Source organism: Nannobrachium achirus (assembly GCF_963921795.1).
Source record: "Nannobrachium achirus genome assembly, chromosome: 24".
NCBI lineage: Eukaryota > Metazoa > Chordata > Actinopteri > Myctophiformes > Myctophidae > Nannobrachium > Nannobrachium achirus.
Genome location: NC_137831.1, coordinates 24,886,429 through 25,019,582, shown reverse-complemented (window position 1 = coordinate 25,019,582; position 133,154 = coordinate 24,886,429). Strand labels below are relative to the sequence as shown.

General features: G+C 42.3%; 4 protein-coding genes across 4 annotated transcripts; all 4 read left to right on the top strand.

The window, feature by feature from the left end:
- Window positions 1-48,389: 48,389 nt before the first annotated feature.
- Window positions 48,390-60,787, top strand: LOC308280168 (protein-L-isoaspartate O-methyltransferase domain-containing protein 2-like; the record flags this gene model as incomplete). Its single annotated transcript, XM_080720429.1, has 7 exons — window positions 48,390-48,693; window positions 49,461-49,560; window positions 49,870-50,041; window positions 50,853-50,976; window positions 53,877-54,115; window positions 60,104-60,166; window positions 60,734-60,787. The coding sequence occupies 7 exons, from the start codon at window positions 48,390-48,392 to the stop codon at window positions 60,785-60,787; spliced, it is 1,056 nt and encodes a 351-aa protein (XP_080576555.1).
- Window positions 60,788-61,048: 261 nt separating this feature from the next.
- On the top strand, window positions 61,049-72,508 carry LOC308280167 (protein-L-isoaspartate O-methyltransferase domain-containing protein 2-like; the record flags this gene model as incomplete). The annotated part of the gene is made up of 6 exons (XM_080720428.1): window positions 61,049-61,352; window positions 62,599-62,698; window positions 62,956-63,127; window positions 63,935-64,058; window positions 64,763-64,860; window positions 72,455-72,508. 6 exons carry the CDS (start codon window positions 61,049-61,051, stop codon window positions 72,506-72,508), a joined length of 852 nt encoding a protein of 283 aa, XP_080576554.1.
- Window positions 72,509-72,769: 261 nt separating this feature from the next.
- On the top strand, window positions 72,770-87,025 carry LOC308280166 (protein-L-isoaspartate O-methyltransferase domain-containing protein 2-like; the record flags this gene model as incomplete). The annotated part of the gene is made up of 7 exons (XM_080720427.1): window positions 72,770-73,073; window positions 73,710-73,827; window positions 74,080-74,251; window positions 75,054-75,177; window positions 79,585-79,706; window positions 86,152-86,214; window positions 86,972-87,025. The coding sequence occupies 7 exons, from the start codon at window positions 72,770-72,772 to the stop codon at window positions 87,023-87,025; spliced, it is 957 nt and encodes a 318-aa protein (XP_080576553.1).
- A 2,186-nt stretch (window positions 87,026-89,211) lies between these two features.
- On the top strand, window positions 89,212-97,015 carry LOC308280165 (uncharacterized protein; the record flags this gene model as incomplete). The annotated part of the gene is made up of 9 exons (XM_080720426.1): window positions 89,212-89,515; window positions 90,861-90,960; window positions 91,651-91,822; window positions 92,643-92,766; window positions 93,393-93,680; window positions 93,834-93,933; window positions 94,621-94,792; window positions 95,214-95,384; window positions 96,962-97,015. The coding sequence occupies 9 exons, from the start codon at window positions 89,212-89,214 to the stop codon at window positions 97,013-97,015; spliced, it is 1,485 nt and encodes a 494-aa protein (XP_080576552.1).
- Window positions 97,016-133,154: the final 36,139 nt, after the last annotated feature.

Below are 133,154 nucleotides of genomic sequence, written 5' to 3'. Positions count from 1 at the left end.
CCCCCCCCCCCCCCCAACTTCTTGCCTTTGGTTGTTGCTTCTGCACTCTGGAACAACACACACACACACACACACACACACACACACACACACACACACACACACACACACACACACAACACACACACACACACACACACACACACACACACACACACACACACACAGTGCTGGTGGTTGTGCTTGGAGGGGGTATGATTGATTTATCCACTGCCAAGCCCAGCTCCTTTCCTCTTCTCTGGACTCTACAGACCCTCACAACCACCTGGCCTGGAGGACAAGCACTCCTCCTCTACACGCACACACATGCACGCTCAGAACACAAGGGCCAGAAGCAACCGCCAGGTCACAAACAACAGAGCTTCCAAATACGGCGCACCCACCCACACACACAGAGAGAGAGAGAGAGATTGTCATGTGACTTAAGGGGAACACACACCGACTGTGGACGGCGTGCGGACATTTTTCAGCGCGCGGCAACGCCTGGAAAATAGTGGAAACAGTGGCGTATTGGAGCGGCGGGCGAGGCGCGGAGTCGCGCCTGCGCGCGTCTGACACCGCTGGTGAGGGTATGTTCATTGAAAAATAATGGGGGCGGCTGTTTTGACGCGTGCCGTCCGCAGCTGGTGTGAGTCCTCCATTAGGCCCCAAAAACGTCTGGAGTAATTTGGCTTAAGTCAGGTCAAAACATAAATTGGCCTCAGTCATTTAATCCTCTAATGTTACACAATGTACGGGCAGCGTTATTTGTATGTCAATAGTCATATATTGTTCCAAGCGTTTTGGGTGAAATTGTTGAGAATATATCATGTACCCTGTTTTGGTTCCGTTTGACATAGATAGGCCATTATTTAAAAAGGTGTACAACATGTTTCTCGTCGAGTCGTCTGTACGAACAACAGCCTCTCTGCCGCGTGAATTAATTCAGCAGCACTGCCCGTGTAGCGCGAAGGCACCGAAAATACATGAGATGCAGATAGTCATGAGGCACACATATGAACAAACAGCATCGAAAAGCATTAAGGAAGACACGAGAGAGTCCCCGTAAATGGAGAGAACTGGAGAAGAATTCTTGGTTGGAGACAGTTGGAGTTGGACATGAACGCACGCATGCATGCATGCACGCACACACACCACGCACGCAGGCAGGCTGCACAAGTACACGTATGCAAACACATGCTTAATGATGTGCCTAGCCTGTATGAGACACAATCCAAATTACATGCTGGACTACAAAGAGTTTGAAAGAGTTTGTCAGATAATTTCTCTCTCCTCTCTCTCTCTCTCTCTCTCTCTCTCTCTCTCTCTCTGTGACAGTCCTACGAAACAATAACTAGAATTCCGCAGCTGCAAATTGCACTAAAATTGTCCCAGTCTCTTTCTGTAAATTATTAATGAGAGTCAAAGCATAAAAAAAAGACAAGAAAGAAAGAAGGGGGAGAAAAAGGGCAGAACAGCCCAGGCGCTACAGAATGCAATAAAGATAGAATGATGCCGCTGGAATGAACTGTGAAAACAAAAGTTGAGTGAGCCAAGCAAGAAGACAGTGAAAAAAAGAATAATAATTCCAAACCAGGGAATGGAGGGAGACGAGACGAGACGAGAGGCCATGTTGGTTTGTGATGGATATTTCTTTAAAAAATCTATTTTTTGCCATGGACAAACGAAATAACCGGACCGTGATATTACCAGAAACACAGAAAGAGATAGCCCTGAATGACCATAACGGGTCTGTAACTCTTATGAGTGTACAAATGGAACCAAATGGACTCTACGGGTCCATTTGGTTCCATTTGAGTTATGGGGGCTTTATTTGAAATCCACCAATTAAATTAACTTACAAGGAAACAAATATAACAGGGTTAGACAGCTTCATGAACACCTAAGGGTACATAATAGCATCCTCTCCTCCACATGGACAAACTGCCTGTGACAGTTGAAACGGTGTTTAGCGAGTTTCATGGCTTTTGTCCTTTGTGATGCCAACAATGCCCAGAACATTCGTGGCATGTTTATACACATGGCCCAGGCTTCCAAATATCAGTATGCAGAGTCTACATCTGTGGCCAAAGTTCGTTTTAGTTTCAAGTTTAGTACTTTCGATGTTTATCTGGGAAAGGTTGGTGGAAGTATAGATCAAAAACATTAAAACCCAGGACCTCCTTGTGACTGGCATCAGCAAAAACAACAGGTATAGTGGGGTCATCATAAGTGTGATTACACCATTCCCTCACTTGATGGTAAAAACGTTTTGTGCAGCATCAGACACTGTCAACAATGTGGTCGTGGCGAGCAATGCACACGTTTTAATATGTGGTGCATATTAAAACGTGTGCATTGCTCGCCACAAATCTGTTTGCAATGGATTCTACGGCAGATGTTGCTCAGAATCGTGTTGGTTTAAAACAGTGGATTATGAAAGTTAGGATAAATTCAAATTCTGCCCGAACTCGACCCTACCCCACCCCAGCCACACAGATACAGTATGGCATTCCCATATGAAGTTAGATATGGGCTTAATATTGATGACATCAGGGATCTCCATGTATGGGCATAAAGGGGATTCTGTTAGAGTGGTTCCCATGACATCACAACATACAATTCCTTTCATGCCAATACATCCCTTTCTGAACCAGACACAAAGATATGGGCCATGTCTTGGGCATCTGGCCAGTGATGTATATCGATGACATGAGGGATCTTCATATATGGGCATAAAAGGGATTCTGGGGAATACCCATATATGGACTTTTACATAGGTCAGGGTTCCTGCACCATTTTAAAAGTAAAATTTAAGACTTTTTAAGGACCCGCGGGAACCCTGTAGGTGATGTCACCTGTGATATCACCTGTGATGTCACAGTGATGTGTCAAGGGAACCATAGTGTCAGGCGTGAACTCCAGAGATACACGGATACGTGGACAAGATGTGCCGGATGTGTCATCACAGTGACATCAGAGCCTGATGTCAGAGCAGCAAACCCATAGAGTCTAGACCGTAAAAATGTGCACAGACACGGAGACAGCTGTGACATTTCTCATGGTAAACTGCGACCTTAGATCGCAATAAACAATAGTTCTATCACAAAGAGGGTACACTCTCACACATGAAATTAGACTGATTCAATGGCTTCAGAGTACACTTTATTTAGGGTATTCTTTTCAAAAGGATAGACTTATCTAAACCATTGATAGTGTATTATGTAAACGTTGAAATTCATATCTGGGATACAGATGGTGAATATAACATTTAAAGCAATAGTAGACTGATGGTACATGTAAACATTGAAATCAATGTCTAAACAATGATAGTGACTGTAAACATATAAAGAAAGACTGAACAAAATGCTAAATGCTGTGTTTTGCAGTGCAGACGATGTGAGATCTAACACTAGTGTTTTATCCTTGGTATCTTTGTCTGCAAAAAAATGACACAACCTGACAACCATATAGGAAGTCAATTTCACACACAAGCACACATGCAGTTGCACACGCACACACACTAAAATAAGGTTTCACAATTACATATGCAATTCTTTGTTCTACCTCTGATCTGCAGTGCTAAGCTAATAGAGCCTGCCTTCTCGCTCAGCGGAGAAAATATAATTTTTACCAAAAATGTCAACCAGAAACGGGATCATGTCAAAGGTCATGTTCAGGGCCGGGTCATCAACATGTCCGTACAGTGATAAATGTGTCCATGGCAAGACTTGGTTTGGTCTGTGGCAAATTCTAGATGTTCTTTTTTACTCATTATAATTTTCTTATTTTCAACATAAGCCCAATTACTGAATGTCACTCTCCATGTTTTCTTGGACACAGGTTCTAATAACATGAATTAATCGCGTGATTGACCAGTCAGAATCAACATTCAACCAAGTTGTGTGATAAATCTTACAGATTAGAAGAAAAAAAGGTTTTATTCACACAACAAAGGTTACATAATACAGCTTTAACATTGCAGTTCTCAAATGGAGTGTTAGGCACTGCAGTGTGCCATTAGACAAGTCCATGTGTACCTTGGGATTTTGTGACAGCATATTATTGCGATATAGTATACTGTATAGAACTTTACAAAAGGTTAAACAATTTTATGTTTGAATTTACAGTACTATATCAGTACTTCAACTTGTTTAATAAGTTGTAAGAATTAGAATGTGAGTTGTAGAGATTATTTTGCGTGTGTAGTGCCAGGGATTCAAACCCGGGCCTCCCACGTGGAAAGCCAACATCTTAACCACTAGTATAAAGGGACAGACAGAGGCAGATGCTATCTGAGCCACTACTGCTACACACATAAATGAATACAGGTATGTATTGAGATTTTGACTTGCCCTTTGAAGCGACACAAAACAGTTTGTAGCCAATTGTCATTATTAAATATATTGTCATTAAACCAAGACAGCTATCAAGGTGAGAACTGTATTTTAATGAGATTCCAATAAAACATTTAAGACAGAAGGAGATTCTGTGGTGTGATGCAGAAATGAAATTGTCTTTCATTCATGGTGCTTGACTGCCATCTGCTGGCCATGTGATTGAATGCCACTCTGTGTTTCTGTGTGTGTGTGTGTGTGTGTGTGTGTGTGTGTGTGTGTGTGTGTGTGTGTGTGTGTGTGTGTGTGTGTGTGTGTGTGTGTGTGTGTGTGTCTGTGTGTGTGTGTGTGTGTGTGTGTGTGTGTGTGTGTGTGCGTGTGTGTGTGTGTGTGTGTGTGTGCGTGTGTGTGTGTGTGTGTGTAATCCTTCTACACCTGTCCCCTTATGATGTAACAAGTCCTGACCAACCTAACATGAGCCTGATATAATTAAAACATGCATGGTTGTGTAGTCCGTACACATACACAGTACACACACACACACACACACACACACACACACACACACACACACACACACACACACACACACACACACACACACACACACACACACACACACACACACACACACACGAATACAAACATATGGGAAAGAACAGAGGACATCAGGGATAGTGTTGAGAGAGAGTGTGTGTGTGTGTGTGTGTGTGTGTACGTACAGTACATTTGTGTGACAAATAAATGTACCATCCCGGTAATTAGCTCAGAAAGCAACATATGAAACATTAAACACGGCCCGGTGCCCGACGACCACAATCAAAACATTTCATTTGTTGTCAATTATTCATGGCTTTGAAGGTTCAGACGAGGTCGTTAATATGGAAATCAGCTCGCCACACTAACGAGGTTATAACGATCTGATCTGAAATCATCTGAAACACATGAAACATGTGTGAGAGAGAGCAGCCCTCTCTCTCTCTCTCTCTCTCTCTCTCTCTCTCTCTCTCTCTCTCTCTCTCTCTCTCTCTCTCTCTCTCTCTCTCTCTCTCTCTCTCTCTCCCTGTATACATATATATTTTGTCTCTGTCTGTCTGTCTCTCTCTCTCTGTCTCTGCCAGTCTGCCTCTCTCTCTCTCTCTCTCTCTCTCTCCCCCCACCTCTCTTTTTTTTAGCTTTTCCCCTCATTTGCCGTTTGTCTCATTGTGATTTATTTTATTCATGAAGTCCTTTCTCTTCAAACGAAACCATTTTTCTGACATCAGAGGAGGAAGAAAAAAACTTTAAAGTGTTTTTTTATCCGCTTCATAGAGAACAGTTTAGTTGATGTATTCTTTGATAGTTTCCATGTAATGTGAAGTTTGACCGAGAGGTGTCAAATGAAGTTAAGAGTGTCTTCCAAATAACTTTGAACCGTGGGTTATGAGTTGAGTCCAGTCTGTTGTCGTTCATCTCTAGCCAGGTCAGGCGACTCATGGCCTTGTCTTAGAGAGGTATCTGGTTTGTACTGGTTTGTATGAATTGGAGTTGGAGTGTGTTTGCGTGTCGACTGAAGGTCTATGGATGGTTGTGAAGCCAGAGTCCGGAAGAGGTTCTATTGTCCTGCACTGAGAAGAGTCCTGTTATATATTCCTGTTAGATATTCTCGAGTGCCTTGGTTGATTCTGTGCTACTAGGAGATGTGCAGTCTCTTTAGTTTATACCCTTCCTCTGAGCTAGTCCTGGTGATGTCAGAACGAGTCAGCTATCCACCTGTTTCCACAAGACTTATACTGTAGCATTATCTGCAGGACACTTCCGGTTAACAGCAGACATACAAGCTCACGTCGCGTCACAGATGCAATCGTTGTGAGCTTGTAGATCACACTCGGCTGCGGCGCCGGAAATGCCGCTCGCCTTCTGCGCAATGCACGATGGGATGTTGGAAAGTTGTGGATAACCATATTTGGAGACCTGGGTGATGTAGAGTTGATGATGTCAGCGATGGTCAGCGGCTCCATATATGGAGATCCAGGTTTGATGGTGACCTGTTGGATAAACTAAATAATGTGCAATCCTGTACAGTATATGAAATGAAGATCCTCTGGTCAGGTATAGGACCACTACTGGTTGACAAGTGGTATTGGATTGAGCTCAAAATGCAATATATCCTCTATCCAAAAAGGATCTCTTCATCATTAGCTCAGGAGTAGACCTTTCAGGCCCTCACGTGAGAGACACGTATATGTTCAAATCCTATTATGGACACTACAGGGCTTTAATCACTTTCAAACTGCCATCCCTATTTTGAACATGTAATTATAGAAATATAATATAAAATGTCAAAACAATTTATAAATAAAATAGCACCTCTACAAGCTCACAACGGGTCACATCGCCAAGCGCTTTGAGCTTGCAGACGTGCCATTTTCCGGACGTCTGCCAGTAAAGAAGACTAACAGAGAATCACCCTGCCCAGGGCCCTGTGGCGACTGGCGAACAGACAACATTTTCTGTTCAGTTGGAGCTGAAGGAAGATTAAAATGGGGACACAAGCACCTTGTCAGCTTGATAAAATTGACTGCAAGAAAATGACTGCCAACTGTATCAAATGAGAGTTGTTTTCTCTTTGTTGAAATGAGTTAAAAAGTTACTAGTGACTCCGTGGGTGACGACAGATTCACTAGTCTGCTTTCAAATCTCAGGCTGAATATGTCAAACTGAAACACCAATGTGTTACCCCTTGATGGGTTGATTGCCTGATTGGATTCATTTGCTTTGTGTTCATCTTCACATACGACAGTACATTGTATTGTATTATTTACATTTTATTGCTTTTATCATAATAGGGTATGTGACGTAAAATGCAGCAGCAAGCTCACTTTTAGACCTGTATCACTGCGTTATTATTATTATTATTATTATTTTAAGATTTGTTTTTGGGATCGGGAATCGAACCAGCAACGCCGCCAGGCATCCATGCCTATGTGGTAATGCCTAAGTGGTATGCGCCTGGACCAGTAGGCCAGCGGGCACCCCACTGTGTGTTATTTCTTGCAGGCTCTTGAGTTATTAGTAGGCTCTGATATCAACACTACCGTTTGGTTTATTAATCCTTTTGTGTTTGTTGCAATTTGGACATCAAATAGGGATCTTGTGGGGCATCGATAGCCTAATATATACCATATAGCATATTGTCACGGTCGGGCGGAAACCTTGTATCTCCAAGTTTCAAGTTTGTACGTTTTTTCACCAAGTAAAGCCCTGCTTCATCACACAAGGCCGTTGCACAAAAGTAGTGAAAACAGCCGATCTACAAGCACACAACGCCTTGCGTTTTTTAAATGATAATTACAAAACGAACGGTTTTGGACATACACCCGACAACGACGATATAGGCCTTAAAACAAGTTCCGGATTGCAGCTCTTTAGACACTTTATTTTGAAACAAACCTTTCTTCATATTATTAAGAGGATTGCTTCTCACTGTAGCACTGTGATATTACTGAAAGTCAAGACACATTAGCCTTCATCATTAATTCTCAGATCCCATACTGTACCAGTGTCACAAGCCGTGACGACCCCTACAGTAATCATTAAGACAGTCTCATCTGCATATTTCACCCGTCTAAAATACTACCACAGTGGGTTTACGCAGCCCAAGGAAAGACAATAGCCATCTATTCAATTATTTATCCTCGCGTCAACCCCCGTCCCCTTAAAAAAAAGCCAAAAAAAGATGAATAATGTTAATGTAGGTCCATCGTAAGCTCAGCTGGGCGTCCCTCCTGCTCATTAGTTTTAAAGGAAGGTTAATCCTTTTTAAGGTTGCTCTGCATATTGATATGATAATTATGTAGTGGAGGAGGCATCAGTCAAGGTAATAGAGCATAAACAGGGGGGGCATTAAGGGACCCCCGAGGGGTCCGTGCTGTAATACAGTAGGTGTTCATTGGAAAGGGGCAAGTGAGGTGTGGAGGAAGACGAGATGGATGCTTGTTCAGACATTACTGTAACCCTCCAAGTAAACAAATAAATACAATAAGCCAATATGAGGGAATGCCCATATGAGGACACATCGGCCACATACCACACTAACGGACTCCATATATGGCCAAGACAAATGGCCAAGACAGCCAATATCTGTGTGGCTGGTTCTGCAGACAGGGATCTCCATGTATGGCCATAAAAGGGCATGATGTCAGATGTCATAGACGTCATAGGACTTTCACATAACGAATAACTGAGTAAGCATGTTTGGGCTCTCACAGCATATCTCCATACAGTACATGGATTTCCATATATGGTTACCACGGGTCTCCATATGGGTAACTGGTCCGATATACATCACTAGCCAAGAATTGGCGCAACCTTGTCCTTTAGGGTGAGGCCGCATATGGCCCCAAGGCGTCTTACGAGTATAACTACTACAACAACAACTACGACTACTACTTCTACTGCTGCTGCTGCTACTACTACTAATACGGGTAATAATAATAATAACAGTGTCATTTGCAAAGCAGCCTAAGAAATTCACAATGTACATGGACATTTGTACATTTCTGTCAAAAGGATAAAAACACAAAAAGCCTGTCTCTGAAAGTAGCCAAATGTACGCTGAGCCTCTTCATCAGGCATATTGTGGAAAATGATGGAAAAAATGTGTCCAACCTGAGAAACATAATGTTGGCTCAAAATAAGATTAATTTTCTTCACATTTGAGACTTCTGTCTCCCTGTGTGAAGGACCTATAACGGCAGCAGTCACATTACTCATATTACAGTAATCTTATTCCCCTCGGGTGCTTGTCAAAGCAACCCCTCGCCAAGATAACGGTCACCAAAGTCACACTGGCTACAGGGATTTTTCCCTCCTTCACGGTTTACTTCACCTACAATTAATTAACTGTATGAAAAGTCCCAGACAGGGGCTCAGCGCTCACCAGGGCTGGACTGGGACATACTGTAAATTTGGCCGTGGCATCTTGGCCCAGGCTGGCTCACCACAACCAGCAAGAACCGAACATAGAAAACCTACAAGATCTACTTGTATCAGCTGTTATATGTTTGGGTGAGACTCCTGGGCCACAGTAGCCTGTGTTTGGGCAACTAGAGTAGGCCGATATGCTGATGATAGAAGCCAGTGGGCCAATCATGTGAAGTCTCTCTGCTCTGTGGGCCGGTGCTACTGAAGGATAGCAGTGGCCACCTAAACCTCTCTGAGACTGAACTACCACCTGCTGTTATAATTATTATTATCAGGATTACCAATTATTGATGGTTTGAAAATACGCATTAACGTGAATCCTACATACCTGATGGCAGACAATTGTACAAGTAGTCGGAAGATACACGCACATCCCAGTGACTGCGACGGGTGCTGGATCCAAAAAGTAGACTGGAGAAGAGGAGAAAGAATCCGCACACTGTCTCTCAGCTCCCAAAATTTTTATTAACACAGCGGGCAAAAAAAAATTTGGGAGCTGAGAGACAGTGTGCGGATTCTTTCTCCTCTTCTCCAGACAATTGTACAAGTCCCTCTGATCCGAGTCCAAATCGAGTAGCAAGTCATTTGGTCCAAATCTCAAGCAAGTCTAAATTTCTTTCTGTTGTGGGCAAGTCAAGTCGAGTCGAGTCACAAGGTTATGTTGAGTCGTGTCGAGTCACAAGGTTGTCAAGTCAAGTCGAGTCAAGTTACAAGGTTGTTGGTGCCCACTGATCAGAGTGTTTGGCTGCTTCCGTGCTTGTGCTCTCGCTTTAGTCGCTTACATGCCTGTCTCCAATCAATCAATCAATCAATCAATCAATCAATCAATCAATCAATCAAAGTCTAGAAAATCTTTTAAAAGCAATTTCATAACTGATTTGTCTTTCGTATCATAAGCACACTTGGCAAAGGTGACTGTTTGTTAATTAGAGGCCTCGTTTGTGAGAGTGTAGCCATGGCAACCTGGGGGGGGTCTTACAGTATCACCATATTTCGTAAGTTAATACCCAAGCCTACTTCATGATCACAAAAGTAGTGAAAATAGCAGATCTACAAGCTCACAACCCGTCACATATTGTGAGCTTGTGAGCATCACACACACATTGAGAGCTTGTAGATTGGCTATTTTCACGAATGTTAAACATAATGATAAAAAAAGGAACTTGTTTGGACATACAAGGTTTCCACCTGACAGCAGATATACTGTAAATACAATGAAAGTATATCCAAGTCACTCCACCAGGGGTCACCACCGTGCCAGCTTGTGATAGAGATTTTTGTCAAAATTACATTTTTGCCAGAGGCAGTGATGGAAGAGGTACTCAAATGTTTTACTTAAGTAAAAGTAGTTTCAAATAATTATAGTGGAGTAAAAGGGCAATATTTGGCTTTGAGGTGTATAGTGTAGAGGTGTAGTACAATCATTGGAAATTGGAGATACTCCAGTTAAGTACAGTATAGAAAATACCTCAAATATTTAGCCCACCTCAAATGAGTACAGCATTTTGAGTAAATGTAAATTTTACGATGTATGTTTGTGTGTGTAATATGTGTGTGTGTGCGCGCGTTCTCTCTCTTTATCATTTCACTTCATCTCAAAAGCTACACATACACACAACAACGTATGACGCGTTGATGACCACTGCACCCCTGCATGAGTCCCCCCCGTCCCGTCCCCCCGAATCCCCTCCTTATAAATGAGAGGGATTGTCTGGGCATGGGGACACATGTACATTTTAATATTTCATGAAGGCATCATGGCCGATGGTGGATGGCTGTCTGGCTGCCTGTCACTATGCTGTCACGTTACTGTCCCTCTTCTGATGTTAATTAGACGTGGCCCGACGCCATTTTAGACAAGGAGTTATCTGCCCTAATTAGACGCCACATACGTCACCAGGGACCCTGCAGACAATGGGAACCGACGACAGCTTTAATGTGATCATAAAATATCCATGATTCCCTTTAACCTGCTTCCCCCCCAACCCCCCAAAAATACCCTTTGACCTATTTGACATATTCTAAGGTTTGAACAGTCTCACTTAGCTTTTTTTCCCTTCTCCCCACCAGGTTGTGGTGTGAGTAGGCCTACACACATGTTGATTGATTGATTGATTGATTGATTGATTGATTGATTGATTTATTGACGTTTCGACTAACAAAGATACATTTACATGAAACGTACTATATTTGTACATATCAGTCAACAGGATAAAACACAAGAGAGTTTACAGTAGGCTATTTCCGCTTAGGTCCTTCGTTCAAATGTGTGTATAAAATGAGAACCACGTGTTGTAATGCAAATTACATCTCTAGTCCCTCCTTAACATTTTAGTCTAGTTTTTATTTGCTGTCGAAATTGTCTATATATTTAGTCATAGTCTTAGTCATCATAGCTTAGTTTTAGTCGACGAAATCAACAATGCGTTGCTGTGTGTGTGTGTGTGTGTGTGTGTGTGTGTGTGTGTGTGTGTGTGTGTGTGTGTGTGTGTGTGTGTGTGCGCGCGCGTGCACGCGTGCGTGATTTCTTAAAGGAATCATTCCCTTCTTTCCTTCACGGCCTTTCTCTAGCCTACAGGGATTAGGCCCTAATGACAGAAGTTAATTATATTAAGAGTAATTTTCAAAAAACAGTTCATGAACCGCAAAGTATACTTAAAATCACTCCTTAATGCTCTTAACTGTAATTAAATGGCCTAATATCTCATGGAAATGAACGTGGGGGGACAGGACTAATAGGTTAAGGTAGCCGTACTTGTGTTTTTAGGGAGGTAACCATAAAGGTTAATGATCCGTGAGAGAAATTATTGACAGTAATACTCTTGTTATTCTTATGAGATTTCAGAAAAAACGCTCCAGTGTTTCGCTTGGCTGACATTTTTCTGAGAATGACTGTAGGTGATTGTTCCATTATCAGCTACATTTCACAGTATTTACCCAAGAAGCAGGGCTGGAATTAACTAATTCACTATTCGCCTCTAGGAAATGACATGTAAGGTAACATTGCTAACTGCCACTGTCAGAAAGATGGAGTGGGCAACACTTTGCGAACACTTCTTAACAACTATTTTATTCCTTCTGTATAATTCACTCACTCACTCACTCACTCACTCACTCACTCACTCACTCACTCACTCACTCAACTGTACTATAGCATCCATACTAGTATAAGGGTGTGCCTGTGTGCGTGTGCGTGCGTGTGTGTGCGTGCGTGCGTGTGTGTGCGCGTGTGCATGTTTGAGTGGTGTGGCTTCTCATCTCACTTTCTCTCAAAAGCTACACATGCACACAAAATGTCGAATTTTGTATAACACACAGACATGCACATGCATACACACGCAGACGCACACACAGAACGTTCCATCTTCTTGGATCCAGGCCCCCCTCTGGTTTTCTCACTGGTAATCATGTCCAAATCTGCACAGGGAGGCAGGGGAGGGAGGGGCGTGTCAGTGTGTGTGGGTGTCCAGTTCTTTGCTTTTTGGTGTGTTTTTACTCTTCGTTACAAACCTGGCTTCTGATCAGCACACATCTTCCTGCCCGGTGCTCAAATCACCTTCCTGAGACTTTCAAAAACGCAGCGGAGTCTTTAAACCAAGTTGTTTGAAGGGAAAGGCCTAAAACGTCTTGCAAAGGGACTGTGAAAGACAGTCATTATAGTCTACGAATACACCTTAGGAGGTGATCGAGCTTTTGCAAGTCTTGCCCCTAGACTATGAAATGATCTCCCCTTCCACCTAACAGGAAGAAATTGACACAGTCATAAGTTATAGCAGGTTGCAAGCTAAACTAATCACAATAATCTCATTTGGGGGGGATTTTGCCATCTTCTAAAGTGAAGTCTGAAGTTCTGTGGTGTTATTGCGGCGGCAGCGGCGTCCAGTGTGTACTATTATTTATTTATGTATTGTTGTTGATGCATGGCAGCATGGATACGCTGTCTGCTCTGCTCTGCTCTGCTGTGTGGGATCACATCTCTGATGCTCTCTGAAGGCTGCAGTGAGCCTGCTGGGGATCTGAGGAGCGCTGTCATCACCTGTGTCATGTCAACACTGATTGGCTACGACACACACACATCCACACACAGGCACATATTTTAGTGAATGCATAATCCATAAGATTAAATGTTCAAATTCCGTACACATGGAGGCCAGTCTGGAGCTGTGTGACATTAGATTTACACTCCTGAGTGGCAGAGATATGGGTCAGGATGGCACAGACACTGTGACGGGGCATCTTAGGGGGATACCCAACTATCTGTGTATGATGTGACCTGTCACTTTACCGTAAAGATGCAGGCCGTGATTTATTTCTCCCCTAAAACATGATGATCAGATATGATTAAACTAGGAGGAAGATTCAAAAAAGAAAAAAGTTTACAGAAAGAGTTCAAATTGTGTTTTCATATGGCCACACCCACCCGTTCGTTAAGTATGCCTGGTTGTCTGGTGGGTGGTGACCCAGCTTAATTTAGCCACACCCACAGTGTTGGGTGTATGGTAAAAGGGGAGGGGATAAGTAATTTAATCTGTGTTTTTCGACTTGGCCTTTTGACTCAGAGGCTTTTGGCTTTCAGGAAGTAAATAGAGTAATGTTAACTTCATAGACACATACAAAACAGGAAAAGTACAAAACTATGGCTCCACCTCTTTAAAACTTCAGCTGGGTCACCACCCACCATGATAACCAAGCATGAACTGGTAGGTGTGGCCACATATAAACATAATTTTAACTCTTTCTGTACACTTTTTTGGGGAAAAAAATCTTCCTCCTAGTATAATCATAATACCTGATAATCATGTTTTAGGGGGGGAAAAATCATGGCACTTCATCTTTAAGGCCTCCTCTCCTCTCCTCTCCTCTCCTCTCCTCTCCTCTCATCTCCTCTCCTGTCATATTGAGGGAAATCCATGACCACAGGGCACACTAATGAGAGGTAGTCATTTTGACACAGACTGAGAAGTTGGCTAAGGTACACTGACTGCATGGCGACATACACACACACAGATGAATACACGCTCAGCTAACAGAACTCTAGTATGTGGTTTCTGTGGTGCCAGTGTCCATTAACATCTCAATTCAGTTGAATTAATTAATGAAACAGATTTTTTTTGTCAGAACTCAAATACCGGTAAGTGTGTTTTAGGATAAAGGCTGGCTCTGTCATTTCTATCGCCACAGTCAGGGCTCACATATCGTTGTCGTCGGGTGGAAACCTTGTATGTCCAAAACCGTTCATTTTGTATTTATCATTTAAAAAATGGTTTAAAATAGTTGTGTGCTTGTAGCTGTGCTATAGTTTAGTGATAGTGTGATGAAGCAGGGCTTTACTTTACAAAAAAACATACACATTTTTAACTTGGAGATACAAGGTTTCTGCCCGACAGTGACGATATCTGACCTAGTCACTGTGAAGTTTATTTCCATTTCTCTCTCTCTCTCTCACACACACACACACACACACACACACACACACACGCACACACACACACACACACACACACACACACACACACACACACACACACACACACACACACACACACACACGTTCTCCCTCTCACCCTTACTTGCTCCCTGGCTCAATTTCTCCTGTTCTCCTGTAAAAACCTGGAAAGGTTTTTACACTGGACAAACAGGATACATTATGAGCCAGGTATTTAACAAGGCTGACACTCTTATCCAGGACAATTTATTGTGCAACCAAATAATAAGCCTCGTTTTCCTGGATCACAAACATTAACAAGCTGCCACGCGGCTCAGAGCCACACACAGTGATCAGATAATATTCAGAGTGGCTGGACAATATTCCTGTCAAACTAGAATGCTTCTAATAGGCCTTAGGTAACCATTCTTATGCAAATATCCACTACACAAAAACTGTAGTGGCACAGGGTAGGGTGATCAGGACTCGAGCTATACCATCCATTCATTCATCCATCCATCCATCCATCCATCCATCCATCCATCAAATCAGTATACGGTCACAACCCACAGTCAAAGTTAGCGTACACATAGCACCTGGAGCAGGTGGAACGTCTCCTTGAGTCCATTCCTATGCATTAATCTTTCCAGACGTACTCATTCATACAATTTATAGTTATTATGAATATGAATAGTATAATGCAACAAGCAAACCATGTTGCCCGGGCCAGAATAGAACAAAGAAAAACAGTAGTCCAGAATTAGTCGTCCCCCCCCCCCTTAGTCGCCCCCCCCCCCCCCCCCCCCCCCCCCTCTCTCTCTCTCTCTCTCTCGTCCTTCTAGCTTTCACATTGGATAAACAGAAGTGATTACTAGTGAGCCATGCTCAACACTGATTAGTTTCTGTGTCACGGTTCATGTAGGTATACGGTATATTACTGTTGGTTCAGTTTCATGTAGGAATACAGTAAATTGCTGTTGTTCACAGTGAAATAGAACAAATACCAGCTCAGACCTCACGTCTTAGTTCACCCACTTTAACAAGCGAGCAATGCTGATAGAATGATTATATGGATAAGATAAGTGCATTCGCTATATTCAGCCCAAGGCCGTCAACTGAGAATTCTCTCTCTCTCTCTCTCTCTCTCTCTCTCTCCTCTCTCTAAACTAAAGTAATTACGTGCAGCACAGTACTCAGTAATGATGAGGCTCTCTGTCACAGTGATGAAGGTAATAGCATCCACTTCTCTGCCGGCAGCGATAACACAGGTGAGACCAATCGGGGCAGAGAACACATCTGATAGCTTTGTTTGAGTGGGGGGTGGGTGGTGAAGGGGATTGCTGGGATGCATGCTTATACATTCCTACATACAAGCAGCCACGGTGGCAGACTCCTCCTCCAGGAAGGTCGCCCTGAGGTGTCTAGGCGGCTCCACAGGGGGGCATTGGGGGGCAATGCCCACCCAGATTAGACTTTGTGCCCCCCCCCTCCCCCAGTCCAGATTGGCCAGTAGTACCCTACCCCACCATTATTTTAAGATGTTTTACAGGTGTTAATTATATAAGTAATAATATGTTCTTTTCATGTTTATTGTGATTATTATAAATATACATTTTCAAATTAATGAATAGTTTAATGAAAATGCAATAATAAAATGTAGTCTACGCTGGCTCTGCACCAAGTTGGTTTTTTCAATGAGAAAACTTGTAATAGATATTACTAGTTTGGCTCAAAACGCAGCAAAAATCGGCTTGCTATAGACAGTATAGGGGTGTGTTGAAATTGCAAGTGTGGTTGCCGTGACTATATTCTGTGGCAAGTTAACTATATGTGAAGCTCAACCAATAATCGAGCTAGCACCACTCCTCAAATGTTTGTCCTTCAATTTCCAATTGCATCTGGTTTCCATCATTTTCCGATGGCAGCGGAAAAGTTTATCTAGTGAAAAGAAAAGTTTATCTAGTGAAAAGAAAAGTTTATCTAGTGAAAAGAGGATTTCCTCAGAACTACAGTGTGTTGCCCTTCGGCATGCACACTAATAAAGTGCCCGCTTTGGAAAATTTAAGTCCCCCCTGCTGAGTAACCCCTGTATTCCCTGAAGCCGCCACTGGGCGTCTTACCAGTAGTAGTATATAGGGCTTAAATAGTTAAAACAACCATAACTGTGTTGACATGGTTGCTATGGAACTCCATAGCCACCTCCATATTTGGGCAAGACTCACACAGAACTCAGATTTAATCATCATGGCTGACATCATACTATCATCAGCTAGCTTAAGACTGGCTGTGCAGAGCACAAAACAGGACTCTGTAAAATTATTGTTTTACGCAGGGATTTGTGACATTTGTGTAAAAAGAAATGTATTGGACCACATCGAATCTGAAACAAGGACGTAGGACATTCCATCAGGCCCCTGTAGTAGTGGGAAACGAGGTGTACTTCTTTGGCGGGCTCTGTGGTGCCAACCCGGATCAGATTATTCTGCGTGTCTTCAACACAGTGTCTTTGCGCTGGGCGACTCCGGCCCTGGGGACTTACCGGAGACATGAAATAAAATATCCTCTTGAGATTCCCCCGAATCGCTGGCGCCACACAGCTGTGCTGATAGAAGATACCATTTACATCTGGGGGGACTGCCGTCCTGCGCCGTACTTTACACATTTGATGTTGACACCCACAGATGGTTTAAGCCGGAGATTTCTGGGACTATTCCAGAGGCGAGGTGGGACCACTCAGCATGTGTCTTGGGGAAACTCATGTATATCCATGGAGGTTACAAAAAGTTGGTGGAATACACCAACAACATTGTCATGTTGGACACAACAACAATGATCTGGTCCTCCATTAACACCAGAGGTGTTCCACCACCTGTTTCATCCAGGCACTCTGTCACCTTCATCGGGACAAAGATGTTTGTGCTTGGGGGAAATGCTGACTATAGGGACTACAGTGTGTTTGACACAGAGACCAACTGCTGGCTCAGCACGCCTTCTGCACAGCTTCTTCCAGCAGGCCATTCTGAGCCTGCCTACAATGGAGAGCTGTACATATATGAAAGTTCCAATTTGACATATGACATGTGGAAATTCAATTCAGAGACCTTCGCCTGGAGAAAGCTTAAGCCCAAGGGGGAAGGTCCGTGTTGGAAATATACCATGTGCTGTTGCATGGTGGGAGATCGTTTGATCTTCTTTGGAGGATGCCCATTCGATGAACAGTGCAGAGTGTTCATATTAGACTTAAACTGTAGTCTGAAGACGCTGTGCAAGAGAGCATTTATTCAGAACGGTCTGCATCCGTCGAAACTCAGTCGCCGTGACATCAAGTCTGAACTGGAAGCTATGTGAGCGGCATAAAAAACCTGCCTAAAACTATTTAAAAAAAACAACCAGCCCATCAAATCTTATGTCAATGTTTCTCAATATGTCCAAAGGACATGTTAAAGGTCTGTAACTCTGTACAAATGGAACCAAATGGACCTGTGAGGTTTCAATAAACAATGGGATATTTACAGTGTACATACAGATCCCAGAGATAAAAAGAAGAAAAATCACACCCAGTGTGAAGTGAGCGGTGTCGTTTATGAGTTCATTTCATTAAGCATCCATGATCACTAACACCTTGGAATCCCTGATCATAACCTCAAGTTGAAAGTAGCTGCACCAATTAATGCTGCTTAGAAATTTGCAAGAAATCTGACAGTTCCCTATCTGTTAGCTTTCTCTGTTGCTAAAAATAATGGTCAGGGCCTAGAGAATGAACGAGTTGGCATCTACTTGCCTCAACCTGTGTTCGCTCATGGTGTTGGAACAACAGAAGTTCAGGAGAGAGAGAAACACACCATGACTCCACCCCCTTCTCCACCTACCTGCTCTCACGCCACCTACCTGGCCTACCTGGCCCTTAGCTCTGCCCCCTAGTCAGCTACCTAGCTCTATTTATCCTCACCCTAACTTCCCAGAACCCCTCTTGCTTTTTTGTGTAAAAAAAGGGGTTCAGTCCACGTCGCCGCTGACGGTACAGACGACCATGCTATACGACCCCTACCCCAAACACTCCAGGGTCAGTGACCCTCCCCGGAACCTACACCCTCCCCAATCTTCCCTTTCCATTATTGCTTCATCATTGACTGATTCATTATTATCGATCGATTTCATTATTGTTCATTGATCCGTGTCTGCTCATCGATCATTGCTCCTTATTTATCTGCCTCTACTTCAATAAACCTTTAAACCTTCATGGTGTGTTTCTTGTTAGCTAGTGAAATGGCCAACTCTACACAACCTTCTCCAGGGGAAAGAGAGCCAGTTCTGTAAAAGTTTCCATTGTAGATAATAACAAGGGTATGACTGACAACATTGTTTATAGCGAAGAAAATCATTCAAAAAGCCCTTTTTACATAAACAATTTTACACTGCTGTTACTACTACTACTGCTACAGAGATACTTCACAGACATGATGTTCACACACTTTGCATTATCTCCTTCTATCTGGATACATACTGACACATGACCTTCATTCTACAACAGATCTTTGCCATTCCCCCTGAAACAACACACAAATGCTCCTAATTACTGCTTCACTGTTAATGTTCATACATACTGACATACTACATACAGTCATTTAGGATATTCATTCTTATCTGTATATATGTTGCAAAAAACACATTCATAGCATACTGTATATACGACATGACAATAATCTTTGCAGTAGAGATGTCCACACACACACACACACACACACACACACACACACACGAGCGCTAGCACCCCATGCTTGCACACAAATGCTCACGAAATACACACAAAATAGCTGTTGGCATTGTGAGCGCTGTGCTTGTATAGCTGCTATTTTCTATATTTGTGAAAGTCTGAGATTGTTATTGTTATTATTATATATTTTGCGAAAGGTTTTAATTTTGACCCTTTACGTTTTGGCTACCTTTGCCAAGTTCTTCTTGGCAGGTTTAACCTACCCTACTCCCATATGACCCTAATCAATCGTATCAAAAGAATATGATGGTATTGTTTAACCATAATCCTATTGTCCTCCCACTGTAACGTAAATGACTCACACATGTTTATTTCTGATTGGACAAGGCGACCGCGAGAAGGACCCAGAGAGAGAGAGAGAGAGAGAGAGAGAGAGAGAGAGAGAGAGAGAGAGCGCACTGCTACGTAATTAGCAGAAAAGTGTTCCTGATGCAGTCCATCCATGAGTAGTCGACCCTGTTTGTCTCTGCAGAGTAATTTCATTATGAACGCAGCTCCGTCGTCTCACCGGAGTTCAATGCCAGAGTTAGCACTAAACACTCACCAGAGATGAGGGTTTAAGGAGTTGGCAAGGCCCTCAACGTGCAGTGCACACACACACACACACACACACACACACACACACACACACACACACACACACACACACACACACACACACACACACACACACACACACACACACACACACACACACACACACACACACACACACACACAGAGAGAAAGAGAGGCAGATAAAGAGAGAATAACACAACCAGCCTTCTCTGCTGACTGCATGCCATCACTCCACTACGTCTCGGGCGTTTGCGTAGCGTTTTATTTATGATAATGCGCGCGGCCCTCGGGGGGGAGAGGCCAGCGGGAACATTCATCTGGCGCTCCACCTATGTGTCCCGACAGCGCAGGTGATTTGTACGCCGCGGCCCCACATCACTCCTCGCTCTGCGGGCCCCGTGGAGAGAACATCCCTGACAAGATATCTGACAAGACTCGCAAACACGCAGGTGCTCCACTTCCTATGCAAGATATGATGTGTTCCTTACTGCCGTCGCATGATGCTCTTTGTGCCGCCATCGATGACTCTACACTGGAGCCATTTATCTAGAGCAGTGGTTTTCAACCGGTGGTCCGGGGAGGGTTCTAGGTGGTACCCAGCTAAATGATGTAGAGTTGGAAAACCAAATGGACCCTTATATACCTTTAAGCTCGTTGCAAAATGATTCATTTTATGCTCTCAGGAGTTAAATTATTGTTAAACATCTTGCATGACTTAATTTACAAGAAGTCTACACAATTAGAGAATGCAGAAGCATTGTTGTTTTGATCAACATTTGCCTGTCTGCTCTCTCTATGGCACCACTTCAATACAGCATGGAATTGTGGACAAAATCTTGTCCAATGATAACAAAATATTCAAAGTGGTTGGGTCTAAGAGGCTAATCTCAACAAATGGTGGCCCTTGGCTCAAATGCAGAATAAACCACTGACCTAGGGAGACTCACACAGTAGACCTACACAGGACACAATAAGACATTAAGCACTTAAACACTATACACGGAACAAGCCACCTTAGTATTGGCACAGGGAAGGGGTGATCGCTGGCACACTGGCATGAGTGTGAGATAGAGGATTTTTGCTAAATATATTAATATAAAAACAAAAAGTTGCATCCTGCACATTCATCCTCTTGTTGGGGAGTCTAGTGATCATTACAATGTCCTGGTGTGAAAGGAAATATTTCCAAAGAAGAAAAAGTAAAGGTTATACTGTATGTATGGACAATCAAAATATTTCATATTGATGTGGTGTCATAATTAAACTCTATGTTAATTGATATGGCACACTATTAAGAAAGTACAAACATAGCACTTCATGTCAAAAAGGTTGCCGACCCCTGCCCTATATAGACTACGGTACTTGAAAGGCCAAGTTTGCGATTATTTCCCTCCACACAAAATCACTTCTCCAAAACAATAACATACTGTACTGTACACGCTCACAAGGTCAGCTCTGTTTGGATGACATGACTATAAAGACACTGTGTATCGGTTTGGGTGATGTTTGGACAAAATCAAGTAGGCAAAAAAATTGTTTTGCAAAGATCGATAGATGTGATAAATGTGTGGGCCACTGGTTCTGCTCTGGCCTCCAGTTTCATGCCGATTGGACTAACGGTGCGCCACGCGGCGCACACGCACACACACACACACACACACACACACACACACACACACATACACATACACACACACACACACACACACACACACACACACACACACACACACGCGCGCGGCAAGCCCGCACGCACGCATACACCGGGAGTAATCCCCCACTCGGGGGCCTGTATTCTAAACCGTTCTAACCATGTACCTTTGTGGACACTTAATTACAATTAAGTTTCAATCAGCAGTACCAATTAATATGCAAATATATGCAAATGTCGTAAGACAATCTGTGATTATGGTAAGTATACTTCTTTTCATGTCTTGATTACTGTGAGAAAACAAACCGTTTTTGTTGCGTCGAGAGAGAGAGACAAAGAGACAGACAAGACAGAGAGACAGACAAGACAGACAGAGAGAGAGAGAGAGAGAGAGAGAGAGAGAGAGAGAGAGAGAGAGAGGAGAGAGAGAGAGAGAGAGAGAGAGAGAGAGAGAGAGAGAGAGAGAGAGAGAGAGAGAGAGAGAGAGAGATTTATGGTCTTGTTATCTGCTGTAATCCTTATAATTCATTAGAGTTTGAATCTTGTTTGATGTGTTTTGTGACAGTGGTCGCTGTCCGTGGTGCTTAAGTATGGACAGGGTAGTCTAGAGCAGTGGTTCTCAACCTTTTCAGCCGTGACCCCCAAATAATCATATTTTAACTGGGGACTCCCCCACACTGATGAGCACTAAGAGTGGCATTACATTTTACAACACGGATCTATTGTGTAAATAGCAGATCTACATGCTCATAATGCATTGCGTTGCGAGGCGTTGTGAGCATGTCATCGGCTTATGTCATCGGCTGTTTTTCAAAATATCTGCCTTTAATATTTGAGATTATGGCCAATGTTTAATTTTTTTATTTTAGAGGTGTTTAAATGGACCTTAAAAGTCCTTAAATTGCCACTTTAGAAATGTACAGATACCCTCTATACACTTAAACTGTATGTTGGTTTGTTTACTGTTGAGTGAGAAAACAAATGTTTCACATTAAGCTAATCATCTGGGGACCCCCCAAAATAATGTGGGTACACTGCGATTGAAAGGCTGTGTTTGTTGTTTGTATCAAATAAGTTGCACCACTCCACCACCACATCACACCCGTGTCTATGTCCTTCCTTACCCTGTCCTGCAATTTTCTTCTATTTTAGACAACTAAAAGGGGGACAGAGCACCCACGCGTGTAGTAAGTAGCCATAGACTGGCTGATATATATCCATAACGTGTATTCCATACAGTATGCAGCCACAGAACACTTTATTGGAAGGATTCATATCTGCTGCATTCTACTCATGTCCACGGCGGGGAGCTATTGCTGAACACATGTAGGGGAAACACTGATGAGTCAGGGGTGAACTACAGTGAACTTCAAACAGAGTTTTTAGACCTCTATAGCCCAAGGGTTCCGAAACTCTTCAAGCCGTGACCCGCCCCCTAAATAATCATATTTGAACTGGGGACCCCTGCCACCCTGACATTGTAGGAGTTGTGTCATTGCATTTTCTTTGACTCGGTTCCACAGGTAAATATTGTGAAAATAGCTAATCTACAAGCTGCTAGGCATTGTGAACTTGTAGAAAGACTCCCATGATCGCTTCAGGATATGACATCAACCGGAAATCCATTTGTCCGCCCATCATAGCAGCAAATATCAGAAAAATGAAAATAACTCGGTTTCTTCTCCCAGATTGTGTTTGATCAAAACAAGCTTTTTCCAACAGACCATAAGTCCAATGGGTCAGGGTACTAAAGTATCGTTAGATTTTCAATAGGAATTCAATTTAAAAAAATCATTTTTCTCTCAATTTTCTAATTTTCTAGCTCCCCATAAAATCAAATATTGGTTCATTTTTCCAATTTCTAGCTTGCAAAAAAATCAATCAGGAAAATGCTTCAATTTTTTAAATGTGTGATTCATATTTGTCATTATTTGATTTGGAACCGACAAAGGAAAAACATCTTTAAAAAAGGTATTTTTCATTTTTTTACCACATTACGAATATCAAAAAATGGACCAATTTTTCAAATTTTCTAGCTTGCAAAAAAATCAGGAAATGCTTCAATTTTTTAATGTGTGATTCGTCTTTGTCATTATTTGATTTGGAACCGACAAAGGAAAAACATCTTTAAAAAGGTATTTCTTAATTTCTTACCCCATTACAACAATCAAAAAATGGGCCCATTTTTCCAATTTTCTAGCCCACAAAAAAATCAGGAAAATGCTTAAAATTTGCTCAATTTTTTGAATGTGTGATTCATATTTTGGCATTATTTGATTTGGAACCGACAAACAAAAAATAGGCCCATTATTCAATTTTCAAGTCCAGGAAAGAAATCGTCATCATGAATGTCACGTGACCACGTGTCAAGTCACATGGTACACAACTTCAAAATAAAAGCTGTAGGCTAGTCTAACATCCAAGTAATAGGATCAACATGCAGGCAGGCAGGGGGTCCATGAGGGGTTTACAAGGGGGTCCATGGCTGGTTCCCAAAGTGTGGTTTGGGGACCCCCAGGGTTTCTATGGCTGGTTCACAACAGCCTGGTACACGTACAGCCATGGCTGGTTCCCAAAGTGTGGTTCGGGGACCTCTGGAGGTCCATGACGGATTTCCAAGGGGGTCCATGGCTGGTTCTCAAAGTGTGGTTCGGGGACCTCTGGGGGTCCCTGAGGGGTTTCCAAGGGGGTCCATGGCTGGTTAGCAATAAGTGTGTTTAATTGCGACCGTAGTAGGTCGCAGTTACTTTTACACTCTCTACTATCCAAACCTCCACCAGCCGTCAGCCTGTCCTTCCCTCCGTCACGTCACTCGTCACACGTCACACTTTCCCCCTACTCATATCTCCGCCACCGTTGCCCCGATCCATGCCAAAATTTCCATACAAACTCCTTGCCTGCCAAACTACAACCTCGAAGGACCCCCGGAGCTCCAGGGACCCCCAGGTCCCTGGGGGACCCCCAGGTGTAAAAAATGACCAAATGTGCAAAAAAGACCACCCCAACGGGGCTGCTCACGGGGAATTCCCGGGGACCACCGACTCCTGGTGCTCCAGAACGGATGCAAAAGTGGTGGCGCCCCCAGTGGAGGACCCCCTCCACTGCAGCTCACATAAAATGCCTTAACTCGGGCTAGGAGCGACCGGGAGAGCCGGGGCCGGTACCTATTCGTCCGCCTCGGCGGCGCGGAGACCCCACCTCTCATTTCTCATATGGCCCTCTTCTAGCGCCACCATGAGGCCGAGGCAAAACACATTTTTGGACACTGCTCCTAAAATTTTTGCCCTAAAATCACACAAATCGGTACACAGTATGTCTACACTCATGTCATCAACTTGGATCTGTCCCATATAGCGCCACCTTCAGGCCGATTTTTTAAAACACATTTTTGGACACTGCTCCTACAATCTTTGCCCTAAAATCACGCAAATCGCTACACAGTATGTCTACACTCATCTCATCAACATGGATCTGTCCCATATAGCGCCACCTTCAGGCCGATTTTTTAAAACACATTTTTGGACACTGCTCCTACAGATTTTGCCCTAAAATCACGCAAATCGCTACACAGAGACACTGCTCCTACATATTTTGCCCTAAAATCACGCAAATCGGTACACAGTATGTCTACACTCATCTCATCAACATGGATCTGTCCCATTTAGCGCCACCTTCAGGCCGATTTTCTTAAACACATTTTTGGACACTGCTCCTACAGATTTTGCCCTAAAATCACACAAATCGCACAGTATCTCTACAGTCATGTAATCAAAACGCATCTGTCCCATCCAGCGCCACCATCAGGACGATTTTGGTAAAACAAACTTTTGGCCTTTTTGTGGAGATAAGCGACCAACGGTCGCTTATCTCCCGATTAGGGAGTCTTACTGGTAGTGTAATAGGTGAAATAGTGTAATAGTGCATTCTTATCAAAACCTCCACCAGCTGTCAGTCTGTCAGTCAGTCTGTCAGTCAGACTTTCAGTCACACTTTTGCCCTTCTCATAGTGGTTTTGGCTGCCAAACCACTACCCCATTTCTCCCTCTTCTAGCGCCACCATGAGTTCTTGCAAAACACATAATTTTTTGGACACTGCTCCTACAAATTCTGCCCTAAAATCACGTAAAGCGGTACACATTATGTCTACACTCATGTCATCAGCATGGATCTGTCCGAGATAGCGCCACCATCAGGGCATCCTAAAATCACGCTTTGCGTGATTTTACGGCAAAATCTGTAAAAGCAGAGTCCAAAAATGTGTTTGAAAAATCGCCCTGATGGTGGCGCTATCTTGGACAGTGTAGACATACTGTGTACCGCTTTGCGTGATTTTAGGGCAAAATTTGTAGGAGCAGTGTCCAAAAATGTGTTTTGCAAGAAGCGGTTGTGGTTTGGCAGGCAAGGAGTATGTGTGCAAAATTTGGCATGGATCTGGGCAACGGTTGCGGAGATATGAGCAGGGCAAAAGTGTGACGTGTGACAGACAGACAGACAGACAGACAGACTGACTGACGGACGGACGGACGGACGGACGGACTCACAGCTGGTCGAGGTTTTGATAGTAACTGCGAACGGTCGCAATAACATTTATGCTATTTCAATATTACAAGTAATGCACTATTACACTATTTCACCTATTACACTACCAGTAAGACTCCCTAATCGGGAGATAAGCGACCGTAGGTCACATGTATACACAAAGAGGGCTGTAACTGCCATTGGTTCCTAGTTGTGTGGGCAATGTGTAGACATACTGTGTACCGATGTGCGTGATTTTAGGGCAAAATCTGTAGGAGCAGTGTCCAAAAATGTGTTTTGCAAGAATCGGCCTCATGGTGGCGCTAGAAGAGGGCCATGTGAGAAATGAGGGGTGGGGTCTCCGCGTTGCCTTGGCGGACGAATAGGTACCGGCCCCGGCTCTCCCGGACGCTCCTAGCCCGAGTTACGGCATTTTATGTGAGCTGCAGTGGAGGGGGTCCTCCACTGGGGGCGCCACCACTTTGGCATCCGTTCTGGAGCAGCAGGAGTCGGTGGTCCCCGGGAATTCCCCGTGAGCAGCCCCGTTGGGGTGGTCATTTGGTCATTTTTGCATATTTGGTCATTTTTTACATCTGGGGGTCCCCCAGGGACCTGGGGGTCCCTGGAGGTCCGGGGGTCCTTGGAGGTTGTAGTTTGGCAGGCAAGGAGCGTGTGTGCAAAATTTGGCATGGATCGGGCCAACGGTTGCGGAGATATGAGCAGGGCAATAGTGTGACGTGTGAGGTGTGACAGACAGAGGGACAGACAGACAGACAGACGGACAGTTTGTGCAGGCTGTGATAGTAAGTAGCGACCTACGGTCGCAATTACACTTATTGCTAACCAGCCATGGACCCCTTTGGAAACCCCTCAGGGACCCCCAGAGGTCCCCGAACCACATTTATTGCTAACCAGCCATGGACCCCCTTGGAAATCCGTCATGGACCTCAAGAGGTCCCCGAACCACACTTTGGGAACCAGCCATGGCTGTACGTGTACCAGGCTGTTGTGAACCAGCCATAGAAACCCTGGGGGTCCGCAAACCACACTTTGGGAACCAGCCATTGACCCCCTTGTAAACCCCTCATGGACCCCCTGCCTGCCTGCATGTTGATCCTATTACTTGGATGTTAGACTAGCCTACAGCTTTTATTTTGAAGTTGTGTACCATGTGACTTGACACGTGGTCACGTGACATTCATGATGACGATTTCTTTCCTGGACTTGAAAATTGAATAATGGGCCTATTTTTTGTTTGTCGGTTCCAAATCAAATAATGCCAAAATATGAATCACACATTCAAAAAATTGAGCAAATTTTAAGCATTTTCCTGATTTTTTTGTGGGCTAGAAAATTGGAAAAATGGGCCCATTTTTTGATTGTTGTAATGGGGTAAGAAATTAAGAAATACCTTTTTCAAGATGTTTTTCCTTTGTCGGTTCCAAATCAAATAATGACAAAGACGAATCACACATTTAAAAAATTGAAGCATTTTCCTGATTTTTTTGCAAGCTAGAAAATTTGAAAAATTGGTCAATTTTTTGATATTCGTAATGTGGTAAAAAAATGAAAAATACCTTTTTTAAAGATGTTTTTCCTTTGTCGGTTCCAAATCAAATAATGACAAATATGAATCACACATTTAAAAAATTGAAGCATTTTCCTGATTTTTTTGCAAGCTAGAAAATTGGAAAAATGAACCAATATTTGATTTTATGGGGAGCTAGAAAATTAGAAAATTGAGAGAAAAATGATTTTTTAAAATTGAATTCCTATTGAAAATCTAACGATACTTTAGTACCCTGACCCCAATGAAAATGGAAGTAACAGTGAAAATTGTCTGCCGTAAAAATATAATAATTATAATTTGTCCCCCAAAATTATGTTTTTATTTCGAATATTTTTCAAAGCTCTGTGGACGTGTTATTTATGTATTAATTAATCTACAATAAGAAAATATTACTTTTAAACATTGTATATACGACTCACACTGTATATACGACTGCTGTAAACATTGGGTAAGCTAGTTCATTCTTCTGTGTGTGTGTGTGTGTGTGTGTGTGTGTGTGTGTGTGTGTGTGTGTGTGTGTGTGCGTGCGTGCGTGCGTGCGTGCGTGCGTGCGTGCGTGTGTGGCTGGTGTGAAGGCCTTGCTTGCTGTGTGACCTGTCCTCCTCTTTGCACGGTGACAGATTTTCTTACGTGCACATTCACCCTCAGGGTGCTTGAAGGCCTGCCAGTCTACATATGTACCTCTTCAACCTAACCTGTGAGAGGCTGCCAGAGCCAGCCAAGTCCTTGGTGCGTGCGTGCGTGCGTGCGTGCGTGCGTGCGTGCGTGCGGGTATCTGCTTGCTTGCTCCCTCACACGCTATGTGCATGCTGGCTTGCATGTGTTCTTTGCCGTCCTAACCTGTATGTGTGTGCGAGCAAGCCAAATCACTGAGCCAAGTCTGTTGCAATGAGCGCACAGGTTGTATGCCTATGTGTGTGTGTGTGTGTGTGTGTGTGTGTGTGTGTGTGTGTGTGTGTGTGTGTGTGTGTGTGTGTGTGTGTGTGTGTGTGTGCGTGTGCCTGTGGGCCACATTGCAGCTTACATGCTGTGGTGTGACCTAACCTGTGTCAGAGAGCGTATGCAGCAGAGAGTGAGCTAAATGGAGTGTTTACTGTGTGAGGTGTCGCAGTGAGTTAAGCCTCCAGCAGGTGGGCAGGTTGCAGGGAAACAGCTTGTGTCATCAAGTGTTAGTAAACTGTAATCCCATCTGAGCCGGAGGGGGGCATACGCACACACGCACGCACGCTAGCACGCACACACACATGTGCACACACACACGCACACAGATCCCAGGGGGCTAAAGGCTCTAACAGAGTCCAGGGTGAAGAGCTATTCACTTCACCGCGTTGTAGTTTCCTAGCTATCACCTAGGCTTTGTTATGTATTTTAGGTGATAGCTAGAAAACTTGATAGAGCCATCACAGTACAACCTGCATTCCTCCCCACTGAGACATACATTGCGAATGAGTGCACAGGGTGTACGGTATGCCTATGTGTGTGTGTGTGTGTGTATGTGTGTGTGTGTGTGTGTGGGTGCGTGCGTGCGTGCGTGCTCATGCGTGCGTGCGTGCGTGCGTGCGTGCGTGCGTGCGTGCGTGCGTGCGGGGGAGGGGGGTTCCAGGTGACTTACAGCACATCTGCTGCAGTGACAACACAGGTCCCTGAGCTGAGAGAGAGAGAGAGAGATAGAGAGAGAGAGAGAGAGGGGGAGAGAGGGATAGAGAGAGCTTGATTAGAAAGAGCTTGAAATGCCTAGGCTAAATCTGTGAAAAGGGTCATAATGTGAGGGCTTGGTTGAATCGGCAAATGCTAAACCTACTGTGTAGCGGGCAATGGGCATTGCAACCAGTGCCGTAACTACCCCCGCCAGGCCCCCCACGTGAGATATTCACCAAGGCCCCCCTCAACCACCCTCCCCGTCTTGAGCCTGTGTTCTGTCAGTAGCACTAAGGGGCCCTATAGAGCTTCCTGTCATACCGGTGGTCATGAGTCATGTTATTGGATATTTGTAATGTGAGCATTGAACACGTGTTTTATTTTGAAATCGTAGCAGTCTACTATTAGGCTACAGGAAATGGAAGCAGCAGCGACCGGACAGAACAGCGGCTCCGTCTGCATACATTATTATTTTATTTTACATTTACATTTACAGACAGCACGGGTTGGCCTGACTCGGCCACTGGGCCCCAAATGACTCTCGACCCCCACGCAATAGTGTTGTCTGCGTCCCGCTAGTTACGCCCCTGATTGCAATGTGAACCTGTTGCATTTCCTAAGAGAACCACAACAGTGGCGGTGACCCTAACCCTAAAACATTAATAACCCTATCTCCTAACCCTAGCGACACGCAAAGCCACATAGTCGGAGTAATGGGATGTCGTGGGATAGAGTATTGCATACATGTAGATCAATTCATATTATGCACTTTACAACAAATTTATTGTAAACTAAAAGACGTTAGGAGTACAACATTTTATGTCAGGTACCGGTAGATGAGGTGTCAATTCATGTAAACACAATTCATGTAAACACTGCTGTAGTACAGTAACATGCTGTAATTAGTGTAACACTGCAGCTGTAGAAAAACATGTGTATCCTGTGAAAGGAAGACCATCATATTGTTTTCATGGAGTTTATTGACAGATGCATAATTCATAAATAACAGTGAAGTTTTATGAAACAAAGTCTCTCACAAAGAGAACAGTGTTACTTGAGGACAGCAGAATACTTGTTAAACTAGTTTTATAGTTTTATGTTTGGCACGGTGGCTTCATTCTGTGGTTTCTTATGACGGATTAATGATGGTATGAACGACATTTAAAGAATTTGCAGTCACTGCCAGGACTCCTAACCTTTCAGAGGTGAACAAACTTTTAGTTTGGGGGTTGTTGTTGAGTTTCAATGGTGATTGTTGTTGAACAAATAGACTTACATACGTATAGGCTACTGACACACAAATGTAATGTTTTTATTTTTAGCGGATAGCATTAAGGCACCTTTAAAGTATCCTTTTATCTAACTTTTTAGATGTTATTATGTGACGATGTTTTTAATTTATATTACTTTTCACTAATGAACTGCTGCAAGTCTGAGGAGCACTGACACATAAATTGCACCCTTTTCTTACTGTGATTGTATTTTTAAGGTGTGACAATAAAGCATTTCTGATCTGATTCTGTTGTTGACCTCCAGACTTATTTCATGTAGAGTAACCCCAAAATTCCCAAAGTCCATTGAGTTCAATGGAGGAGTGGTGCCCTCCATTGAACTCCATTGAAACCATGTCCCTTTTCTGATTGGACAACAATCAAATATGGATTTGAGGATTGGTCAAGCTTCATGTGACATCACATATAGCCTATAAATTGGCAACCACACTTACAGTACAATTTGCCAGAATTGCACCTTTCTAGTTATGGATTGTATGGCGTGGATCGTTATTATTGTGGGCTCGCTGAAAGGTTCTCTCAAATCTTTATAGACCAAGTTTATTCTCCTCAAAAAACTGTCCGACAGTACAAAGGCAGGGCCTTTAACCAATGGGGGAGCAGCGAGCCCACACTGTTTCGTAGGAACAGTATTTCTAGTCTAGTCTACTTATAATTATTGTTTATACACTTTATTATGTTTCATTATTTTAACTAGAAGCTGGGCCGCCGAAACTCGGGAACAATGTAAATAGGGAATGAATGCCCCGCCCTTTAATGCAAACCCCATTATACCTGTTGTCATAGGACCCGTTTTGACCATCTGTTTGCCTGTGTCCATTTATGCCCATATATGGAGATATCTGTATCTGTCTGTCTGTCGGCGTCCATTTTATGTCCATATATGGAGATCACTGCAGATATAGTTCTGGGTCCATTTTATGCCCATATATGCCCATATATGGAGATATCTGTCTATTTGCGTCCATTTTATGCCCATATATGGAGATCTCTGTATCTGTCTGTCTGTGTCCCTCTATGCCCGTATATGGAGATCTTTGTGATTCTGTGTCCATTTTATGCCCATGGATATATGCCATATATGGAGATATCTGTTTATCTGCGTCCATTTTATGCCCATATATGAGATCTCTGTCGCTTTTTGTCTGCATCATTCAAGTCATTCTCCCAGTCCCACGGTTTGTTGCTTGTCTTATGTTTGTCTTTGTCTTTTTTATTTTATTTTTCTTTTTTGGAGCGGACCCCATGAATGCCCCCACCCTTTAATGCAAACAAATGCTGTTTGCCTTTGTCCCCTTATGCCCATATATGGAGATCTCTGCACACACATTACCGGACATCAGCTCCGCATACGGGCAGTACCGGTTGCGGAAAACTCTGATGTCAGACATCAGCTCTGCATACGGGCATTCATTTTATGCCCATATCTGGAGAACGCGCGTGCCGGTGGGAAGAACGGTTCATATCTGGAGAACGCGCGTGCCGGTGGGAAGAACGGTTCTCGAGATACGCGGATTACATACATACATACACATTCACAGAGATTTTTTGTTGACTCATGTGGCGTACGTGATGTCAGAGCCTTTTATGAAGTGATGTCACAATGAGTCAGCGCTTGCACCGATTTCCTCCGGAACAGCCTGATGTCAACAATCAGCCCGCATAAGGAGATTCCGAACGTTTCGCACCGCTTCGGTAAAACCGCGCGTCGGGTCGGGTCGAGGCCAGCACTGCACTCCGCGCCGCGGCGGGGAACGCGCGTGCCGAATCTGAAGCCGGTGGGACGAACGGTTCTCGAGATACGCGGATTACAGACAGACAGACAGACACGCAGACACACAGAGACTTCTCGCATTTATAGATAGATGATTATCATTATTATTATTGTCTGCATTTCTCTTTTTTTCTTTCTTTATTCCATTATCACCTCCATGGTGATGGGAGGTTAGACCGGGGTGACGTCAGATGGTTTCACAGTTGTATAAGTTGGAGGAAGTGAAACCAACATCCTCACTTGAACTCAGAGTCTGCACACAGTTCCCATCAGCAGCATCTTTTCTGTCAACGTCTCGTCTGCACTCAAAGGTAAAATGCCTCTAATTTGTCTCTGCCTCTGCCTCTGGGTGTGAATTCATTAGGATCTTAGCAGAAGATGATTTCTCCTCACAAGTCACACAAATGAAATATATGTAAAATTATTACAAATGTATGTGACCTTAGAAATACCTAAGACAATAGTTGTATTCTCACATAATCGTGGAAAAGTGTGGATGATGTGAGATGAACTATAACTACATCCAAGTCTAGTTTGAAATTTGAGGTTGAGATCTATGAATAATGTTAAAGATGAACGTATACTATACTTACTTAGGATTAGTGTCTTTATGTTGTCCTGTATGATGTGATCAGTGTGTTGTATTCTACATTGTGATGAGGTTTTATTGCATGATTTGATGAGTGTGTTATGAATGTTGTGTATTGATGACAATTGTATTGATGTTGGTTGAGTATCTGTGTTAGCCTTATAGATTAAGACACACATAGAGGTATTTCATCAATGCTGACAAAATTTCTGTAATGGTCCAACTGCGCAGCTGTAACAGTGATATACACGCCAAACCGCGCTGTTGCGCAGTTGCACCCACCCCTCAATCTGCTAAGCTATGGCCACCCTAAAGGACACTATGATTATAGTTCCAATATTTACTTTAAACTACAGGCATCTGTAACTGTAAAAGTTGTGGCAATATAAATTAATTGAATGCTGACGGGAAACAAACAAAAGCCAGTTTCATACTAAATGTGAGCTTCAAAGTCCAGTGGAACAGTTATTTAGAGGAAAAAAATATATAATAATTGAATAACTGAGCACTGTTTTGTTATACTGCCTCTAAAGAGTTAAAGGGGAACATACCGGCTGCGGAGCAGCTGCAGACATTTTTCACTGCACGGCAACTCGTGAAAATAGTTGGCATATCGGAGCTGCAGGCGAATCGTGAACGTGCGTCTGAAGCGGCCGGTGTGGGTATGTTAATTGAAAATAATGGGGGCGCCCGTTTTGATGTGCACCTTCCTCTGTTGTCCTCAGCCGGTGTGTGTCCCCCTTAAGCCCATCCACTTCATAACACCTTACATCCCTCCAACCAATAAGTTCAGATCAGTTTTTTAATAGCAATGATGCAACATTTCTATACAGTCCATACATCCAACGGTGGGCTTCTAGCCACAATATGAGAAATTACTATAGAAGAAATTCAGCATTAAAACACTATTATATTGTGTCCCGCTAGAGGGCTTGATTCATGGTCACATGAAGATCTTAACAATATATTATCTATTAGATAATCATTCATAGCGTAAGTTGTTTTGAATGTTTTAACAATCAATGATTTATACCAAGCATTGACAATTTATCACTCAGAAAAGGATTCATGTGGAAGTTCGTCTCATTACCAGTGTTTTTAAGCCTAGCATTTGAACTTTTGATGTGGTTTAAAAACATTTAAGACGTGTTTTATGAGTTATGTTGTCCTCATCCTTTAATATTAGTCTATATGTACAATAAGCATCAGCCAAAATGTCCGAATTATATCACCTTTTCGGGTGGGTCATTTCCGGTGGATCATTTCCTGTGGCCATTTAAAAAAATTTAAGGGGTCCAATTTGGTGCTTTTAACCACCGCGTAACAACCAGAAAGACTCCCTAAATCGGGAGATAAGCGACCGCCAGGTCGCATACACAAACTTTAGAAGGCAATGGCAGCCAATCAGGAGGGAATATGGGAAATGGGACAGATCCATGTTGATGACATGACTTTAGAGATACTGTGTACCGCTTTGCATGATTTTAGGGCAGAATCTGTTGGAGCAGTGTCCAAAAATGTGTTTTGCAAGAATCGGCCTCATGGTGAGAAATTGCCATCTAAGGAGTGTGTGCGCAAAGTTTGGCATTGATAGGGCCAACGGTGGCAGAGATATGACTTGGGCAAAAGTGTGTATTCTCACATAATTATGGAAAAGTGTGGATGATGTGATATGAACTATAACTACATCCAAGTCTAGTTTGAGATTTGAGGTTAAACAAATGAAACAAAGTCTCTTACAAAGAGAACGGTATAACTTGAGGACAGCAGATTACCTGTTAAACTAGTTTTAATGTATTTTGTTTGTCACGGTGGCTTCATTCTGTGGTTTCATTCTGGTGTCACGATTCATACAAAAGGTATTCTATGTTGATGAAAGTATTAACTTAAGCCATGCGTAGGTGTTGTATGTTGTATGTATGGTATGCCAGTAGAACAAGAAAAACAGATAATTATCAGATGACAGATACAGATTAATGATGGTATGAACGACATTTAAAGGAATTGCAGTCACTACCAGGACTCCTAACCATTTGCAATAGAGGTGAACAGACTTTTAGTTTGGAGTTGGTGGTGTTGGGTTTCAATGGTGATTGTTGATGTTGTTGACCCCAGACTTATTTCATGTAGAGTAACCGCAAAAGTCCATTTAATTGAATTCAATGGAGGAGTGTCCCTTTTCTGAGCGGCTGTGGACATTTTAGTTATTTATTAGTGCCCATTCTGCTACCAACATCTATGCATTCTATCACTCTTTTTGCATTTCATTGATGTCATTAAGATAATTCTGTTGTACACTTGTGTTCAATGACAAAATAAAATCATCCATCCATCCAACTACTTCTAACATAAATGTAAAAAAAAATGGAAATAAATAAATGTAGTATATAATGACAATAAGGAGGGTCTTTAACTATTCTTAACTGTTTTAATTAACGTTGTGTTTCCTCAGGTGACTTAGCTATGCATGCTGTACGTGAGGATCATTATCCACACCCCCCAATTAAAGGTAATGCTAAAGATAAGGTCATTTCAATCTTTTAATTGTGTTTAATTGCTTTTGATATGCCAGAGGTCCAGGATTTTTCTTATTATCATGGTCCACCTGGTATTCTTGCGAGGCCAGATCTAGGCATAGGGAGGAGGGGCAATGCCCCCCCTAAATGCCTTGTCTGCCCCACCAAACGTGAAGGCATGCAAAAATCTAAAATTTCAAATATATTCATGATTTGATTTCATCATCAAAAAAATAAAATCATCACTCTGCCTCCAGAGACCAGATTCATGTGTCACAATTAAAAATAATGCTCAGCCCGTTGGTGCGTATAGCGAGTCGCGTCGTGACCAGCAGACACTGAGCACAGACACACACCCCTTCTCTGTGCATGTTGTTGAAAAGAATAATACCATTCAACTTGGGCATGGACGGGTGGCCTGCTGTAGCTGCTGCTCATCCCTCTTACCTGTACATTTGCCTCTTGTTCCAAATAAATCCTTAAAGGACAACTCTGCCCTAAATAACATCTAGGCAATTTGTTCTACGTATTGATCCCAAATGACTGTCCATTGGGTCTATTAGGCAGAAATGCTCCTGTTGGCCAGTTTCCCAAGCAGAACCCAGCAGCCCTCCTAGCTTAGGGCAACCACACTAATTATAAGTATGTTTATAATGTATCATAGACATGGGATGCAAATTAATAAATAAAGGTGATAACTAAAAACTAACAATTAACAATAGTCCATTCATTTCAACCAATTTAAATGTAAACCCTATAGGCCTATATACTCAACACAGCCTTAGACTTCAAAGGAAGAAGGATATAATGGACACGTATCTTAAATTCACAACAAAGGAATTTTAGAACAAATATATAGATATCTCTAAATATCACAAATGAATGTCATCGCAGGGGAGGACAATGAAAAAATGATTGACAGCCTGAAGGTGACTGGTTGCATCCGCTCTGAGCTGGTGGAGCAGGCGTTCAGGGCCATCGACAGGGCTGACTACTGCATGGAGGAGTTCAGGGGCGACGCCTACAAGAAGGATAAGGCTTTGCGTCATGGTCACATCCACCTGTCAGCTCCCAACATCTACTGTGCGGTGATGGAGGCCTTGGACCTTCGTCCTGGACTCTCCTTCCTCAACCTGGGCAGCGGGACTGGCTACCTCAGCACCATGGTCGGCCTCATCCTGGGTGAGTGTTCCAGCCACGCAAAGCCAGGAGAGTCTAATCATTAGACTCTAATGTGAAGAATCCTCTAATACAGGGGTCTTCAACAGGGGGTCGGGGACCCTTAGGGGGTCCTCAGAGTTACTACAGGGGGTCCTCCAGATCTTGTGATAGAATCTTTTTTTCTCCTTTTCTATATTAACCACCCTAGCCTCCATATTCTGAGAACTTTAGCCAAAAATAGCAGATCTACAAGCTTGTGTGAGGCATTGTGAGCTTGTAGATCGGCTATTTTCGGCAAAGAGCTTTGATGTAGAGGGAAAAGGAGTAGACTAAGTACAGAGTGAAAGGTATTGACGGTTCAAGTTGTTAAATATCTGGAAACACAAATTTAGATGAATCCAAAATACACTGATGATTGTCCTGTCAAACGATGACTAAACTAAACTATATGGTATCTATGGGTTGTGGGGGGTCCCTGCTTCATCTCTCGCTCGACTAAGGGGTCCTTGGCCTGAAAACGTTGAAGACCCCTGAGTCTAATAGAATAGAATAGAATAGAATAGAATAGAATAGATATCCCCTTTTGGCTTAACTGTGGTGGACTAATAGTTTTGTTTTATTATTTTCCCTACAGGTAAATGTGGAATGAACCATGGGGTTGAGCTGCATGCTGACGTGGTTGAATATGCAAAAAAGAAACTGGACTTCATCAAGCGTAGCGAAAGCTTTGACAGGTATCAGATTATTTAAAATAAAATAAAAAGTAAACAATGAGAGTTACTGGTGTTGTGTTGTGTTTTTTTAGTTTTTGGTTTAGATTTGCTATGTTCAGAGTGCAACACCCGACCACAACCAAAAATCAAATACATTTTCATAGTTCTACTGGATTTCGTCCCTCCCTAACATTTTAGTCTAGTTTTGATTTGTTGTCAAAATTGTCAGTATATTTAGTCTTAGTTTTTGTCATCATAGCTTAGTTGGAGTGGTTGCCCTAACAGGGCTACTAGACTAATAGTACTTATAGAACTTTCTGTCTGTCTGTCTGTCTGTCTGTCTTTCTCTCTCTCCGGATGAAACTTTATTTTGCCACGCTACTACTCCCACAGTTTTGATGGCATGCACTTGGGCCATAATGTCTGCTTGCATTTTGCTAAGAAATACGTTATATATGTACATTTATATTAATTTATCCGTGAATACATTTTCTCCATTGACTTGATAGGGAAAACGCAAAAAAAAAAAAAATAACTTTTGAGATGACTGACATCATAGATGTCTGACATCATAGACCACATGAGACATGAGACATCAGGGATCTCCATATATGGGCGTCACGGCAACCACACAATTTATCAGAATTGCATCTTTCTAGTTTCATTACATTTATGTCTGTGAAAAACTGACATTATTCATCATAGATTTAGTCGACAATATTAACACTGGTTGTGCGTCCTTTCATAGGGATACGTTTTGCGAGCCTTGCTTTGAGGTGGGCAACTGTCTGGAGATTGTACAAGGGGGTGGTCAGTATGACAGGGTGTACGTTGGTGCCGGTGTGCAGCGAGAGCATCTGGACTTCATGAAGAACCTGCTTAAAGTGGGAGGAATCCTGGTTCTGCCACTGGAGACGGAGGTATTTACAGGGCGCGATTATGGTGTCCGTAGAAGATGCCTTGTTGGTCGCGGCTTGTGATTGGCTGAACTGGAGGTAGGAAGCGCTTCACTGTGTTCACTTGGTCCGTGCGGAGGTGCCAAAAGTCGGAGAGACGAAGATTTACGATTCTGTCCCTATCGGGACTTAACTCGGACGTAACTCGGACTTTGCAACACTCAACACGGTGACTCGCTCGCTTTAGCTCGCTTTAGCTCGCTTGGCGGTGTCTCACATGGCTCAAGTCCGCTTGAGAAGGCGCGCCTCCGTCGTCTCCAGCGAAAACAAGCGCTCCTTTACAAGGCATCTTCTACGGATCCCCCTCCCTTACCTTAGCCCCACCCCCTTGTTTCCCCTATCCTGTACATATAGTGTTTTTATAACTGCGATATTATTGAATGTTTTCTTTGCTTGCTACTTGTTATGTCCATTAATTGAATACCAAAAAAAAAAAGACCATAAAAGGACATACAGCATTTGGGATGTTCCTTTTAGGCAGGGTGTTAACTGTGCTTGTACTGTACTACATTTCTATTGTAATTACTTGTACTGTTCTCCATTTTTGTCTAATAAAATAATCAATCAATCAATAAATATAATAATAGCTTACAGGGCATACATCCTTGCAACTGTACGAGTTTAATAGGGCCCAACTGTATGCACAAAACGTAATCTCTATATTAAATCCCAATTATTTTTATGATGAATATCAAACAGCAATTGCCTTGCATGTTGTATAATAGACTAATATTTTGCACTTAATTTGGAAATTACAGTTGTCTTTTTTTTCTCTCTCTGTTCGCAGTTGTTAAAGATCACACGGACTGGTCCCAAAAGCTGGGATTCAGAGAAGATCACTGAAGTGTCCTTTACGCCCCTGGTGCTGCCTGAACATAGAGGGGAAAGCAAACCGGAAGCAGCACCACGACGTAAGCTAAAGCACTGTGTACCACTCTGCCCTAAGATGGGTCACTGGTGACAGCTATGGTACCCATCATTGTACAGTACACTTTATGGGAACGCATGCTTGCATGCTTGCACTTTATGGGAACGCATGCTTGCAATGGATTGTACAGTACACTTTATGGGAACGCAGGCTTATCCTCTCTTATCCCTCTATTTTTAAAGATATCTCAGAATGCTCGTCCCTTATATTTTTATGTTGGATCAGAAAGAATGTTTTAGTCTCTAAAGATGTGCATGTCATGCTCAGAAGTTGGTCGGTCCCATATATGCACATGACCATACTGTTAGTGCCTATTGAGATTGGCATATTTCACCCAGGTTTTTTCCTCTCACTCACGTCACCTTGACTTCACTCAGCAACGAAATAAACAGAAAATAAACAAAAATAAAAATAAAACAATTCACAGGAGGCAAGCAGTGATCACCCCATGATGTGCACTTTAATGTAGTTTCAAATGCATTACATTGCAGGCACTCTTTTGAGAGTGAAAAAATAAGAAGACACATGTGACATGTGTGATCTTGGCAGGTTGCCCCAGAAAATGTGCCGATCTCAACAGGCATTAACGGTTTATGTAGCACTCAGATCTGTGGCTCACTCTGGACAACCGGATCTCCATACAGTATATGCTTATAAGCATATTAGGTTTGTTTATGGTTATGTCATAGAGACATGCTTATATTGTACTGTAGGGGCATTTGACAGGGGAGTTTAACTCCATATGATGTGCATTTGACTGGCTTCCCTGGGGCAGAGGGCCACTGACCTACTGACTGACTGACCTACTCTCTAGGTGCAAGGTAGTTGCGGATAAATGACGATATGGAAGTCATTGGGGGACTCATTGGATCGTTAAAGGATCGTTAAAGTACGGGTATTTCACATTATAAGAGTGTCAAAAAACTTCCTTGGGCTAAAAACGGCCCCACAAAACGATGGTTTAGTGGGGGTCATTTTTAGCCCAAGGAATGTTATTCGAACAAAACAAATGCTTGCAATGGATTAAGAATCATGGCAAACCCCTAGTTAGACCCCTCACATTTTCTTCCTAGTAGTAGTGTAAAAAAGTAAAAAAGTAAAAGATATCCTAGGAATTTTGAATTTCAAACTTTGATGTGTTACTACACACCTTTACACACACATTGGTGAAGACATTTTTTGGTAAGGAATGTATTCCCAGATTTGACATTATTCTGTTAATATACTCTGACTACAAGTCTGCGGTCGAGCCAAATACATTATATACATTAAGATATTATTCTGTTCCCAAAAAAGACAAAGGGGAAACATATGGCAGAGGCAATTTATGTTTTCTTTTTTTTTCTTTTTTTATTTACAGGAAGACGCCTGGATGACAGAAGAATGGCAGAATGGCAGAACGAGAGACAGCTAGAAGAGAAAGAAAGGGAAGTAGAGAAGCTCACAGTTCACCTGAAGCAAACTGAAAAACTACTGAAGCAAAGAGATAGTGAAGTGCACACACTGCATACACTGACAGGGTTGCTGACAGAGAGAGACCAGAAACTAGGAGAGAAAGAAAAGGACCTGCAGGGCCTCAACAGTCAAGTAGGGAAGCTCACAGTTCAGCTGAATGAAAGAAAGAGTGCACTGAAGGAGATCAGCCAGAGACTGACAGAGAGAGACAATAAACTAGGAGAGAAAGACAAACTGCTGGCAGAGAGAGACGAGAAACTAGGAGAGAAAGACCAACTGCTGGCAGAGAGAGACGAGAAACTAGGAGAGAAAGACAAACTACTGACAGAGAGCGACAAGAAACTAGGAGAGAAAGACAAACTTTTGAAGGAAAGTAATACAAAAGTGAGAGAAAAAGACAGACAAGTGGAGCAGAAAGACGAAGAGCTGAGGAAGATGAAGGAGTTGGATGATGTCATCAGTGATAAAAGTAATGCGGAGGAAGAGAAGAACAAAGAGATGACAACAGTGAGAGAAGAGTTAGAGAAGAGTCGGAAACATTGTTCCGAGTTGGAGGAAGAAAATCAGAAAACGAGAGAAAACATTCCAGCAGTAAGTGTAGGACTGATGACATGTGAGGAAGGAAAGGGGATAATAAAGTCATGGTGGATGAGCTTTCCTATGCTGATAGCTGCAGCAATACTGGCCTATCTGGTATGGCCCCTCATAGAACCTGGTAAAAAGTGAAAAAGTTCCAGAAGGAAGTGTAGAATTGATGACATGTGAGGAAGGAGAAAGGAGAATCAGTCATGGTGGATGAGATGTTGTACTAAAATGTATTACTACTGTCTGTATGTAACACATGTTTTTTTACAGTTATGTTAATCAGCATCACATTACATACAGGGTACTATAAACAGAAAAGCTCAACTGATGTATATTTCTTTACTATATCTCCAGGAATCATGTCCATGTTTAGATTCAACAATATGTCATTACATTTTCTTTTGTAAAGAGCTTCTGGAGTTTTTTTGTTAATTAATCTGATGATGATGATGATGATGATTTATTTTATTAAAAATCTCAAATATTATAACTAAGACATTTTTGCCAGACCCATGAAATGGGTAGGCCTACATAAGCAAATGTCGGTCCGGGTTTTCTATATAAAGGGTATATATGATGATGACATGATGATGACATGCCTACAAAAGGCATGATGTCATAAATGATGATGACAGACAGGGGGTCTGGCACAACCAGGTTGACCTGGTCTTGTTTATATACAAATGGTAGGTTTTTTATGTTTTAGTTTTTCTCTGTGTGTAGTAGGGCGTTGATCTTTGTACCTGTTGGGAAGCCAGTGTATGTATATACAATATGTGTAGCCTATGCTGTTCCTTATATGAGTTGTTATGTTGTAAAAAAAAGTTAAATAAAAAAGTAAAAAAAAGGATTCATTAATTTCCTAAGAGAACCACAACAGTGGCGGAGACCCTAACCCTAAAACATTAATAACCCTATCCCTAACCCTATAACGACACGCAAAGCCACATAGTCGGAGCAATGGGATGTCGTGGGATAGAGTATTTCATACATGTACATCAATTCATATTATGCACTTTTCCAGAATTGATTGTAAACTAAAACTGTTTCAGACGTTTTATATCAGGAAGATTACGTGTCCATTCATATAAACACTGCAGTAGAACAGGGCTACAGTAATTAACATGTGTTAATTACTGTAAACACTGCAGCTGTAGAAGAATATGTATCCTGTGAAAGGAAGACCATCATATTGTTTTTGTGGAGTTTATTGACAGATTCATTATTCATAAATAACAGTGACGTTTTATGAAACAAAGTCTCTTACAAAGAGAACGGTGTTACTTGAGGACAGCAGATTACCTGTTAAACTAGTTTTATAGTTTTATGTTTGTCACGGTGGCTTCATTCTGTGGTTTCTGATGACAGATTAATGATGGTATGAACGACATTTAAAGAATTTGCAGTCACTGCCAGGACCCCTAACCTTTCAGAGGTGAACAAACTTTTAGTTTGGGGGTTGTTGTGGGGTTTCAATGGTGATTGTTGTTGTTGTTGTTGTTGATGATGACCCCCAGACTTATTTCATGTAGAGCAACCCCAAAATCCCCAAAGTCCTTTGGGTTCAATGGAGGAGTGGTGCCTTCCATGGAAACCATGTCCCTTTTCTGATTGGACAACATAATGGATTTGAGGATTAGTCAAGCTTCAGGTGACATCACGTATAGCCTATAAATTGGCAACCACACTTACAGTACAATTTCCCAGAATTGCACCTTTCTAGTTGGATTGTATAAGAGTGGCGTGGATCGCTATTATTGTGGGCTTGCGGAAAGGCGAGACCAGTATGTTCTCTCAAATCTTTATAGACAAAGTGTATTCTCCTCAAAAAACTGGCCGACAGTACAAAGGCAGGGCCTTTAACCAATGAGGGAGCAGCGAGCCCACACTGTTTCGTAGGAACAGTATTTCTAGTCTAGTCTAGTTATAATTATTGTTTATACACTTTATTATTTTTCATTATTTTAATGATTATCATTATTATTATTGTATGCATTTCTCATGTTTTTCTTTATTCCATTATCACCTCCAAGGTGATGGGAGGTTAGAGCGGGGTGACGTCAGATGGTTTCACAGTTGTATAAGTTGGAGGAAGTGAAACCAACATCCTCACTTGAACTCAGAGTCTGCACACAGTTCCCATCAGCAGCATCTTTTCTGTCAACGTCTCGTCTGCACTCAAAGGTAAAATGCCTCTACTTTGTCTCTGCCTCTGCCTCTGGGTGTGAATTCATTAGGATCTTAGCAGAAGATGATTTCTCCTCACATGTCCTAAGTCACACAAATGAAATATATGTAATATTATTACAAATGCATGTGATCTTAGAAATACCTAAGACAATAGTTGTATTCTCACATAATTGTGGAAAAGTGTGGATGATGTAATATGAACTACAACTACATCCAAGTCTAGTTTGAGATTTGAGGTTGAGATCTATGAATAATGTTAAAGATGAACTGATACTATACTTACTTAGGTTTAGTGTATTTATGTTGTACTGTATGATGTGATCAGTGTGTTGTATTGTACATTGGGATGAGGTTGTATTGCATGATTTGATGAGTGTGTTATGAATGTTGTGTATTTATGACAATTGTGTTGATGTTGGTTGAGTATCTGTGTTAACCTTAGATTAAGACACACGTAGAGGTATTTCATCAATGCTGACAAAATTGCTGTAATGGTCCAACTGCGCAGTACCTTGCTATACACGCCAAACCGGCGCTGTTGCGCAGTTGCACCCACCCCTCTATCTGCTAAGCTATGGCCGACCTAAATGACAATATGATTATACTTCCAACATGTAATTAAAACTGCAGGCATCTGCAACTGTAAAAGTTGTGGCAACACAAATTAATTTAATGCTGACGAGAAACAAACAAAAGCCAGTTGCATACTAAATGTAAGCTTCAAAGTCCAGTGGGACAGTTATTTAGTGGAAAAATATATACCTGTATATAATAATTGAATAACTGGGCACTGTTTTGACATACAGCCTCTATGAAAGAGTTAAAGTGGAACACACACCGTCTGCGGAGCAGCTGCAGACATTTTTCACTGCACGTCAACTCGTGAAAATACGTGATCGGAGCTGCAGGCGAAACGTGAACGTGTGTCTGAAGCGGCCGGTGTGGGTATGTTCATTGAAAATAATGGGGGCACCCGTTTTGATGTGCTCCTTCCTCAGCCGGTGTGTGTCCCCCTTAAGCCCTTCCACTTCATAACCCCTTACATCCCTCCAATAAGTTCAGATCAGTTTCTTAATAGCAATGATGCAACATTTCTATACAGTCCATGTAGTACTGTACATCCAACGGTGGGCTTCCAGCCACAATATGAGAAATTACTATAGAAGAAATTCAGCATTAAAACACTATTATATTGTGTCCCGCTAGAGGGCTTGATTTATGGTCACATGAAGATCTTAACAATATATTATCTATTAGATAATCATTCATAGCGTAAGGTGTTTTCAAAGTTTTAACAATCAATGATTTATACCAAGCATTGACAATGTATCACTCAGAGAAGGATTCATGTGGAAGTTTGTCTCATTCCCAGTGTTTTTAAGCCTAGCATTTGAACTTTTGATGTAGTTTAATAAAGCAATAAGCCACAAGAGGCGAGTGGTTACCGGGGGAGTATACACCGGCTGAGAGGCGTTGGGAAACACGAGGCGCAGCCGAGTGTTTCCGACCCTCTCAGCCGGTAACCACAAGCCTCGCGTGGCTTATTGCTTTTCTAAAACGGTCACAATAATTGCAACATGAAAATCATAGCATTGCATTATTTAAAGAAAAAAGTACACTTCTCCGCCACCAGGAAGAGACATTACCTTGCGTTTACCAGTCACATCAAGGAATGGAACTTACGGAAGGCAGTGTGTGTTTACAAAGTCACGTCATTCTTTTTGCCAAAAAAATAGGGAAACAACACTTGTGTTAGATCAGTCTCATGTTAAGAACCATATTCGATCCATACACATGTTTATTTTCATCCAGATTTAGCTGCTATGTGGGTGAACAAAACATCAAAAACGCTAGCATAGCAACCTAAGCTAAACAGCCGAGTGGTGCCTGGAGAATAGAGGGCGCTTGTTGCCTTTACAAGCCCCGCCCGGAGCCATTCAGTCACTGTCCTTCCTATGCATGTGGGCGGTGCTTAGAAGCACCCGCACGGCAGGATTTGAGAGGAAATCAAACGCTCGCTTCTCTAGTTCAGCCTCACGGCACAGTGGAAAGAAATAACGCACCTGGCTTTGATATAAACTGATTCAAGGTGTGGGTTACAGTCTCAGGTATACCATGGCAACCAGCCAATCAAAATAAAGGAATGGAACTAGCCGTTTTAGAAAAACATTTAAGACGTGTTTTATGAGTTATGTTGTCCTCATCCTTTAATATTATGTACAATATAGCATCGGCCAAAATGTCAGAATTATATCATCTTTTCGGGTGGGTCATTTCCGGTGGCTATTTAGAAATTTTTAAGGGGTCCAAATTTGGTGCTTTTATAAAACCACCGTGTAACAACCAGTAAGACTCCCTAAATCGGGAGATAAGCAACCGTCAGGTCGCACACACAAACTTTAGAAGGCAATGGCAGCCAATCAGGAGGGAATATGGGAAATGGGACAGATCCATGTTGATCACATGAGTCATGACTTTAGAGATACTGTGTACCGCTTTGCGTGATTGCCAGTAGAACAAGAAAAACAGATAATTATCTGATGACAGATTAATGATGGTATGAACGGCATTTAAAGGAACTGCAGTCACTACCAGGACTCCTACCTTTGCATTAGAGGTGAACAAACTTTTAGCTGGTTGTCGTTGTTAAGTTTCAATGGTGATTGTGACCCCCAGACTTATTTCATGTAGAGCAGGGTTCCCAAAATTAGTTTTCCCCAAGGGCCGAATTATGTCTAGGGTACCAAGCCGAGGGCCACAACATTGCAGGGGGCGACGGCGGCGTTCCCGCTTCTCCAGCGACTGCGACAGTTCAGATATCGTCGTTGTCGGGTGAAAATCTTGTATGTCCAAAACCATTCGTTTTGCATTTATCATTTTAAAAATTATTTGGTGCGAGGTGTTGTGTGCTCGTAGATCGGCTGTTTTCACTACTTTTGTGCAACAGCCTTTTATGATTTGCGAAAGAACGTACAAATTTGGAGATACGAGATTTCCACCCGACAACGACGATATACTAGTGTTGTTGCTGTTCTTATACCACCATTATTACTGGGGTTGGTGTGGGCCAGACAGTAACCCCCCGCGGGCCGCAAATGGCCCGCGGGCCGCCTATTGGGGAACCCTGATGTAGAGTAACCTCAAAATCCCAAAAGTCCATTTAATTGAATTCAATGGAGGAGTGCCCCTCCATTGAAACCATGTCCCTTTTCTGATTGGACAACATAATGGATTTGAGGATTGGTCAGTTTTCACGTGACATCACGTATAGTTCATTTACTGACGGGAAACAAACAAAAGCCAGTTGCATACTAAATGTGAAAGTCCAAAATTATAACTGAGCACTGTTTTGTTATATACAGCCTCTATGAAATAGTTAAACACACACCAGCTGCGGAGCGGCTGCGTTCATTTTAATTATTTATTAGTGCCCATGCTGCTACCAACATCTATGCATTCTATCACTCTTTTTGCATTGCATTGATGTCATTAAGATAATTCTGTTGTACACTTGTGTTCAATGACAAAATAAAATCATCCATTCAACTACTTCTAACTTAAATGTAAAAAATGAAAAATGGAAATAAATAAATCCCTCTTTTTATGTATTGAGCTCCTGCATTGTAACCGAGAATACAGGAGGTTCTTTAACTCTTCTTAACTGTTTTAATTAACTTTGTGTTTCCTCAGGTGACTTGGCTATGCGGCGGCATGCTGTACGTGAGGATCATTATCCACACCCCCCAATTAAAGGTAATGCTAAAGATAAGGTAATTTCAATCTTTTAATTGTGTTTAATTGCTTTTGATATGCCAGAGGTCCATAGGCTTTTTCTTATCATCATGGTCCACCTGGTATTCTTGTGAGGCCGGATCTAGGCATAGGAAGGAGGGGAAATGCCCCCCTAAATGCCTTGTCTGCCCCACCAAACATGAAAAATCTAAAATTTCATCATCAAAAAAATCAAATAATCACTCTGTCTCCAGAGACCAGATTCATGTGTCACAATTAAAAATAATGCTCAGCCCGTTGGTGTATATAGCGAGTCGCATCGAGACCAGCAGACACAGAGCACAGACACACACCCCTTCTCTGTGCATGTTGTTGAAAAGAATAATACCATTCAACTTGGGCATGGACGGGTGGTGTGTGTGCAAATAATTCTCCCATAGGCCTGCTGTAGCTGCTGCTCATCCCTCTTACCTGTACATTTGCCTCTTGTTCCAAATAAATCCTTAAAGGACAACTCTGCTCTAAATAACATCTAGGCATTTTTTTCCTACTTATATTGATCCCAAATGACTGTCCATTGGGTCTATAAGGCAGAAATGCTCCTGTTGGCCAGTTTCCCAAGCAGAACCCAGCAGCCCTCCTAGCTTAGGGCAACCACACTAATTATAAGTATGTTCATAATGCATCATAGACATGGGATGCAAATTAATAAATAAAGGTGATAACTAAAAACTAACAATTAACAATAGCCCATTAATTTTAACCAATTTAAATGTAAACCATATAAACCTATAGTGTGTGCCAGTGGCTACGTCATTGTAGTCCTTAGCGGCCATTTCTTGGGTCAAAACACAGGTGTTTCAATTGTTTGATTGCATAGAACTAATGCGATAGTCTAATCAGAACACCTGTGTAAGGCTGTGTTTACCCAAGAAATGGCCGCTCTTAGAACTACATTTGGCACACCCTATATACTCAACACAGCCTTAGACTTCAAAGGAAGAAGGATATAATGGACACGTATCTTAAATTCACAACAAAGGAATTTTAGAACAAATATATAGATATCTCTAAATATCACAAATGAATGTCATCGCAGGGGAGGACAATGACAAGATGATTGACAGCCTGAAGGAGACTGGCTGCATCCGCTCTGAGCTGGTGGAGCAGGCGTTCAGGGCCATCGACAGGGCTGACTACTGCATGGAGGAGTTCAGGGGCGACGCCTACAAGAAAGATAAGGCTTTGCGTCATGGTCACATCCACCTGTCAGCTCCCAACATCTACTGTGCGGTGATGGAGGCCTTGGACCTCCGTCCTGGACTCTCCTTCCTCAACCTGGGCAGCGGGACTGGCTACCTCAGCACCATGGTCGGCCTCATCCTGCGTGAGTGTTCCACCCACGCAAAGCCAGGAGAGTCTAATCATTAGAGTCTAATGTGAAGAATCCTCAATTTCAGGACCCCCGGACCTCCACGGACCCCCAGGGACCCCTTGCCACCGCCGCCAAATAGTGCAAAAATGACCAAATCAACACCCCAACTGGGCTACTCACAGGGAATTCCCAGGGACCACCGACTCCTGCTGCTCCAACAGGCCTTCACCTTAATTGGTTTAACTTTGCCCCACCCCCTCCCTTCATTGGCCAAAACTTTATTTGGCTTTACTCATCAACTGTTTGTCGTACAAACTTGTGGGTGGTGTCAATTGACTTGATTAAGAGTCCTTCACCTTAATTGGTTTAACTTAGCCCCGCCCCCTCCTCAGATTGGCCCAAACTTTATTTGGCTTTACTCATCAACCGTTTGTCGTACACACTTGTGGGTGGTGTCAATTAACTTCATTAAGAGTCCTTCACCTTAATTGGTTTAACTTTGCCCCGCCCCCTCCTCTGATTGGCCGAAACTTTATTTGGCTTTACTCATCAACTGTTTGTCGTACAAACTTGTGGGTGGAACCAATGCCACTTACAGGCCTCTTTGTGTATACTGTGACCTGACGGTTGCTTATCTCCCGATTAGGGAGTCTTACTGGTCATTAGACTCTAATGTGAAGAATCCTCTAATAGAATAGAATAGAATAGAATAGAATAGATATCCCCTTTTGGCTTAACTGTGGTGGATTAATAGTTTTGTTTTATAATTTTTCCTGCAGGTAAATATGGAGAGAACCATGGGGTTGAGCTGCATGCTGACGTGGTTGAATATGCAAAAAAGAAACTGGACTTCATCAAGCGTAGCGAAAGCTTTGACAGGTATCAGATTATTTAAAATAAAATAAAAAGTCTGTCTGTCTGTCTGTCTGTCTGTCTGTCTGTCTGTCTGTCTGTCTGTCTGTCTGTCTGTCTGTCTGTCTTTCTCTCTCTCCGGATGAAACTTTATTTTGGCATGCTACTACTCCCATAGTTTTGATGGCACGCACTTGGGCCATATGTTTGCTTGCATTTTGCTAAGAAATACGTTACATAGTTAAATTTATATTAATTTATCCGTGAATACATTTTCTCTGTTGACTTGATTGGGAAAATGCATGGTTATATACATGGTTGTGCGTCCTTTCATAGGTATAAGTTTTGCGAGCCTTGCTTTGAGGTGGGCAACTGTCTGGAGATTGTACCAGGGGGTCGTCAGTATGACAGGGTGTACGTTGGTGCCGGTGTGCAGCGAGAGTATCTGGACTTCATGAAGAACCTGCTTAAAGTGGGAGGAATCCTGGTTCTGCCACTGGAGACTGAGGTATTTACAGGGGCGCGATTATGGTGTCCGTAGAAGATGCCTTGTTGGTCGCGGCTTGTGATTGGCTGAACCGGAGGTAGGAAGCGCTCCGCTGTGTTCACTTGGACCGTGCGGAGGTGCGAAAAGTCGGAGAGACGAAGATTTACGATTCTGTCCCTATCGAGACTTAACTCGGACGTAACTCGGACTTTGCAATGCTCAAGTCCGCTTGAGAAGGCGCGCCTCCGCCGTCTCCAGCTAAAACAAGCGCTCCTTTACAAGGCATCTTCTACGGATCCCCCTCCCTTACCTTAGCCCCACCCCCTTGTTTCCCCTATCCTGTACATATAGTGTTTTTATAACCGATATTATTGAATGTTTTCTTTGCTTGCTATTTGTTATGTCCATAAATTGAATACCAAGGACTTCCAATGTACAAAAAAAGACCATAAAAGGACATACAGTATTTGGGATGTTCCTTTTAGGCAGGGTGTTTAACTGTGCTTGTACTGTACTACATTTCTATTGTATTTACTATACTTGTATACTGTTCTCCATTTTCAATCAATCAATTAATCAATACAATAATAGCTTACAGGGCATACATCCTTGCAACTGAGTGTACACGTTTAATAGGGCTCAACTCTATGCACAAAACGTAATCTCTATTTCTAACCCTAACCCGATAACGATTTATTTGTATTTTTATGATGAATATCAAACAGCAATTGCCTTGCATTTTGTATAATAGACTAAAATATTTGCACTTAATTTGGAAATTACAGTTTAGGCAATAATTGATTTTCTTTTTTTTTCTTAACTCTGTTCGCAGTTGTTAAAGATCACACAAACTGGTCTCAAAAAATGGGATTCAGAGAAGATCACTGGAGTGTCCTTTGCCCCCCTGGTGCTGCCTGAACATAGAGGGGAAAGCAAACCGGAAGCAGCACCACAACGTAAGCTAAAGTGCCTCGACACTGTGTACCACTCTGCCCAAAGATGGGTCACTGGTGACAGCTATGGTACCCATCACTGTACACTATATGGCAGGGATACTCAAACATCTGACAAGGGGGCCAGTTGATAAAATGACATTACTTGATAACTTTTTGCTTTATTTCCACATGACTCAAGACATGTGCAAAGTGCATTATTTTATGGCTTGGAATTCCATTTATATTATGTCAATGAATAATAATAATTCTGTATAATTAGCATATTCCACAAAAACACCAAAACAAACTAATGTATGTTTGTCTGCTATTTGCCTGCTATCGAGTGGGATAACATTAAAGATAGCTGAGCACAACTCTCTTTCAATTGCTTCACAATATTATTTATGACGTTGCCACATTCAACACAAATGGCTTTTTACAGAAAATAAACTTGTGAAAATTGATAGCTAAGGAAAATAAAATAAAATCAAACAATCTACTTAAAATAGATTACCCAGACTGTTTAGCTACCAAATGGCTAATGATGCAGTTGTTAAGTAGAGCTACAGTACGTCTCTTTATTTGCATTAGGCCTACAATAACATTTTGGGTATGCTAATTAGTCGGGCAGAGGCAGAGCCACTTGTTAAAAAAAGACAGAAAAAAACAGATTTGAGGACTTTGAGGACATTAAGCCGGTGGGCCAGTCAAAATTGTGCAGCGGGCTGGAAGTGGCCCGCGGGCCGGAGTTTGAGTATCACTGCTCTATGGGAATGCAGGCTTATCCTCTCTTTCTGAGAGGCGTGATGAGCGCTATTTAAAGACATCTCAGGAATGCTCCTCCCTTATATTTGTTCTATGTTGGATCAGAACCATAGTCCCTACAGACCCAGGTTATTATGATGATGATGAAGCTCTGAAATGAATGCTCAGTCTTACAGAAAGATACATGTTTTAGGCTCTAAAGATGTGCATGTCACGCTCAGAAGTTGGTCGGTCCCATACATGCACATGACCATATATGGGCACACAGTAGCGGTCGGATCTGTGGCTCAGTCTAGACAACCAGATCTCCATACAGTATATACTAATATGCTTATAAAAAATCACACTCGTGTGAACTGAGCGGTGGAGGCTGTGTGTGTGTGTGTGTGTGTGTGTGTGTGTGTGTGTGTGTGTGTGTGTGTGTGTGTGTGTGTGTGTGTGTGTGTGTGTGTGTGTGTGTGTGCGTGCGTGCGTGTGTGCGTGCGTATGTGTGAATGTGAGTCTGAACAACAGCGCCCCTCCCTTAACATGTGTGGTCAGAAAAGGTTACTGCAGGCTACAGACACGGACGCATACATACCCACACACACGGCCACGTATAGGAGCGCTGTGACCACCGCTCAAAAAGAGGAAAAATGTGCCACAGAGGCACAAAAATCCAGGTCCAGGCACTCAGGTGGATTTAACAATAAAAGGCCTTTATTAAATGGGCTAGAACATTATTAAAAAACACCAACGCGTTTCGGCAAACGCCTTCTTCAGGGTGTTACTGAACAAAGACAAGATGTAGGCCTAATTATAGGCCTACCAGGTGTGTCCACAGAGAGGACCTGCAGTCTGCAGCCTGCAGGCCCCCTGGTGGCATCCTACTCATGTTTTCTACATATGGATGAAAGCACAAAAACAGGGTAACCCTACAGTCTGTTAAGACACTTTACCATGGTTATAGATAGAGGATTAAATGGCAACATTAGGACCAGTGTACAATACAACAGTGCTTATGCTTATAAGCAAATTAGGTTTGTTTATGGTTATGTCATAGAGACATGCTTATATACTGTAGGGGCATTTGACAGGGGAATTTAACTCTATGATGTGCATTTGAGGGCCCCTGAACTACTGACTGACTGACCTACTTTCTGGGTGTGAGTATAGTTGAGGATAAAGTTATCTATAAAAGGCAGGTACACACTGTATGATATGGAAGTGGTCGGGGACTCATCGGATCATTAACTTCCTTCGTACAAAACAAATGCTTGCAATGGATTCAGAATCATGGCAAACCCCTAGTTAGACCCCTCACATGCTACTTAAAGAAGATTTTTTTCTGGGTATTTTCTTCCTGTAGTATAGTGTTTAGAAAGTCAATGGAAGACCATTTCAGCAGATGTAAAAAAATTATCCTAGGAATTTTGAATTTCAAATGTTGTTAGTTGTGTTACTAGACACCTTTAAACACACATTGGTGAAGAAAAGTCTTGGTAAGGAATTTATTCCCAGATTTGACATTATCCTGATAGTATTCTCTGACTACAAGTCTGCGGTCGAGCCAAATATCTAACCTGCCAGATATTCAGAAACGCTCGGGAAGCTGTCACAGGAAGCTGTCACAGAGTGACAGAATTGCGCAATGATCTTCTCACCAAGCTTTCACGAACAGCAAGCAAAACTAAGGCGAGTAAAGCCTGATCTTGCGTCAGATCAGTGGTTTGGATGGCGTCTGGTGAACTTGCTTTACTTGGCATATATTCAAAATAAGTCTAAAGTTTTAGCGTTACTGCGTTTTATTTGTTTCGTATTGTTTCGAATATGCTTCATGTGTTTTCGTTATGGCAGCCCATTCCACTCCCCCAAAACCTGACAAAAGTTACTATATCCTGCTATATATAGCATCAGTCCTACCTTGTATTTCCCTGTAGCTGTGGTGTATGCTGCATGTGATTTGTGACATGTGCTAATGGATGTTTGACCACACAAAATTAAGTTGGTGATTCCTCTAACCTAGGACATTATATTACATTAAATTATGATATTATTCTGTTCCCAAAAAGACAAAGGGGAAAAATATGGCAGAGGCAATTATTTATGTTTTTTTTTCTTTCTCTTTCTTTCTTTCTTTCTTTCTTTCTTTCTTTCTTTCTTTTTCTTTTTTTCAGGAAGACACCTGGATGACATGAAGCAGAAAGAGAGACAGCTAGAAGAGAAGGAAAGGAACCTGCAGGGCCTTTACAACCAAGTAGAGAAACTCACAGTTGACCTGAAGCAAACTAACAAACTACTGAAGCAAAGAGATAGTGAAGTGGAAAAGATCAGCCATACACTGTCAGGGTTGCTGACAGAGAGAGACCAGAAACTAGGAGAGAAAGAAAGGGACCTGCAGGGCCTTAACAGTCAAGTAAGGAAGCTCACAGTTCAGCTGAATGAAAGAGAGAGTGCAGTGAAGGAGATCAGCCAGAGACTGACAGAGAGAGACAAGAAACTAGGAGAGAAAGACACACTACTGACAGAGAGAGACAAGAAACTAGGAGAGAAAGACAAACTACTAGCAGAGAGAGACAAGAAACTAGGAGAGAAAGACAAACTACTGACAGAGAGAGACAAGAAACTAGAAGAGAAAGACAAACTCCTGACAGAGAGAGACAAGAAACTAGGAGAGAAAGACAAACTTCTGAAGGAAAGTGATACAATAGTGAGAGAAAAAGACACACAAGTGGAGCAGAAAGACAAACTTCTGAAGGAATACAATACAATAGTGAGAGAAAAAGACAGACAAGTTGAGCAGAAAGACGAAAAGCTGAGGAAGATGAAGAAGGAGTTGGATGATGTCATCAGTGATAAAAGTCATGCGGAGGAAGAGAAGAACAAAGAGATGACAACAGTGAGAGAAGAGTCAGAGAAACTGCTGAAGCAAAGAGATAGTGAAGTGGAGAAGATCAGTCATACACTGACAGGGTTGCTGACAGAGAGAGACCAGAAACTAGGAGAGAAAGACAAATTACTGTCAGAGAGAGACATTAAACTAGGAGAGAAAGACAAACTACTGACAGAGAGCGACAAGAAACTAGGAGAGAAAGACAAACTTTTGAAGGAAAGTAATACGAAAGTGAGAGAAAAAGACAGACAAGTGGAGCAGAAAGACGAAGAGCTGAGGAAGATGAGGAAGGAGTTGGATGATGTCATCAGTGATAAAAGTAATGCGGAGGAAGAGAAGAACAAAGAGATGACAACAGTGAGAGAAGAGTTAGAGAAGAGTCGGAAACATTGTTCCGAGTTGGAGGAAGAAAATCAGAAAACGAGAGAAAACATTCCAGCAGTAAGTGTAGGACTGATGACATGTGAGGAAGGAAAGGGGATAATAGAGTCATGGTGGATGAGCTTTCCTATGCTGATAGCTGCAGCAATACTGGCCTATCTGGTATGGCCCCTCATAGAACTTGATTGATTAATTGATTGAAGACTTTATTAGAAGTTTGCATAGGAAAAGGTACAGTTTCATGACGGTACAGTTCACTGGTACAAGGTCTACTAAAAGGAGATCCATGAAAAGACTAAGCTTATTTCCACTGGAAACCATTGAAGTATCTCATATAACATTGAATGACAGACAAATAGAACACAGTACTATGCAGTAGATATGTAAAGAAAAAGAAAAAAGAAAACAGTAAGTCTAAACAAACAGTATATACAAAGAAGGGGCAGGGGAGGGTAGGGTTGGGCTAGGTTAGTTTTTTACCAGTTGCGAACGGCTGCTGCCTGTAAGTGATTTTTCAGGGCAATTTTAAAGGATGCTAGTGATCCACACTCCTTTATGACCTTCGGTAAGGCTTTCCACATTTTGGTGGTATAGCAGAAAAAAAGAGTTTGACCCTTTGTTGGTTTTGACTCTGGGTTGAAAGTGATCTGTGGCGCTGCCTCTGGTGTTGTAATTATGGACATCCTTAATGTTTATAAAGTATTTTGACAGGTACTTGGGTATCATAGTGGTGTAGTGTATCTTGTACACCAGGCCCATTGCAAGTTGCTGTACTCTGTCATCTACTCTGAGCCATCCCACTCTTAACTGGTGAGTAGCGGTGAGGTGAGTCTGATAGGGAAGGTGAAGTAGGACCCTAATTAGTTTATTTTGGGCTGTTTGGAGTTTAGTTTTCAGGGCTTGTGGGGCGTCACGATACCATACGTGGACTCCGTAGTCAAAGAGGGGCTGGATTATTGCACCAGCTATGGTCTTCAGTGTGTTGAAATTGACCATTGGGGCGATCCTCTGTAGGAAACGAGTTTGTTGGTTGATTTTATTTATTACTTTAGAAGTCATCTTTTCACTGGAAAGATTAGCTTCAAGGATACATCCTAAGTAAGAGATTTCGTTTTTTCGTGTTATGACCTTGTCACCCACTTTGAGTGTGAAGTTATCGACTTTTTTGAGGTTATGATATGATCCAAAGAGGATGGACTCAGTTTTTCCCAGGTGAATTGATAATTTGTTGTCATTAAGCCATGTGCAGATCTTACTTAGTTCAGAGTTAAGTGTCTTTTCAACCTGCAAGTGGTCCTTGCCCGAGACTAGGAGAGCCGAGTCATCCGCGAACAGGAACAGGTTGCAGTCACAAGCAGATGCCATGTCGTTCACGTATATTAGGAACAACAGAGGTCCCAGTATGCTACCTTGAGGAACACCACAGCTTACTGGGAGGGGGGGGGGGGGGGGGGGGGGGACACGGTACCGTTAATCTCCACCACCTGTTCCCTCCCCACCAGGTAAGATTGCATCCAACTCACTGCTGCATTGTCAAGACCGATGGCTTTTAGTTTCTCAATCAGAATAGAATGATTTACGGTGTCAAATGCCTTCTGGAGGTCCATCATGACCATGCCGCTATATTTGCCGTCATCCGCTTCGCGTTTGATTTGGTCAGTCAAATAGAGAAGGTATGTGTCAGTGGAATGAGATTTTCTGAATCCAGATTGGAACTCGTAAATCAGATTATTCTCATCGAGATATCTTGCTATCTGTTCGTAGACTATTTTCTCCATGACTTTGGATATGGAGCTAAGAATGGAAACGGGACGGTAGTTTCCAGGGTCTAGTTTGCTACCTTTTTTATGCAGGGGGGTTACTTTTGCTAGTTTGAAGTCCTGTGGGACATGACCCTGTTCGATGGAAAGGTTAATTATGTGGGTAATGATCGGTGCAATGGTGGCGGCTTAATCTCTGAGAAATCTAGCTGGAATTTTATCAAGGCCAGTGGCCTTGTGTTGAGGTAGGGCGCTCAGTTTTTTAAACACTTCATCAGTTGTCACTGTGGCAAGTTTAAAGCTGTCTTTTCTGACCTGGTAAAAAGTGAAAAAGTTCCAGAAGGAAGTGTAGAACTGATGACATGTGAGGAAGGAGAAAGGAGAATCAGTCATGGTGGATGAGATGTTGTACTAAAATGTATTACTACTGTATGTAACACATGGTTTTTTTACAGTTATGTTAATCAGCATCACATTACATACAGGGTACTATAAACAGAAAAGCTCAACTGATGTATATTTCTTTACTATATCTCCAGGAATCATGTACATATGTTTAGAATCAACAATATTTCATTACATTTTCTTTTGTAAAGAGCTTCTGGAGTTTTTTGTTAATTAATCTGATGATGATGATGATGATGATGATGATGATGATGATTTATTTTATTAAAAATCTCAAATATTATAACTAAGAAATTTTTTATATATACAGTACAAATGGTAGTTTTTTTATGTTTTAGTTTTTCTCTATGTGTGTAGTAGGGCGTTGATCTTTGTACATGTTGGGAAGCCAGTGTATGTATATACAATATGTGTATGCTGTTCCTTATATGAGTTGTTATAAAAAAAAAGTTAAATAAAAAAGTAAAAAAAAAAGGATTCATTAATTTCCTAAGAGAACCACAACAGTGGCGGAGACCCTAACCCTAAAACATTAATAACCCTATCCCTAACCCTATAACGACACGCAAAGCCACATAGTCGGAGCAATGGGATGTCGTGGGATAGAGTATTTCATACATGTACATCAATTCATATTATGCACTTTTGCAGAATTGATTGTAAACTAAAACTGTTTCAGACGTTTTATATCAGGAAGATTACGTGTCCATTCATATAAACACTGCAGTAGAACAGGGCTACAGTAATTAACATGTGTTAATTACTGTAAACACCTCAGCTGTAGAAAAATATGTATCCTGTGAAAGGAAGACCATCATATTGTTTTTGTGGAGTTTATTGACAGATTCATAATTCATAAATAACAGTGACGTTTTATGAAACAAAGTCTCTTACAAAGAGAACGGTGTTACTTGAGGACAGCAGATTACCTGTTAAACTAGTTTTATAGTTTTATGTTTGTCACGGTGGCTTCATTCTGTGGTTTCTTATGACGGATTAATGATGGTATGAACGACATTTAAAGAATTTGCAGTCACTGCCAGGACTCCTAACCTTTCAGAGGTGAACAAACTTTTAGTTTGGGGGTTGTTGTGGGGTTTCTATGGTGATTGTTGTTGTTGTTGTTGTTGATGATGACCCCCAGACTTATTTCATGTAGAGTAACCCCAAAATCCCCCAAATCCTTTGGGTTCAATGGAGGAGTGGTGCCTTCCATGGAAACCATGTCCCTTTTCTGATTGGACAACATAATGGATTTGAGGATTGGTCAAGCTTCAGGTGACATCACGTATAGCCTATAAATTGGCAACCACACTTACAGTACAATTTCCCAGAATTGCACCTTTCTAGTTGGATTGTATAAGAGTGGCGTGGATCGCTATTGTTGTGGGCTTGCTGAAAGTCGAGACCGTATGTTCTCTCAAATCTTTATAGACCAAGTTTATTCTCCTCAAAATACTGTCCGACGGTACAAAGGCGGGGCCTTTAACCAATGAGGGAGCAGCTAGCCCACACTGTTTCGTAGGAACAGTATTTCTAGTCTAGTCTAGTTATAATTATTGTTTATACACTTTATTATTTTTCATTATTTTAATGATTATCATTATTATTATTGTATGCATTTCTCAACATTTTCTTTATTCCATTATCACCTCCATGGTGATGGGAGGTTAGACCAGGGTGACGTCAGATGGTTTCACAGTTGTATAAGTTGGAGAAGTGAAACCAACATCCTCACTTGAACTCAGAGTCTGCACACAGTTCCCATCAGCAGCATCTTTTCTGTCAACGTCTGCACTCAAAGGTAAAATGCCTCTACTTTGTCTCTGCCACTGGGTGTGAATTCATTAGGATCTTAGCAGAAGATGATTTCTCCTCACATGTCCTAAGTCACACAAATGAAATACATGTAAAATTATTACAAATGTATGTGACCTTAGAAATACCTAAGACAATAGTTGTATTCTCACATAATCGTGGAAAAGTGTGGATGATGTGAGATGAACTATAACTACATCCAAGTCTAGTTTGAAATTTGAGGTTGAGATCTATAAATAATGTTAAAGATGAACGTATACTATACTTACTTAGGATTAGTGTCTTTATGTTGTCCTGTATGATGTGATCAGTGTGTTGTATTCTACATTGTGATGAGGTTTTATTGCATGATTTGATGAGTGTGTTATGAATGTTGTGTATCGATGACAATTGTATTGATGTTGGTTGAGTAAATGAAACAAAGTGTCTTACAAAGAGAACGGTATAACTTGAGGACAGCAGATTACCTGTTAAACTAGTTTTAATTAGTTTAATGTATTTTGTTTGTCACGGTGGCTTCATTCTGTGGTTTCATTCTGGTGTCACGCTTCATACAAAAGGTATTCTATGTTGATGAAAGTATTAACTTAAGCCATGCATAGGTGTTGTATGTTGTATGTATGGTATGCCAGTAGAACAAGAAAAACAGATAATTATCAGATGACAGATTAATGATGGTATGAACGACATTTAAAGGAATTGCAGTCACTACCAGGACTCCTAACCATTTGCAATAGAGGTGAACAGACTTTTAGTTTGGAGCTGGTGGTGTTGGGTTTCAATGGTGATTGTTGATGTTGTTGACCCCAGACTTATTTCATGTAGAGTAACCCCAAAAGTCCATTTAATTGAATTCGATGGAGGAGTGTCCCTTTTCTGAGCGGCTGTGGACATTTTAGTTATTTATTAGTGCCCATGCTGCTACCAACATCTATGCATTCTATCACTCTTTTTGCATTTCATTGATGTCATTAAGATAATTCTGTTGTACACTTGTGTTCAATGACAAAATAAAATCATCCATCCATCCAACTACTTCTAACCTAAATGTAAAACAAAATGGAAATAAATAAATGTAGTATGTAATGACAACAAGGAGGTTCTTTAACTATTCTTAACTGTTTTAATTAACGTTGTGTTTCCTCAGGTGACTTGGCTATGCGGCGGCATGCTGTACGTGAGGATCATTATCCACACCCTCCAATTAAAGGTAATGCTAAAGATAAGGTCATTTCAATCTTTTAATTGTGTTTAATTGCTTTTGATATGCCAGAGGTCCAGGATTTTTCTTATTATCATGGTCCACCTGATATTCTTGCGAGGCCAGATCTAGGCATAGGGAGGAGGGGCAATGCCCCCCCTAAATGCCTTGTCTGCCCCACCAAACGTGATGGCATGCAAAAATCTAAAATTTCAAATATATTCATGATTTGATTTCATCATCAAAAAAATAAAATAATCACTCTGCCTCCAGAGACACACAATTAAACACACAATTAAAAATAATGCTCAGCCCGTTGGTGCGTATAGCGAGTCGTGTCGTGACCAGCAGACACAGAGCACAGACACACACACCCCTTCTCTGTGCATGTTGTTGAAAAGAATAATACCATTCAACTTGGGCATGGACGGGTGGCCTGCTGTAGCTGCTGCTCATCCCTCTTACCTGTACATTTGCCTCTTGTTCCAAATAAATCCTTAAAGGACAACTCCGCCCTAAATAACATCTAGGCAATTTGTTCTACTTATATTGATCCCAAATGATTGGGTCTATTAGGCAGAAATGCTCCTGTTGGCCAGTTTCCCAAGCAGAACCCAGCAGCCCTCCTAGCTTAGGGCAACCACACTAATTATAAGTATGTTTATAATGTATCATAGACATGGGATGCAAATTAATAAATAAAGGTGATAACTAAAAACTAACAATTAACAATAGTCCATTCATTTCAACCAATTTAAATGTAAACCCTATAGGCCTATATACTCAACACAGCCTTAGACTTCAAAGGAAGAAGGATATAATGGACACGTATCTTAAATTCACAACAAAGGAATTTTAGAACAAATATATAGATATCTCTAAATATCACAAATGAATGTCATTGCAGGGGAGGACAATGACAAAATGATTGACATCCTGAAGGAGACTGGCTGCATCCGCTCTGAGCTGGTGGAGCAGGCGTTCAGGGCCATCGACAGGGCTGACTACTGCATGGAGGAGTTCAGGGGCGACGCCTACAAGAAGGATAAGGCTTTGCGTCATGGTCACATCCACCTGTCAGCTCCCAACATCTACTGTGCGGTGATGGAGGCCTTGAACCTCCGTCCTGGACTCTCCTTCCTCAACCTGGGCAGCGGGACTGGCTACCTCAGCACCATGGTCGGCCTCATCCTGTGTGAGTGTTCCAGCCACGCAAAGCCAGGAGAGTCTAATCATTAGACTCTAATGTGAAGAATCCTCAACTTCAGGGCCCCCGGACCTCCACGGACCCCCAGGGACCCCTTGCCACCGCCGCCAAATAGTGCAAAAATGACCAAATCAACACCCCAACTTAAGAGTCCTTCACCTTAATTGGTTTAACTTAGTTCCGCCCCCTCCTCTGATTGGCCCAAACTTTATTTGGCTTTACTCATCAACCGTTTGTCGTACATACTTGTGGGTGGTGTCAATTAACTTCAATAAGAGTCCTTCACCTTAACAATGTTGCTGCCATTTTAAACATAGCTGTAGTAAGCAGCTGCCAAATTGTCCTTACCTTTTAACGTGGGCACGTGCACGCATAGTGCATGATCTGTGCGCGACTCATGTAGTAGACCGGTAGACAAGATGACAGCTTTCGAATAAAAAAAAGCCATTGGAATAGACAAATCCATTGCCAGGCTGTTACCCCTGCTGTAGCCGCCGGTGTTACATAAGAAAACATTGGAAACGGCCAGTTGTGCGCTATGGTAACACGTGGACACGTTCGCGCACATAGCAGACGATATGTGCGCGGATCATATGCCAGGCGGCACAAGAATCGAAAAGCTATCAAATTTTAAAAAAGGACGATGAAAGACAATGAAATGAACGTGCTGCTCCTTCCTCTGTTTACAATGTAAACAGATGGGACGGAAGCTACGATTGGGCCTTGGACAGGATACAGAAACCTAGATCCGGTCAGAACCGGAAATACGGCAGGATACAGTTAGGGGGCGCGCCTAATACTCCGAAACGGCCATATACAGCGATCATACTTTTAATTGTTTCATAATGATTAAAGCTAATTAAATTTCCGGGAACGACGGGCATCGCAGCGTGGTACAGCGGGAAATCAACGGTTTCGACGGGGATCGCAGAGTATGAGTTAATTGGTTTAACTTTGCCCCGCCCCCTCCTCTGATTGGCCGAAACTTTATTTGGCTTTACTTTGTCGTACAAACTTGTGGGTGGAACCAATGCCACTTACAGGCCTCTTTGTGTATACTGTGACCTGACGGTTGCTTATCTCCCGATTAGGGAGTCTTACTGGTCATTAGAGTCTAATGTGAAGAATCCTCTAATAGAATAGAATAGAATAGAATAGAATAGAATAGAATAGATATCCCCTTTTGGCTTAACTGTGGTGGATTAATAGTTTTGTTTTATAATTTTTCCTACAGGTAAATATGGAGAGAACCATGGGGTTGAGCTGCATGCTGACGTGGTTGAATATGCAAAAAAGAAACTGGACTTCATCAAGCGTAGCGAAAGCTTTGACAGGTATCAGATTATTTAAAATAAAATAAAAAGTCTGTTTGTCTGTCTGTCTTTCTCTCTCTCCGGATGAAACTTTATTTTGGCATGCTACTACTCCCATAGTTTTGATGGCACGCACTTGGGCCATATGTCTGCTTGCATTTTGCTAAGAAATACGTTACATAGTTAAATTTATATTAATTTATCCGTGAATACATTTTCTCTGTTGACTTGATTGGGAAAATGCATGGTTACATACATGGTTGTGCGTCCTTTCATAGGTATAAGTTTTGCGAGCCTTGCTTTGAGGTGGGCAACTGTCTGGAGATTGTACCAGGGGGTCGTCAGTATGACAGGGTGTACGTTGGTGCCGGTGTGCAGCGAGAGTATCTGGACTTCATGAAGTACCTGCTTAAAGTGGGAGGAATCCTGGTTCTGCCACTGGAGACGGAGGTATTTACAGGGCGCGATTATGGTGTCCATAGAAGATGCCTTGTTGGTCGCGGCTTGTGAATGGCTGAACCGGAGGTAGGAAGCGCTCCGCTGTGTTCACTTGGACCGTGCGGAGGTGCCAAAAGTCGGAGAGACGAAGATTTATGATTCTGTCCCTATCGGGACTTAACTCGGACGTAACTCTGACTTTGCAACGCTCAAGTCCGCTTGAGAAGGCGCGCCTCCGTCGTCTCCAGCAAAAACAAGCGCTCCTTTACAAGGCATCTTCTACGGATCCCCCTCCCTTACCTTAGCCCCAACCCCTTGTTTCCCCTATCCTGTACATATAGTGTTTTTATAACCGATATTATTGAATGTTTTCTTTGCTTGCTATTTGTTATGTCCATAAATTGAATACCAAGGACTTCCAATGTACAAAAAAAGACCATAAAAGGACATACAGTATTTGGGATGTTCCTTTTAGGCAGGGTGTTTAACTGTGCTTGTACTGTACTACATTTCTATTGTATTTACTATACTTGTATACTGTTCTCCATTTTCAATCTATCAATCAATCAATACAATAATAGCTTACAGGGCATACATCCTTGCAACTGAGTGTACACGTTTAATAGGGCTCAACTCTATGCACAAAACGTAATCTCTATTTTTATTAAATCCCGATAACGATTTATTTGTATTTTTATGATGAATATCAAACAGCAATTGCCTTGCATTTTGTATAATAGACTAAAATATTTGCACTTAATTTGGAAATTACAGTTTAGGCAATAACTGATTTTCTTTTTTTCTTTTCTCTGTTCGCAGTTGTTAAAGATCACGCGAACTGGTCTCAAAAAATGGGATTCAGAGAAGATCACTGAAGTGTCCTTTGCCCCCCTGGTGCTGCCTGAACGTAGAGGGGAAAGCAAACTGGAAGCAGCACCACGACGTAAGCTAAAGTGCCTCGACACTGTGTACCACTCTGCCCTAAGATGGGTCACTGGTGACAGCTATGGTACCCATCACTGTACACTCTATGGCAGGGATACTCAAACATCTGAACCGGTGGGCCACATTACAAAAATGACAAGGGGGCCAGTTGATAAAATGACATTACTTGATAACGTTTTGCTTTATTTCCACGTAACTCAAGACATGTGCAATGTGCATTATTTTATGGCTTGGAATTCCATTTATATTCTGTCAATGAATAATAATAATTCTGTGTAATTAGTATATTCCACAAAAACACCAAAACAAACTAATGTACGTCTAAAGTTTTAGCGTTACTGCGTTTTATTTCTTTTGTATTGTTTCGAATATGCTTCATGTGTTTTCGTTATGGCAGCCCATTCCACTCCCCCAAAACCTGTTACTATATCCTGCTATATATAGCATCATCAGTCCTACCTTGTGTTTCCCTGTAGCTGTGGTGTATGCTGCATGTGATTTGTGACATGTGCTAATGGATGTTTGACAACACAAAATTAAAAGTTGGTGATTCCTCTAACCTAGGACATTATATTACATTACATTAGGATATTATTCTGTTCCCAAAAAGGGGAAAAATATGGCAGAGGCAATTATTTATGTTTTTTTCTTTCTCTTTCTTTCTTTCTTTCTTTCTTTCTTTCTTTCTTTCTCTTTTTTCAGGAAGACACCTGGATGACATGAAGCAGAAAGGGTTGCTGACAGAGAGAGACCAGAAACTAGGAGAGAAAGAAAGGGACCTGCAGGGCCTTAACAGTCAAGTAAGGAAGCTCACAGTTCAGCTGAATGAAAGAGAGAGTGCACTGAAGGAGATCAGCCAGAGACTGACAGAGAGAGACGAGAAACTAGGAGAGAAAGACACACTACTGACAGAGAGAGACAAGAAACTAGGAGAGAAAGACAAACTACTAGCAGAGAGAGACAAGAAACTAGGAGAGAAAGACAAACTACTGACAGAGAGAGATAAGAAACTAGGAGAGAAAGACAAACTTCTGAAGGAAAGTGATACAATAGTGAGAGAAAAAGACACACAAGTGGAGCAGAAAGACAACGAGCTGAGGAAGATGAAGAAGGAGTTGGATGATGCCATCAGTGATAAAAGTCATGCGGAGGAAAAGAAGAACAAAGAGATGACAACAGTGAGAGAAGAGTCAGAGAAACTACTGAAGCAAAGAGATAGTGAAGTGGAGAAGATCAGCCATACACTGACAGGGTTGCTGACAGAGAGAGACCAGAAACTAGGAGAGAAAGACAAATTACTGTCAGAGAGAGACATTAAACTAGGAGAGAAAGACAAACTACTGACAGAGAGAGACAAGAAACTAGGAGAGAAAGACAAACTACTAGCAGAGAGAGACAAGAAACTAGGAGAGAAAGACAAACTACTGACAGAGAGAGATAAGAAACTAGGAGAGAAAGACAAACTTCTGAAGGAAAGTGATACAATAGTGAGAGAAAAAGACACACAAGTGGAGCAGAAAGACAACGAGCTGAGGAAGATGAAGAAGGAGTTGGATGATGCCATCAGTGATAAAAGTCATGCGGAGGAAAAGAAGAACAAAGAGATGACAACAGTGAGAGAAGAGTTAGAGAAGAGTCGGAAACATTGTTCCGAGTTGGAGGAAGAAAATCTGAAAACGATAGAAAACATTCCAGCAGTAAGTGTAGGACTGATGACATGTGAGGAAGGAAAGGGGATAATAGAGTCATGGTGGATGAGCTTTCCTATGCTGATAGCTGCAGCAATACTGGCCTATCTGGTATGGCCCCTCATAGAACCCGGTAAAAAGTGAAAAAGTTCCAGAAGGGAGTGTAGAACTGATGACATGTGAGGAAGGAGGAAGGAGAATCAGTCATGGTGGATGAGATGTTGTACTAAAATGTATTACTACTGTCTGTATGTAACACATGGTGTTTTTTTTTTACAGTTATGTTAATCAGCATCACATTACATACAGGGTACTATAAACAGAAAAGCTCAACTGATGTATATTTCTTTACTATATCTCCAGGAATCATGTACATATGTTTAGATTCAATATATTTCAATTCAATATATATTTCATTACATTTTCTTTTGTAAAGAGCTTCTGGAGTTTTTTGTTAATTAATCTGATGATGATGGTGATGATGATGATGATGATGATGATGATGATGATGATGATGATGATTTATTTTATTAAAAATATCAAATATTATAACTAAGACATTTTTTATATATACAGTACAAATGTTAGGTTTTTTATGTTTTAGTTTTTCTCTATTTGTGTAGTAGGGCGTTGATCTTTGTACATGTTGGGAAGCCAGTGTATGTATATGTTACAGTATGTTCAAGAAACCAGTAAAAGTTGTCAAGGAGCACTCGTTTTGACGTTCACCACACACTAATCACCACCAGATGGCGACGTCAGCCACTGGATAAGAGAGTTACGTCACGCTTTGAACTCGCCGCAGACCGGAAGTGTTTACTCTTTATTTACTAGCCTAGCCTAGCCTAGCCTAGCCTAGCCTAGCCTAGCCATTAGCTCCATTGTAGTCACTTGGACAGGGCGTTTAACGTGCGCTTGCCCAGGCCTTACGGCCTGGGCATAAATATAACGATTGCATTCACCACGGCTTCGTAACTCGCGCGGCGCTCCGCCGGCCGCGCGGCCCTGGCCCGCTCTTCGCGGCCACTCGCGCCTGCGGCGCTCGAGGGCGAAGAGCAGGACCAAGGTCCGCTGGCCTTCGCGCCGCTTGGGGCTTCGTGGACCCAGGGGGGCCTCGTAACTCGTTTGGGCTTCGTGGATACAGGGGGGCTTCGGTAGCCGCTCGCAGTGTCGTGGACAATAGAGCGGCGCACCGCCTGGAGTACGTTGTTATGGCGACCGCTTGCTCCGCCCCGTGCCGCACCACGAGTGCTCCGCGTCTCGAATGTGCTGTTTCTCTAATATACTATGACATATACAATATGTGTATGCTGTTCCTTATATGAGTTATGTTATAAAAAAATCACACCCGTGTGAAGTGGAGCTGTGTGTGTGTGTGTGTGTGTGTGTGTGTGTGTGTGTGTGTGTGTGTGTGTGTGTGTGTGTGTGTGTGTGTGTGTGTGTGTGGATCATGTGTACCGATTTTTGTGACATTTGAAGAAAATATGTAGGAAAAGGAGCAAAAAGTGTGTTTTGGAGAAAATTCAAGATGGCGGAAAATCTATCACGGCTTAAATGGGCGTGGCCTATATGGGGAGATGCGTCATGACCCAAGGAATCCAGGGAAAAAATATTTTTAATTTTCCGACCTACGGTTCAAGAGTTACAGGCCAAAACGTTAAGTGGGGTGTTATGGCGCCACCATGCGGCCAAATGACACAATTATTTTTTATTTAATCCTTGAAATCATTATGAACCTCCTCTCCAAGTCTTGAAACTCTAGCCCCTATGGTTTGCGAGAGACAAATAATTGAATGTGAGTTTTTGCGATTCCCATTATAAGTCAATGGGGAAAATTAATTCACTAATAAATTAATATCAATTAAACTATTGAACCTTTCTCTTAGCAAGTTACTAGCCCACGATTCCCGAGTAAGCCGGTCGATTTGACATATGGCGCGAGTGTGTGGTGGCAAAACTGTGGGACTAGTAGCGTGCCGAAGTTTAGGAAGTTCAGGCTACATACAGACACACACACAGACAGACAGACAGACCCACACGGCCACGTATAGGGAGCCTGTGCTTCACACAGCTCCAAAAAAAGTTAAAAAAAAAAGTAAAAAAAAAAAAGGATTCATTCATTTCCTAAGAGAACCACAACAGTGGCGGAGACCCTAACCCTAAAACATTAATAACCCTATCCCTAACCCTATAACGACACGCAAAGCCACATAGTCGGAGTAATGGGATGTCATGGGATAGAGTATTGAATACATGTACATCAATTCATATTATGCACTTTTGCAGAATTGATTGTAAACTAAAACTGTTTCAGACGTTTTATATCAGGAATTTACGTGTCCATTCATATAAACACTGCAGTAGAACAGGGCTACTGTAATTAACATATTAATTACTGTAAACACTGCAGCTGTAGAAAAATATGTATCCTGTGAAAGGAAGACCATCATATTGTTTTTGTGGAGTTTATTGACAGATTCATAATTCATAAATAACAGTGACGTTTTATGAAACAAAGTCTCTCACAAAGAGAACGGTGTTACTTGAGGACAGCAGATTACCTGTTAAACTAGTTTTATAGTTTTATGTTTGTCACGGTGGCTTCATTCTGTGGTTTCTGATGACAGATTAATGATGGTATGAACGACATTTAAAGAATTTGCAGTCACTGCCAGGACTCCTAACCTTTCAGAGGTGAACAAACTTTTAGTTTGGGGGTTGTTGTGGGGTTTCAATGGTGATTGTTGTTGTTGTTGTTGTTGTTGTTGATGATGACCCCCAGACTTATTTCATGTAGAGTAACCCCAAAATCCCCAAAGTCCTTTGGGTTCAATGGAGGAGTGGTGCCTTCCATGGAAACCATGTCCCTTTTCTGATTGGACAACATAATGGATTTGAGGATTGGTCAAGCTTCAGGTGACATCACGTATAGCCTATAAATTGGCAACCACACTTACAGTACAATTTCCCAGAATTGCACCTTTCTAGTTGGATTGTATAAGAGTGGCGTGGATCGCTATTATTGTGGGCTTGCGGAAAGGCGAGACCAGTATGTTCTCTCAAATCTTTATGGACCAAGTGCATTCTCCTCAAAAAACTGTCCGACAGTACAAAGGCAGGGCCTTTAGCCAATGAGGGAGCAGTGAGCCCATGTTTCGTAGGAACAGTATTTCTAGTTTAGTCTAGTTATAATTATTGTTTATTTCTCTTTTTTTTTTCTTTATTCCATTATCACCTCCATGGTGATGGGAGGTTAGACCAGGGTGACGTCAGATGGTTTCACAGTTGTATAAGTTGGAGGAAGTGAAACCAACATCCTCACTTGAACTCAGAGTCTGCATACAGTTCGTATCAGCAGCATCTTTTCTGTCAACGTCTCGTCTGCACACAAAGGTAAAATGCCTCTACTTTGTCTCTGCCTCTGCCACTGGGTGTGAATTCATTAGGATCTTAGCAGAAGATGATTTCTCCTCACATGTCACACAAATGAAATATATGTAATATTATTACAAATGTGTGTGACCTTAGAAATACCTAAGACAATAGTCGCATTCTCACATAATTGTGGAAAGTGTGGATGATGTGATATGAACTATAACTACATCCAAGTCTAGTTTGAGATTTGAGCTTGAGATCTATGAATAATGTTAAAGATGAACGTATACTATACTTACTTAGGTTTAGTGTCTTTATGTTGTACTGTATGATGTGTTCAGTGTGTTGTATTGTACATTGTGATGAGGTTGTGATGAGTGTGATGAGTGTGTTGTGTATTGATGACAATTGTGTTGATGTTGGTTGAGTATCTGTGTTAGCCTTAGATTAAGACACACGTAGAGGTATTTCATCAATGCTGACACAATTGCTGTAATGGTCCAACTGCGCAGTACCTTGCTAAACACGCCAAACCGGCACTGTTCATCCTGGTGTCATGCTTCATACAAAAGGTATTCTCTATATTGAGGAAAGTATTAGCTTAAGCCATGCGTAGGTGTGATGTATGGTATGCCAGTAGAACAAGAAAAGCGGATAATTATCTGATGACATATTAATGATGGTATGAACGACATTTAAAGGAACTGCAGTCACTACCAGGACTCCTAACCATTTGCAATAGAGGTGAACAGACTTTTAGTTAGATATCGTCAAATTATTTATTTATTTCTATACTAAGCAGTGCAAGTATCCCAAAAACTTCGGTTTCCTATAACTCCTACATACGTAGTGAGAAAATGAAAATAAAAACATCAATGTGTTCAGTTTACAGTGGTGAAGTGTGCTATTACTTTTTACAGCAATCGGCCAAATGGTGGCGCTGTAGGAAGCCTTCGAAAGTGCGATCTTTGAACAGGTATAGCTCATGCTGTGTTTGAGGTACAGGCATGAAACCTGTATACACGTATGCGTCTCCTCATGCCGAACAACTTTTACCCTCTAACTTTTGACCTCTGACCTTTAGGTCTCCCACAATTCGGAATAATATGAAAAACAGTAAAAATCTATCTCCTCCTGGGTTTTTTTTGTTACGCGCACGAAACTTTTTTCACATGAACTTTGGACCAATACGGTGAGATTGATCAACCAGATTTTTTTTAAAGTGAAATATAATTTTTTAATAATTCAATCAATATTGCGGTTTTATGCAAATTATTCTTCGGTCTCTAAATCATACATGCAAAGTTACACGTTCATGGCATTTGGCAAAGATGTAGAGGGTTAGTCAAAGTATCACTGAAACCAATTTTATTCCAATCGGCCAAAGGGGGGCGCTATACGAAGCGTTTGAAAATTCAAACTTCAAACGGGCATAAGTCATGACTCGTTTCATTTGAAGACATGCAACTTGTTACACGCGTGCTTTGACTCGAGCGGAAGACATCTGTGTCGTTGTTAAGTAAGCTCCGCCCTTCGATTTTCCGCCACTTTGAGCAGTTTGTAAAACGCGTAAACCCGCTTTTATTCTGGAATTTTCGCGTCACGTGCACAAAACTTTTTTTACGTGAACTTTGGACCGATATCTAAAGATCTGTCAGATCGGATTTCTTTAACATTGAAACATGCTTTTTTAAATAATTCAAACAATATTGCATTTTTATGCAAATTATTCTTCTGCCTCTAAAACATACAAGCAAAGTCACATTTTCATGACAAAATAGTGTAGAGGGTTAGTTCAAATATCGCTGAAACCAATCTTACCCCAAATGGCCAAAGGGGGGCGCTATATAATTTTGAGCAGTTTGTAAAACGCTTAAACCCGTTTTTATTCTAGGATTTTTTTTGCAATTTGCATGAAACATTCTACACGCAATCTAAGGACCTTTATCTAACATGCCTATGAAGTGCACACAAAAAAATTATAAAATAATAATAATAAATATAGCTGCAAGCAGCGATAAAGTGTCCAAAGCCAAAAACACCTCAAATCATGAACACAGCCTGGGATGTGCGTGAAATCTTGCAAGCACATTCCCAATAGGTCAAAGAACAGATACCAACCTTCTCACATTGGCCTGTTATAGCGCCACCAGCGGGTCAACTTTTGCATAACACATATTTGGAACAAAATGGACCAATCTTTGACGTCAGTAACGTCAAAGAGAGCACTGCCTGCGATCTTGACATTTTATGCTTTTATAGCCATTGTTTTCTGGCTTGAAGCGAGCCCACAATTGTTTCGAAGGAACAATATTTTTCTAGTTTGGAGCTGGTTGTTGTTGGGTTTCAATGGTGATTGTTGATGTTGTTGACCCCAGACTTATTTCATGTAGAGTAACCCCAAAAGTCCATTTAATTGAATTCAATGGAGGAGTGTCCCTTTTCTGAACGGCTGTGGACATTTTAGTTATTTATTAGTGCCCATTCTGCTACCAACATCTATGCATTCTATCACTCTTTTTGCATTTCATTGATGTCATTAAGATAATTCTGTTGTACACTTGTGTTCAATGACAAAATAAAATCATCCATCCATCCAACTACTTCTAACCTATATGTAAAAAGAAAATGGAAATAAATAAATGTAGTATATAATGACAATAATTTTGAGCTCCTGCATTGTAACAGACAATGCAGGAGGTTCTTTAACTATTCTTAACTGTTTTAATTAACGTTGTGTTTCCACAGGTGACTTGGCTATGCATTATTATCCACACCCCCCAATTAAAGGTAATGCTAAAGATGAGGTAATTTCAATCTTTTAATTGTGTTTAATTGCTTTTGATATGCCAGAGGTCCAGGATTTTTCTTATTATCATGGTCCACCTGGTATTCTTGCGAGGCCAGATCTAGGCACAGGGAGGAGGGGCAATGCCCCCCTAAATGCCTTGTCTGCCCCACCAAACGTGATGGCATGCAAAAATCTATATTCATGATTTGATTTCATCATCAATCTGGCCTCCAGAGACCAGATTCATGTGTCACAATTAAAAATAATGCTCAGCCCGTTGGTGCGTATAGCGTGTCGCGTCGTGACCAGGACACGGAGCACAGACACACACCCCTTCTCTGTGCATGTTGTTGAAAAGAATAATACCATTCAACTTGGGCATGGACGGGTGGCCTGCTGTAGCTGCTGCCCATCCCTCTTACCTGTACATTTGCCTCTTGTTCCAAATAAATCCTTAAAGGACAACTCCGCCCTAAATAACATCTAGGCAATTTGTTCTACTTATATTGATCCCAAATGACTGTCCATTGGGTCTATTAGGCAGAAATGCTCCTGTTGGCCAGTTTCCCAAGCAGAACCCAGCAGCCCTCCTAGCTTATGGCAACCACACTAATTATAAGTATGTTTATAATGTATCATAGACATGGGATGCAAATTAATAAATAAAGGTGATAACTAAAAACTAACAATTAACAATAGTCCATTCATTTCAACCAATTTAAATGTAAACCCTATAGGCCTAAATACTCAACACAGCCTTAGACTTCAAAGGAAGAAGGATATAATGGACACGTATCTTAAATTCACAACAAAGGAATTTTAGAACAAATATATAGATATCTCTAAATATCACAAATGAATGTCATCGCAGGGGAGGACAATGACAAGATGATTGACAGCCTGAAAGAGACTGGCTGCATCCGCTCTGAGCTGGTGGAGCAGGCGTTCAGGGCCATTGAAAGAGCTGACTACTGCGTGGAGGAGTTCAGGGGCAACGCCTACAAGAAGGATCAGCCTTTGCGTCATGGTCACATCCACCTGTCAGCTCCCAACATCTACTGTGCGGTGATGGAGGCCTTGGACCTTCGTCCTGGACTCTCCTTCCTCAACCTGGGCAGCGGGACTGGCTACCTCAGCACCATGGTCGGCCTCATCCTGGGTGAGTGTTCCAGCCACGCAAAGCCAGGAGAGTCTAATCATTAGACTCTAATGTGAAGATTCCTCAACTTCAGGACCCCCGGACCTCCACGGACCCCTTGCCACCGCCGCCAAATAGTGCAAAAATGACCAAATCAACACCCCAACTGGGCTGCTCACAGGGAATTCCCGGGGACCACCGACTCCTGCTGCTCCAACAGGCCTTCACCTTAATTGGTTTAACTTTGCCCCACCCCCTCCCCTCATTGGCCAAAACTTTATTTGGCTTTACTCATCAACCGTTTGTCGTACAAACTTGTGGGTGGTGTCAATTGACTTGATTAAGAGTCACCTTAATTGGTTTAACTTAGCCCCGCCCCTTCCTCTGATTGGCCCAAACTTTATTTGGCTTTACTCATCAACCATTTGTCGTACAAACTTGTGGGTGGAACCAATGCCACTTACAGGCCTCTTTGTGTATACTGTGACCTGACGGTTGCTTATCTCCCGATTAGGGAGTCTTACTGGTCATTAGAGTCTAATGTGAAGAATCCTCTAATAGAATAGAATAGAATAGAATAGAATAGAATAGAATAGATATCCCCTTTTGGCTTAACTGTGGTGGATTAATAGTTTTGTTTTATAATTTTTCCTACAGGTAAATATGGAGAGAACCATGGGGTTGAGCTGCATGCTGACGTGGTTGAATATGCAAAAAAGAAACTGGACTTCTTCAAGCGTAGCGACTTCATCAAGCGTAGCGAAAGCTTTGACAGGTATCAGATTATTTAAAATAAAATAAAAAGTCTGTCTGTCTGTCTGTCTGTCTTTCTCTCTCTTCGGATGAAACTTTATTTTGGCATGCTACTACTCCCATAGTTTTGATGGCACGCACTTGGGCCATATGTCTGCTTGCATTTTGCTAAGAAATATGTTACATACATTTATCTGTGAATACATTTTCTCTGTTGACTTGATTGGGAAAATGCATGGTTACATACATGGTTGTGCGTCCTTTCATACAGTAGGTATAAGTTTTGCGAGCCTTGCTTTGAGGTGGGCAACTGTCTGGAGATTGTACCAGGGGGTCGTCAGTATGACAGGGTGTACGTTGGTGCCGGTGTGCAGCGAGAGTATCTGGACTTCATGAAGAACCTGCTTAAAGTGGGAGGAATCCTGGTTCTGCCACTGGAGACGGAGGTATTTACAGGGCGCGATTATGGTGTCCATAGAAGATGCCTTGTTGGTCGCGGCTTGTGATTGGCTGAACCGGAGGTAGGAAGCGCTCTGCTGTGTTCACTTGGACCGTGCGGAGGTGCCAAAAGTCGGAGAGACGAAGATTTACGATTCTGTCCCTATCGGGACTTAACTCGGACGTAACTCGGACTTTGCAACGCTCAAGTCCGCTTGAGAAGGCGCGCCTCCGTCATCTCCAGCAAAAACAAGCGCTCCTTTACAAGGCATCTTCTACGGATCCCCCTCCCTTACCTTAGCCCCACCCCCTTGTTTCCCCTATCCTGTACATATAGTGTTTTTATAACCGATATTATTGAATGTTTTCTTTGCTTGCTATTTGTTATGTCCATAAATTGAATACCAAAAAAAGACCATAAAAGGACATACAGTATTTGGGATGTTCCTTTTAGGCAGGGTGTTTAACTGTGCTTGTACTGTACTACATTTCTATTGTATTTACTATACTTGTATACTGTTCTCCATTTTCAATCAATCAATCAATCAATCAATCAATCAATACAATAATAGCTTACAGGGCATGCATCCTTGCAACTGAGTGTACACATTTAATAGGGCTCAACTCTATGCACAAAACGTAATCTCTATCTCTATTAAATCCCAATAACGATTTATTCGTATTTTTATGATGAATATCAAGCAGCAATTGCCTTGCATTTTGTATAATAGACTAAAATATTTGCACTTAATTTGGAAATTACAGTTTAGGCAATAACTGATTTTCCTTTTTTCTTTTCTCTGTTCGCAGTTGTTAAAGATCACACGAACTGGTCTCAAAAAATGGGATTCAGAGAAGATCACTGAAGTGTCCTTTACGCCCCTGGTGCTGCCTGAACATAGAGGGGAAAGCAAACCGGAAGCAGCACCACGACGTAAGCTAAAGTGCCTCGACACTGTGTACCACTCTGCCCTAAGATGGGTCACTGGTGACAGCTATGGTACCCATCACTGTACACTCTATGGCAGGGATACTCAAACATCTGACAAGGGGGCCAGATGATAAAATGACATTACTTGATAACGTTTTGCTTTATTTCCACATGACTCAAGACATGTGCAATGTGCATTATTTTATGGCTTGGAATTCCATTTATATTCTGTCAATGAATAATAATGATTCTGTGTTTTTAGCACATTCCACAAAAACACCAAAACAAACTAACGTACGTTTGTCTACTATTTGCCTGCTATCGAGTGGGATAACATTAAAGATAGCTGAGCACAACTCTCTTTCAATTAGCCTGACTGCAAGCGTCAGACTCTATCACACACTTCGTTTTGGGAAGAGAGTCTGAGATTTCGGGCAGACATTCCACTTCTGGGGGGGCGGGCAGGGGGTGGTTTAAAAAAATGTTAAGTTGACTTTCTCTTAATTGCTCCCTCTGAACTTCAAAGGGCTTGTGAGCTGCTGTAATTGATTGAGCCATACAAGTGTCAATAGCTTGTTAGTCACTGAAAGCATCAAAGACTACAATCTGTTTGATGTCTGTAATAAGAGTGGAGGGGGGAATGTGTTTGAATACACACAGATTCGCCTGATTGGCTGAATGGTTTTGAACCAGGCCACCACCCACCACGTGCTCCAAGCCTACAGCACTGATTGGCTTGTCCCTCTCTGAGGGCTGGTGGAAAAAGCTTATTTAATGTGAAGGGCCAGACTACACAACACCACCACTACCAACAGGGGGTGGTGTTGTGCAGTCTGGTTTATTACTCAGGCTATCTTTCAATTGCTTCACAATATTATTTAAATTATGACGTTGCCACATTCAACACAAATGGCTTTTTACAGAAAATAAACTTGTGAAAATTGATAGCTAAGGAAAAAAAAATTAAATCAAACAATCTACTTAACTCTTTCTCAGCTTGAACGCACATATACGCATTATTGCGCAAGAGTGGCCCAGCCTGGTCGCACATATACGCACTAGGTGATTAAAAACGCAATAAATGATAATGATTAAAAAAAAAATATCGGCACACCTTTTTTATCACCAGACCGGCTTACCCAAGTATCGGCACACCCCATCTGCTTGCGAGGAGGAGGGGGGAGGACCCAGAGGGGGATGGGTGTTGTTTTGTCATGGACTTGCTGTGTATACAGCCTTGACTAGCTTAGCAACTTTGACGGAGCCGATTGAAACGAAAATGCTTGGAGTTACGGTACATACCGAGATCATTGATTGTGACCACATTGACGTGCACGAAACGCGCACGCGAAGCTTCCCGGGGGGGGGGGGGGGGAAGGATCCGCCAAATCGCCATTATATTCCAATGGGGAGTTAGAATCTTCGCTGGGTAAGTAAACATGAACCGACGAAAACAAAACAAAAAGAGGCACGTGGGATGTGAAGATGTGCCGATGGCTTGAATGAATGAATGCACTCTAGATCATAATACAATAATAAAAATTCCCGGCTAATCTGAGGACAAGCCATTTTAGCGGAGACTGGGAAAGAGTTAAAATAGATTACCCAGACTGTTTAGCTACCAAATGGCTAATGATGCAGTTGTTAAGTACAGCTACAGTACGTCTCTTCATTTGCATTAGGCCTACAATAATATTTTGGGTATGCTAATTAGTCGGGCAGAGGCAGAGCCACTAGTTAAAAAAAGACAGAAAAAAACGGATGCGCACTTTTGAGGACATTAAAGCTGTACTGTGGAAGCTGCTCAACTAGTGGTCAGTAGCGGTATTGCTTTTTTCGGCCGGAGTCGCCGCGGACCACCGGAACGGGGGTCCGCGGACCACCTCGGCCGTCGCGAGCACCTCCGCCGATACGATTCCGTAGAGCCGTCTCCCATCATTTTTAGACCAGAATTGAGGGAGTAGCAAGCAAGATTCCTTCACCAATGTAAACACAGTTGCTGAGGGAAGCTACTTCCTTTAGAGACAGCAAGACTCGCTGTGATTGGCCGGTGGTGTATGATCGGCGCTGTGATTGGCCGGTAGTGTATCATGTGGGAGATGACATCATTTTGCCGGGAAATTCTCCCCCCCTCACAACTCATAGAAAACATATAAAGAGAAGGCTTCAGAAGCTGAAAATAACAGAGTGGGGGTTCTAAAACTTTAGCGATTTAACAGTTAGGACAATTTTAAGATTTGTTTTATAAAAAAAGTCACATGGTATAACTTTAAGCCGGTGGGCCAGTAAAAATTGTGCAGCAGGCTTGAAGTGGCCCAGGGGCCGGAGTTTGAGTATCACTGCTCTATGGGAATGCAGGCTTATCCTCTCTTTCTGAGAGGCGTGATAAGCGCTATTTAAAGACATCTCAGGAATGCTCCTCCCTTATATTTGTTCTATGTTGGATCAGAACCATAGTCCCTACAGATCCAGGTTATTATGATGATGATGAAGCTCTGAAATGAATGCTCAGTCTTACAGAAAGATACATGTTTTAGTCTCTAAAGATGTGCATGTCACGCTCAGAAGTTGGTCGGTCCCATACATGCACATGACCAAATATGGGCACACAGTAGCGGTCGGATCTGTGGCTCAGTCTAGACAACCAGATCTCCATACAGTATATACTAATATGCTTATAAGCATATTAGGTTTGTTTATGGTTATGTCATAGAGACATGCTTATATACTGTAGGGGCATTTGACATGGGAATTTAACTCTATGATGTGCATTTGAGGGCCCCTGATCTACTGACTGACTGACCTACTCTCTGGGTGCAAGGTACTGTAGTTGAGGATAAAGTTATCTATAAAGGCAGGTACACACTGTATGATATGGAAGTGGTCGGGGACTCATCGGATCATTAACTTCCTTGGGCTAGCCCAAGGAATGTTTTTTTCATACAAAACAAATGCTTGCAATGGATTCAGAATCATGGCAAACCCCTAGTTAGACCCCTCACATGCTACTTGAAGATTTTTTGTCTGGGTATTTTCTTCCTGTAGTATAGTGTTTAGAAAGTCAATGGAAGACCATTTCAGCAGATGTAAAAAAAATTATCTTAGGAATTTTGAATTTCAAACTTTGTTAGTTGTGTTACTAGACACCTTTAAACACACATTGGTGAAGAAAAGTCTTGGTAAGGAATTTATTCCCAGATTTGACATTATCCTGATAATATTCTCTGACTACAAGTCTGCGGTCGAGCCAAATATCTAACCTGCCAGATATTCAGAAACGCTCGGGAAGCTGTCACAGGAAGCTGTCACAGAGTGACAGAATTGCGCAATGATCTTCTCACCAAGGCTTTCACAAACAGCGAGCAAAACTAAGGCGAGTAAAGCCTGATCTTGCGTCAGATCAGTGGTTTGGATGGCGTCTGGTGAAATCTAGCGCAGCGTAGTTCATTGGGACACGGAAGTTAGAGTCCTATATATTCCCCCGGACCCCCCCTTTCATTCGCTAACAGTTCATTCATACATACGCCTCCAGTCAATCCACGTACCTAAGTTTGTTCTCTCTCATTCGCCACTAGCTACTTCTCACACACCCCCTTTTCCCAGGGTATAACTCAGGCGGTCTTTTTAAGCATCTTCAGCTGACCGCTCATTCTTTTCGAGCAGCTGTCCTCCTTAACTTTAATTCCATGATTGATAGGATGGTTGGCTCATTCCATGGTTATTCTACATGTGTTACTACACTGGAGTTGTTATGTTTGATATTAAGATTGTACATTCAATGATGTAAGTGATGTATGTTGTTGTACTGTATTTATGCTCTGCTCTGGGGGTCTGAGATATCAGAATCTGTGTAGGTCGTGTTTCACAGATAAATCTGTATATCATCAGAGCAGAGCCCATCTGCCAAACTCCATGCAATATCATTGCATAAACGTTATGATACTTCAATAAATGGCACGTGTTTCACTCTAAGCTGAAGTGTCTAAATGAACTTGCTTTACTTGGCATACATTCAAAATAAGCCTAAAGTTTTAGCGTTACTGCGTTTTATTTGTTTTGTATTGTTTCGAATATGCTTCATGTGTTTTCATTATGGCAGCCCATTCCACTCCCCCAAAACCTGACAAAGGTTACTATATCCTGCTATATATAGCATCAGTCCTACCTTGTATTTCCCTGTAGCTGTGGTGTATGCTGCATGTGATTTGTCACACGTGCTAATGGATGTTTGACAACACAAAATTAAGTTGATGATTCCTCTAACCTAGGACATTATATTTATTAAGGGAGCTCAGTCTAATACTGAGCCACCGAGGGGTTGACCCGTAGATGGACCTGGCTGAAAAATATGGCAGAGGCAATTATTTATGTTTTTTTCTTTCTTTCTTTCTTTCTTTTTCTTTTTTTCAGGAAGACACCTGGATGACAGCCAGATCAGCCATACACTGTCAGGGTTGCTGACAGAGAGAGACCAGAAACTAGGAGAGAAAGAAAGGGAACTGCAGGAAGAGAGGAACAAAGAGATGACAACAGTGAGAGAAGAGTCAGAGAAACTACTTAAGCAAAGAGATAGTGAAGTGGAGAAGATCAGCCATACACTGACAGGGTTGCTGACAGAGAGAGACCAGGAACTAGGAGAGAAAGACAAATTACTGTCAGAGAGAGACATTAAACTAGGAGAGAAAGACAAACTACTGACAGAGAGCGACAAGAAACTTGGAGAGAAAGACAAACTTTTGAAGGAAAGTAATACGAAAGTGAGAGAAAAAGACAGACAAGTGGAGCAGAAAGACGAAGAGCTGGGGAAGATGAAGAAGGAGTTGGATGATGTCATCAGTGATAAAAGTAATGTGGAAGAAGAGAAGAACAAAGAGATGACAATAGTGAGAGAAGAGTTAGAGAAGAGTCTGAAACATTGTTCCGAGTTGGAGGAAGAAAATCAGAAAACGAGAGAAAACATTCCAGCAGTAAGTGTAGGACTGATGACATGTGAGGAAGGAAAGGGGATAATAGAGTCATGGTGGATGAGCTTTGCTAAGCTGATAGCTGCAGCAATACTGGCCTATCTGATATGGCCCCTCACAGAACCTGGTAAAAAGTGAAAAAGTTCCAGAAGGAAGTGTAGAACTGATGACATGTGAGGAAGGAGAAAGGAGAATCAGTCATGGTGGATGAGATGTTGTACTAAAATGTATTACTACTGTCTGCAGGGCCGGACTTACCATTGGGCAAGGGTGGGCACGTGCCCCGGGGCCTCGGGGGAGGGGGGGGCCTCCGAAAAAAATAAATACAAAATAAAATAAATTATGATGACATTTTAAAGTATTGCAATCCAAATAAAGTGATATTTGTGTTTAGTTACTGTACATTTTGTTTTATTATGGTAATAACATTGAGAGCTTCTGCTCTGCTGGCCGCACTGCATGTAGCTGCTCTGAAAGCTTAGTGCAGTCTAAAGCCCGCCCACTCTATGTATCCGGTACTTTCCACAGACATAGGCTACACACATGCACACACACCCCACTTCTGTATCCGCTTTAGACCCTTCCAATGAGCCAATGAGGATACACAGTCAGATTATGCACGGGCCGGACGGAGGTGAGTTCACGGTGGTCAGGTGGACCGGAGGTGGAATTTTTGCGCGCGCACGAGGGCCTCTTTATTTCCCCTTGCCCAGGGGCCTTATGTCATATAAATCCGGGCCTGACTGTCTGTATGTAACACATGTTCCTTTTTTTTTTACAGTTATGTTAATCAGCATCACATTACATACAGGGTACTATAAACAGAAAAGCTCAACTGATGTATATTTCTTTACTATATCTTTAGGAATCATGTACATATGTTTAGATTCAACAATATTTCATTACATTTTCTTTTGTAAAGAGCTTCTGAAGTTTTTTGTTAATTAATCTGATGATGATGATGATGATGATGATGATTTATTTTATTAAAAATCTCAAATATTATAACTAAGACATGTTTTTATATATACAGTACAAATGGTAGGTTTTTTATGTTTTAGTTTTTCTCTATGTGTGTAGTAGGGCGTTGATCTTTGTACATGTTGGGAAGCCAGTGTATGTATGCAATATGTGTACGCTGTTCCTTATATGAGTTATGTTATAAAAAAAAGTTAAATAAAAAAGTTAAAAAAAAGGATTCATTCATTTCCTAAGAGAACCACAACAGTGGCGGAGACCCTAACCCTAAAACATTAATACCCTATCCCTAACCCTATAACGACACGCAAAGCCACATAGTCGGAGCAATGGGATGTCGTGGGATAGAGTATTTCATACATGTACATGAATTCATATTATGCACTTTTGCAGAATTGATTGTAAACTAAAACTGTTTCAGACGTTTTATATCAGGAAGATTACGTGTCCATTCATATAAACACTGCAGTAGAACAGGGCTACAGTAATTAACATGTGTGTAAACACCTCAGCTGAAGAAAAATATGTATCCTGTGAAAGGAAGACCATCATATTGTTTTTGTGGAGTTTATTGACAGATTCATAATTCATAAATAACAGTGATGTTTTATGAAACAAAGTCTCTCACAAAGAGAACGGTGTTACTTGAGGACAGCAGATTACCTGTTAAACTAGTTTTATAGTTTTATGTTTGTCAAGTTATGTGGCTTCATTCTGTGGTTTCTGATGACAGATTAATGATGGTATGAACGACATTTAAAGAATTTGCAGTCACTGCCAGGACTCCTAACCTTTCAGAGGTGAACAAACTTTTGGTTTGGGGGTTGTTGTGGGGTTTCAATGGTGATTGTTGTTGTTGTGACAGCAGATTACCTGTTAAACTAGTTTTATAGTTTTATGTTTGTCACGGTGGCTTCATTCTGTGGTTTCTGCATGACAGATTAATGATGGTATGAACGACATTTAAAGAATTTGCAGTCACTACCAGTACTCCTAACCTTTCAGAGGTGAACAAACTTTTAGTTTGGGGGTTGTGGTGTCTCAATGGTGATTGTTGTTGTTGTTGACCCCCAGACTTATTTCATGTAAAGTAACCCCGAAATCCCAAAAGTCCATTGGGTTCAATGGAGGAGTGGTGCCCACCATTGAACTCCATGGAAACCATGTCCCTTTTCTGATTGGACAACATAATGGACTTGAGGATTGGTCAAGCTTCATGTGACATCACGTATAGCCTATAAATTGGCAACCACACTTACAGTACAAATTGCCAGAATTGCACCTTTCTAGTTATGGATTGTATGGCGTGGATCGTTATTGTTGTGGGCTCGCTGAAAGGCGAGACCAGTATGTTCTCTCAAATCTTTATAGACCAAGTTTATTCTCTTCAAAAAAACTGTCCGACAGTACAAAGGCAGGGCCTTTAACCAATGAGGGAGCAGCAAGCCCACACTGTTTCGTAGGAACAGTATTTCTAGTTTTGTCTAGTTATAATTATTGTTTATTATACACTTTATTATGTTTCATTATTTTAATGATTATCATTATTATTATTGTATGCATTTCTCTTTTTTTTCTTTATTCCATTATCACCTCCATGGTGATGGGAGGTTAGACCAGGGTGACGTCAGATGGTTTCACAGTTGTATAAGTTGGAGGAAGTGAAACCAACATCCTCACTTGAACTCAGAGTCTGCATACAGTTCGCATCAGCAGCATCTTTTCTGTCAACGTCTCGTCTGCACACAAAGGTAAAATGCCTCTACTTTGTCTCTGCCTCTGCCTCTGGGTTCAATTCATTAGGATCTTAGCAGAAGATAATTTCTCCTCACATGTCCTAAGTCACACAAATGAAATATACGTATGTAATATTATTACAAATGTATGTGACCTTAGAAATACCAAAGACAATAGTTGTATTCTCACATAATTGTGGAAAAGTGTGGATGATGTAATATGAACTATAACTACATCCAAGTCTAGTTTGAGATTTGAGGTTGAGATCTTTGAATAATGTTAAAGATGAACGTATACTATACTTACTTAGGTTTAGTGTCTTTATGTTGTACTGAATGATGTGATGAGTGTGTTGTATTGTACATTGTGATGAGGTTGTATTGCATGATTTGATGAGTGTGTTATGAATGTTGTGTATTGATGACAATTGTGTTGATGTTGGTTGAGTATCTGTGTTAGCCTTATATTAGATTAAAACACACGTAGAGGTATTTCATCAATGCTGACAAAATTGCTGTAATGGTCCAACTGCGCAGCTGTAACAGTACCTTGCTATACACGCCAAACCGGCGCTGTTGCGCAGTTGCACCCACCCCTCTATCTGCTAAGCTATGGCCGACCTAAATGACAATATGATTATACTTCCAACATGTAATTTAAACTGCAGGCATCTGCAACTGTAAAAGTTGTGGCAACACAAATTAATTTAATGCTGACGGGAAACAAACAAAAGCCAGTTGCTTCAAAGTCCAGTGGGACAGTTATTTAGTGGAAATATATATATATAATAATTGAATAACTGAGCACTGTTTTGTTATACAGCCTCTATGAAAGAGTTAAAGTGGAACACACACCGTCTGCGGAGCAGCTGCGGACATTTTTCACTGCACGGCAACTTGTGAAAATACGTGGCATATCGGAGCTGCAGGCGAAATGTGAACGCGCGTCTGAAGCGGCCGGTGTGGGTATGTTCATTGAAAATAATGGGGGCGCCCGTTTTGATGCGCGCCATCCTCAGCCGGTGTGTGTCCCACTTAAGCCCCTCCACTTCATAACCCCTTACATCCCTCCAATCAATAGGAGTCAGGCTAGGTTCAGATCAGTTTCTTAATTGCAATGATGCAACATTTATATACATTCCATATAGTACATCCAACTGTGGGCTTCTAGCCACAACATGAGAAATTACTATAGAAGAAATTCAGCATTAAAACACTATTATATTGTGTCCCACTAGAGGGCTTGATTTATGGTCACATGAAGATCTTAACAATATAACAGTAAGACTCCCTAATCGGGAGATAAGCGACCGTCACGCAATGATTTATACCAAGCATTGACAATATATCACTTACAGTAGAGAAGGATTCATGTGGAATCCCAGTGTTTTTAAGCCTAGCATTTGAACTTTTGACGTAGTTTAAAAACATTTAAGATGTGTTTTATGAGTTATTTTGTCCTCATCCTTTAATATTAGTCTATATACTGTACTATACATGTACAGCATAGCATCAGCCAAAATGTCAGAATTATATCACCTTTTAGGGTGGGTCATTTCCGGGGGATCATTTCCGCTGGCCATTTTTAATTTTTTAAGGGGTCCAAATGTGGTGCTTTTAACCACCGTGTAACAATAATCCCCCTGACTAAACCCCTGTGCTGGACTAATGAACTTCTCACTATACTGTACATAATACTGACTTTTACATTGTATTTATTAGTGCTCATGCTGCTACCAACATCTATGCCTTCTATCACTCCTTTTGCATTGCAACAGTGGAGTTTTATGAAACAAAGTCTCTTACAAAGAGAACAGTGTTACTTGAGGACAGCAGATTACCTGTTAAACTAGTTTTAATGTATTTTGTTTATCACGGTGGCTTCATTCTGTGGTTTCATCCAGGTGTCATGCTTCATACAAAAGGTATTCTATGTTGATGAAAGTATTAACTTGTCTTAAGCCATGCGTAGGTGTTGTATGTATGTATGGTATGCCAGTAGTACAAGAAAAACAGATAATTATCAGATGACAGATTAATGATGGTATGAACGACATTTAAAGGAACTGCAGTCACTACCAGGACTCCTAACCATTTGCAATAGAGGTGAACAAACTTTTAATTTGGAGCTGGTTGTCGTTGATGGGTTTCAATGGTGATTGTTGATGTTGTTGACCCCCAGACTTATTTCATGTATGTAGAGCATGGGTGGGCAACTTTGATGATGGTGAGGGCCACTATATTTCCACCTTCACTCCAGGGGGCCACATTGCATATTGCTATGTCCTACTTTGTCATTCTAAGTATCTCATACAAAGGAAGCAAAAATAGCAGATCTACAAGCTCAAAACGCATCGCAGTTGAGCTTGTAGATCGTCTATTTTTGCTTATTTTGAATTGGAATCCGGAATAATTTGTTGTTCTTTTTTTAATTGGAATCCTGAAATGTAACATTTTGATTAATTTCAAACGCATTTAGTAATACACTAATGTTAACTTTATGAACCTAAATACAAAAACAATGGACATAAAAAAAATACATTCTAATACTACTATACTAGTCATTAAGCTACTAATATAGACTGACGGTATTAAAGCAGGTCATGGTTGTAATTTTAACAGCTGAAATCAATAATATATCAGTATTCTGGTATTAACCAGTGGGCCGCATTAAGCGAAGGTGGGTGCCTCATGTGGCCCCCGGGCCGCCAGTTGCCCATGTATGATAGAGTAACCCCAAAATCCCAAAAGTCCATTTAATTAAATTCAATGGAGGAGTGCCCTCCATATTGAAACCATGTCAATTTTCTGATTGGACAACATAATGGATTTGAGGATTGGTCAAGCTTCACGTGACATCGCGTATAGTTCATTTACTGACGGGAAACAAACCAAAGCCAGTTGCATACTAAATGTGAAAGTCCAAAATTATAACTAAGCACTGTTTTGTTATATACAGCCTCTATGAAATAGTTAAAACACACCGGCTGCGGAGCGGCTGTGGACATTTTATTGTATTTATTAGTGCCCAACTGCCCATGCTGCTACCAACATCTATGCATTCGATCACTCTTTTTGCATTGCATTGATGTCATTAAGATAATTCTGTTGTACACTTGTGTTCAATGACAAAATAAAATCATCCATCCATCCAACTACTTCTAACTTAAATGTAAAACATAAAAAATGGAAATGAATAAATCCCTCTTTTTATGTATTGAGCTCCTGCATTGTAACAGACAATACAGGAGGTTCTTTAACTATTCTTAACTGTTTTAATTAACTTTGTGTTTCCTCAGGTGACTTGGCTATGCGGCGGCATGCTGTACGTGAGGATCATTATCCACACCCCCCAATTAAAGGTAATGCTAAAGATAAGGTCATTTAAAATTTGTAATTGTGTTTAATTGCTTTTGATATGCCAGAGGTCCATAGGGTTTTTCTTATTTGGTCCACCTGGTACTCTTGCGAGGCCAGGCATAGGGAGGAGGGGCAATGCCCCCCTAAATGCCTTGTCTGCCCCACCAAACGAGATGGCATGCAGAAATCTAAAATTTCAAATATATTCATGATTTGATTTTATCATAAAAAAAATAGAATAATCAATCTGCTTCCAGACACCAGATTCATGTGTCACAATTAAAAATAATGCTCAGCCTGTTGGTGCGTATATCGAGTCGCGTCGAGACCAGCAGACACAGAGCACAGACACACACCCCTTCTCTGTGCATGTTGTTGAAAAGAAAATTACCATTCAACTTGGGCATGGACGGGTGGTGTGTGCAAATAATTCTCCCATAGGCCTGCTGTAGCTGCTGCTCATCCCTCATGTACATTTGCCTCTTGTTCCAAATAAATCCTTAAAGGACAACTCCGCCCTAAATAACATCTAGGCAATTTTTGAGCGGTGGTAAACCGCTCCATAGAGTGGCTGTGTGTGTCTGTAGCCTTTTTCCTCAGCGTTTTGCCATAGTAAAACGTGTGTGTGTAGCATAGCCTGTACATCCTAGACCTAAATCCTAGCCTGAAGACGTTATGCAAGCACGACCACCGCTCACTTCACATTGGGTGTGATTTTTTCTATATTGATCCCAAATGACTGTCCATTGGGTCTATTAGGCAGAAATGCTCCTGTTGGCCAGTTTCCCAAGCAGAACCCAGCAGCCCTCCTAGCTTTAGGGCAACCACACTAATTATAAGTATAATATAATATATATAATATAATAATATATCTATCTATAAATGCGACAAATGATCTCTGTCTGTATGTAATCCGCCTATCTCGAGAACCGTTCGTCCCACCAGCTTCAGATTCGGCACGCGCGTTCCCCGCTGCGGTGCGGAGTGCAGTGCCGGGCCTCGACCCGACCCGACGCACGGTTTTCCAGAACCGCCGCGAAACGTTCGGAATCTCCTTATGCGGAGCTGATTGTTGACATCAGGCTGTTCCGGAGGAAATCGGCGCAAGCGCTGACTCATTGTGACATCCATATATGGGCATAGGCAAACAGATGGTCAAAACATAAAGGGTGGGGCATTCATTCCCGATTTCAAATTCGGCACGCGCGTTCCCCGCCGCAGCAGGTAGTGCAGTGCTTGGCCTTGATCCGACCCAATACGAGATTTTCTGGAACCAGCACGAAAGGTTCGGATTCTGATGTCTGACATCAGGGTTTTCCGGAACCGGCACTGGGTCTGCATAGATCTCCATATATATGGGCATAACATTGATGCAGACAGACAGTTTACAGTTTACAGTTTAGGCATTTAGCAGACGCTTTTAATCCAAAGCGACTTACAATAAGCAAATAAACATCACAATAATAAACAAGATTAAGTGTCAGTACATCAAACAGCAATATAACAAATGTGAATGAATATATATCTAGAAAAAAACTATATAATCCGTAAAAAAAAAAGGTTTCTAAAAACCTAAAAACAAATGCTAACTAGCTTCATGTATGGTCATTGATTTTTCCAGTAGTGCTAAGGGTTTAGGTGGAGTCTGAAAAGGTGAGTCTTCAGTCCTCGGCAAAAGCTAGCGAGTGAGTCCGTTGTTCTAAGTGCGACAGGGAGTTTATTCCACAACTTGGGGGCCAGGAGGATACATCTCCATGTATGGGCATAAATGGACACAGGCAAACAGATGGTCAAAGATCTCCATATATGGGCATAAAATGGACGCAGACAGACAGATATCTCCATATATGGTCATAAATGGACACAGGCAAACAGATGGTCCTATGACAACAGGTATAATGGGGTTTGCATTAAAGGGGGAACCGGCACTGTGTCTGCAACACAGTTGGAGGCACAGACAGATACAGAGATCTCCATAATGGGCATAAAGGGACACAGACAAACAGATGGAGGAGGAGACAAACATAAGACAAGCAACAAAGAGTGTGACTGGGAGGACATCGATGATGCAGATTTAAATGACTTTACAGCTTTTGCTGAAGAGATCAGTAGTCGAGATCTGGGTTGGCTGAGGTGCAGACGGAGGAGACAAACATAAGACAAGCTAAATCAACAGCACAAGACTGACAAAAAACAGGTTCTCCAAAAAAACTCAAGCTGAACTCTCCCGCTCCAAAAAAGAAAAAGAAAATAAAAGAGACAAAGACAAACATAAGACAAGCTAAAAAAGCGTGGGACTGGGAGGATGACTTGAATGATGCAGATTTAAGCAGGCTGCGTATTCTGCTTAGAAGAAACAAACAAAAAGCGACAGAGATCTCATATATGGGCTAAAATGGACGCAGATAAACAGATATCTCCATGTATGGGCATATACGGGCATAAAAGGGACACAGACAGACAGATACAGAGATATGGGCATACAATGGACGCAGATATCTCTATACTGTATATGGGCATATATGGGCATAAAATGGACCCAGAACTGTATCTGCAGTGATCTCCATTATGGACATAAAATGGACACCGACAGACAGACAGATACAGATATCTCCATATATGGGCATAAATGGACACAGGCAAACAGATGGTCAAAACGGGTCCTATGACAACAGGTATATTGGGGTTTGCATTAAAGGGCGGGGCATTCATTCCCTATTTACATCGTTCCTGAGTTGGCCAGGTCGCCGACTAGACGCTGGGCCGCCCGAGCTTCTAGTGTTTATAATGCATCATAGACATGGGATGCACATTAATAAATAAAGGTGATAACTAAAAACTAACAATTAACAATAGTCCATTAATTTTAACCAATTTAAATGTAAACCATATAGGCCTATAGCCTTAGACTTCAAAGGAAGAAGGATATGATGGACACGTATCTTAAATTCACAACAAAGGAATTTCAGAACAAATTAAGATATCTCTAAATATCACAAATGAATGTCATCACAGGGGAGGACAATGACAAGATGATTGACAGCCTGAAGGAGACTGGCTGCATCCGCTCTGAGCTGGTGGAGCAGACGTTCAGGGCCATCGACAGGGCTGACTACTGCATGGAGGAGTTCAGGGGCGACGCCTACAAGAAGGATCAGGCTTTGGGTCATGGTCACATCCACCTGTCAGCTCCCAACATCTACTGTGCGGTGATGGAGGCCTTGGACCTCCGTCCTGGACTCTCCTTCCTCAACCTGGGCAGCGGGACTGGGTACCTCAGCACCATGGTCGGCCTCATCCTGGGTGAGTGTTCCACACACACAAAGCCAGGAGAGTCTAATCATTAGATGTGAAGAATCCTCTAATAGAATAGAATATAACAGATCCCCTTTTGGCTTAACTGTGGTGGATTAATAGTTTTGTTTAGAGATGGACCGATTGGAAAATTCTTGGCCGATACCGATCCACCGGTTTTATGAAGGTCTGACCTTTAGCTAAGAACTAGAAAATAGGGTTGCTCTAATACCCTTTTTTTCAGGCCAAGTAGGCCTACAAGACATACTTCAATTTGAGTATCAATAAGCTAGATACCGGTAGATACCTTTATTATCCCAAGGGGGAAATTCAGTAGCTAGATACAAGTTGTCGGTATCAAAAAGGTGGCAAAGGTTACCATGCATTTTTGAAAAGCTCTATATCTGTAGATTATAATTTGGTATGATAACCCTTTCTTAGACACAGCTAAATTGGTGTTATCAGCCGCTAGAGTTGGTGTCCCATTAACTTTACATTACAGGGAAAAAAAGCTAAAAATGAATCTGCTTTAATTAGCATAAGATGGGTCAAACATTCCTGGGGCTAAAACAGCCCCCACAAAAGTGTGAAAAGTGATGAGTCATGACTTTTCATCACTAAACCATAGTCTTGTGGGACAGTTTTTAGCCCTAGGAATTTTTTGTGTGCAAAACAGATGCTTGCAATGGATTCAGCATCATGAAAACCCCCTAGTTTGACCCCTCTTATGCTACTCAAAGCAGATTATTTTTTAGCTTTGTTTTCCTGTAATGTAAAGTTAATGGGACACCAACTCTAGCGGCTGATAACACCAATTTAGCTGTGTCTAAGAAAGGGTTATCATACCAAAATATAATCTACAGATATAGAGCTTTTCAAAAATGCATGGTAACCTTTGCCACCTTTTTGATACCGACAACTCGTATGGCCCATGGACTAAAGAACACTATTGCCAAATCAATCACAATAGTACAATATCCAAAATCACAGACAATATCCAGTCTAATATGACCGTCTGGACTAGGCAGGAGGAAAGCAGGTGACGCATGCTTTTTTTCCCTTCTTTTTGGAGACGACATTGCCACAGGATTATGGAATATATCCTTACATTGCAAAGGTAATCAGCACCATCTGTATTCTGTAGGCTGCCACTAAGTAGAATGGCTGCTACTTGCTAATGTTTACTAGAGCATCATGCTGTGCAGTGCCATAGACACAATTGGCATAAAACCGGTATTTATGTCAGTGACCTGCCGGTCACCGATTCGGACGGTTTGATATCATACCTGCCGATTTTTTATATTGGCCGATTCCGATGTCCATCCCTAGTTTTGTTTTATTATTTTCCCTACAGGTAAACATGGAATGAACCATGGGGTTGAGCTGCATGCTGACGTGGTTGAATATGCAAAAAAGAAACTGGACTTCATCAAGCGTAGCGAAAGCTTTGACAGGTATCAGATTATTTAAAATAAAATAAAAAGTAGACAATGAGAGTTACTGGTGTTGTGTTGTGTTTTTTAGTTTTTGGTTTAGATCTGCTATGTTCAGAGTGCAACACCCGAGCACAACCAAAAATAAAATGTTCATAGTTCTACTGGATTTCGTCCCTCCCTAACATTTTAGTCTAGTTTTGATTTGTTGTCAAAATTGTCAGTATATTTAGTGTTCGTTTTTGTCATCATAGCTTAGTTAGAGTAGTTGCCCTAACAGGGCAACCACTCTACTAGACTTCTGTCTGTCTTTCTCTCTCTCCGGATGAAACTTTATTTTGCCACGCTACTACTCCCACAGTTTTGATGGCATGCTGGGCCATAATGTCTGCTTGCATTTTGCTAAGAAATACATTATATATGTACATTTATATTAATTTATCCGTGAATACATTTTATCCATTGACTTGATAGGGAAAATGCAAAAAAAATAACTTTTGAGATGACTGACATCATAGATGTCTGACATCATAGACCACATGAGACATGAGACATCAGGGATCTACATATATGGGCGTCACGGCAACCACACATGCAATTTCTAAGAATTGCATCTTTCTAGTTTCATTACATTTTTGTCTGTGAAAAACGGACATTATTCATCATAGATTTAGTCGACAATATTAACACTGGTTGTGCGTCCTTTCATAGGTATACGTTTTGTGAGCCTTGCTTTGAGGTGGGCAACTGTCTGGAGATTGTACAAGGGGGTGGTCAGTATGACAGGGTGTACGTTGGTGCCGGTGTGCAGCGAGAGCATCTGGACTTCATGAAGAACCTGCTTAAAGTGCGAGGAATCCTGGTTCTGCCACTGGAGACGGAGGTATTTACAGGGCGCGATTATGGTGTCCGTAGAAGATGCCTTGTTGGTCGCGGCTTGTGATTGGCTGAACTGGAGGTAGGAAGCGCTTCACTGTGCTCACTTGGTCCGTGCGGAGGTGCCAAAAGTCGGAGAGACGAAGATTCTGTCCCTATCGGGACTTAACTCGGACTTAACTCGGACTTCGCAACGCTCAACACGGTGACTCGCTCGCTTTAGCTAGCTTGGCGGTGTCTCACATGGCTCAAGTCCGCTTGAGAAGGCGCGCCTCCGTCGTCTCCAGCGAAAACAAGCGCTCCTTTACAAGGCATCTTCTACGGATCCCCCTCCCTTACCTTAGCCCCACCCCCTTGTTTCCCCTATCCTGTACATATAGTGTTTTTATAACTGCGATATTATTGAATGTTTTCTCTGCTTGCTATTTGTCATGTCCATTAATTGAATACCAAAAAAAAAAGACCATAAAAGGACATACGGCATTTGGGATGTTCCTTTTAGGCAGGGTGTTTAACTGTGCTTGTACTGTACTACATTTCTATTGTAATTACTTGTACTGTTCTCCATTTTTGTCTTATAAAATAATCAATCAATCAATACAATAATAGCTTACAGGGCATACATCCTTGCAACTGAGTGTACGATTTTAATAGGGCCCAACTGTATGCACAAAATGTAATCTCTATATTAAATCCCAATTATTTTTATGATGAATATCAAACAGCAATTCCCTTGCATGTTGTATAATAGACTAATATTTTGCACTTAATTTGGAAATTACAGTTGTCATTTTAGGCAATAACTTTTTTTTTCTCTCTGTTCGCAGTTGTTAAAAATCACACGGACTGGTCCAAAAAGCTGGGATGCAGAGAAGATCACTGAAGCGTCCTTTTCGCCCCTGGTGCTGCCTGAACATAGAGGGGAAAGCAAACCGGAAGCAGCACCACGACGTAAGTTAAAGGGTGCCATGGCATTGCTCCGAAGGTTCATTGTTCCGAAGGTTCATTAGTCCGAATCCCTTAAGTTCTGTTCGGGTCATTTTGACCCGTTTTACATTTTCATTTTGGAAAAAAAAGGTAGAAGTTACATTTTTTTCCACCTGAAACTCACTGGCCTTTAAGATTCTTCTGAGATGAACATGTAAAAAAAATATTTTTGCACTACACCCATGCTACACCCCCCTCATATTTTTTGAACCTTTAGTGCTGTTCGGGTCATTTTGACCTGGAAGCACAGATGCACAGAAATACACAGTATTATGCCAAAACACCAACACACAGTCACCCCCACTTCTAACACCCCCTTCCAAAGCCCCATTCCGACCCCCCCCCCGGATATATGCATCATATATACTACATGGGATGCAAATTAATAAATAAAGGTGAGAACTAAAAACTAACAATTAACAATAGCCCATTAATTTTAACCAATTTAAATGTAAACCCTATATATACTCAACACAGCCTTAGACTTCAAAGGAAGAAGGATATAATGGACATGTATCTTAAATTCACAACGAAGGAATTTTAGAACAAATTAAGATATCTCTAAATATCACAAATGAATGTCATCGCAGGGGAAGACAATGATAAGATGATTGACGACCTGAAGGAGACTGGCTGCATCCGCTCTGAGCTGGTGGAGCAGGCGTTCAGGGCCATCGACAGGGCTGACTACTGCGTGGAGGAGTTCAGGGGCAACGCCTACAAGAAGGATCAGCCTTTGCATCATGGTCACATCCACCTGTCAGCTCCCAACATCTACTGTGCGGTGATGGAGGCCTTGGACCTCCGTCCTGGACTCTCCTTCCTCAACCTGGGCAGCGGGACTGGCTACCTCAGCAACATGGTCGGCCTCATCTTGGGTGAGTGTTCCACCCACGCAAAGCCAGGAGAGTCTAATCATTAGACTCTAATGTGAAGAATCCTCCAATATAATAGAATAGAATATGAATATACATCCCCTTTAGGCTTAACTGTGGTGGACTAATAGGTTTGTTTTATTATTTTCCCTACAGGTAAATGTGGAATGAACCATGGGGTTGAGCTGCATGCTGACGTGGTTGAATATGCAAAAAATAAACTGGACTTCTTCAAGTGTAGCGAAAGCTTTGACAGGTATCAGATTATTTAAAATAAAATACAAAGTAGACAATGAGAGTTACTGGTGTTGTGTTGTGTTTTTTAGTTTTTGGTTTAGATCTGCTATGTTCAGAGTGCAACACCCGAGCACAACCAAAAATAAAATGTTCATAGTTCTACTGGATTTCGTCCCTCCCTAACATTTTAGTCTAGCTTTGATTTGTTGTCAAAATTGTCAGTATATTTAGTCTTAGTTTTTGTCATCATAGCTTAGTTAGAGTGGTTGGCCTAACAGGGCAAAACCACTCTACTAGACTTCTGTCTGTCTTTCTCTCTCTCCGGATGAAACTTTATTTTGCTACGCTACTACTCCCACAGTTTTGATGGCATGCACTTGGGCCATAATGTCTGCTTGCATTTTCCTAAGAAATACGTTATATATGTACATTTATATTAATTTATCCGTGAATACATTTTCTCCATTGACTTGATAGGAAAAATGCAAAAAAAAAAAAACTTTTGAGATGACTGACATCATAGATGTCTGACATCATAGACCACATGAGACATGAGACATCAGGGATCTACATATATGGGTGTCACGGCAACCACACATGCAATTTCTCAGAATTGCATCTTTCTAGTTTCATTACATTTTTGTCTGTGAAAAACAGACATTATTCATCATAGCAATATTAACACTGGTTGTGCGTCCTTTCATAGGGATACGTTTTGCGAGCCTTGCTTTGAGGTGGGCAACTGTCTGGAGATTGTACAAGGGGGTGGTCAGTATGACAGGGTGTACGTCGGTGCCGGTGTGCAGCGAGAGCATCTGGACTTCATGAAGAACCTGCTTAAAGTGGGAGGAATCCTGGTTCTGCCACTGGAGACAGAGGTATTTACAGGGCACGATTATGGTGTCCGTAGAAGATGCCTTGTTGGTCGCGGCTTGTGATTGGCTGAACTGGAGGTAGGAAGCGCTTCACTGTGTTCACTTGCGTCTAGCAGATTACCAAGCGTGTTTAGGAAGGGAGTGCTCGTTTTATGGTTAGATGTCACAGTTATTGTCAACGACATTCAGTTATTGTCCACGACATTGCAAGCGGCGCGAAGGCCAGCGGACCTTGGTCCTGCTCTTCATGCCCGAGCGCCGCAGGCGCGAGTGCCCGCGAAGAGCGGGCACTCGCTATATTAAATCCCAATTATTTTTATGATGAATATCAAACAGCAATTGCCTTGCATGTTGTATAATAGACTAATATTTTGCACTTAATTTGGAAATTACAGTTGTCTTTTTTTTCTCTCTCTGTTCGCAGTTGTTAAAGATCACACGGACTGGTCCCAAAAGCTGGGATTCAGAGAAGATCACTGAAGTGTCCTTTACGCCCCTGGTGCTGCCTGAACATAGAGGGGAAAGCAAACCGGAAGCAGCACCACGACGTAAGCTAAAGCACCTCGACACTGTGTACCACTCTGCCCTAAGATGGGTCACTGGTGACAGCTATGGTACCCATCATTGTACAGTACACTCTATGGGAACGCAGGCATATCCTCTCTTATCCCTCTATTTTTAAAGATATCTCAGAATGCTCGTCCCTTATATTTTCATGTTGGATCAGAAAGAATGTTTTAGTCTCTAAAGATGTGCATGTCATGCTCAGAAGTTGGTCGGTCCCATATATGCACATGACCATACCGTTAGTGCCTATTGAGATTGGCATATTTCACGCAGGTTTTTCCTCTCACTCACGTCACCTTGTCTGCTGACTTCACTCAGCAACGAAATAAACAGAAAATAAACAAAAGTAAAAATAAAACAATTCACAGGAGGCAAGCAGTGATGTGCACTGCAATGTAGTTTCAAATGCATTACATTGCAGGCACTCTTTTGAGAGTGAAAAAATAAGAAGACACATGTGACATGTGTGATCTTGGCAGGTTGCCCCAGAAAATGTGCCGATCTCAACAGGCATTAACGTTTTATGTAGCACTCAGATCTGTGGCTCACTCTGGACAACCGGATCTCCATACAGTGTATGCTTATAAGCATATTAGGTTTGTTTATGGTTATGTCATAGAGACATGCTTATATATTGTACTGTAGGGGCATTTGACAGGGGAGTTTAACTCCATATGATGTGCATTTGACTGGCTTAATTCCCTGGGGCAGAGGGCCACTGACCTACTGACTGACTGACCTACTCTCTAGGTGCAAGGTAGTTGCGGATAAAATGATCTAAGGCAGGAACACACTGTACTATATGGAAGTCATTGGGGGACTCATTGGATCGTTAAAGGATCGTTAAAGTACGGGTATTTCACATTATAAGAGTGTCAAAAAACTTCCTTGGGCTAAAAACGGCCCCACAAAACAATGGTTTAGTGGGGGTCATTTTTAGCCAAAGGAATGTTTTTCGAACAAAACAAAATGCTTGCAATGGATTAAGAATCATGGCAAACCCCTAGTTAGACCCCTCACATTTTCTTCCTAGTAGTAGTAAAAAAGTAAAAAAAGTTTGATGTGTTACTACACACCTTTACACACACATTGGTGAAGACATTTTTTGGTAAGGAATGTATTCCCAGATTTGACATTATTCTGTTAATATACTGTGACTACAAGTCTGCGGTCGAGCCAAATATCTAACCTGCCAGATATTCAGAAACGCTTGGTTTGGATTGGCGTCTGGTCAACTTGCTTTACTGGGCATACATTCAAAATAAGCCTAAAGTTTTAGCGTTACTGCGTTTTATTTGTTTTGTATTGTTTCGAATATGCTTCATGTGTTTTCGTTATGGCAGCCCATTCCACTCCCCCAAAACCTGATAAAAGTTACTATATCAGGATATAGTAACTTTTGTATCAGTTGTATCAAATCTAGCATCATTATACCTTGTATTTCCCTGTAGCTGTGATTTGTGACATATGTTTGACAACACACAATAAAGTTGGTGATTCCACTAGACAAGGACATTATATACATTCTGTTCCCAAAAAAGACAAAGGGGAAACATATGGCAGAGGCAATTTATGTTTTCTTTTTTTTTCTTCTTTTATTTACAGGAAGACACCTGGATGACAGAAGAATGGCAGAATGGCAGAACGGGAGACAGCTAGAAGAGAAAGAAAGGGAAGTAGAGAAGCTCACAGTTCACCTGAAGCAAACTGAAAAACTACTGAAGCAAAGAGATAGTGAAGTGCACACACTGCATACACTGACAGGGTTGCTGACAGAGAGAGACCAGAAACTAGGAGAGAAAGAAAAGGACCTGCAGGGCCTCAACAGTCAAGTAGGGAAGCTCACAGTTCAGCTGAATGAAAGAAAGAGTGCACTGAAGGAGATGAGCCAGAGACTGACAGAGAGAGACAATAAACTAGGAGAGACAGACAAACTACTAGCAGAGAGAGACAATAAACTAGGAGAGAAAGACAAACTGCTGGCAGAGAGAGACGAGAAACTAGGAGAGAAAGACAAACTACTAGCAGAGAGAGACAAGAAACTAGGAGAGAAAGACAAACTACTGACAGAGAGAGACATTAAAATAGGAGAGAAAGACAAACTACTGACAGAGAGAGACAAGCAACTAGGAGAGAAAGACACACTACTGACAGAGAGAGACATTAAAATAGGAGAGAAAGACAAACTACTGACAGAGAGAGACAAGAAACTAGGAGAGAAAGACAAACTACTGGCAGAGAGAGACAAGAAACTAGGAGAGAAATACACACTTTTGAAAGAAAGTAATACAACAGTGAGAGAAAAAGACAGAGAAGTGGAGCAGAAAGATAAAGAGTTGAGGAAGATGAAGAAGGAGTTGGATGATGTCATCACTGATAAAAGTCATGCGGAGGAAGAGAAGAACAAAGAGATGACAACAGTGAGAGAAGAGCTAGAGAAACTACTGAAACAAAGAGATAGTGAAGTGGAGAAGATCAGCCATACACTGACAGGGTTGCTGACAAAGAGAGACCAGAAACTAGGAGAGAAAGAAAAGGACCTGCAGGACCTTAACAGTCAAGTAGGGAAGCTCACAGTTCAGCTGAATGAAAGAGAGAGTGCACTGAAGGAGATCAGCCAGAGACTGACAGAGAGAGACAAGAAACTAGGAGAGAAAGACAAACTACTGGCAGAGAGCGACAATAAACTAGGAGAGAAAGACAAACTTCTGAAGGAATACAATACAATAGTGAGAGAAAAAGACACACAAGTGGAGCAGAAAGACGAAGAGCTGAGGGAGATGAAGAAGGAGTTGGATGATGTCATCAGTGATACAAGTCATGCGGAGGAAGAGAAGAACAAAGAGATGACAACAGTGAGAGAAGAGTTGGAGAAGAGTCAGAAACATTGTTCCGAGTTGGAAGAAGAAAACCGGAAAACGAGAGCACTGATGACATATGAGGAAGGAGGAGAAAGGAGAATGGTGGATTCATGGTGGATGAGCGTTCCTATGCTGCTAGCTGCAGTGATACTGGCCTATCTGGTATGGCCCCTCATAGAACCTGGTAAATAGTGAAGGAAGGAGGTGTAGAACTGATGACATGTGAGGAAGGAGAAAGGAGAATCAGTCATGGTGGATGAGATGTTGTACTAATATGTTCAGAAATTAACTACAAGACATCTGCTTGCTAACCTGAGTATGTGTAAAATATGTGCAACCTTTCTTAAAGCTATACTGTGTAAGTTGCTAAACTAGTGGTCAGTAGCGGTATTGCTTTTTTCGGCCGTTTTTCGCCCGGAGTCGTCGCGGACCACCGCCGCGGACCACCGGAGCGGCGCCGCAAACCACCGCGACCGATACGAATCCGTGGAGGGGTAGAACGTAATTTTCTGGCCAGGATTTGGGGATTAAGAGGTTAAGAATCCTTCACCATCGTAAACACTGTAGCTGAGGGAGACTACTTCCTGAAGAGACAGCAGATACGCTGTGATTGGCCGGTAGTGTATCATGTGTGTATGATCCGCGATGTGATTGGCCAACGTATACAGATGATGCAGATGACGTAATTTTGCCGGGAAATCCCGCCCCTGTCACGGCTAAGTAGAAAACAAATAAAGAAAAGGCTTTTGGGGCTGAAATTAACTGAGTGGGGGTTCTGAAACTTTAGCGATTTTATAGTTAGGACAATTTTAAGATATGTTTTATAAAAAAAGTTACATAGTATAACTTTAAGCTGATGTATGTATTACTACTGTCTGTATGTAACACATGGGTATGTTTTAACAGTTGTGTTAATCAGCATCACATTACATACAGGGTAACTATCAACAGAAAAGCTCAGCTGATGTATATTTCTTTACTATATCTCCAGGAATCATGTACATTATGTTTAGATTCAACAATATTTAATTAAATGTCCTTTTTAAAGAGCTTCTAGGTTCTTTTTTTGTTAATTAATCTGATGACGATTATGATGATGATTTATTTTATAAAAAATCTCAAATATTATAGACATTTCTTTTTTATATATACAGTACAAATGGTAGTTTTTTTATGTTTTCGTTTTTCTCTGTGTGTAGGGTGTTGATCTTTGTACATGTTGGTAAGCCAGTGTGTGTATACAATATGTGTATGCTGTTCCTTATATGATTTGTGGTGTTATAAAAATAAGTAAAATAAAAATAAAAAGTTTAAAAAAAAAGTTGGTCAGGATTCACATTGATAATCAATGGTCACATGACCACATTACTCTTCACTATGACCTCATAGAAACACTGGTCTGAGATCAGTGTTTATAACCAACCAACCAATCAATCAAACAATCAATCATCAAGATAGATTTCCTCAATAATGTGTTTTTACTTTCATTTAATTGTTCCTTGCATTCTCTTGTCAACTATGATTGGCTGCTGCTTGCCTGATGATAAAGAAAAAGGTGAGATTTGAAAGCAGACTTTGAAGGAAACTGCAAAGTGGAGACAAAACAAGCGGCTACATTAAAAGTGTGTTCTTCACACGTTAGGCCCTCATCTCTCCACACGTTTCCCCGAGAAGGAAGCTGAAATGGTGTCTCATTCAAAGCTGACGTGAAATACATCACTCTGCCAAATTATCACCTGTCAAAAATTATCACCTGACAAGAATTATCACCTGAAATGGAATTTAAAAAAAGACAGCTCTTGGCAAGAAGCGTCCTGGCACGAGGGAAGAATCACACGCGGCTAAATTAGTGTGCGTCTCACGTGGAATGTGTTGATAGGGATTTTCCTGCCTGTGAATATTGAATATAAAAAGAGCACATGCTGGTGTTGGAATATATTTCCCTGGGAAATGACACCTTTGCCGAGTCTGTCTGCTTTCTGTGAGGTGACTTCAATCTGGAAGCAGCCGTCATGTAGAGCTTGTCATCTCTCGTCTGCTCACTAACATACACAACGCACGTGTGCATGCACATGCGTGCAGACACACACACGCACACACGTGCGTGCGTGCTAAAACCAGCGCTAAGGTGACAAGGTGAGGAAACGAGAGTACATTTTCACCTCGTCACGCTCGGTTTATTCCAAGACCTTAAATCACCTTAATATGTTGTGTCAAGGTATTTTAAAGATGTATAAAGTCAATCCACTTCCTACACCAAAAGAAAAGGATGTTTTTAGCCTTTTGGGCCGTACCATTCCTGGGATCCTCATGAAAGGGACTGGTAATTTGACACTTGATAGTGTTCTTAACAAATGTCATGTCTATTTTATAGAAAAATTACGATGAAGCTAAAACAGCGCGCGCGCACGCACGCACGCACGCACGCACGCACGCACGCACGCACGCACGCACGCACGCACACGCACACGCACACGCACACGCACACGCACACACACACACACACACACACACACACACTTTTACATGAAACAGAGTATTCTACAACATGAAACAGAGTATTCTACATTGTTCTATTGTTATTTTTACTTTAAAATACATATACATCTTAGTAAGTCACACACAGACACACACACACACACACACACACACACACACACACACACACACACATACGCACACACACATTTAGAGATACATTTGTTTGGTAGAGAGCGAGCTGTGCTGACAATGGACGCTGGAGTGAGGCGCGCTGGGCAGCGCACAATGAAATTCAGAGGTCTCCTCCTGACCTAATTATCCATGAATCTCAGTGGGTCAGTGGTTCTATTTTACCATAATCAGCAGGTGAGTGTCAATTCCTTGTGTCATTTGAGTTTATATAAGATGATAATATAATATTATAGACAATGATTTGCGGTGCGTCTCATGCCATGCCATTCGCTCTGTTCAGTTTGATTAATTCTTCAATGTGCAGGATTTAAAGACCTGATTACAATTATATAACATTCTCTATAATAAGTAAGTGTGGGTGATAGCTATACCTACAAAATATGGTTTTATATAAAGCCAATCAAAGCTCAGAGCTTTTAGAATCAAGGTCGGAAAATGGAACAGATCAGCTGGCGAGCTTGCAGATCGGCTATTTTCAAATAGCCAACGTTTAAATATTTACAGATTTAATAGGGACACAATTAGTCATTGGTCATGAAAGTGGACTCTCCAAGGATTATGGAATGTTTTAATTTTAAAAGTCGCTTTGACCGAGCTATGAGCGAATCAATCTGCTGTGTTTTTCTTAGCTTCCTGTATTTTCCACACAAAAAAAACGGACTAACAAGCTATCAACTCACTGCGTTGTGGCGTGTTGACAGCTTATTCATCTGTTATTTTGGACACATTTATGGAGACAGCAGCGCATCAAGCTGAGATTTCATTGAATTAATCCAGAACAGAAGCAGATTGGCATCTGGCACGGTGATTGGTTTGATTGTTGTAACCCCCAGACCACACCTATGCATAGTGTAATGGGTAGCATAGGTGTTTTTAGGGATTTAGCAGGTCCCCAAAATAGCAACTTCTACATGGGACCCCTACCCCTTCCTAAATACTAAAGTCAAATTTAGGAAATAGCATCTCCTACCCTAATCGGCAAAAATAGACCCCATTGTACAGTATATTAGTTTCTTAGAATCACTAAAAATAATCACCCAACTGCTTCCAAATGCATACACAAGCATACACATTAAAACATACCCACAACCATGCATGCAAGCATCCTCGCACACACGCACACTCCAAATTTTCCTCATACTAGCATGTCAGCAGTAAGCTGTGGGAAGCTGGAGTGTACGCAGGGACGTGCTGGGCCCCTGATTCAGCCCGGGAAAAAGAGTTGGAGAGGCCCTCATTGCGCGCTATAGAGAGAGATCTCTCACTATAGCGCTGCTGCTACTCAAAGATTTGCCATTTCAGATCATGACAAGTGACAAGCCAGTGGGCCAATTATGAGTTCTATATCGTCATTGTCGGGTGGAAACTGGAAACCTTGTATTCAAACCACTTTAAAAATGATTTAAACTAGTGAAAACAGCCGATCTACATGCACACAACTCCTCGCACCGCGAGGCGTTGTGTGCTTGTAGATCTGCTGTTTTCACTACTTTTGTGCGACAGCCTTGCAGGGGCGTCATTTGGGCCTCTAGGGTGTTGCCTTGGCAACACCCTAGCATTTCTGAGCATTTAGGGGAAAAAAGTAAGTCTCTAGCCCATTCCTGTCAAGAGTTATGATTTTTTAAAGAATTAACCAACTGCTCACTGTTGGAGTCTAGGTTTCACTCAGAGACCAGCTGGCGACAATATTGAGTTGATTGATTGGAATGTTAAGTGATCAGCTCTCTCTCTCTCTGGTTGTCTAGCTATGAATATACCTGTACGTACCTGCAATATCCGAACTGTACTCAAAGATTACACATATTAGGCTTGAAAATTAATGATGTTAAGAAAATAACTTATTTTTTTGTTAGACTGTTGTGGGGAATAAACACCCAAACTGAAATAAAAAAACACCCAAAACCGGATAAAACACGAAATTTTTCACTCGCGTCGACAAACTCCATTCCTTGCAACACCCTAGATATTGGTCAAATTACGCCTCTGCAGCCTTGTATGATGAAGCAGGGCTTTGCTTTGCGAAAGAATGTACAAATGTGAAACTTTTCTGCCTGACAGTGACGATTTACTTTGTTGGCCGCCCAGCCCCCAAAATGGAACGAAGGCCGACATTTTATTTTTTTCCTAATGGCCGGCCTGGACCGGCCGGGAATGAACTGGCCGTTCGGGAGTTGTCTCGCTTTTCCCAATGGCCAGCACGTCCCTGAGTGTACGTATGTGTGTGCGTGCTCTGTTCTGTTCTGTTCTGTTCTGTTCTGTTCCCTATTCTGTTCTGTTGTGACCCTCCCCTCCTCAGTGCAGGTATTATTATAGTCCACGGGGCTTCCATAGCACCACATGGCTCTGCTCTGAATAGCCAGGTTATAAAAAGCCAGTTAAGCTGCGTTTTCTCTCATCTCATCCTTTTAGTTGCTGAGTCTCTATGGATGAAACCCCATCCTCCACACGTCAACTGAAAAAGAAAAAGAAGTCCTCTCGCTCAGGATTGGGAGGTAAGAAAAAGTTTTAAGCCACGCTCCCAAACTAATGCCAGTTTGATTAAATGCTGCGGACACAAACAGCGGGGGTCTCTCTGATCCCCCTCGTCCACTATAAACTACTCAGGCAACAATCCACCTCCTCTCATTGTGTCCATTGTGCTGCGCTGCAAAATGATATATCCCCCATTAAAAATAAGCTACACCTTGTATTTTGTGAGTTCTATGGCTTAAAGAGGAATAAAACCATAGACTGGTTTTGTAGTTTGTTTTCATGTACAGGTTATTAGAAAATAAAAGGTAAAAACATGGCAGGCTGCCCAGGAAAACAAACATACAAGAAGGGCCTACAGGGACGTGCAGAGAATGTTAAGAGAGGCAGGGCAAATGGCCCCTACAAAACGGTGAAAAGTGATGATTCATCACTAAACCATCGTTTTGTGGGTCCGTTTTTAGCCCACAATTGGTCAAATATCTTATAAAATCCCCTTACTATATGTTCTTTTCTGGCCAAAAAGTGCATTTTAGACGTGAGGTTCCACTAATGAAAGTAAGCTTTCAACTCCAAAAAGCCGTCTTTGTTTTGGTGAGTAAAGAAAAAGTATTTTTTATTTTTACAACAGAGTACAGACGAGAGGTGCGCAACATTTCCTGCGAGCGCACCAAATCATTACTGTTACGGTTTAAAAACTCCTCCATTCCATCAATATTACTGCGGCTGCTTGGGTACCGGAAGGTTCCCGGTTCGATCCCAGGCTCCCCTAACACTGCAGCCAAATCCAGCCTGAATCTGATCTGTGTCACATCCAGATTGGAATCTGATTGGTTTAAATGGTCACATGGTCATATGAAACCAATCAGATTCCAATCTGGAAGTGACACAGTGATTTGGCTGCAGTGTAAATCAGGCCCTAGTGTCGAAGTGTCCTTGAGCAAGACGCTGAACACCTCCCAATGTGCAGGCTGGTACCTTGCATGGTTTCCTCTGCCATCGGTGTGTGAATGTGCGTGTGTGAATGGGTGAATGTAATGCACAATCATTATGAAAGCGCCTTGGATGAATGCACCATATAAATGCACCATTTACCATTTATTTGAGCATTTATATAGATGCTAGAATGTTGGCCTTATTGTCACAAAAATATGGCATGTGCCATTGTATCGTCTCAAAGGATGTTGTTTTTGGTCGAATGAGTCGCATGGCTGCCACTTTATTTCCAGCAGATGCAAGGCGGAGAATTAGCATTTGTTTAGAGGCCTAGATTAAGAGTTTATTTGACGGCAAACACAAAGCAAATTGTCACTTAGCGATGCCAGCTCAGGCCCAATAAGCCATGGGTCTTTAAAAAGTCACAAAGTGATGTCATGTTTAACAGGGTTAAACACACAAACAAAGATGGATTAAATGTGTCATTCGGAGCATTCAAATAGGGATGGATTGTACGGGAAGAGGGAAGGGAAGAAAGAAAAAAACGAAACAATCAAACAACAAACTGGGGGCAGGCGCTCTTCTGCATATTAATTCTCATCGTGGTTTATTAATAATCACGGTTCAGGCGAGGAGCATTATGTGAAGAATACAGTGGCACTTTGGGCCGTCATAATTAACAGCCTCAGCTCAACAATGGGAGCTGGTCTCAAAAGACAGCTCTTATTAAACACGCCACATAATGGCCAAAAAGTGACTCTTAAATGGCTGTTTGGAGGAGGGCGGATCAGAGGTTCAAGTGGAAAGCCCGGTTTTATGCCCAGCACGTTTCTTTGTGTTAGCGTTGAACATAGACTACGCTCTCTCTCTGGCTGAGGCCTGGACACCCATACTGTATGGGTGCCCCGAGGGGTCAAAAAGCTCTGGCGTGAGACACTGCCATTACCCACAAGGCTTTCTCACACACCTCATTAGCGACAGAGAGTGTCCTATGGACGCCCACGGGCCAGATCTGCTCTCTGAGCAGCCAATAGGAACACATTTAAATCAAGAGGCCTCACAAGGAACGATGGACTGTTAAACATCTATCTGCAACACATGGTTATGTCCAGACAGTCACCATTTCTGATCTCATATTTTTACATTACATTTTGATGGACTTCCCCCCGATTCACTCGGTATGAGGAGTGTAAGTGTATTAAAACATAATGTCAGTCAAGGCGCTCTTTAGCAGTGTGCTTAACCCTCTCAACTCCTTCAGTGTCACAGATTATTGCGACCGTAGGTCGCATTTACTACCAAAACCTCCACCGGCTGTCTGTGGGTCAGTCAGTCCGTCCGTCCGTCCGTCCGTCCGTCCGTCCGTCCGTCCGTCCGTCCGTCCGTCACACTTTTGCCCTGCTCATATCTCCACAACCGTTGCCCCCATCCATGCCAAATGCACACACACTCCTTGACTGCCAAACTACAACCTCCAAGGACCCCCGGAGCCCCAGGGACCCCCAGGTCCCTGGGGGACCCCCAGATGTAAAAAATGACCAAATGTGCTCACACGTCACACGTCACACTTTTTCCCTGCTTATATCTCCGCACCCGTTGACCCGATCCATGCCAGATTTTACACACACACACTCCTTGCCTACCAAACTACAACCTCCAAGGACCCCCGGAGCCCCAGGGACCCCCAGGTCCCTGGGGGACCCCCAGATGTAAAAAATGACCAAATGTGCAAAAATGACCAAATGACCACCCCAACGGGCCTGTTCACGGGGAATTCCCGGGGACCACCGACTCCTGGTGCTCCAGAACGGATGCAAAAGTGCTGGCGCCCCCAGTGGAGGACCCCCTGCCACTGCAGCGCACATAAAATGCCGTAACTCGGCCTAGGAGCGTCCGGGAGAGCCGGGGCCGGTACCTATTCGTCCGCCAAGGCAACGCGGAGACCCCACCCCTCATTTCTCACATGGCCCTATTCTAGCGCCACCTTCAGGCCGATTTTTAAAACACATTTTTGGACACTGCTCCTACAGTTTTTGCCCTATAATCACGAATATCACTACACAGCATGTCTACACTCATGTCATCAACATGGATCAGGAAGATTTTGGAAAAACAATTTTTTGCCCTATTTGTGGAGATAAGCCACCTACGGTCGCTTATCTCCCGATTAGGGAGTCTTACTGGTATATATACAGTATATTATTTTATTATTGATATGTACAATACAATACAATTATTCATATCATTGTTGTCGGGTGGAAATCTTGTATGTCCAAAACCATTCGTTTTTTATTAATATTTATTTTTTAAAGATTTAAAACAGTGAAAATAGCTGATCTACAAGCACACAACGCCTCACGGTGCGAGGCGTTGTATGCTTGTAGATCAGCTATTTTCAGTAGGTTTGTGCAACAGTCTTGTAAGATGAAGCAAAAAAAAACATACACATTTGAAACTTGGAGATAAGAGGTTTCTACCCGACAGTAACGATTATGCTCTTGCAACAATGAGATCTCTATGTCATGAGAACTAGAACCAATAAAAAGTGCTCCATGTACAGTATGTGGTTTGTGTCATATTCACCCCCTAATATCATATTAGGGGGTGATGGCTGCAGTCGTCAGTTCAACGATGAGCACATTGAATTTCTGCAGAACGGCCAGTTCCTCACAGTGAGCCTGTCGGAGGCTATTACGAGCCAGTGAAAAAGAGAAAGAGACGCTGCTTGACCTATTTCTCATCACTTTGTTTCACGACACCCTATACTTACACCGAAACACACAGCAGCTCTACCTCCTGAGCCATTGCTCAGACACTGCCTCAATCAATCAATCAATCAATCAATCAATCAATCAATCAATCAAAGAAGGACACTTACAGCAGTGGGCTGTTGTAGAAGAAGAAAAAGAAAAAAAGATCTGTTCAAACTGAATGGTGTTTGTTGAATTCAGGTTGAAACATACACCACTGAAAACTTCACTTAGTTTATGCCAGACCCATGAAATGGGTAGGCCTACATAAGCAAATGTCGGTCCGGGTTTTCTATATAAAGGGTATATATGATGATGACGACATGATGATGACATGCCTACAAAAGGCATGATGTCATAAATGATGATGACAGACAGGGGTCTGGCACAACCAGGTTGACCTGGTCTAGTTTTCTTGTACAAGTCTTTTTCTTTGTATTCTTAATTCCTTTGTGTGTGCTCACATGTTGCAGCAATTGAACCAGCAGCCTTTTTCTAGTCCCGGCGTGTCCTAACCGCCAGCCGGCTCTGCAGCCCTGGTTCTTTCATGCTCGTCCAACCTAGCTTATCGTTCTCTCTCCTCTGTGACATCATCAGAGTCAGCCGGACCTGAACGGGGCGGCTGCGCTTGCATTAGCGGCACGCCACCAGGAATTTACCGGCTAAACGTTTCTGGAATATCGCCGAAGGGGACCCTTTTATTGTCCCAAAAATCAACACCAGTAAAAAGCGAACGCCTAATTGAAACAATGCGCTGTGAAAGCAGATGAAGGCGTATTGGTTTCATCAGGGGCCTCTCCTCTCGCGTTGCTACTGATGCTGGTGAAAAAGCCTCCTGCGTTGAGTTTTGGAGATAAGGAGCTGGTGCTGCCAACACTCACATCCTCACTTAAAACAACACACCAGAGCTTAAGAAGAGGCGAGTTACAGTTTGTTATTTCTCCGCCTTTGACTAAGGTCATACCAAATTAACAGGCGACTGACTGAATAAAAATAGCATACCATTAATCCCCCCTTCTCTCTCTCTCTCTCTCTCTCTCTCTCTCTCTCTCTCTCTCTCTCTCTCTCTCTCTCTCTCTCTCTCTCTCTCTCTCTCTCTCTCTCTCTCCATAAGTCTTAAAGGTTGACCTGATTTTCTTAATGTTAAACTATGTGATGAAATTAAAAGTGAGATGAGAGAGGGAGGGGGTTTGGGGGGAAAACAGTCCAATAATAATCAGGGCTGGACTCATTTGTGAGTGAGTCGCCACACTCTTTATGTGTATAATAGGCTTATACAACTCATCGATGTTTGTTTATATGTTATGTGTCGCATACATGACGTGCTGTGTCGCAAGACAAATTTCAGTGTGAACTGACAATAAAGTACTATATCATATATCATATCATATCATTAAAGTTACCTAGTTTCCCTTTAAAGAGGGAAAAATCACACTCGTGTGAACTGAGCGGTGGAGGCTGCGTATGTGTGCGTGCGTGCGTGCGTGCGTGCGTGCGTGCGTGCGTGCGTGCGTGCGTGTGTGCGTGTGTGTGTGTGAATGTGAGTGTGAGTGTGCCTGGCCTGAACAACAGCGCCCCTCCCTTAACGTGTGTGGTCAGAAAAGGTATTGCAGGCTACACACAGACAGACAGACAGACAGACAGACAGACAGACAGACAGACACGCATACCCACACACACGGCCATAGGAGACGGTGTGACCACCGCTCAAAAATATACAATTAAGTAGAAACCCCACTAGCAGATAGCAAGGGGCAAGGGAAACATGTATTTCAAATGTAGATATATGGTACACATAGGTGAGACATACTTTCCCGTACTCATTCACAATCATCCACTCATCATTTTGTTTGACTGGAGAAATGCATCTCCCATAGATTCACATCCCCCCCACCCCCCCTTTTCATGCAGCAGGCAATTATGGGATGTTTACTGTGGCATTTATTTGTTGCTGTTAGTTGATAACAAGCTAGTGAGACTTTGGATTGACAAGGATTTATGCCCATCGCGTCGCATAAACACCAAGTCCACTGTGGAGAATTAAAGCGCTTGAATCGTGATTTTTCTTTTCCATTTGCTTTCTTTTTGGCTCTTTCTAAAAACAGACAAAAGGAGGAAGGAGATATAGGTTCATTTATTACTTGAGGTCTCTCTCACACAACAGCCTAATGTGAATGAAGACTTCATTGATAGGCCTACATAAATTATGAGGATAATTGAACATGTTCATGAGGCAAAACTAAATCAGACTGTTATTTTTTTTCTCTCTTTTTTTGGAGGGGGTTTTTAACTGTTAACTGTTTTGGTGGTTGCATGCTACGGTCAGTACACTGATTTTCAATGTGGGGTTAGGGCCCTTGAGGCCCATGGTGTCTTCAGCATTGTTAGTACAAGTAAATTACAGGGTTAGGGTTAGGGTTCTATTTTTTATTGTGGATGTCTTGGCCAGTTCCCACTTACAAAAGAGACTATGTCTCAATGTGTTTTTACTGGTTAAATAAAGGTTAAATAAATAAAGAAAAGTAAAACAACTATCATGTACAGCAATGGTTGCTCAAAGTGTAACTGTTATCTTCACCGTTATCTCTATGCACGCGCACGCACGCACGCACGCACGCACGCACACACGCACGCACACACAAAGATTGCGTTATTAACCAGTAAGACTCCCTAATCGGGAGATAAGCGACCGTAGGTGGCTTTGCAAGAATCGGCCTGATGGTGGCGCTAGAAGAGGGCCATGTGAGAAATGAGGGGTGGGGTCTGCGCGGCGCCGAGGCGGACGAATAGGTACCGGCCCCGGCTCTCCCGGTCGCTCCTAGCCGGAGTTACGGCATTTTATGTGAGCTGCAGTGTAGGGGGTCCTCCACTGGGGGCACCACCACTTTTGCATCCGTTCTGGAGCACCAGGAGTCGGTGGTCCCCGGGAATTCCCCGTGAGCAGCCCCGTTGGAGTGGTCATTTGGTCATTTTTGCACATTTGGGTTTTTTTTTACATCTGGGGGTCCCCCAGGGAGCTGGGGGTCCCTGTAGCTCCGGGGGTCCTTGGAGGTTGTAGTTTGGCAGGTAAGGAGTGTGTGTGCAAAATGTGGCATGGATGGGGGCAACGGTTGTGGAGATATGAGCAGGGGAAAAGTGTGACGTGTGATGTGTCACTCACGGAGGGACATTTTTTTACACCTGGGGGTCCCCCAGGGACATGGGGGTCCCTGGAGCTCCGGGGGTCCTTGGAGGTTGTAGTTTGGCAGGTAAGGAGTGTGTGTGCAAAATGTGGCATGGATGGGGGCAACGGTTGTGGAGATATGAGCAGGGCAAAAGTGTGACTCACTGACTCACTCACTGACAGACAGCCTGTGGAGGTTTTGGTAGAAATGCGACCTACGGTCGCAATAACTATCTCCCCGGTAATCAATGGCGGTATCTTTTGCTCTCTGAGGTTTAGAACATCTTCTTTATGTTTGCATCCTGGCCTCTCTCACTGTCCTTCCTCCCTCATTGAAGAGAACAATGGAATCAGCAGAGAGAGAGAGAGAGAGAGAGAGAAGCTCCTGATTTAGTGCCATTAATAAAAGACATGTCTCGTCATTCTGGCACAGGCTCCACCACGAGCACGTCTTTGAAGTGGCGTCCTCCTCCTCCCTTAACTGAAGCCAGTCTTCCAGTTGATCTGCAGCTCCTCCAACTTCTCCCCTTTAATGTGGCCAAACCTCACGCACGCACGCACACACATGCTTTATACTGCAACAAAATGAAACAGACACAAACACAGCCGGAAGAAGCTGAGATCTGCAATCAACCGTGCAAACCATCCTGTGCTTCGCTGCCATCAGGAGAACAATGAGGCCACCTGAATATGTGTGTCGCTACAAATGACACACAACGTAACATCTGTGACTTCTCCTAACAGAGGAAATTATTAAAAGACAAATTAGTTAATCTATAGGCTACCTGTAATCAGGTATACACAGATTGCTATTCCAACATACATGTCATGTTTACATGAACTGCAGCTGTTAATGAGCGGTTACATGCTGCCATTCAGACATCCCCCATTCTGACACGAACCCTATACCTAACCCTAACTCCCTATGGAAGTGTCGCCACACTATGGAAGTCAATGTCTGAATGGCAGCATGTCTGAATGGAGAGCAGCACACGTTTTTGTTTTTTTACACATTGATCTTTAGACAAAACATACCGACTATTTGACAAAAATGGAGGAGGTGAGGAGTAGGATGGAGGTGCTACTTTCTCTTCCCGGTGGGGGCTCCTCAGGAAGTATCCTGCCAGGATAAGGTACAACACAGTGGAAACATAAGTGTGGGGAAGGGTTAATTGGCATAACGACTAAATTGGGGTAGAATTAATTGGCCACTCAAAAAGAAAAGAAAAGGGAAGAAGAAATGGAACGCTAGGCAATTCCCTCTAAATGCAGTACATGAGCACGCACACGCACGCGCAAGCACACACAAAGTACATCCAAGTGTGAAGTGTAGATGAATGGATTGTATTTAAGACTAACCTTTCCTCGACTGGTTCATTTCTCATTTAAAACTGGAGCTGTAGCGGCATTTTCACATCTCCTGCTTTATTAAAGACATTTCAGCCCCACCAGAGCCCCAAGGCATTGTTCACATACTGTATTATATACATCACTGTCAAGAAATCGGGCCTCTTCCTTACTTACAGGTGTTACCAAAGATACTAATGAAAGCTCTGTTCCATTCTGGTCAAATAAGAGTCAGGGTGCTGATATTGTGATGTTGTCTCTGACTGGAAACACTCTGCTACACCATTGTGGTCGTAAATAAGTTAATAAAAATAGAGAAAGTATTCTGTGACTACTTGAAAAGGTAAGGAAAAACAAAATATAGCTGGCAGAGGTTAAATATTCTTGGCAGTGAATGTTGTCACGACCTGGCTCTTAGGCCATGACAAATTGAGGAGGACACGGGGTAGTGGGTTTTAAAATATAACAATAATTTATTAACATAAGCGATGAATCATATTTACAAGGGTATGAAGTGTGTAAGTCAGTCATCAGTAGTGTCAGCAATGCATGGATGTGTGGTAAGTGTAGTGTGGGGTGTTGTAAGGTGTAAGAACTCAAACAAAGGTGCTGTCGTCTGGAGAGGGAGAGAAGGAATGAGGGTGCCATGCAGGCTTATATAGGGCTCCAGGGAGTACTAGCCAGGTGCTCCCCATTGCCCCAATCATCCACCTCATTGGGCCAGGCCGACACCCATAGGCTCTGTGGGGAGAAGCATATACAGGGTACCACCATACATGTCTACACAGGCCCTACAGGCTAGGCCAAGGGGCCGTGACAATGTGTTCAACAGGGCTAATCTGTTTATCAAGTGTAAAGGTCAAAGGTAACGCCAAGGTTTTCGACAACTGAACGCGAGTTTCTTTCTTTCTTTTCTTTCTTTCTTTCTTTTTTTCTTTCTTTCTAACTCTCCTATATATTTTTCTCTTCTCCGCAGTTTAATTTTGACATGGCACGTTATGTCTCTGGAAAATAAAGACATGATTTTTTTTTCATTCATAAACACAAGTCGTTGGTGCCTGGACCGCAGCACTGAATGACGATCAGACAATCAGACAATGTAATACAATGTAATACAATGGAGGAGGTAGAGAGAGAAAGAGAGAGAGAGAGAGAGAGAGAGAGAGAGAGAGAGAGAGAGAGGGTAGTTAGCCTGGCGAGGTATTGACACAGGGGGATATTGCCTGAACAAATGTATTTGTGAGAAAAAAGGAGAGGATTCTAGCAACGAGTCGGGGAAAGGGGTGGGGATGGGACGAGGGGTGCTGGGGGAGGTGTAAATGGGTGGGGGGGGGGATTATCTTAATATATGATTCAGGTCCGGCTTAGTGCAGCACCTGTGCATGAATAATGTCATTTATAGGAGCATTGAGATGTGCATAATTCCCCCTTAAATCACACACATTAACCATGTAACGAGAGATGAACACGTCTTCAATGCCCAAACCCCTCTCTCTCCCCCCTCTCTCTCTCCTCCTCCATGGCAGAGAGAGGGGGGAGAGGAGGGGGAGGTGGGTGGGTGGGTTCATTGTCAGCCCTCTCTCATCCCCTCCAATAAGAATGTATTCTTCTCTCTATTCACACACAATCCCCTCTCCTCTCAGTTCAACGGTTGTGAGGTCACATAACGCAGAATATCACCATGTCGGGGCCCTTTTTAAACGCACAGGGGGGTGAGAGAAGAGGGGGGTGTCTTTCAGTGTAGCTGTGAGATGTTACATGACAGGTAATGCAGGCATGTCTGGTTGTGTGATAGGCTATGTGATGTCTTTGGAAAAATGGCTCTACGAACACACATGAATTGCAGCTGTTAATGAGCGGTTACATGGTGCCATTCAGACATCCCCCATTCAGAACACTGCTAGTGTTACTAGCAGTGTGTGTAAGCTGTCAGTATGTCTGCACCAATGTCATCAAGATGAATTCCTGTGCATTCATAATGCCTCGCGATTAAAAGTGATTCTCAATCTGGTGAGAATTAACAAGCTGGCACCAGGCCTTATGGATCCAGATGTTGTGCCACCAGGTGTTATGAGCGTTCAAGTTGTTCTCATTAGACCGTTGCAGAGGCCCACTTGTTTTCACTATCTATTTATACAGCCGGCTAAATCAATCTTCTTGGTGACATTGACACCGAGACATAAACGTTAAGCATAAATCACGGGCAAAACATCATCAGTAGTTTGAGCCTGTGATATCGGTATCAATATGTACTGTTAGTTGCGACCGTAGGTCGTAGTTAACTATGAAAACCGGCACATCTTGTTCGTATCTCTGTCGTGTCCCCTCTGACACTGTGGTTCCCCTGACACATCACTGTGACATCACAGGTGATATCACAGGTGACATCACCATGACATCCATATGTGTGTGGCTGGTTCAGATAGGGATCTCCATGTATGGGCATAAAAGGGATTGTATGTTGTGATGTCATGGTAAACACTCTAACAGAATCCCTTTCTGCCCATATATGGAGATCCCTGATGTCATCAATATTAAGCCCATATCTAACAGGACTTCATATGGGAATGCCCATGGAGGAAGACAGCCCATATCTGTGTGGCTGGTTCAGACAGGGATCTCCATGTATGGGCATAAAAGGGATTGTATGTATGATGTCAGATGTGTTAGACGTCATAGGATTTTCATATAACGAATAACTGAGTAAGCATGTTTGGGGTCTCACAGCATACTGTATATCCATGGATCTCCATCATATATGGGTACCAGGGGTCTACATATATGGGTAACTGGTCCGATATAAATCACTGGCCAGATGGCCAAGACATGGCGAGGTCTCTTGTCGCCCTCTTACTAGTATTAGTTCACTATGTGAAGTCCTGTTTCTATCTGCAAAGATGTTGAATAAGGTCTACAGGCTAATTCTGCAGAGAAATATTTGTGATGCAGGAGCTATAGTAGCATGTATCCAATGGAGATTTGGTGGGTTCTAATGTACCTCAAACAAACAAGAGAGCGAGAGAGTGTGAGAGAGAGAATGTGAGCGAGAGACATCATGAGATAATGAGATGAGAGCAGTATCGCTTCCGTCATGGTGGAGAAATGTCAAGTATTCCACCCTCCGCTGTTCCATCTCCTCGGAGCACGTTGGCCCTGCCTCAGCCCACGCAGTCAAGAGTTCAGCCCCACAACGGAGCTCTTTGTTGGGCTCCGTTCAAATCAAAAGGTTCCTCTCGTCCGAGTGCACCGGAGATCTGGTGAATTCTAACCACGCCAGCAGAGATGCACAGTAGGACCGCTGCTGCTGCTGCTGCTGCAACACCGACCTCATGCACGCAAGAGGTCAAACTGCACTACACAGTACTTTGAGCACACGGCTTAGGCTGTGCGGAGTGCCTGATGGGCTGTTATATTATGTATTTATTTTGTATTTTCTTTTGGGGGGGGGGGGGTTGTCAATTGTAGTACACAGAAAGAACAACAACATGACTGCTTCTCAGGTTGTGTTGAAGGCGAGCTCTGGTTTGGAGGTTTTCTACATTTTTTAGACTCTTACATTTTTAACTCTAGTACAGTAGTTTGTGATCGATTTATTTTTCGCGACCATACTCTCTCAGGTCACTGAAGCAGGTGACATAGCAGGTGAAACTGCAGGAGGACATGACAAATGTTATTGGAAAATTACCCAGGTGCAAATAGGGAGAAATTGGTCTATTTTCTAATACAGACTGTCGATGGGTCCCTGACCAAGACCCTTAACCCCTAATTGCTCCCCGAGCACCACATATGGCTGCTCACTACTCCTAGTTGTTATAGGATGGGTGAAATGCAGAGAATAAATTTCACGTGTATTATTATTATTATACAGACATACGGTATACTAATAACAATAAACTAGGATTACATTTGTTACACACTAGGGCATTGGAAACTAAACAAGTGAGTTGTTTAGATCATGATCAATAGGCTAAACTATCACTCAATCAGGTGATATACCATATGCAATCGATAATTGATCGCAAGCAGGTCATTGTTGAGAAATAAACCCAGACAGGGTGATTATACGCAGACGAAGAGATTTAATCGCCCTTTATTTCTGAACAATGAATGTCTCACCGTCAATCATCCCACTTATCACACAGCAACTGAACTAAATAAGTTAATAAATTGACTCAAAAGTAACAGCGAGATGAAGTATTTCATTGCGTTAATTAAAGTATTCCATTGATTACTTAAAGAGCAACATTCCTCTTTTTGGCAGACAATACAGGATGTTCAGTGGAAGATCACGTCTGCAGTACAACGAATTTAGCCTCTTCTCCACTTATTCAAATCACCACTCCCTAAAACCTCAGAGGACTCAGCTAATATCAGATAATTGCAAATGGACTGACCTTAGGACAAGAGCCATTATGAACAGAAAAGGAGAATTTGAATATTATCACAGATCTAATACCTTTTGAATATTCCACAAGTCCCCTGTGGAAGATCTCTGGTTTTCTTTGAAATCACCTTTTTCTTTTTGTTCCTTCCTAATTTATCCAAATACCATGTCATGCAGTTAAGAAAATGGCATTGCAAATGCATTATCCGTGTCAATTAATCTTTTCATCTTCTGAAAGAGCCGGTGAAACTCCTGTGATTCCCTCTTTAACAACTATTTATTTCACAGTAAAAACAGACAAGTCCCTCCAGAGCACGGATACTGCCCGAGGACACAGCTCTTAAATAATAAGCATCAGAGGCCTTTGCGTACCTACGATTTGCATATTAAAAGACGACGGGAGAGACGGATGAAGGAGGATTTAATCAGATCCATCCCATCTAATCAGCTCCCACCTCACACTGAAACATCAAACGCTTTTGGGGTTCGTCCGTCAAGAGGCGTGAAGGCAGAGAACAGAGAACATTAAAAAGAAATAAAGCCTTTTTTTGCAAATTAACAAACACATCTTTTCAACTGTATTATTCTCAGGACTACGTTGTGACAGTGTTTCTGACGACTCAATTGCCCCCATCGCTCTTTATTGACAAGTGTAAGGCTCACGAGAGGTTCAGAGGAGAAGAGGCGTGATTTCTCCCAACATCAAAAACCCGAAACCCACAAAGTCTCAAAGGCGAAAAAACTGAAGTTGTTTGTGTGTGTGGGGGGGGAAAATAAATTATGAAATAAAACTCCAGGCAACAAATTAATGAAGTGAAATTCAATGTACGGTTAAACACTGCTAAAATACTTTTAAACAACAAATCCTGGTTTGCTAATCATTTACAGACTCCACAACCGCGCGTGTGTGTGTGTGTGTGTGTGTGTGTGTGTGTGTGTGTGTGTGTGTGTGTGTGTGTGTGTGTGTACTACTGCACTTTTCTTTCTTTTCAAATCTTTTTTTGCCAGACCCAGGGGGTCGGCCTACAAAAGGCTTTGTTGGTCGGTCTGTCGGTCGGTCGGTCGGTCCCTCTTTTCCTCAGCAGCTCGTCAGCCAACTCAACTCAGCTGGTCCCGTACAGGTGACGGCACTCAAGGCAATCAGCCGAGCAAGGGAAGGGAGGGGCAGATGAGCAGTCAGAGGCAAACACAGGCTACAGGTGACGGCACTCAAGGCAATCAGCCGAGCAAGGGAAGGGAGGGGCAGATGAGCAGTCAGAGGCAAACACAGGCTGAGACTATACATTCCTGTGTGTTCATGTGTTAGTTCAGTGCTGCAAAACATTTGCCCCACAGCCATACTAGTGAAAACAGCCCATCTACAAGCTCACAAACATTTCCAGCTGCTCAGCCTATAAAATCCTGTGTGTTCATGTGTTAGTTCAGTGCCATACTAGTCAAAACAGCCGATCTACAAGTTTTCATTGCGGGTCTGGCAGAACCAGGTGACCTGGTCTAGTTATTGTATTTTCACATAGAAATAGCCCAGAGGCGGGTAGACAATCTCAATAAAACATCATCACATGTAAATATCTGAGTACATCATTATGAGAGTGAACAAAACCCGACCCCTATCCCCCCCTCCCCCACCCACAATCCCCAGGACGGTTGCACACCAGGTATCCATAAAACAAGAATTAGAATAAAAATTAGTACAGAGAGAAGAGAGAAAGTAAGAAGAGAGCGGAATAGATATCCAGAACTTGCTGCGTGTTGGGTTGGTCAGCACTTTTAAGTGTCACATAGGGAGTATTCAATCAATCAATCAATCAATCAATATGGTTGCTGTTCAATTGACATTTCTGTGTTCTAGTAGTGAAAGTGGAGAGTACAATAGCAACAATCTGCACAATAACGCAAAACAAAAAGTAAAGATTGCATGTGCATGTCCGAAATATTGATCAATCCTTCATTGCCAATCCCATATACATCAGACTATCCCAAAGCCAATGCCATATATGGGCCTATACCTTTCATGGGGAGGCCCCACAGTGTGGCCTCTATGGAATAAAACACATGCAGGATGGTGAACTGTGTGTATCCTTGTCGGTCCCAATAGCTGCAGACCCGACAAGGGGTTCAAAGTGAATCCTCGCGGGTTCAAACCCGCCTCATGTCTGCTGTTGCACTGCTCTCTCCAATAACGCTGAGGAGCCTTAAAAATAACCGTCTTTGACTCGACAATAAAACAATCTCACGTCTCTGACAAGGGGGGGCTGAGCAGAGGCCCCCGGGGGTTGTGGGTTGTACTCCACGCCCGTGGTGGAGCCCCCCGGTGCTGATGCTCAGGCTCAGAGGGTCAGAGAGTGTGTGTGTGTGTGTGTGTGTGTGTGTGGGTGTGTGTGCGTGTGTGTGTGTGTGTGTGTGTGTGTGTGTGTGTGTGTGTGTGTGTGTGTGTGTGTGTGTGTGTGTGTGTGTGTGTGTGTGTGCGCGTGTGTTTGTGTGTGTGGGTGCGTGCATGCGTTATTCTGGCAAACTCCCATAACAACCTCTACCTTGCATTGTGTCATCTATCTCTCTCTCTCTCTCTCTCTCTCTCTCTCTCTCTCTGTGCTGTTTATATGAATTCGCACAGAGACACAAACTTCAAGCATCCAATTACAAGCTTTGATTTCCTGTTACTATTCAATAACATTCTACACGAGCCGACACAACAACACCAGAACATGATACAACAGGGAGTTAATACCACTGTCACTAACAGCTCCAGTGCAGGTAATGCAACCAAGCCCCCGGAACCGGGAGGGAAAAGTCTTCTGGAAGCCGACTGCCTACATGAATAGTGAAAATAGTCGGATGCACATTTTATGCACAAATGGTAATTGCATAAATCTCTGTTTAATGTTTGTAATATAAAGGGAGATGCCTTTTCAGTTTGTGCACAGGTGGAAGTGGTGGAAAGTGACTAAGAACAATTTCAATGTACTGAAGTGTTTCCAATTTTCAATACATTTTACATCTACTCCACTATAGCCTGATAAATCAGTCCGCACATTACCACCCCCGAAGCGAAACGTAGTGTGTGAAGAGTCTGACACTTGCAGCCAGCCAGGCAAACTCCACTATCTCAGAGGCAAATATTGTAATTTATTTAATCCACTAAAATTATTTCGTTGCTTTGTATATTTAGTATTTTTACAAAACACACATTAACCACTTCAGCCATATACAGATGTGCCATTTCTCCACACGTCCTGCCATTGGCAGTAGATTTTCAGGGGATTTGCAGAACATTTCTTTGCTATTATTATGACCTTCTCTGACTTCAAAGTTTAAATTCTATGATGGTGGATTCTGCTTTTCAATGGGAATGGAGTGGTTTCTTGCCATTTGCGAGTTTCTGCAAAAATACGCTCCATTCTCCATACAAATTGGAAAGGCAAAACAGGGAAAGAAACCTTTGCAGGAAATCTTCAGGAAAAGAGCAGTAAATACTGAAGAGTTGAAACCTTCTCTTTGGAGGAAAAAAATACGATCTACAAGCTCACAACGTGTCGCAAAGCGACGCGTTGTCAGCTTGTAGAGCTGCTATTTGCAAAGGATTTGGGAAACTTGGAAAATGGAGCATATTCTGCATAATGTGTAGCCTACTTTTTACTCATGCATCGAATATCATACAAATCAAAATATAAAATGTAGGATTCCCACCAGATCTATCCCTGTGATAACAGTAATTGGTATTGTTGAGAATAAAGTTCAACCTCGTGTTCTCAAGTTAACCCGTTATCAGACACACAAACACAAACAGGCAGGATCCATTACAAACATTGTCACACATAATTATAGATACGGGCAGCCTAATAAATTACTGAAATCACTACATTGTTCTGGATCATCTATAAAGATGTGGGGCTGCTGTTCCATATTCCTGTGTCATGTCATGTACTGTAGACAGTCTGCACAACTAGACAGTTCATTACTTGTGCCAGCAGAGGGCGGAAGTACTGCGTTCGGTGATTTTGTATGTGGCCTATCTTTCTGTTTGTCTGTCTGTCTGTCTGTCTGTCTGTCTGCGCTTCCGGTCGCCTTAAGCCAATGAGGGACCAGCATTCTTGGTGACATCACCAACAACAAGTGCGACCTGATATAAATAGAGGTGGGTGAGAGTGGGTGGAGGTGGGGGAAGTGGGAAGAGGTAGAGGAGTGTGTGTGTGTGTGTGTGTGTGTGTGTGTGTGTGTGTGTGTGTGTGTGTGTGTGTGTGTGTGTGTGTGTGTGTGTATTGGGTGGAGGAGCAGCGTTCAGCGTACCATCAACAAGTGCGACCTGATATAGGCCTAAATAACAAGTAGGCCATACATGACCACGAGTGCACAACAAGACGAAGTTGGCACCTCAACAGAGTGCAGTCTAGTTCTGCACTGTTCTCTACATAGAAATGATGCTAAAATGACTGTTCCCTAATGCTAGAATGACATTCTGTTCTTTAATAGTGTGTGCATGGTGTCTTAGATTGACTGTTCATTCTTTACATTGACACTGTAATGATTTGTAGTGTCTTAGATGGACTGTTCTTTTACATCCACAGTGTAATGATGTATGGTGAGTTAGATTGACTGTTCTTTTACATTCACACTGTAATGATGTACTGTATGGTGAGTTAGATTGACTGTGGCGCAGGTGATATCATGTCAGTAAATGTAAAAGGCTGCAGGCAAGGCAGAGGTTAAACGTGCACGCATTATGCTCCGCTGTCCACGCTATTAACCTATTTCTTTATGTGCGGCAAATGCTGGAGACGCAAAATGAGGTGAGAAAATCTGTAATGAATCCTTTGTGGCTGACATAAGCATTAGGTACACACACACACACACACACACGCTCCACAGTGGCAGTTTGTCAACCGACTAACATTAAGGCCCTAATTTTGAAAATCTAGCGTGCAGTCAATTTTCCCAGGATGCCTTGAGGCTAAAAGGTAGGGGTGGGGGAGGGTCTGGGGGCGACAGGAGGGGCTCATTTAGGCCCGTTTATTTACCTCTATGCATCATCCTGGGGGGGCTCATCTGCCCCAGACGACACAGAGACTGAATTAAACCAACTGCAACCTGACGTCCTGAATTTATCACCAGCATTCTGCTATTTGTCTGTTTGTTGTGTGTGCGTGCGTGCGTGCGTGCGTGCGTGTGTACTACACATTCAGTGAAAGCATCAGGAGAGGAGTGGAAAGAAATAGATCATTTTAACAACTGCCAAGCGAGGTTAATACAGCTTACCTACTGCTGACAGGAGAGAGGAGAAAAGAGGAAGGACGAAAGAAAGTAAATTAAGTGAGAAGAGAGTTTATGATATATGTTCATTTACACAGGTCTGGTAGGTGCGCAATCCGCGCATGCAGATTGCAGGCACACAGGCGCACGCACGCACGCACGCACGCACGCACGCAGGCACAACATACTGATGATACTGCTGATGGTGGTCACTATTTATGCTCCCGCTCTGTCTCTCTGTCTCTCTGTCTCTCTCTCTCTCTCTCTCTCTCTCTCTCTCTCTCTCTCTCTCTCTCTCTCTCTCTCTCTCTCTCTCTCTCTCTCTCTCTCTCTCTCTCTCTCTCTCTCTCTCTGTATTGAAGGGTTAATACAGTTCATTAGTAGAACTAGGTCATTAGAGGGGGATTTAAGGCATCTCACTGTGATGGAGAGACTATATGGGGAGAGAGAGAGGGAGTGATGAGAGGACATGTAGACCAGCAACTGCAGGGCAACTCAACTTGACTCAGCAAAATACAAAAAGTCCAAGGGCCGCAAGCTAAAAATGACGGTCCTATTTTGGACAATAATTTTTTAACAAACTACACAAGATTAAGCAAACACACAGAAAACAGCCATATTTCCATCTATAAGGCCAAACCTCACAAAAAGATTGTCTTGAAATGATTCATGATGAAAAAGAAGTTTTTCTTTTGGAACAAACAACATAGCAAAGTGTCTTGTATAAAACAAGACAAAAAAATAGTTTTCTATTGGTTTTGGAGAGGAACTGAAAAATGTCATCAGAAATTATTTGTCCACACTGAATAGAAAAAATATATTTTTATTGGTATGACCATGACCGGCCACAGGTTGAATAGTGCTGAGCTACTGTAGGCTATATGTATCTATGAGAGAGAGAGAGAGGGGTGTGTGTGTGTGAGTGTACGTACATGTGTGTCTGTGTGTTTGTGTGCATGTGTGTTTGTGTTATAATGCACATGGCCACAATTGATTGAAGGTGCAGAGAGAAAACTAGAAAAAGGTCTCCTCAGAGCACAGGTCTCCGCCAGGTCATGCAGGCATAGGATTGATGGGCCAGGATGAAATGTGAAAGATCAGACAGACCCGTCTTATCACTTGACTGTAGAGATAATGTTTTTTGGTTTGCGTGATGTTTGGACAACATGTGTAGTAGTAATATAAAAATATATAGTTTAGCAAAAATCGGCCTCTCTCTCTCTCTCTCTCTCTCTCTCTCTCTCTCTCTCTCCTCTCTCTCTCTCTCTCTCTCTCTCTCTCTCTCTCTCTCTCTCTCTCTCTCTCTCTCTCTCTCTCTCTCTCCTCCCCTCCCTGAATAAAGAGTGTAGAACTTTGAACAGAGGGCGAATTAGCCTCAATACCAAAGGCTCTGCCACACTGTTTGGCTGCTAATTCCTCAAGCCCTGTAATGAGACTTGAGATCAGCCTAATTCACACATACATTTTTAATGTAATGTGTGACATTTTAATGTGACATATTGTGTGACACTCAGCACACTCCCTGATATGACACATCACTGATCAGCCACCCAGGACCGGACAGGGAGGGGCTGCTAACACTGTAGCACACTACAGACTACTAAAACATACTATACAAGTGCACATTGAGCACTTTGTTTTTTCTTTTTACAATTGAACATACTTCACTTACTGACATATCTTGCATGTACTGTACAAGTAAATAAACTCGACATTAAACAGGTACAGCGGCCATGACAGTAAACCATTGGAACACAGTACCAGGTGTTTTTTACACAGCTCCTCTTCTCCACATGACATCACCAACCTGGCTTGTAAACTTGCCAGGGTCGTCATATTTCCCATGTAGGCCGTAAAAAACGACGAAGCGTGTGTTTGCGTGCCAGGAGATAATTGTAGCTATAGGAGGGGCAGAAGAGAAATAAGAGATTTGCTCAATTAACCAATATGGCACAGCTGAGCACAGCACCTGTGCATAGCGGAGGCCCCGGCGCTCTTTCACAGCAAAGCACAGATAACACGGCCGATTACCCTGCCGAGAGCCCCTGCTAGCCTTCTGCATTAGAGTCCATTACAACTACTCTACCTGGTGGAGAGAAAACACACACACACGCACGCACGCACACACACACACACACACACACACACACACACACACACACACACACACACACACACACACACACACACACACACACACACACACACACACACACACACACACACACACACAAACACCACACACACACACACACACACACACACACACACACACACACACACACACACACACACACACACACACACCACACACACACACACACACACACACACACACACACACCCACAGTTTAGTTTACAGTTTAGGCATTTAGCAGACGCTTTTAATCCAAAGCGACTTACAATAAGCAGATACAACATCGCAATAATAAACAAGATAATAGGTCAGTACATTAACAGCAATATAACAATGTAAATGGATATCTATCTAGAGAAAAAACACAATATAATCAAGTTCTAAAGAAACCTAACAAACAAATGTTAACTAGCTTCATGTATGGTCATTGATTTTACTGTAGTGCTAAGGGTTTAGGTGGAGTCTGAAAAGGTGAGGTCTTCAGTCCACGGTGAAAGGTAGCGAGTGAGTCCGTTGTTCTAAGTGCGACAGGGAGTTTATTCCACAACTTGGGAGCCAAGAGGGCAAACTGTCTCGGACGAGTGGACACACACAGGTTTGCAATTACTACTTTGTGGGGACATTACACATAGTCTACTATATTTGTGGGGACATTCCATTCATTTTTAAACCCTAACCCTAACCCTTAACCTAACCCCTAAACACCTTGTGGGACACTAAAATGTGTCCCCACTAGGGCTTTCACCAACTAGTCGACTTTTCGACTAGTCGACTAGTAAAACCACTAGTCGATCTTGTAGGTACTGGTCGACTAGTCATTTAAAAAAAAAAAAAAAAAAAAAAAAAAACTTTTTTTTTTCTACATTATGTAGGCCTAGCAAGCTAATTTCAATTCGATTTAGTTATAGTTTTATTTTTAACAACCATTATAAACGGAATATAATTATCCAGTCACCCACAGTGCATCCAGCAGAGCAGCATCTCCCTGACCGGCGGGGGGTTAATCTCAGAGTTCACCCAAAGTTCATCCAGTGTCATTGCTGCACACCGCAGCGTGTCCACTACAGACTACGCTACGCTACAGTACAGAATAGTTGTCAGTTTAAAATGGTAGCGCGAACAAAGCAGCAAGTGAATGAAGACATAGCCTTAGTTCACAACAGACTGCCCGACGTTCGTTTGATTAGAAGTAATTAAAAGACGTGGTTTGTTTGTGTAGTGACTAGCGAGCTAGCCTAAAGCCTAGCCTATAGCCAACGGGCAGAATGGATTATTGTGGACTTTGAGAGACACGGCAGATTTTGGTGAGTACATGGGTTTCCATGCCTTATTACTGTAGCAGCTATGCTGGTTTTGTTATGTTGCACACGTAACGAGGCACACGTGGGTTTGTGTGGGTATATGTTGTCATGGTAACTTGGCTGCTGTGGAAAGCCGTGCCACTGCGCTCTTTATTATGACATAATATGTTAACGACTAGTCGACTAGTCGACTACCAGTGTCTTCGAGTAGTCGATCTGTCAAAAATACTAGAAGTGAAAGCCCTAGTCCCCACAAGGTTTTTTTCTCCGATTGTACTATCTTTGTGGGGACATGAGGTCCCCACAAAGTAGTAATTCCCTGTCCACACACACACACACACACACACACACACACACACACACACGCACGCACGCAAGCACGCACAAAGGCACGCACGCACGCACAAAGGCAGGTTTGTATTAATATACTTGAGAGGACATCAACATTTTATGTTGGCACTGAAAATAGCCGGGGGAAAAAGACATGCAAAGTGACACGCTGTGATGTGAGCTTGTAGCTCAGCTAATTTTCAGCGTGTAATATCTTGTACAGCAAGATCTTGTTCAACAACAACTTAGAACACAATTAAAACATAATAAGTACAAATGTTAGATACGGTGCAGAAGATGAACCTAACCTCTAAATATTTAATCTTTATCTTTATCTAAAAAAAAAATGAGAGAAAAACAGTAGAGCGCCGTTTATCCCCCTTTTTTGTCGATGGGTTCCCTGATTGCTAAATAACTACTCCAACCACAACCTGAATCTTTTTCTAATTGTAAACCTATTTCCAAATGTATATAAAAAAAGAAAATCGAAAATTCGACTTAACTGTTGAGGACCTTACGTAAATGTAACGCACGCACGCACACACACACACACACACACACACACACACACACACACACACACACACACACACACACACACACACACACACACACACACACACACACACACACACACACACACACACACACACACACACACACACACACACACACACACACACAAATTGTGCTTAATTGCTCTCTGGGTGTTAATATACTCTTGTGTTTGAAGTGCTCAATTTTCGCCTGGCGTGGTGCAATGATAGGTAAAGCTAACGCTGGCTGCCATGTTGTGGAACAGTTGGATGAGAAGCTGCACTTGGCTGTGAAAAAGCACCCTGCTGAGTTTCTATATGAAATGAGCAGCCAGCAGCAGCCTGGCCCCGCCCCCGTCGTGCACATTATGGAGTTTATCTCTAAACGCCTTTGAAACAAACAAAAAAGGTGCTGCGTTTATCTCCTGTGTGCCGTGTGTGAAGGGCTTGAGGTAATTTGAGTCGTCTGTCGACGAACCAAACTTTCACATAACAAACACTGAAAACCTTAGTCACCACACACTACTCCAGTGGCAGATAACTGCTGGTATCTGAGGACAGTGCTTGGAAAAATAATTTATTGTTTAGTTACGTAAATACAGACAAAGTTACATAAACCCATTCAAAATGTGTTATCCATGTTCTTTAACTGTTCTGCTGCTGTAGACGATCCTCACCGTCATTCAAATCGGTGACTACATGACGCCGTTGACAGCGCTCACCGTCAATCTTACTGTATTTACAGTAAATGTATTAATACTTACATAATGTCGCTCCGGTCACGGCCGCATCGGTAATGTCGGCGATTTGTTTAAAACGCACGTTGGGCGTGCACGCGAAGTGAAGCTCCTCCATGTTAAGTCAATGGAGAGGCCCATAAAGAAACTTCATTTAACACTTGGGTGACTGAAAATAAAAAACTACCACTACGCCTGCATTTATCGTTCATTTTGACCGTTAGATTCTCTCCCTTTTGGCCCAGGAGCGCAACACTTCCTCCCCCTGCTGCCAGCGGGGGTTCTATTGTCTGCCGAATTTGAATTAGCATTTCAATTGACCTCTCAAATAGCCTACTCTCGCTTTCAATGTTAACTTCATGGTTTAGCAGGAAAAAAAACAGGCTTGGGAAAATGACACTAAGTTTGTAGCATGATCTTACTTTTAATGTCACTGGTTTAATTTCGTATCGCTTCGCAGCGCAGCCCAGCATCCGCGCCGAGTTATAGCTGATTGTTGAGTTTTGAAAGTCATTTTAAAACAGTTCGGTTTTGCATGCAGGAATAAATCAATGATCAGCGTCTTTGCGCACAGTGCGCCATGCAGTTTGAGTGGTTATAGACACGTTTGTTTATCCAGAAACATATCTTTTATGGCTTTGTTTTATTTACGATTTGGGAGATTCAAGGCCAACACAGCGGAGCGCAAGGTTATGTGATGTCCCGACATCACGCACGCATGCATGCATGAGAGAGAGAGAGAGAGAGAGAGATATGCCTTGCGCTGTATATAGGAACGAACGCATGCATGGTTCGATCGTGGACGTGGTATAAAAAAGTATAAAAAAAAAAAAAAGACGTGGAGAGAGAGGCAGGTTCCTTCATGTGGGAGAAAGAGAGAGCGTAAAATGAAACCAAATGGACCTGTATGGTTCCATTTGGCTTAGTTTTGTTCATTGACAATATAGGGTATTTTGCTTACACAAATAGCCAATCTTCTACAAGCTCACAACGCCATACGAAGCGAAAGAATTACGCCAGTAAAGAATGCAGGCTTTCTCTAAAGAATGTAATCCCATGACATCAATCGATTGAAACATCTATTTGAAGTTAACAAATGGTAATAATAATAATAATGTCGCTACACAATAGTTTTTACAGTTCACCTTTTTTGAAAGAGAGAGAGAGAGAGAGAGAAGAGAGAGAGTGTATAACGTTACATCATCGCGGGACGGAGATAAATTATGCGTGATAATGATAGGCTACAGCTGGGGGTCGGGTGCCCACTCCTTCTCGTCCCAAACTGCTAATAAAATAGCCTAAATCAATCATACAAGGCAGGCATATACGAACATACAGTACGTTGGATATTTTAGACACAAGTTCATACTCTTCTTGGATTAAACTTTAAAGGTAGAAATGGCTTTTATTCACTTATTCACTTCTCTGTAGTCTTGTTGCGCTGACGACGCCTGGTTTGTGCTGCGTGCATTTTTTCACTTGAGTTGAGAAACAAACCGCTTCAATATGATGGACATTATGTAACATTTTGTCAACAATCTCTGAACCTTTGGAGTAATATAAAAGTTCACTTTGACACTTATTTATAGGCTATCCATCGCGCTGTTCAACTCCAACAGCCTCGCCAAACGTTTGGCTCTAGAATGAAACCAAATGGACCCGTACGGCGATAACGCGCGATAACAATACAATTGATACATTGATATTAGGCTATCATGATTATTTTCAGGTATAGGGTTAGAGGGTTATAAAATAAAACATTAGTCAACATTTAGTCATGTTATCTTTGCTGACAGTGAAATGTAAATGATCCATTAGAAGCAACAAAGGCGCACTCCGGGTGGGCTGGAGGTGTGAAGTCTCTTCTGCTTCTTCTGGGAGGGGGAGAAAAAGGGGAGAACGGTCCTTTCTGCCGATAATAGCCGTCAGAGTGGTATAATTGTATTTTATTTCATATTAGGAAACGTTTCAGAAGGGGAAAAAAAAACGAGAACATATATCTTGAGTATTTAGGAAAAGTCATGGAAGGGGACATTTCTGAGACCTTCATGGGGAGAGTTATTGCACTTTGAAATCTCAAAATCGGCCTAAAGGACCGGTTAGTCACCCGTGTGTTAAACAAAATAGCCATTTTGAGCCATTTTGCACCAGATCTAAATGTAAACAAGGCACAAGGCAGGGCGCAGCCATGTTCCTCTTCTTGTCCCACACTGTCATGTGACTAGATGACGTAATCGTTGCCGTCAAGTGACAATCCAAAAAAACAAAAACAACCCCCTTCCAGCCCTTCAAAATAATAGCGGCGGCCGACGGAGGAAACGACGCGGCACCAAGGCAACAAGCAACCTTCAGATTAAGAGGCACGGGTTGTGTTAACACACGTGTCGTGTACGGATGCTGCCATTAATACCTCATAATACATCTTTAAATACACATTTAGGAGCACGCTAACCTTCCCGGATGAGCTCATTAGTGTAGGTCAGTGCCCCGCGAGTACGGACGCAACGTGCGCATGCATGCACGCACACGCGTGCACCACACACACAATTTTCCTGGCATCATTGCATAAAAAAGTTGGTTAACAGATGTCAGTTTTTGTGTTTATCTCAATGCTCTCTCTCTCTCTCTCTCTCTCTCTCTCTCTCTCTCTCTCTCTCTCTCTCTCTCTCTCTCTCTCTCTCCCCCCCCCCCCCCCCCCCCCCCTTTGGCCCAGGCAAGGATCTCTCTTATTTATCTCTCTTATCAAAGAGAGCTTATCTGAATCAAGTGCTAAAAGGCTTTGGAGAAGCCGGTTTGGGAGCTTGATGTGCACACTAAACATGGCATAATGATGCAAGCTTGTGTAAAGACGCAACGCAGCCGTCCAAAACAAATGCCTGCGCTTGATGTTTTTATTAGTGTTTTCCTCTCCCTCACTTCATCTACTTTCTTGCATGATTCTTTTATCTTTTAAAGTCCTCTGGGTATCTGAGCGCGCAGGGAACCTTGTATTTACTACTGTGGAGGGGAGGTGTGTTGAGATGTATGCCGTTTTAAAACAAGTAGCTGAAGTACTGAAGTAAAATGGTGTGTTCTCTATACAGCAAAATCCTCATCTCCTCACCCACATGATGCTATGGTTTCAATGCAACATGTACACACCTGCATATGTTGCTGACATCCTAAATACATATCTGCTTCCAAATGTTCTAAATATATCTCTTTATTTGTCCGATTTAACCCATTTTCTATTTACTCTCACTATACCTGTATCTTCTCTCTTCTCTGAATACTAACACACATTGATCGTTCTGTTGCTCCATGAAGCGGAAGGCCGGGAAGGAGAAGCGGGCGCTCTGGCTGACGCCGTTCTGGATCATGGTGGTGAGGTGGTTGTTGGCGCCGCACTTTTCCCATCTCTGCTCACGATATTAGTATAAGCAATTGCATTATATGTTTTTTAATGTTTTTCTGCTTTAGCCTAGCCTTTATTTGGCGATCGGTAGAAAGATAAAGCCTGGGCGATCGCGTTAAAATCACTAAGAAGTGTAGAATTTCCCTAACCAATCAGAGTGGAGGCGTCGCACCGAATTTGTTGACGTCATGACACAGCAGCGTTCTCTGCGCTGAGCAGTGGGGGGTGGGGGGAGGAGAACACATGCTATTGGCCGGAGACTCCCGGTGAGATTCGCCGGGTTGTGTATCCCCGCTGCCAGCATAGACTGTCCGCGTTACTCTAGACTACTGCCTGCCTAACCCAGATAATGGTTAGCATATCCTTGCATGCACACTGCACAGTACCTAGTTCTAAACATCACCGGAGGATGTTATCATAACGTCATCATGACGTCATTTCGCTTTCAGGGCTGCTACAGCGGTGGGTCTTAAAGTGTGGTCCAGGGACCATCATGGTTCCTTGGGGGTTCCAAATGACCCCTTAAGAGGTGTATAACTCTGATTATGAGGGTCCTTGAAATAAAAAGGTTTGAGAGCCAATGTGCTACATGAAATGGAACACCTTTGAAGGAAGTGAGAAGATACCCAACTTCTCTCCAATGTGGCTGCTGTGTATATGGGTTGATAAATAGCCTATTGGCATGCACTATAACTGCAATGGAGAGTACTACTGCGATACGGGGCACTGCTTCTGCAGAACAAAAAAGTACAACTACTGCAATAGAGGGCAACATTACTGAGATAGTGGCAATAGTCTAAACTTTTCAAAGCTTTCTGTGTTTTGTATTGAGATTGAGTGTGCGTGTGTGTGTGTGTGTGTGTGTGTGTGTGTGTGTGTGTGTGTGTGTGTGAGCTCTAAGGTCCCAACCTTCTGACTCACACAATTGATTGTGTCCGCACGCATGCATGTGTGCGTGTGTGCGTGCGTGCGTGCGTGCGTGCAAAGAAAAAAAATAAGAAAAAAAGACATAGCAAGATCGGCGCTCTCTCACTAAAGCCAATCAAAAGACCTGAATTCTGTCTGTTTTGTTTCAAGGAGAAACGACAAAGGCCTCCTTTCTTCAAGACGGCTCTGAAGACAGAGGATAGAACGAGAGAGAGAGAGAGAGAGAGAGAGAGAAAGAGAGAGACAGAGAAAGAGAGAGAGAGAAGAGAGAGGGAGGGGACGAGGGTCTTTCAAGTGTGTGTCCTTGGTGAGACCTCAGGTACACAGGACGAGGAGCACAGTGTTTTTTTCATGTGCTGCGGTAGGGATTTATTAATATTCTCAAAGAGCGGAATTTTCTCCCCTTTTACCCCGGATTGAAATAATGGATCCTTACTTAAAAGGGGAATAACTCATTTCAGGTCTTAATACGGTAAGCCTGTTGGACCCAATTATTTGGAGGTGCTTTTCCATTGTCGCCTCGCTTTTCCCCCTTCAGGAGATTAGCTGAACAGAGGCCCCGGCACGCAATCCACCACTCTGAGAATCTGCCTGAAATGGAAGATTCTTCTCCAGAAAATGACGGGGTGTGTGTGTGTGTGTGTGTGTGTGTGTGTGTGTGTGTGTGTGTGTGTGTGTGTGTGTGTGTGTGTGTGTGTGTGTGTGTGTGTGTGTGTGTGTATGGTGTGTGTGTGTGTGTGTGTGTGTGTGTGTGTGTGTGTGTATGCTGTGCGTGTGTACAGTAGGCGTCTATGCGTCGAGATCCAATATGTAAAAGGAACTTTGGCTTCATATCCCACCTAATTATTGCCACTTGATGGTGAAGCAGGAGTCTGCTAATCCTCCGCTGTGCGTCTCAAAGCCTGTTTGAGAAGTTTTCTGGGTAAAACATTTGGCCTGTGTGAGGAGGAGAGGAGCTTCACCAGAATGACAGGAACCCACATAACAGGAAGTTAACTCCACTATAGGAACTGTAGACAGGAAGTTAACTCCACTAAAGGAATAGCCTCGCGTGGCCAGTCTGTTGACTCCGCGATTTGCAAATGCTCCCGTCATACAGTCTGGGTAACGTAGAAGAATGATGAGTACCTGGTTAAAGCGGAAGTGAAGCCTCCTCCTCACTTCAGTTTCCGTCTCATAACGCACACATTTATCATTATATAAATAAAAATCATCTAAGCATATTTAGCTTGCTGCTTGCAGAAATGACATTTTAAAATATATTTTCTTGAACGGAAATGCCAGCTTCCATTACTCGCCGTTCAGGAGCTGTAGTTCCAGACTCTATATAGCATTTGGAGATTGTGTAATAGTTGTCTAGCTACGTGAGACTACTATAGGAACTTTAGACAGGAAGTTAACCGCCACTATAGGAACTGTAGACACCAGAGATGGAGAGGGGAGGAGGAAAGAAATAAAAAACAGTAGGCAAAAGCCCTCATTATCTCATGTTCTGTCTGTGACACAAACACACGCACACACACACACACGCACGCACACGCACGCACACGCGCACACGCACACGCACACACACACACACACACACACACACACACACACACACACACACACACACACACACAATGCATATGGAGGAAGGATCTCTTTCTTTTCCAAAATGACACTGCCAGTGCACTGAAGCAATACACTTCACTTAGGAATTGAATGTGCATATTTTTCTGCATGCATAAACATCAATTGCAATATACAGTATACTGTATCTGTGATAGACCAATATTTTATGTTAAAAGCAGCCAAACGACATCTATAAGGGTGAATTTGGTTACCAAAACATTTAGCCGGGGACCACCTGGCACCCCCTCAGGGACCACGTACCACATACTCTACTGTACCGATAAAGAAACTCCACATGCGATCACTCTCCCGGCGATATGAATCTCCACTCCAATTTAAAAGAGAAAAAAAGAAGAGATTAGAAGATGATAATGGTCTCATATCTCAAAAGTTAACAGTGAGGGCCGTGTGAACTGTGAATAATCTTATAATTACAGAGCGGGCGCCATTAGGCCTGACAGAAATAGAGAAAGCAACGCTTGGATGAGGGACAGTTCATCAAGAGCACCGTCTCTCCCTGCATCATCAGCACGCCGCCCAGCTCAGGGACTGATGATAGGTATACGTTGATATGACAGCTTAAAGGAACATTACGCAGCAGTGACTCAGATTTGGTTAACTTCCTTCAACAAATGGTTGAAGAATGTGATTTTTCATTCAATCTGTACTTAGTCTGCTCTTTTTCCCCTCTACACCAAAGCTCTTTGCCAAAAAATAGCCGATCTACAAGCTCACAATGCCTCGCAGCGCGAGGCGTGGTGAGCTTGTAGATCGGCTATTTCTGTCTAAAGTTCTCAGAATATGGACACTAGGGTTCAAGGACCCGGACCCCCTGTTGAAGACCCATGGTCTAAGGGGAAAGGCCCAACCAAACCGGTTTTATCGAGTTGCAAATACTAAAAAACAAAGGCGACTTGCTTGAAACACACATTCGCATATGGTCGCAATCTTCACTTAAAGGACCACTTCACCTCTGGGACAACCAGATCTTA